Source organism: Elaeis guineensis, chromosome 2, assembly GCF_000442705.2.
Source record: "Elaeis guineensis isolate ETL-2024a chromosome 2, EG11, whole genome shotgun sequence".
NCBI lineage: Eukaryota > Viridiplantae > Streptophyta > Magnoliopsida > Arecales > Arecaceae > Elaeis > Elaeis guineensis.
The window spans coordinates 4,354,768-4,498,946 of NC_025994.2; the positions used below are offsets into that span (position 1 = coordinate 4,354,768).

The window sequence follows — 144,179 nt, forward strand, 5'->3', positions numbered from 1 at the left end:
CAACTAAATTGTTTTAGAATTAACTTTGTATACTTCCAAATTATCATAATGCTTGCAAAACCTAATCTTAACCTAAAGAAAATGATTTTGGACATTTAAGAAACTAAGAGATGGTAGACATAACCTAGCTCTAATGGAAATGACAAAATTAACATTAGGGTCAGATTGATTTGGCCAAAACTGAAACCTTTGGCACCGGTTCAAACTTCAAAGCAAGATTTTATGTCCCGACCAGACGGAGGTCATCCCGACCGGACCATCCCATTCCTGTGAGAAAACGGGATCAGGATGGGCTCGGGACTCCGAAACCCATCCTTGCAAGAAGAAAAGAAGAAAGAGGAAAGAAGAAAATGAAGGAAAGATAAAAAAAAGGGAAAAATAAAAGGAAAGGGATGGGAGAAGAAAAAGGGAAGGAAAAAAGGAAAGTAGAGAAAAAAAGAAAAGAAGAAAGGAAAAAAGAAGAGAAAGATGGAGGATATCCACTGAGATTCATGATTGGGACTGCTGTCAAGACGAAACGGGACAATAAGGCATCCTGTTTTATGGAAAAATCGAGAAACCTGTCCCATGGGATTTAAAACCTTGTTTCAAAGTTTTGAAGGAAAATCCAAACTAAGCATTTGGGCAAGAGACGTCATACCATACATCCCCAAACCGAACATACTAACGCAATGACAGGGTGGCACCGATACGGGGCCCAGTACCAAGATGGCGTACGTTGCATTTTAGTATGGAAAGTCGAAAGCACTAATACTATGTAAATTATGTGTACATCTAATATATAAAGATCCAATAAGGGCAAGAAAAATATACAGTTAGGGTCTTTTCTTGGTAATTTTCTAAAATGTCGAGCACCCATATACAAAACAGCAATATGTATTACTGTTGTGCTTATTCTCCCTTGACACCCACCAATGATCCCTTGAATTTGCTAATTTCACATAAGAAAGCTATCCAAGAGCCAGCTATCAGGCATAGAATGCATGCACTATCTTTCCCATCCTTAACCCTAGATCTCCAAAACCCTAGCTTAGTTGCTGCCACAAACATAAAAGGACATGATATTAATTCTTTAACTCGACAAATGCATATCTGAACCAACATGCTGGCCACAGATCTCTCCACCAGTCTCTTCTTCAAGAATGATGAACATAACTGCATCTCCATTGATATGTTATCCTCAATCCCTTGGAATTGTCATCGGGAGTTTGCCAAAGGAGAACCTGTGGTTCAAGATACATCATCATGCTTAAAAGCCCAATCTCTCTCACCATTCAACAATGAATGGTTGACGTGGATGGATGTGATGAACGGACGAGGGGGGCTGGGGGAGGAGGCTCTTACTCTTGAACTAAGAGAAGATATAGCAAATTGGGAATGATTTAAGATTGCTGTCCACCCATTATCCTCGTATATGAGTCACATCAAGAAGGATGCACATCTCCTCCTCTTCTTCTGATATCCATCCTAGATGATAATACCACAAGCATCATTATTCAAGAGAAGATATGGCAAATTGGGAATGATTTAAGATTGCTGACCACCCATTATCCTCGTATATGAGTCACATCAAGAAGGATGCACATCTCCTCCTCTTCTTCTAATATCCATCCCAGATGATAATACCACAAGCATCATTATTCAAACCATCTTCCTCTTAAAACAAATTTATACACCAAATAAAACTCACATAAATAAAAAGAAAAAAAATCCTGATAATTTCACCATTTGGTGGGACCACATCTATTCATCAAACAATTCTTCCTTAGTAATGGGATCACAACCAGCTATTTAATATTCCTTTCTTTTCCTTAGTTGACTTATGGAATCATATAAATCTAACCTTTTGAATTTTTAACATGCTCTGCACCTTTCAAGTAATGTTTCATCAATTGATTGGATAACAATCATCCAAAAAATATTTCCTCTTCAACTAATGATATGCATTGAATATTTACTATCAGTTACTCCTTTATATAATGCAACTGCAGCCAACCATCAAATACACACAACATATGCATAATATTCAACCCTCATTTGGCCAAAGATATAATGGGCATGCAACAAGGGATGGAACTAAGGTGGCATTTGGTGCATTACATGGGTAATATTGCTATGATAATGTGATTGCAGAGAGAATGTAATTACCTGATAAAATTATAGGGAATCCTATATTGCAGTGTTTGGTATGTGCAGTAATATTATTGTAAAATTACAGGAAATCCTACATTACAGTGTTTGGTATACAATTTAGATTACATAAAATATAAGCTAATTTTTTCAAAGTACCCCCATCCTTGCTTATTGATTATTGTTTATTTTCTAGAGGGACAACTTAATTTTGAGACCAATCATTTTTCGTGATATCACCCATTATATTTTTTTTTCTATTTTCACCAACTGGGACTACCCATAATTTATTTTGATTTATTTTGATGGGGGTATTTTGGTCCTGAAATTATTTTGTTGCAAAATTGCAGGATTATAAGATTACATGTAATCACATAGCCACCTCTCCCTAGGCAATCAGATTACTTCTTTTTGAGATAATGCTATATTACATATAATGCAGCATTACCTGTGAAAGTAACGAAACAAACAGTATAATTTAATTACGTGTTGCAAAATTATATGTAATCCTATCAGGATTACATGCTACTAAATGCCCCCTAAGATAACGGGACATAACACTATGAGGCCACAAGGAAGTTTCTTTAGCCACTTCTTGTTGAAGAAATTATTCAATTATTCTTCATGCTAGTTGACTCCTACTGTTCTACCCTACTAAAATACATAATGTGCTCCACTTTCAATATGTTATGAAAGCCTAACTGATCATTTTTCTCAACAACAAGGTGCTTGATATATATGCATAATTGCCCCAATATTAGCTTTCTTGAGGATTGAGGGATTTAAGTTTCAAGCAGACTTCAACAAAGATATCAAGAAATTATTAGTTATGGAATATAGTTTCTTCAAGAAGGTATCACTCAATGTTGAGAGAGATTGAGTTTCCAAGCTACATATCACTTACACAATACTCCAAAAGCACCTCACTACCTCATCCAGCCAGCTCTAACTCTATTACATATACCTTCATTAGTATCTCTACTGTTTAGTAATGATAGACATCAAATACCAAAACAGATCACTTTATGGCATCTCATACTTCATGGCATCCCATGTCCATCAATCTTGACTTTCAAAAACATAACAGCTGGTCACCATGATGCCCATGTGAGATGGTCAAACTCTAGGCTCTAATTAGAGCTTTGATGAAAGGCAGCATGAATTTGTGTGAAAGGACAACAAAAAAAAAGGAGGGAGTTAGCATAAGCAAAGTGGGATGAGAGTCGCAAAAAAGAACTAGAAAAACCAATGGTATAGCAGTTGGTTTTGGCCATCAGTACTTGGTATCAGGATATTACATGAATGTGGTGTATTACAAGGTCACCTATGAAGTCACTTTTACTTATAAGTTGGTAACTAGGAAACTTTTCAGTCTACAAATCTAACCTAAGGTATCAAACTCTCTCATGTTTCAAACTCCCAAAGAAAGTCTACTGAAATGTAGCTTGTATCGATTTTTATACAGCCTCACACCAAATCTTGATAATGCCAATTTCCAGATCAACATTTCTAGCTTGCCATACCTTTATTTTTGTCACCGAGACTTGGTGTGTTATTTGAAAATTTTGAATTCTTAGCAGGTGCAATTTTCTGGTAGTAACTTGCAGAAGAGGAGAAAAATCAAACTGAACAGCCATTATGTTAGCTTACACTTATGAATGCATAAACAGCAAAAATAAGAATATAAAGAATATGAATAAGTAATTCGATATTTGGAATGTCAGCCCAACAGAAACAAACTAACAGTTAAGTGAAAATTCATTGTTCCAAGTAAGTAAAAGGAAAGAAACCAGACCAGTAGGAAACATTTGATTGATGTACTCCAAAGCACTGGACTTGTCCATGCCTCGCGATTTTGTCAATCGTGGAAAATCAATCCGATCGATAATGTTTGTGTTTAGCTTGATTTAGCTTGTTTACCGATGGTTGAAGAACACTGGGGTGGCCTCTACGGGATGACAAGGAATTGCTTGAAGCAAGAGCGCCACCCGTCGTGACGACCCGGTGTGCAACTGGGTCTCGTCCTCAGGAGCTATGAGAGAAGGCTCGAACTGGGGACCCCACGATCTCTCAAATGGCTACAAGAACCGGGCCGTAACAGACGCGATGACCCAGACTGAATCAGGGGCGAAAGGGCTCTGAAACAGGGCCCGGTGAACCGAACTGAATCAGGGGGTGGGAGAGGACCGTGGTGAAGAAGACTGGAGGTCCAAGAGAACGCGGTCGAGTTGCTTCAGGGCCAGCCCCAGAGAGAGTCGACTCTGGCGAGGTGGGAAACCGCTGCGACAGAGGATCGAAGACTCCGGATCGAAGCGGGGGCGACGCGGAACAGACGGAGGGGCGCCGGTGACCGACGCCGGATATCTTCGAGATCGCGGAGATGTCACAGGAAGACGGCGCAGGACGGCGAAACGGCGGCGACGGCGCAAGATCGAAGCTGGGGCGATGACACCTTCGAGATACCGGAGATTGGATCGTCAGTGAGGGGATCCTCGCTCGTGCGGTCGACGCGTCGGAAGAGAATCTGGACAGAGGCGGCGGCAACCAAGGTGAGATGCCTTTCGCACCCCTCGGATCTGACGTGCTAGTGGTCGGATTTCTGGGATCAGCCCCAGATCTGGTCCACGTCGACCTCAGCAGCGGCTGCGGATACCTCGAGAAGAAGAGGGATAACTCGATCGGGGAGGCCTCGTTCGGACTCTGGTCTACTCTCCGTTCTCCGGTTTCCCCGAGCTGAGCTCTTGGAAGAGTATGAGACTCGGCTCCGGGCCCGGGAATGATTAACGGTCCCGATCTCACAAGATCGCGGCTGATATGATCGGTCTGGGCCTTGGAACGAAGGGCTAAGATCTACCTGTTATACCAGTGATTGGATTAAAAAAAGAGGGGGAGGAGGTCGCGGGGATGTGGGGGGTGGGGTTGCGGCGGGGTGTGCTGCTGGGAATAGAATGGCCCATAATTTACGATCAGCATTGTGGCCTATTGGTGTGAGATTCCGTAAGGCAGCGAAATGTTGGAGTCGACGATGAAGTAGAATTTTTTGGGATATGATCTATAAAAATATTTTGGTCGAAGGCTGTTCTTATGAAATTTTTCAACGTCCAAATCAGAACTCTTATTCAGAATGGAGGAGCATAGAAGATAAAGTAAGGACGTATCTTTTTTAGAGTCCTCTTTGGGCCTCTTTCTATGAACAGAGACGGTTGCTTTAGTTGGCAGGTTGGTTGACATGATTTCGTTCGATTGGGACATAATTCGTGCATAATGGCAGAACTATCACTCGAGATTCTCGAAATATAACAGTTGTGGTTGCTTTATCAGTTTTGCAATGGCTGTCGTCTGGTTGGCGTTGAATTTAGAATTAGTATGCCAACTAATGTCAGTGAGCCGAGGACTGGTCAGTAACGATCAGGATCGGATACTCTATTCCATCATTGGATGGAGAAGTCCAAAGCTGGATCTGCATAAAGTTGATCGGCTGGGTGTGATTGGCTGATGACCACCTTTTGATCAGACTGGGCTGGCCATTCGGATGTGCTGTCGACTCATCATCCTGGCCTACAAGAGTCGGATGACGAGGAGATATCGGTGGTCGTGAGTGAGAGTTACCAAGTGACAGTCGGCGGGCCTTCATCTGCTCAGATATGAAAGGATAATAGGATGGATGCCGAGGATCAGTCAATGACAGAGCGACAATAGTTGCGGCCGACTAAGGGTCGGTGAGTGCTCAGCAAGTGGACTTGCCAAGTTTGAATATCCTGGCCTTGGGCTTCTTCATATCATCGGTATGTATGAAATTTTTTCGAACACATATTCTTACTCTTGAGTCCGAGCTTTGATCGAGCGAAGAGAGTATACCTACTCTCTTAAGCCGATCATATGAAAAGACCCTTCAGTTGATGGGATGTACGAGATTTTTAAAGCAGAAATAATGTGGCACGGCCAAACCATCATTATAAAATTAAATCAGGTCTTTTCGAAATCTCTCTTTTGGAAGCATGATGTCGATTTGCCCAACTAATGGCAGTGGCTAATCAAATAGGAAAGCATCACGCATGTCACATGCCGTAGGTTGTTGGCAGGAGATGGTTCGATATCTGATAATTATCTTCTTTCGGATATAAATAGGGAAAAGGCCTATTCGAAACCCTTCGACTATTTCTAGACCCTTCCATTCTCTTTTTCTTTTCTCTTCTCTCCCTGTCGAAGTTGCTACTTATCCTTCTTCAGCTTGTCTTCACTGCGGCCTTCTCAGAACAAGAGACTCTTCTTTTCTCTATATTGCGATCCTTAAGAGTTGCTTTTGAAGGTATTTTCTTACTATTTCATTTCTCTGTCCCTTTAGCTTCGCTCTTAGGTGAGTTTTTCCTGATATCCTTTCTTTGTCGTTTGTCTTCTCTTTCTATTTTTTTTTTCTAGACTGCCCTTTAGCGTTTGTGTTTGGACACGGCTGAACAAAGTGAGGTCGGGCCTAGCATCTATGGTTCCGTATTAAATCCGGATGACTTGAGTCAGATACGGATTTGGAATGAAATTCCTCCAGACTTCAATCTGAAACTTCCCAGAGCTGGTGACCGGGTAGATAATCCACCTCCCGATCGGCTCGATGTGTATGAGAAAGTGCTTTCAGCAGGCTTGAGGTTTCCTGTTCCTCCATTCATTCTTGATGTTTTCTACTTCTATGGTCTTTTCCTTTGTACGATTGTCCCAAACTCTTTTAGATTTATCATGGATTTTTTGGTTATCTGCGTCATAGCTAACATTCAGCTATCTATCTCCCTCTTCCATTCTTTCTTTACCATCAAGAGGCATTGTATGCCAAAGATTGATGGTACTTCTCTTCTTAAAGGAGGATTTCTCCTCTGATAAAGGTTGCTCCTTCCTCATTCACAGATGGAAGGAGCGATTTCTTTTTGTTTCAAACCCCTTTGTAGATAATTGGGATTTGCCGAGCAGGGTCGGCCAGAAGCTTCCACCTTTCGAGTTTCAAAATTGGAGGCTGAGAAAGAGGATCGTTTCAAGACCCTCAAAGACTTCAAGGCTCCCTCCATAGACAAGCTATTATCTGATGAAGCCCTTTATAATGCGAGGCTCAGTCAAGACAACCCCAGGGGCTAGTAGTGTGGTCGTCTTCTTTTCTCGTTTCTTTTCTTTATATTTTTGACCATCTTTTGGTGATTGCAGAGATGAGGCCTGAGGACCTAACTAAGTTGAAGATGAATCTTTCGAAGAAGAGGAAAGCTCTGGGATCAAAGGGCGCTCCCAAGAAACCAACGATCCACCGACGAGAGGCTGTGGACGAGATGGCCGCTATCGTGCTGGCGACTATTGCCTCTCCAGATCCATCTTCATCGGCCGCTACCCCCATTTTCACGGCCTCCATCTTCACCACTCAGACGCAAATATCTCCATCACCTATACCTCCTGCGTCGATCTCTCTCATATCCCCTTGCGAGTTAAAGTTCAATCATCCGTGGCCGTAGGCCCAAGCAGATTGCCTCCCCCAGACATCAAGTCGATCCAGATGCTCGTCTTCCCTCCATCTCTGAGGATGCGACTTTTGACGACTGAAAGGTTGTCAAAGAGCTGATTGAGAGGACAATGCTCCTACTGGAGCTAAGGAAAATTGGTGGCATGGACTTCGATGATTTACAATGATACTCTACTACTACCATGCACCAGGTACTTTTCTCACTCTTTTTCTTATTCTTTTGCTCCTTTCCTTCTCTTCATCTCTCTTTCTAATATGGCTCTTATGTAGATGCTTCATTTCTTGGTTGTCTTGTTGAGCCACGCACACAAAGTGGAGATGATAAAGGATCTGCATCGATAGGCCGAGTTTGCCGCAGTGGAGGTGCGTGCGTAGACCAAAAGGCTAGGGGGAGGTGGAGCACCTGAAGGAGGTGCTAAATAAAACTAATGCTGATCTTGCTTTGAGGGAGGAGGAGCTATAGGAGGCCGCTACCAAGAGTGTAGAGGTTGAGAATAAAGCCGAGGATCCGATCATCGAGGCCAAGCAAGAGGATGAGGGAAGGATTACTGAGGCCAGTCGGTCGATCGTGGAAGCTTTCAAGATTTCAGAGGACTTTGAGTGGGAGAAGGCTTTGGCAGTTGATTGCTTTAAGGCATTAAAGGAATTTCATGATGCTATGGTTGCGTTCAATTAGGAATCTTTCAATGCAGGGTATGAGGATGAGGATGAGGGGAAGAGGAAGCTGAAGGGACTCCTACCATCGACATATCAGGCCCAAGGATAACTCCTCTGACTGAAGTGCCCTCAGGCCCATTGGAGGCCGCACCAAGCTCCCCCAGTCTTCAAGACGAGGTCAGCAAATGAGACGCTTTGTACTTTTTCTTTTCCTTCCCTTTGTAGAAAAGTCATTATTAGTGGAACGATTTTTTTCCCTTTTTAAATTTATGCTTTTACTCTTTTATTTGTTTAGTCATGTCAGCATGTCTTCGATGGTTATGTTCCTTCAATTTCTGTCGTCGAGCCCTTACCGTGGCTTCTGCAGTAAGGATTAGATCCCGTATAAGTGATCTAGAGAAGAGGGTCAAGAAATTGAATAAGAAAGCTGTTGCCCGAAAGGAGCTGTCGAAGATCAAGAAGGCACTCGATGAGGCTTTGACAGAAATCGATCGGTTAAAGTCGATCATGTGGTGTGACTCCAAAAGGATTTTCATATCGTCCGAGAGAAAATTTTTAGACTTGAGCATTCGGGGAATGCGGTTGCCGAATATAGATCAAAGAAAATCGACCAACGTCATAAGATCCAGAGTCCGATCGAGAGAAAGTTGGCCAACGGTCATATGGTTTGACATATGTTCGACATGGATTACATGGCTGGCTTTTGGATTTGTAGGAATCTGATCAGAGTGGTGTTCTCAGGTCTAGATCTTTCCAGCTTCTCGTCCGAAGGCAATATTGAGTCTTCCACCCCCCCCGATGTAGGTCTCAAGATGGAGATCCACAAGCTCGGTCCTAATAACATAGAGATCCGCAAGACGGTTCCTGATGAAGCTTTGGAGGTCAGGACTGGTTGTGATCTTATGTGACAATTTTCTTAGTCATCCATTATGGGTGACGACATTCTTGTAATGATTTTGCAAATGCAATAAAATTTTTTTATGTTATCTTTTCTCTTGCTCTACGGTGCTATTTGGCATCATCACTAGACTACTTCATATTGAATTTCAGATGAGGAACCCTTGATGCTTGTCATGTCAACTACTTCCTGCATTAATTATGAGCTTCATAAATTCAGATGCATTTAAGATGGGCATGATGTGATTGGGCACTAGTTCTAGGAATAATGGTCGCTGCCTCCTCCAACAAAGTAAATTTTGAGAAACCGCTTGGAGCCCGTGGGGATACACCATGTGGCAATATAACGGTCTGCGAAACATCACCTAAGTTGATTTTTGAGGTTAGGAAGACATGCCATTTATGCATGGGAATAGCTGCACCGTCAAAGCTAGTGATTGGCGAATAGTGGAGGCGCTCGCACCTATAAAGTGGGACTGATTGCTGGTGAGAACTTCACTTTCCACCTTTCTTCCTGTAGCATCTACGAAAAACTCTCTCTCCTTCATCACCATGATGACCTCCAAAAATCTATTAAGGACTCGATCAAGAGAGGAGGGCCGCCTCTAAGAAGACCCTCTCATCCAAAAAGGCGAAGAGAGGGGAGCCGAGGTAGTCTGCCTCCCAATCGAGTTGAGCTTTTGCTCCATTTGCGGGGCCTAAAGGAAGCCACCACCGCCTGTCAAGGGTGAGAGCACCTCTTTCTCCACTGAGCGGATCCCCTACGTGGTCTGCAAGCACTGCATTGAGGAGTTCAAGGCCTTGGCGGTGTTCAAAGAAGAGATCACCGACGTCATCGCCATCGACTTTATCTTCGGGTTCAAAGACTGTAAGGCCCGCTTGTGACAGATGATGCCGCAGCTAGACCTTAGCTACCTCCTCTCTGGCAACAACAATGAGTAGGTGGGGGCCTTCTCCTCGATGAGGAGTAAACTCTTCATCCGTTTTTTTTTTTTTTTTGGATAGTGCTTGAGGCATCATTTTTTATAAATATTTTTAATAAAGTCTAAGTTATTTCTCCTTGTGTGTCATCTGCATATGTCATTATTGGTTGATTATTTCTCATCAGGTTGATCAAAGGCTATGAATTTTTAAGCTGATCAAAAAACTTTTAGTCAGCGATCTAAGACTATCTTTTTTAATTTAAAATTGATCAAAGCCTCCTTCAGTCGAGCCAATCAAAGGCATCTTATTTTAATTTAAAGCTGATCAAAGGCTCCTTCAATTGGACCGATCAAAGACTATCTTATTTTAATTTAAAGTCGGTCAAAGGCTCCTTCAATTGGGCCGATCAAAGACCGTCTTTTTTAATTTAAAGCTAGTCAAAGGCTCCTTCAGTTGGATCGATGAAAGGTCATCTTGTTTTAATTTAAAATCGATCAAAGGCTCCTTCAGTCCGACTAATCAAAGGCCATCTTGTTTTAATTTAAAGCGATTAAAAGCTTTTTTAGTCAGGCCGACCAAAGACCATCTCGTTTTAATTTAAAGTTGATCAAAGACTACTTTAGTTGGACCAATCAAAGGTCATCTCATTTTGACTTAAAATCAATCAAAGACTCTTTCAATCGGGCCGATCAAAGGCCGTCTCGTTTTAATTTAAAATCGATCAAAAGCTCCTTTAGTTGGGCCATCAAATGTCATCTTATTTTAACTTAAAGTCGATCAAAGCTCCTTCAGTCGGCTAGGATCGTGGGCCGACGAGCAGATAAGAAACTATTTTTTTGAAGAGTAAGGGTCTTATTAATGCTGTTTGCTACATACTGATAATACACTCAGAGATTTTTTGAATTCCATGGTTAGGAGAGTAGGGCTCCATCTAGTTGCTTCAGCCGGAAGGTTCCTGGCCAGATGACTCATCTACCTGATATGGACACTCCCAGTTTGGAGCTAAATTACCATGTTCCCCAGGTTGACAAACTTCTGCTCTACGTAGGACTAGATCGTTAACCTTCAAGACCTTGTTCCAAACTTTGGAATTATACTATCGGACAACCTTATGTCGATAAGCTGCCATTCGGGCTTGCATTTTTTTTTAAACTTTTTTAAGTCGGTTTAAATCAGTGTGCAACCTCTTTGAGTTGGTTCGCTCGTCATAGTTCTCAACACGTGCCAACGGGGTTTCGATCTCAACAGGGATCACAGCTTCTATCCCAAAGGCCAAACTGAAAGAGGTTTCACCTGTTGGAACTCTTAGCGTTGTCTGGTATGCCTAAAGCACATGGTGGAGTTCGTCGGCTCAAGATCCTTTGACTCTGTTTAATCTTGTCTTTAGACCCTACAAAATAGTTCAATTCGTTACCTTAATTTTTCCATTTGCTTGAGGGTGAGCCACGGAGATGAGATGATGTGAAATCCCATGCTCTTCACAAAATTCTTCGAACTTAGCTCTGGTGAATTGACATCCATTGTCAGTGATCAGTACTCGAGATAAATCGAACCGACATATGATTAATTTTCAGATAAAATTTATCTCCCTCACTTCATGATGCGAGATAGTGGTTTGGCCTCCATCTATTTAGTAAAGTAGTCCACAGTGATGAGCAGGAACTGATATTGATCCAAGACTAATAGAAAGGGATCGAGGATGTCTATCCCCAATTGTACAAAAGGCTAAGGGATGCAAATGGGGATGATCGGTATTACGGATAGTCGTTGTATATTAGAGTTCTTTTGACACTTATCACACTACATAACATAGTTCTTGGAGTCCTTTTACATAGTCAGCAAATAGTAGCCCTACTGAAGGAGCTTATAAGCCAGCGCTCTCTTTCTGATATGACTTCCGCAAATATCTTCATGCATCTCTCTAAGTACGTAGTCGGCTTTGGATGGTCGTAGACATTTGAGAAGAGGCAAGGGATAAGATCTCTTGTACAGCTTCTCTTCATAAAGAAGATATCTTGGCGACTGATATTTTATCTTCTGAGCTATCTTTCGATCTATGGATAGCATCCCATCTTTGAGATAGCTAACCAGTGGATCAATCCAAGAAGGTTCCTCATCTGTTTGCATTACGGTCGTCGGCTCTTCAATGCTTGGTCGGCCTATTACTTCGAAAAAAGCTTTCTTGGGCAACTCGGTGGTGCGACATCGCCAGCTTAGACAATAAGTCAACCCTAGAGTTCATCGATCTGGATATTTATTGGATTTCAAATTTATCAACATAAATGCCAAGTCCCTGATCTTCTAGAGATATTTCACCATGTTCTCTTCTTAGCCTCATAATTACCCTGAATATGTCCGACGACCAGCTAGGAGTCACTGCAAGCCCTCAAGTTTCATATACCCAGTTCCATGGCTATCCAGAGTCCTACAGCTAAGGCTTCATATTTGGCTTTATTATTTATCACTGAAAACTTGAAGCGTAAGGCATGCTCAGCTACTGTCCCTTCTGGATCCAAGAGGATCAGTTCTATCTTGGATCCTATGGAGTTGGATGAGCCATCTATGTACATTACCCAAGAGTCAGTATTAGCTTCTGAAGAGCCCTCGTCGGTCGAGATGTGGCTATGCTCTTTCTGTTCAGCTAACTCATCTGGAATGGTACATTCAGCCATGAAGTCAGTCAAAATCTAAGCTTTAATGAATGGTCGAGACTAGTACTGAATGTCAAACTAGAAAGCTTGATCGTCCATTCCGCAATCCATCCAGACATGTCTAGCCAATGGAGAATGCTCTTTATAGGTTAGTCCGTCAGGAGAACGATGGTGTGACTTGAAAGTAAGGTCAGAGCTTTCGAGCTGCAATAAGGAGAGCATAAGCCAATTTCTCCAACTTCGAGTATCGAATCTCTGCATCCCTTAGGATTTGGCTATTATAGTAGATCACCTTTTGGATTTTACTCCGCTCTTGCACCAGCACTGCACTTATTGCAACAGGCAAGACTGTAAAGTATAAAAATAATTCTTCATCAAGATCAGGCTTACTGAGCAGCGAGGTAGAGCCAAGGTAGTCTTTAAGATCTGCAAAAGTTTTCTGACATTCCTTGATCCATTGAAAGTTCTTTGGTTATTTCAAAACTTGAGAAAAAGACAGGCACCTTTCAGCCGATCTTGAGACAAATTGGTTCAAAGCAGCAACCCTTCTCGTGAAGCATTGTACCTCCTTGATCATTCTTGGGAAAGCCATTTCCTGCAAAGCCCTAATCTTCTCTGGATTGGCCTGTATTCCTCGGCTAGATACCATAAAGCCTAAAAATTTTTCAGAAGTCACTCGAAAAGCACACTTGTCTGGATTCAGCTTCATCTTATACTTCATAGGGTAGCGAAGGCTTCTTCGAGGTCGTAGATATGGGTTCTTATGGACTTGCTTTTGACGAGCATGTCGTCCACATGTACCTCCATATTTTGTCCAATTTAATCCTTGAAGACTTTATTTATAAAGTGCTGATAAGTTGCATCTGTATTTTTTAGACTAAAGGGTATGATCCTATAAAAGAAGAGATCTCGATCAGTGATCAAAGATATTTTTTTCTCATCTTCAGGCGTCATCTGGATTTGATTATAATCGGAGAAGACATCCATGAAGGATAGGAGTTCATGGCCTGAGGTGGCATCAACTAGCTGATCAATTCTTAGCAAGAAGCAGCTGTCTTTTGGGTAGGCCTTATTTAGATCGGTGAAGTCAATGTAGATTCATCATTTTTCATTCATCTTCTTCACCATGACCATATTTGCTATCCACTCTAGATAAGTCATCTCCTTAATGAAGCCCATCCGGAGCAGCTTGTCCACCTCCTCAGCTATCATCTTTTGCCGTTCAAGTGTGAAACTCTTTTTTTTTTGCTTGAAGGGATGGTGGTTCGAGCTTACATTTAGTCGATGCACGATCACCAAGGGATCGATTCTTGATATGTCTACTGGTGTCCAGGTGAAGACGTCCGTATTTTCCTACAAAAAGGAGATTAGCTGGTCTTTTATTACCTGATCCAAATTTGACCCGATCTAGACCGTATGCTCCTGATTTCCATCCGCCAAGGAGATTGAGATGAGATCCTCAATCAGTTTTCTACATTCCTCGATGAGCTCATCATAGGTGTCGAGTCCTTCAACCGAGTATGATTCGGTAGGTCGAGCTTTTTGGAGGACAATGTTTTAGCAATGACACACCAAGTCTTGATTTCCACGGACTTCTCCGACTCCGTGCACCATTGAAAACTTCATCTTCAGATAGTATGTGGAGACAACAGCTCAAAGTACATTCAGGCCTGGTCGGTCGAGGATGGTGTTGTAAACCAAGGGTGCTCGAATGACCAGGAAGTCAACTTGGGTAGTGGACTAGATGAAAAATTGGCCAGCTTTCACAGGTAGCATGATGACTCCTCTTTTCATTGGCGGGACTGAGACGAGATGAAGAATAGGGATGGTGTCCCTAATAAATCCAATAAGTGTGGAATCCATCCTCTCTAGCCGATCAATAGATATTTTCATCTTTGAAAGGTATCATAAAATAAGATGTCGGTAGAGCTTCTATTATCAATTAAGACACGGCATACATCATAGTTTGTGATATTTAAATTTACAACTACCGCATCGTTATATAAGAACTAAATTTCTTTGATATCTTCTTTAGTGAAAGTTATTAGTTTTTCAATTCTCCACTTTTTCACTGCTTCTTCATCTCTGTCAGGGCCTCCATCGTGATGCCCCCCAATGATGTTGTTTATTACACCGACTGAGGGTTGGTTCTCCTGCGGTCCTGCCTGTTGTGGGTGCTCTGCTAGCTGAGGAAATCTCTACCATTCTTCCAGCTGCTCCCTCCTTCATCGGATGAAACAATTGAGACAACCATGCCTGATGAAATCTTCAATCTCATCTTGGAGTTGAATACACTCCTCTGTATTATGACCATGATTTTGATGGTATAAATAGTACTTTTTTGGATTTCTCCAACTAGAAAGTGTCTGTAGCTTTTTTGCCTTTGGGAGCAGTTCTCATATTTCTATCAACACCTGAATCCTTAGAGTATTCAATGGAGTATAATTATTATACCTTCTCGATGGTGAGACATACCGATCTCTTCTTAAGGGCTTCGGGGTCGGTGCTTTCGAGGAGGGGTCTCTTTTTTCAGCTTTCAAGATGGGGACCTGGAGCGCGATCAAATTCTCTCCTCCTGCCCAGGAAACACTCCTTATTTTGCTTTCCCCCATGATGGAACTAGCAGGGGTTCGTCTTCATGAAGACTTCCTCCATATGGGTGTAGTTCTCCATCCGAACCAGCATATCAGGATAATTTCGAGGATAGGTTTTCACTAATGACCTCTTAAGGTCATTTTTCAAGAGTCTACTCAACATCGCGAACATCACGTTTGATTGGTCCAGATCACTAACTTCTAGGGTGGCCGCATTGAAACGGTTGACAAAAGCTCGGATTGACTCGTCCTCCTTCTGTTTCACAATGTAGAGGTAGTCGGATCACTTCTGCTAGCATCAGCTACTGATAAAAAGATCGATGAAAGATTGTCTCAGCTGCTCGAGGGAATGGATCAAGATTAGCTTCAAATTGAAATACCAATATCAGGCCACCCCCTTTAGAGTTGAGGGGAAGGCTCGACAAAAGATGGCATCAGTGGCTCCATGGAGGAGCATCGCCACCTTGAAGGTCTTAAGATGGTCGACGGGATTGATAATCCCGTCATAACTTTCTAACTGCGGAGCCTTAAAGTACCGAGAAAGTGGCTCCTACATGATCCTCGCATCAAAAGGTGGGTCATTATTGAACCCGTTGGAAGGTATAGAGGGAGTATTGTGGATTGCATCGATCCGCTGATCAATTTTTTGAAGCCATCACTCGAGCGCGGTGTCTCAGACGATATAGTCCTCGGAGTGCTGGGGGATCATCGATCAGGGGTTGAATCATGCCCTGATTGGGGACTCGAAGATCATCATCTTCTTAGTTCTGGAGTTTTGGGGTGGCTCTGGTGGATTTGTCTCCTCTCTGAACTTTGGGGAAGGGCCCGCAGTTGTCCTGATAGTGGTGGCTGTGAAGCTGGATTCAATGATGGTGTTATCGAGGGAGGTGCAGGGACAACCTGATCAAGCTGCGATGCCGTTGGTGGAGGTACTGAGATGGCCTGGATTGCCTGGATAGTGGTCATCAGATTCTAGACCTGTTGGAAGAGTAGGTTGAATTGATCCATCGTAACCAACATCGATTGAGAATGTGGGGGAGTTTCTTCCACTGATGGTTTACCCGATTATTAGTCTGGCTCTCCATCGGACGAGAGGTGGTGGTGCTAGTATGACGAGATGAAACTCTCTTAGGTGGCATGGTTGTCGTTGCTTTTGATTAATGTCCTTTGAATGGGTTCAAGCCCTTTCCTCTAGTACCAATCTATTGGTGTAAGATTTCATAAGGTGTTGGGATGTTGAAATCGATGGCAAAGTGGGGTCTTTGGGATGTGACCTATAAAAAAGTTTCAGTTGGAGGTTGCTCCGGCAGGGATCCTTTGAAGCTCAAGTCAGAACTCTCGTTTCACAAATGGAGGAGTGTGAGAGGCAGAATAATGATGTACCTATTTTAGGATCTCCTTTAGGCCTCCTTTTATAGACGGAGGTGGTTGCTTTAGTTGATAGGTTGGTTGGCACGATCTCATCCGACTGGAGCATAATTCACGTATAGTGACAGAACTATCATTCGAGATTCTTAGAATATGATGATTGTGGTTGCCTTATCAATTTTACGACGGCTGTCATGTGGCTGGCATTGAATTTTAAATTGGTATGCCGACTGACGTCAATGAACCGAAGATTGATTGGTAACTATCAGGAGTCGGACGCTCTGTGCCATCGTTGGATGGAGAAGTCCAAAGCTGGATCTCCATAAAGTTGGTCGGTCGGGTGTGATCGACTGATGACTGCCTTCTGATTAGACTGGACTAACCATTCGGATGTATTGTCAACTCATTATCCTGGCCTACAAAAGTCAAACAATGAGGAGATATCGGTGGCTGTGAGTGAGAGTTAACGAGTCACAGTCGATAGGCCTTTATTTGCTCAGGATGTGAAAGGACAATAGGATGGATGCCGAGGATCAATTGGTGACAAAGCAACAATGGTTACGGTTGATTAGGCATCGACGAGCACTCAACAGGTAGGCTTACCAGACTTAAATATCTTGAGTCTTGGACTTCTTCATATCATCAGCTTGTACGAAATTTTCCCAACATGGTCCATCTAATAAAAAATCACCGCATCTTCCCTTTCGATTAAAAGAAGAGAAATTCTTTGTGCACCCATTAAGTATATCATGATAGCCAAATAGTCCACGTAGCATAATTAATAATGAGGTAGATATTTAATATTATGTATTTTTTTTAAATATTTTTTGATAAAAATATCTTTCCCTCCGTAGAATAAAGAATAATATTATTACTTTCTGATACTTCATATGACTTCTTATGAATATATATGACATCTTGAACCATATATATGACTTCTTGTATCTTTTTTTGTGGTGATTAGAATGAAGTGAGGAACAAAATAGCAGGAAAAACATGAAAGAAGCAAACTAGAAAGGTAAGGAACAGAGTTATGGAGGCTGAGGATGCAATAGGCCACGAGCATTGGCCGCAAGGATTGATGCCAAGTCTAGAGGAATGACGTTTGACCCAAAAGAAAAAAGTATCATCAGTGTTGGCTAACCAATCAGCAGCAAAGTTGCCCTCTCTAAAGGTGTGTCGGATCTAGAAAACAAGGAAGTCAGCAAATAAACGAAGGATCTCGCATACCAATGGACAGTCAAACAAAGAGTTGAAGCATGGATCAAGCCATTGAATGACTGTTAAAGAATCCCCCTCAAGAATTATGCATGGTCTAGTAAACATGCTCTAGGCCACCTTTATTGCTTCCAAAGCCATCCAAAGTTCAGTAAGAGGAACTAAGGATGAGGAAAAAATCTGAGCTTCGGCGTATAGAGGTCTACCAAGATAGTCATGAACGATAAAACCGCCACATAAATGATATTTTGAACAATATATATAACTTTATGATGTCTTATATAATTTTCTATAAATATATATGACATCCTGAATAATATATATGACTTTTGTAAATATATATGACATTCTGAATAATATATATAGCTTTCTAATGTCTTATCTGATTTTCTATCAATACATATAATATTCTGAATAATATATATAACTTCTATAAATATATATAACATCTTGAATAATATATATGACTTTCTATATCTTTATATGATATTCTATTAGTTATTATGACTTTCTGATGCTTTAACGATCCCAATCTCATAAGATCGTGGCTGAAATGATCAGTCTAGGCCTTAGAATGAAGGGCTAAGATCTATCTCTGACATAGTGATTGTGATTGGATAAAAAAAGAGGGGAGGGGGGATGGGGATGATGGGGTGGAGGTATGGTGAGGGGTGTTGCTGGGAACAGAAGGACAACTGATATAACTTAGAAATTATAGACACCGATGAGAAACTATTGATCAATATTTTGGATCATGTAATAAAAAAATCACTACATCATCCATTCAGATTAAAAGAATCCAGCAAATATTGCCATTGGACTAGCTAACCATGGTTAATGAGAACCCCACCTTTAATTCAAGAAAAGGAAACAAAGGCAAAAAAAATTAGAAATCCTAAACCTAATCGTAGCTAGTCCCCTCTCCTCTCCTCTTCTTATAGTCCTCTATCATCTTCTCATTATCTTATCGACCTCCTCCCTCCTCAGAAACAACCCCACCATCTTAACAACACCGTTGGCTCGACCTCCACCACTGTCCTCCCCACCATCCTCTCCCTAGCTTCATCTCTCAGCCTCCTCTCTCTTTGAAGTCAATCCCACCACCTTAACATCATTGTTGGCTCGACCTCCACCACCATCCTCCCCATCACCCTCTCCTCAGCTCCTCCTAGCATTCTCTCTCTTCAAAGTCAACCCCACCATGTAAGGTAATAGCCTTGAAGCAAGCAAGCCAGTTTGAATTTCCACACCAGACTCCTTCAGGTGGGCCAAGACTAACCTCTTGCCATGTCTGTACATGCCAAGGACTAAGTTGCCTGAGTCCTTGGTAAAGGCCAAGGACATAGTCAACCCAGGCCGAGGTGGTAATCCATAATAAATGCCCCACACTCTTGAGCCCAAGCTGGGCTAAGATTGGTCGAAGAGAGTATGAGCCCGAGGTCGAGCTCAAACCAATGAGCTGCTGTACTCGAGGTGCTCTTCGAGTCATTAACGCATGTCAAAAATTGGTGCTGTTCATGATTTGAACCTACCCATCTGACCTGTTAAATTGTCAGACCAAGATGAGCCCCATCATAGCTAATCGGACACTATCATTTGGCAAACATAGATGGTGGCTAGATGAATCATCATCGGATTAGAGCCATCCGAGCTCTTATAAATAGGCATTGTTTGTCCCAGAACAGTTTCACTTTTACTATTTTACTATTTTCAGAGAGGGGCAAAATTCTTAGGCAATTTTTGATAATCCTCCAGTGATCACCATCGCAACTGCGGTCATCTTCACCTGTGATCGAGATCCAAACTCCAAATCCAATCCTTGGGTCGCTCGATCATCTTTCTTAGGTTGGTTTTTCTTTGTTCCCCTCATTTCTTCTTAAATTTTTCTAAGGATGAGTGTTTCAAGCTCATCCCCTGTTAGCTGAACCTTCGATGGTGACCCGATTGACAAAGACCCTATATCCAATGTTGGCTATTCCTTAGAGGGCTTTGAGGTCGAGGAGGTGCCCAACTTCAATCCTTTTCAAGTGGCCTCTATCCTCACCCAGAAGGATCTGAAGATCCTACATCTTAAATACCAAATTCCTATAGAATTTAAACTGAAGCTCATCGGTCTGAGAATTGGATAGCCCTATCTTCTCGAGATCAGATCGGGCTCTATGAAGAGTCCCTGAAGGCTGGCCTCTGACTACCTCTTTATTTTTTTGTTGTAGAGCTCCTTAGGGCCTTCTAAATGGCCCCTTGTTGCATCTTTTCAAACTTGTGACACCTAATAATAGCCTTCATCACTCATTGCCTTATTCTTGGGGTGGAACCGACCATCCACCTCTTTCGAACATGTTTCTCATTTAAGGAACACCTCAAAGAGGTCGGATGGTGGTATGTTTCACCTTAGATGGGTGATACCTCTTTCGAGGTACTTCTTCCTCGGTTCATAATTGGAAGGAGCATTATTTGTTTGTTTTGATCGAGCAATCCTAAGACTTTGACACGTCATGGGGTTGACCTTGGAGGCCATCAAATAAGGCTCTAGTGCTCTCTAACACCGAGGAGGCCTTGAAGCTCATTTTCCACCGCGTGGCTCTTCCTCTTTCTAAACTCCTTTCTGAAGAGATGTTGTATAAAGTTGGGTTGAGCCTAGCCAATCCTCACAGTAAGTCAACTTTATTAATGTTTCACTTCAATTTTCTCCAACTGACTCATATTTTTTGAATATGAAGCCTGAGGACATTGAAGCCTGCATCACACTACCAAGAGGAAGAAGTCCTCGGTTGGGGCTCCTACACCTAAACGGGGGCGAGCTAAGGCTGTCCTCACCTAGCCTGCCATTGGGGCTTCTCAAATGCCAGCCCATGGTTCAACCCCAATGAAGGAGGCTTCTTCCAGGGCCCAACTCATCCTGCCTCTCAAGTCGACGGCTTCGAGGGAACCAATTCCTCCCTCTTCTACATCTTCATTGCTTCGAGATTCGTCAACCCCTCGATTTTGGTACACATCTCCCCACGGCCAACCAACTTTCCTGTTGCGGCTTCTCAAAGGCCCCAAGCTCAGCTTGAGCAAGGGATTTAGGATGAAAGATCGGGCTTTGCAAATGATAGCATTGCCTGTGATCTACTTCGGATCATGATTATGCCGGTCGATATCGATGTCCTTAATGCGGAGGATCCAAGATATGGCATCGAGGATTCTTATGATTCTCTTCTTTGGATAGACTTAAGGTCCTCCTCTCCTTCTCTTTTCTCTCCCCTTCTTTTTTTTTTGACCTTCCCTTTTCTTCAGCTCGTCCATCATGTGGACCACTTTATAGGCATTTTAAGGAGGCTCGATAAGCTTTTGATGATACCAAGATCCAAGCTACTCAGGCCAAGGCCCAAGTTGCTTGGGCCTCCAAGAAGGAAACAAGGCTTTGGTCATGAAGGCTACGACTGAGAAGGAAGTCCGATCCTGAAGGCCAAAGTAAAATCACTAAAAATGCTAAGGTCTCCAAAGTTCGAAGCCAGGCCGAGGTTCATCTGGAGGAGGGTCTTCATACTATGACAAGCCAATAAGAGAAGAAACTGAAATCCGAGAAGGCCATGGGGTCAAGGCATTTTGATTCTTGAAGGAGTTTAAGACGATCAAGCTAGAGTTCACCTCCAACTCCTACTTGCAGGGCCTCACCCGACTATATGGCAAAGGTCCAAAGCCTCTTCCCCAATATTGATCTCGACCTGTTAGATGCCGACGAGGAGGATGGGGGAGTTGGAGCTAAAGCCATTTCGAAGGAGGAGATACAAGCCAAGGAAGAAGCTAGGTTGGGATGCATCGAGGATGTGTCTGTCGAGGGTGCTGTTGCCCCCAGCCTCCATCCACGATTATTTTGCCAGAGCCTGAAGCCCCAGTTATGGAACCAAGAGTTCTTGCCAGTGCCTAGGACACTTCTTTTTATTTTGTAATCAAGCTCAGCTATGGCCAAACTGATTTTGAGGTCAGGCTGGTTTTGTATTCATTGATTTCGACTGAGGTGACTTTCGAAGAGGCCGACCTACCTTTTGTAAATCCACCTTTTAGTGCAAGTTTCACTTTTCCTCAATGTCATGTCTATTGTTGTTGTATTTTCTCTCTCTCTTTTTTCGGTTGCAAAATCTTAAGTCATGAAAGTCAGAATTTTGTGGTCAGTCATCCTCATCTTTGATTTTTGAGTGCTCTTGTCTAAGGATAGGGTGCAGCTGGTTGAGGATGAGGACTGTCATGATTTTTGACCCTCACCTTGTATGTGGATGAGGAGTGCCATTTGGCCGATGCTGTCAGGGCCTCTGCTTGACTTGTGCGAGAACGAGAAGCATCAAATGGCCATTGTTGTCGGGGCTTTCACTCGACTCATATGAGGACAAAAAATGCTATTTGGCTGGTGTCATCAGGGTCTCCGCCCAACTCTTATGAAGATGAGGAGCATCAATTGGCTAATATCGTTGGGCCTCCGCTCAACTTGTATGAGGATAAAGAGTGCTATTCGACCACTATCGTCGAGGCCTCTGCTCGACTAGTATGAGGATAAGGAGCGTCAGTTGGCCATTATCGTCAGAGCCTCCACTCGACTCATATAAGGATGAGAAGTATAAGTTGGCCATTATCGTCGCGGCCTCCACTCAACTTGTACGAGGATGAAGAGTGCTAGTTGGCCATTATTGTTGGATCTCTGCTCAACTAATATGAAGATGAGGAGTGCCATTTGACCATTGTCATCGAGCTCTCTGCTCGACTCATACGAGGATGAGGAGCATCAATTGACCATTGTTGTTGGGCCTCTACTCAACTCGTTCGAGAACGAGGAGTGCCATTTGACTGTTATCGTCGAGGCCTCCACTCGACTCATATGAGGATGAGGAGCATCGGTTGGCCATTGTTGAACTTCCACTCAACTTGTATGAAGATGAGGAGCGCCATTTGATTGATCTTGTTGGGGCCTCCACTCGACTCATACAAAGACGAGGAGCACCAATTGGCCATTATCATCGGGACCTCCACTCAATTCATATGAAGATAAGGAGCATCATTTAGCCATTATCTTCAGAGCATCTACTTGACTCATATGAGGATGAGGAGCACCATTTGGCCATTGTCATCGGGCCTCCACTCAACTCATACGAGAAGAGGAGCACTAATTGGCAATTGTCATCGGAGCCATCGTTCGACTCGTATGAGGATGAGGAGTGCTAGTTGGCCATTATAGTTGGGGACATTGGGAAGGCATTGTGATCTGTGAAACAAAAATTTTTGTTGCCATTCGATAAAAGTTACATCAAGAATAATAAATTTGTAAATTCTCGAAATTCTAGGTTTGAAGAATTGGAGTTTCATCTAGTCAATAGAGTCGGTATGCTCCAGGATGCACCACTTTATCGACATGATATAGGCTTTCCCAGTTTGACGAGAGTTTTTCCTATTTGTTCGACAAGACACTTCGGCTCTTCATAGGATGAGGTCTCCTACTCGGAAGGTTTTTTTTTGGCTCTTGAGTTACAATATCGGGCCTCTTTCTATAGTAGCTTGCCATCTGTAGTCAAGATCACTCACGCATCTCCTCCAGCAGGTCTAAATTTGCTCTTAAGTCATCGGAGTTGCTTTCCTCACTAAACTTCTCCACTCGGAGTGAGGGTAGGCCCACCTTAAGTAGTATCACGGCTTTAGTTCTAAATGCCAAGTTAAAGGATATTTCTCCAACAGGATCTATTGTGTCATTCAATAGGCTCAGAGTACACTATAAAGCTCTTCGACCCATAGCCCCTTAGCTCAATCCAATCTCGCCTTTAGACCTTGTAATAAAGTCAATTGGTCACCTTATTCTTGCCATTACTTTGAGGATGTGCCATCAAGGTCATATGGTGTGCGATCCTAAAGTCTTTGCAAAATCTTACAAACTTTGTATTATCAAACTAACACCCATTATCCATGATAATGGCATGCATAGTCCGAACTAGCAGATGATCGACTTTTATGTGCTTTTGTGATACATAGTAGGCCTCCACTTCCATCCATTTAATAAAGTAGTCGATCACAACTAGTAAGAACTTTTTTGTGCTGTTGCGACTAGGAAAGGTCCAAAGATGTCCATCCTCCACTGGACGAAAGGTCAGGATGTCGTGATTGGCCCTAGTAGGTTTGAAAGCCGACATTGGATATTGGCATTTCTCTGACATTGATTACATCTTCATACTAGGTCTACCATATCCTGTTGTATGGTCGGCCAAAAATAACCCTGACATAGCAAATATATAAAGAGCATGTTTAAATATAAAAAAGTATCCACTATATTAAACATTTATATCAAGCGTCCCTTCAATTTGAAGATTGAAATATAATGCATCACACATGATATTGCTATATTTGGTCGCTATGTATTTTTCTCCTTAACCTACTCTAGGATAAAAATCATTCATCATACTTTTTTTTTATATTGACACTAGTATTGTACATGTCATGATGTCATAAGCCATTTCTATTATTTTTAATGGCCTATGATAATTGTATTTATGGAGAAAAATATATTGGGTTTTTAACTTCTTTTTTTATTTTTCAATAGCAAGGTCCAAAAGAGTAGACTTTATAGAAAGTAGAATGCACAGTCGGATGCTCTTATACTTTTAGTCCTTTTGGCAAAGCTTTTGAGAAGCTAGAAAGTACTTTCTAGACTTTAAAAATATTTTATATGATATAATGGTGTTTGATAAAAAATAATATTATATGATATAATCATATTTTAATATATAATAATATGTAATATTATATTATATTATATTTTACTGTACAAGTACAATACTATGCAATATTTTTATTGTTATTATTTCATATCAAAAATATTTTCTCAGTCTAATTTTCAAACACGTTAAAATCCTACAAAACTTAGGGATTTGTTTGGTTCGTGAGATGAATCTTTCTTGGAATATTATTATGTAAAGCTGATTTGTGAAAAATAATATTTAGAAAAATAATTTTGCTATGTTTCATTGATCATAAAAAAATAACTTATTTCAAAGTAGCTTATATTTGATCAAGCATTCACTTTCTGAGAAAACTGTATAAAATATCTATTATATTCTTCACACAAGAAAAAATCTTATTCAATTCTACATATTACCATTGTTTGCAAGTAAAAAAAAAAATAGTTAAAGATATTTTTGGCCATAGATTATAGTAGAGCGTTTTAGGCATTATGATGGAGAGAATATTTATTTCAATTATAGATTTTTTGATGGTTTAAAAGGATATTTTTGAAATATAAATTTTTCTTTCTCATAAAACATGGAAACTATATTTCTGTGAAATACTTTTTCTAATCTATTTCATTTGAACACTGAAGCCAAACAAGCAGGATTTTTTCTGCCACATAAGCCAGCATTGGAGCAATGATTTTCAAGAATTGACATTATATCTTGGAATACATATCATAAATTATGATTTTTAATTCTCCTTTAATGCAAATGGGAAGTGCACAAATTGCAACATGTGAAATTTTGGTTAGCACATTAGGCATGTCTACATGAAAATTATTGAGTACCCTATAAGCTTCTTTTTTTTGTTTTCTTTTTTTGATAAGATATCCTACAAGCTGCTTGACTGGGTTAATTTCTTTTAGTTCCTGGCCATTCAAACTCCTGACAGATATAAAGGAAATCCCACAAGGACTCCTGGGTTAATTTCTTGACTGGGTTGACCATCCGATCCTGCCGGTCGCAAAATCAAAACTTGTTGGAATCATTGTCAGTATTTTATTTTTCAAAATCCGAAAACAATTTTTTTTTAAAAAAAATTAGAAAATACACATTTGGCATCAACTATTGGTGGTGATGATAGTCACATTAATTATGGTGAAAGCAATGGGGGTAAAACAAGACCTGTTGGCTTTTAGTTGCTTTTAATAACTTTCATTTTCCTTCAAAAACCAGACGAGTTTTCTAAAAGCAAAAAAGATCAGTTCCACAAAACATTTTTTGGTCTTGATTTTTGTATTCTAGTTTTTAACAAAAAACCAAAAATTGTAATCATATCAAGCAGGCTTAAACTATTTGGTGCATCTGGAAAATGAAAGGTACTGAATCAATTGCTAAACTATAGCTTAAATAGAAAAAAAAGGGTGATACTGTATTAGAGACTCTTCTCACGGTGTCATATTTCATATTTTCATGGTATTTACCTTGCTCAATTCAATCACTCAGAAGAGGTAGATTTTTCTGATAAATTTTTGGATAATGGTTGTTGTGTTGAGCGGAGGTAATACGTTAACCACTACAGATTAACAGAAATGGTTAAAGCCCTCAACCCTACTTGGCAAGGTGCGTTTCAAGATTCCATTAGCAGTTGGTATAGAAGAACTACCGACTAAGTATCTTTGAGGAGCGTCCATAAGAAAAGAAGACGGATGACACCATATATTGCTGGAAGGGGCATAACCGATCCCCTCGAAGGAGTTCGGCAACGGGATCCGCCTTCATCGATCGCTAAACAGAACTGATCCCCTTTATAGGAGTTCGGCACCATCATGTCCTCCCTGGTCTCTACCCGAAATTCAAGTAGAAGAACGCCTAACGATCCCTCCTATTGACCCAAAAGGTCCTATTGTTCGGTTGTGTCACTCTATTCATCTATCGCACACTATGTCTTATCGCCACCTTTTTCACGCTAACCGCGCACCGAGCCAATTTATAGCTGCTGTCAGAGGTATTTAAATACCTCACACGGCTCTATGCGACATGATATAGTCATAATGATCTTTTATCTTTTCACCTTTGACCTCAATCCTCTCTTGAAAGGACTTTGGCTAAAGCGGCAGCACCGATCCCCTAATCCAGCGATATATTCCCATGCCTCATCGAACCACAGGGTGACCGATCTCCCTCCAGAGTAACTTCCGAGCATCGAGTATTAAACTAGAAAAGGTGCAACTATTCTCTAGAAATCTTGACCAATCCTTACTCCTAATTAGACGAAGGGTCTTTTACTATTACAATTAATCATTTCTAGGAGATTAGCCTCTATAATATTGACCCTCCGAATAGGACCATGTGGGGAGCCTTCCGATGTCCGTATCTCCACTGCCAATCCCAATCCCAATCCCTACCAACCAGCGAATGGACGAACTCGAGCCAATCAACCGATTCTCCTCTTTAGCCGATGCCCCCCATTTAATAGTGAAAACTCCTGTTGATCCCCCAACTTCGGCATCCAAAAAGGGATCGAGCACTGGATAGCAGACAACCACCCCACGAACAGGCCCAAGGGTTAATAATGATTTTTGTCTAAACATGCCAAGTTAGGATACATCACCCGCCATTCTAGTCGCCGCCCATGTGCCTACTAAGCCTATGTCATATTGCCTCCTTTGCCGGCTGCACATCAGGTGAAAGATGATTTACCAACTAATATAATATGTACGGCTCATCATCATTAATCTCCCTATAAATGGAGATAAGAAAGAGATCCCCAAGTACGCTCCCGCATGTGCTTAATACACCTGTGCTCCTTTGCACCTCCTCCTCCTCCTCTGTTGTGCCAGATTTCTGATTTGACCATCGGAGGATCCTCACCGAAGCCAACTTTGGTTGAGACTTGTTTTGCAGGAACATCACTTTGATGGTCTCCGACATACTCTAGCCATGTCCGTACGTGATTAGGAATCTTCCCCAATAGTCGTAAATGGAATAATTAAAATCTTTAAATTGTACAAAATAACTACTTTATCGATCCAGCATTCATCTGAAGTAGATTAATCCAATGATCAAGCACAACTACAAACTCATAGATTTGTTGGTTAAATTAGCATACATAGTCCTAAACCTCTCAGTTCTATCATTCTTTGTTTGCATGGTTCATTTGCAATTTGAAGATTGAAATCATTTTCTATTGTTTGGAGAATAACAAAGTTAGTGTCACGCCTCAAACCCAGCACCCGGATCGGATACATGATAGCCACATACTTTTTAGGGCAAGCCCTAAAGAATATGCAAGGTCTAATAAATCATTTACAATCTCAACATCCCATGAACACTATCGATCTCAAACTATAAATAACTCGATATTAACAAATATCAATCTTGTATAATTTACAAAACTCGATGTCCAACTACCACTGATGGTGCTCTATCTAATCGATCATTTCAATCATGACTCCAATCATAACCAAGTGTACGTATCCTATAATTCTGAAAAAGAAAAAAGAAAAGGAGGGGGTGAGCTTTATAGTCCAGTAAGAACTTCCACACATCAATACTAATATAATAATAATATATGAAAAATAATAATAATTATTAGTTATATCAATCTCATGCCAAACGACACCATGATTCATAAAATATATACTTTAGCAAATATCTTTTTATGTAATGAGTCACATCATATAATTATTTCAAACCAACATGCATCAGATTCGATCATATTAAAGTGCTCGACTCTAGACTACCATAGCCACATTTTAAATCCATAGGTAAGGCAATAAAATTGGCTAGTCCTATGCACTATCACAATCATCTATGCAAAAAATAATAAAATAGCTAGTCCTATAGACTACCACAACCACGTTTCAAACCCATGGATAGACAATACAAGTAGCTAGCCCAAAAGACCATAAATGCTCAACTCTGAACTACTATAACCATGTTTCAAGCCCATGGGTAAGCAGCACTAAAATAAAGTGGCTAGTCCAAAGGACCACGAGTGCTCGATCCTAAACTACTACAGTCATGTATCAAGCCTATGGGTAGGCAGCAGTAAAGTGACTAGTCCAAAGCACCGCAACCCCACATACAGTCACACAACTCAATTACAAGCTCGTTAGATATTATAATTCACAATTATATTTTTTTGTAAAACTTGATGCACATGATTATCAAAATTCATCCAAAACAATATCAGTAATATGTCATACATAATTTCATACAGAATCATATATATGCTTCACAAATAAATATATAACATGCACTGTCAAAAATCACATAAATCAAAATCATAGATGCACAAAATAATTTTTATATAAATTGATGATTAATGTTCAAAAATTTTTATTTTTATCGATTTCTGACTCAAGTACAGCAATCAATCAACCCCTTGATCCATGAACTCCAGGTCGAGATGTTCCACTCGACACCTTATATGAATAATTGCACCAAGATCAAATATAAAAATTATAGATGATCAGGGATGGTGGAAATTATGATGAATGATTCTATTATTAGAAATCCAGAACCCCTCCTAAGGTCAACCAAGATCTAGATTTGCTTAAGTACATGAACCCTCCACAAGTCATAAGATATCTAGAGAGAGAAATCAATGAAAAGAGAGAAACTAAAGAGATAAACTGATAGAGAAAGAAAATGGAGAGAGAATAGAAAGAGGAGAAAGGAAAGAAACAGAATCTCTCTCTTTTTTTTCTTTTCCTTTTTCTTTTTTTTTGTTCACGTCTTCTTTCTTCTTTATTGAAACAGGGGAAGGAGGTATTTGGAGGCCGACCACCTCCCATGGCGGCGACCCCAGACGAGCGGCGACACCTTGACATCGATAGTGATGGCCCCGATCCTCGGTGACCACAGCAAGATCGTGCTCGGTGATGACAACCGTTTCGATAGGAGGAAGAAGAGGGACAAAAACAGAAAAATTTGAACCCCTATGAAATCTGACGGCCGACAACTCAATCTGGCCATCAAAAGCTTCCTATAGTTCCAAAAAGGAGGAGGAAGGAGGATGGCTGATCAATACCTCAGATCCAATCATGAATCAGTGGTAACTCGTCGAAAATTACTTGGCAGATAGAAACCATGGGTTATGATTTCACCGACGATTGACTAAAAATTTGGACGATACGTTGAGGATGTAAGGAGGATTCATAGATGGGAGATCTAGAGTCTTTGATGGAGTTTGAATGGACTTAGAACCCGAGATGGACTCATTGGGAGTCCTCTTCCGTAGCCCCTTTTTTTTTTTCTTTTTTTTTTGCCCTGCTTTAAGATCGGCATGGAGAAAATCAAAGTTATTACAGTTAGGAGGGAAATATTAAATGCACATACTTGCAATTTCAAATTTTTCTAAGTACCCTGGACGTGATTTGAAGAATGAAACCATTTTCTATTATTTGAAGAATAGCTAACTTACGAGAGAAATGTTAAATGCACATACTTGCAAGCTTCGAATTTTCCTTGGTGCTCTGGATAACTTTTCAAGTTTCAGTGTAATGGTACAAGACAACTGCATTGGAGATCATTGTTTTATGCTCCAAAGTTAATACAATTCATCCCCCCTTAGCCTAGGGTACTACCCTAGTAAGTAGGACATGCTGCCTATCAAGAATCAAGATAGTTTTTACTTAAAGATGGTTAAGTTCACTTGGCTTACAGAAAAGCCAGTCTCAATGTTGCAGGATAAAGCAAAGTCCATAATTACGTAAATTGAGGGTAATTTCCATGGTAATAGTTATCTCAACAACGTTTCTGCTATGGCAGTGGTCCATGTAAGGAGAATATAAATGCTTTAAGTCGCCATGTGCTTGCTTTCAGCAATGCTTGCTTGACATTTTCTTCTGTTTTGAATAAGGATCCACTATTTGCACATGTAGCTAATTAGCAACAAAAATAGAAGGAAATTGAAACAATGGCTTTTAGACTAGTGTAAAGATGCAGCTTGCCATGCTGTAAGAACGTTAAAAACTGTTATTTAAAAGATTTCCTAAGTAGAAATACAGAAGTTTAATCATCAGAAGAAATCACTGTTTAAAGCACCTATTATAGCTATGAAATATGCATTAGCTTCACTAAACAATGTTATTACATTACACTAATGAGTTAATAAGATAATGAAAATGTTCTATACCATTTCTCTTGACCAAATTAGTGAGTTCTGGAAATGAAGCAAATCATTCAAATAATCTGTTTTTTCAGCAGAGGTCCACAGTGCCTCAAAATATTCTTTCAAATTTTGCTAAAGACACAAGTCCAAAAAAGACTCCAAAAGGATGAGTAAAATCTTAATGAAAGGGCAAATTTTATCTACATTATTCTTTACTCAAGAAGAAATTGAACTCTTTGCACAGTTGACTTGCCAAATTAATGTGCAACCACTTGATTTGTAAATCCTATTATACATGCAGTTTTTCCACATGATTTATACTATAGTAAGTTATAACTCAGAATATCATGAAAGCGTTCATGGCAATTTCTCAACTTAGAATATTTGTTATTATTTTTTAGTAAATGCATGCCAGTCAATGAAGCTCTCAACAATTCTAAAATACTGTATCTCATAATGTGAAGCTCTGTTCTCTACTTGCAAATTTATATTTATGAAGCAAGTACAATCCTAAATTTACAACGAATCAGCCAAAATTAATTTGAACAACTTCCAAAATAACATTCAACCCGAGGCTGTAGACTTGCCTTGCGCTACATTAGTTACAAATTAATACTTCTGTTGAAAGTAGAATTCCAAATTTGTTTGTTATTAGCAGAAGTTACTTTTGCTTCTTTTGTACTTATCACTAGAGAGAGAGAGGAGAGAGGAGCTAGTTTTCCTGAATATACTGCATGGATGGATGCTAGTCAAGGTACATGATGGCTAGATCTTAGAAGATAAAATTGAACAAGCTTATACCATTTCCCTCCAGCTACACTAGCAAAAAAAAAAAAAAACAAAAAAGAACTTACCATGAACACTATTAGCTTACTTCAGCTTCTTCATACTATTTGTACAAAAGAGGACCAGATCTTGACACAGCAAATCTTGGCAATGGGCTAGGTCCCTGGCCTCCAGAACTTGATCCCTCCACAAACTTTACTTTCCGGCTCGAACTGTATTCTAACGGTCCTGAACTTCTCAGGCTACGCTGTTGCTTCTCACCAGTCTTCAGCCTCACATTTTCTGCACCATAACCTTCCTCCTGCCGTTGTGTCAATGCAATGAAATAACTGGAGTCATATGCATTAGCCTGAGGTGTCAAATCACCTCGGTTCGGCCTGACAGCAGGGGATGCATGCATGAGAGAGACTGCTGGTGACTGCTTTGGTGATGGCCCTAGAAATTCTGTAATCATGGATAGTGAATTCCCATAGTGTTGCCGATATATTGAGCAGAGAATGGTATAGGGTATGTGGATTTCAAGGGTGCTTCTTGGAAGATAAGAGGAGAGCTCACAGAGCTGATCCAAAAATATCAGCTTTGGCACAATGCATGACCTGCGTGACAGACCCAAAAAAGCTCACCAAGTGATATGTAGCATCAGTTAAAGCCTGAAGATCAAAATATTAATATAAAGGGTTGTACTTGCATAATCCTGCATAATTTCAATCATGATGTACACCATCTTGTTATCAGAAAAAATTGGTTAACATCCTAGACAAGGTGCAGTTTTTATTAGACTTTTAACTTGTAGCTGGTAGGTTTTACCTAAGGGTGCTGCACCTGATTCAGAATCCCTCGAGAAGCTGCTGCTACTCACACTTGCTAGGCATGTTAAATTTTTTTCAGGGAGCTCCTCCCTGCTCTTGCATCTGAATTCGTTTCCATGCCCTCTCTTATTTCAAGTGACCGAAGTCTTTACAGGAAGTGCCATCATATCAACAAAGATCAAAAGAATAAAACATGGTTCTAAGACAGCAGCGCACAGTTTTGAATTACTAAGTGCCTCTTAATTTGTCTTTGATATTGATGACATCAATGATGGGTTCTGGACATGACAATCTAAGTGATTATCAAGGTATTGACTCAAGTACTAGTAGTGGTAATCGATAGATATTCTTTTCCTTTCTAACATTTGCCTTTGTTTTTTTTCTTTTTTTCCAGGACTGATGGTAGTGAACTGATTCATTCACAACCATAAATGAGATGGATTCACTCTATTTTTGTCGCTATCTGGACAAATGAAAGTTGCACGATCTACTAAAATGCCTACAAAATAAACATAAAGCAGAGCTTGGTACTAGTGTTAAACAGGATAGCACATTTTCTTTCCAAATATCAGATTTCCCAGAAAAGGCACTTCAGTGGGAATTTTCATGCATGTATCCTCAGCCAGAATCACTGACCAGAAAATTTCCCCAAATATTCAATTTGTAAATCTCAACTGATAAAAGAGTGGGATATGAACTAGAAGGAGATCTATGTGTAACTCCAAGTTATTCTGTATTGCCACTGAGACACGAAGCAGACTATGCATGATATCAATAAGATTGGCAATACTATTGCAATCTTTATTCCTCTGACTTTAGGGAAAACAATCATTTTAGACATCTGGAGGAAAGGGATGTCACATCTGTATCTTGAAGATGAGTCCTAAATGACAACAAGACTCAGACAATATGGTGCTAGAATATCTGAACCAAGCTGAGGGGAAAAGGGAACAAGCCAAGATAGCAGGAGAGAGGCAACTGCCAACTTCAACAAATAATATGCATGAACTGCATATTTTGAATGATTTCTACCTGAAGGCTCTAGCAAATAGGAAGCAACATCAAACATTTTCATGTCAACAGTGACTACAGGAGCAGAAACTAACATAGGCAGGTTATACGCACACCATATAGGGACCTATAAGGAACACCTGGATACAGGTCAAAGGATTGTTAAAGAGGCTGAAAGATCTAAGGGGCCTAAAATGGAAAGCATTCAAGAAGTACGACAATGGACATGGCAATTTTCAAGAAATGAGAAAGGAAGACAACTCATGGTACTCAAGGCTTGACTACTGCATGTACAATATTAGGCTGATCATATCAGCAAGTAATACTCAAGGACTTCAGAGTTGTAACCAAACTTGGTACCTGCTATAATCACTCCATGAATCCAGTACAACTGCTGCAGAACATTTAATATAGAGTTGCATGGCAGATTTTATATTTGCTTCAACGGCCACACGGCTTAGTATTTCAGGCTCTTGCATCTCATGGGTATGTCCATTTGAAAGAGACTGCCTTTGCTGTTCTTCTCTTTCCGACCTGACATACTCACTTCCCCCAATCACAGCATTGATACACCTGCAAAATCCAGATTCAATTATGATCTCACAGTGGCATTCAAAAACTAGTGTACCACTGCCAATAACACATTCAAAAATTCAGTCTAATTGCAGCCATAAAGTAACATAATCATAAATCAGTGTAGAGACAGATTAACAGGTGATGAAATCATAGTTCCAAAGCCCTAGTTTATGTCAGTTCTGTTGGCATGCTCCTAATTAGGATCCTAAGGTGGTTCTAGACTGATTGCCAAATTGCATGTTTTACAATCTTTTGCCTAATTTCTGCATTCCTTCAGAAGTAAAGATATTTTTGACCATGCTTTAAAAAAATCAATTAGTTAAGCTTGAGTTTGTTTTTAACTTAATATGGCAAATTGTTCTCAATTTTTTAGATTATTGATCTTACAAAACTTCCATCAATTAATCATTAGATATTCAAATCACTGGATATTATCTGTTCACAAGTCAACGGATTCCATCTTATAAAATATAGACACAACATGTTCAAGGAATTGCTTTGATGATTTGAAAAAGCTTTCAGTGGAGGAACTTTTGAAAATTTATCATCCACAAATTCATACTACTTAATCTTTTTTATGGTAATTCAGACTACTTAATCTTTAACCAGGGTGCAACTCTGGTTGGGCTCAGACTGAGTCCAAGCAACCCAACCATCTCGTCTCAGTCGGGATGGACTGGGGTAGTTATAAACTTGGTATGGGCATGGGCTCAAAAAAAAAAAAAAAAAAAAAACAAACCAGATACCTAGTTGGATTGGGCTAGGATTGAGCTTAAACCAACATAAACCCGATCATAGACAAACCTGAACACAACCCAAACCAATAATAAACAACTTATATTTATGTTTCACATAAAATACTTTATATTATGCTATTTAACTATATTTTTATCCCTATTAAGTTACAACGGGCATATGTACGCCCAGATAATATCCTAATCAACCTATGCTAAGCTGACAAAAATGCCTGAAAACTTTCACAAATCTTGAGTTACCTATATAATCCAACCTAACCTAGTGAATCTGACCCAACACAGCCCAACCCAAACCGAATTAGCTTAAGATGTGTTTGGTAACTTTGGTTGCAGAAATCCCAACAGAGAATAAGTTTGATGTTGTTACATATAGTTGAGTTGGATCAGGGTTAGTCCTCAACTTGACCCAACCTGCTCGAGTTGCAGCCATAGCATGAACATATCGTTCCTCAATAAGTAAAAAATAATATACGAACTTCATATAAGGTAAGAAATCCACTCACCTTGCTAAGCAATGAATGTTGTTATTGAATCCTCCAGTTTCAATGTCATATGTAGTCATACTCCAGATACTAGACATCATGAATGAAGCCAAAAGATATGGAAGCAAGCTCCATGAACTATCATTTGCAGCACTTGCTTCCATCATAATTGAATGTATCCAGTCTGTATCATGCTCACCAATCACACCTATACTATTTGCAACCCTTCTCAGCCTTAGAATCTCATCTTTGTCAGGTAACTCATCTGGTAACTGCTTCCCCACTCCATGCAGTAATGACACAATGAGCGGTGCCTTTTCTTCCAGCACTGCTCCAGCAGCATGCACAAGCAACTTGCGAAAGGCTATGGCCTGCCCAGCCTGAATGCAAAATCCAATCAGTGTTTCCATATCCAGAATTTGCTTTAGATTTGCTTCTCTTTCAATCCGGTCGCCAGAATTTATGCTTCCAGCAAAACCCTCTAAGGCTTCACGGTTTGACCGCAATGCTGTATCAATACAGTTTAATAGTGCAGCTGTATGTTCTTTTACCATCCCGTCTATTTTGTCAAATCCGTAACCACCAAAAGTACGAAGAAAGGCTGTCAGTTCTCTTATATCAGTAAATGACTCTGCTGAATATCCACCTATTGGTTGTGTGCTCTTGAAGCAATTATGGGTTGTCATAAACACAACTCCAGCACCAGATATATCCTTCACAATGTTCTCAATGTACCAATTGCCAATGATCTCCACAGCAGATCCAGTCTGTATGTCTGCAGGTTTTTCAAACATCTGCATGTTGGAAATTGGCCCAGTGAAGCTTTCAGTTAATAGAACTTCTCGAATGCCTTCAGTAAGGTCCATGCTGATGTGTTGCTCAGCTAGGTGGATAATGCTGATGTGTCTTCTTAAGAGTGATTCAATGATGGATGGACGCTGGAGGCCATTATCAGTTCTCAGCACCCCAAGTAGTCTTCTCCTAAAGTTTCCAAGTATACAGTCTCTCATATACTGCAGAAAAAGTACATATGAGCTTAACAATGACCAACCCTCCAAAAAGCTATATGTTGACATCTTCAATTTATGGTGTATTTTTTGAGGTATCAGGAAGGAAATGTGAAACAGGGAAAAAGCCTAGGCAGTCTTTCAAATAACATACACACAGACACAGATACATTCATATACATATCAATCTGTTAATTAAAAGAAATTTTGGCAGATTGAAGAAAACTGTCACGGAAGGAAAAGTGAACTTAAATTTCATTTTCATTACCATACTTCTTCCATTTCTTGACATGGCAAGAAAAATACAAGAACAGAGTAATTTTCACGTGAAAAGATTAGATCTGGAAACCAATCATTTTCAATATAGCCTGGAAATCAACTAGAGATTGGAAAAAAGAGTAGATCGGAATTGAGTGAACTTCATTTCTGTATATCAAACTTAATACTGGCCATAAACAATTTGAGAAAACTAATGTAAGAAGTAAACGAAAAGACGCAGTTAAAATTAGCAAGTATTTTTGGGATCAGATTCCTTTTACATGACGTACTTAGTCTTGTATTTATTTGGCTGCACTGAGCGTGCACTTTAAAAACTAAAAAAGGAATAAGACACAGGACTTGTTGCTAATGCTTACAATGACTTCAGGAAAGTACATTATAAAGTACAAAAGAATGAACAGGCATTATGTACAACCTCCAAACAGCTGTACAGATGCAATAAGAAAATATAGCTTGTTTCTGGTCTTATGATGTATCAGGTTTAAGAAAGTTGATACCGGAAAATAGATATTCCTACAAACCAACACTCTGTTTCAGTCTTAGCAATAAATCCAAACAACAGCTCCTAGGAACTCTGACTCGGGGCATGTGAGTCAATCATGTCAAGTCTTCTACCATGAACAGACAGATTAAGAGCTGGGATGATGCAATCAACTGCAAGGCAATCACCATATTTGTCATCTCAGAAAATATCTCTTCCAAGAATGGAATTTATTAATATCAGGTTGTCACCAATAAGATAAAATCTATATCTCGGCTAATTTTAATGGCCGATACAATATGAAATATCAGCCAAACCTAATGTGCTTTTTAAGATCCTAAATTAAAATTTTAGTTATTAAGATCTTAAATCATTTGTTCAATTTGGAAGTAAACCCATGATTTCTGTTTTGACTAATATCAGGTTGTCACCGATACGATAAAATCTATATCTGGTCCTGATTTTAATGGCCAATACAATATGAAAATATCAGCTAAACCTAATGTGTTTTTTAAGATTCAAAATTGATATTTTAGTTATTAAGATCTTAAATAATTTGTTCAATTTGGAAGTAAGCCCATGATTTCTAGTTTAACTGAGATCTTGGAAATATCGGTTTCTGTACGATCAACCAAGATCTCCAAGATCTTGGTACTTTCCTATTTTTATCAAACTTCCAATCTCACAAGGTACAAACTGAGATCTCGGTCCATATTAGTATCCGCAACCCTCTGAGATGGCCAAGATCTCAAATATTAAAATCCTTCGCAATTGCTTAAAAGAAAACACTTATTCTACACCATAATCCCTCAAATATATGATGTGCACAACATGAGCGAATGATACATGCATACACGAGCAATGAACTTGTTTGAAATACACATGATAAAAACAAATGTTCACCCAGTACCTAGGCAAGTAGGTCTTCACAGGGGCACCATAAGCACATTGATAGGTTTGTTATGGGAATGAAATAAATTGATGAAACTGTTTTTTGAACTCTAAATTATTTGTACGTGGGTATGGAGATGGTGGTAGGAGTTGGGATGAAAGGGAAGGGCATGATTACTTAACTTTTTGTTTACACCAACTTGTATACAAGTATTACATTAAAAACCTTCAAAATCACCAACCATGAATTTGCCCTCCATATCACCAAAGAGATTCATGACACACTGCAAGTATGACCGTATGAATCAAAGAACAATATTTTTTTCGTGTATGTGGAATTCTTTATAATTTAGGTAATTGAGTATACAATAGGAAGCTATCAAATTTGAATGCCTTGACATATGAGAACAAGGTCTATGCTTTGTAGAAAAACCATTTCTTGTAAAGGTGGGAAGAATATAATGTCTACATATTTAATGTGGAGCAACTTTTTACATCATGATCCCCACAAAAACTCTAGTTCTGAAATTCAGGTGCACAAACAAGCAATTTTACTTCGATTTGAATTCTTCTTTCTGCTTTTTTGACTTAGAGTCGACTTTGTAAAGACATCCTCCAGCCTTTCTTTAGCTCAACTAGCTCATGCACATGTGTGTGCGAAAGAGTTGTAATGACATAGGATCTTACCAAAAAAGATTAACTACAAGGTATTGGTTGGATTCCTTAGTCTTGTATAAGTATTCAAGATTTACCTAGTACAGAGCCAATGTGGAACTAAACACACACCGCATGGATCCTCGCATCCTCTGCCATTTAAGCCCTAACATCCTTGCAAGGCTAAGGGTCTAAATCCATTCAAATCCAATCACAAGTACCAAAAAGCAAAAATCTAATCCCTAGTCCACATGGGCCATGAGCCAGATCCACTCTAGTACCATTTCTAAGGAGGGAAAGGGTAATGGGGATCACAATGGATTTCGAGTCACATCCTAGCCTTTGGATTGACTTGGATGACTTAGTGCTATGATGAGAGCTTTGCATATGGCATTGAGCATAGAGCTTGTCAACTTTGGAATCTTAGTGTCATTTATTTTTCTATTTTAATTATTTCTATTTTAGTCCATGTTTTGCTTAGTATGGTGTGAGAAGGACTGAATTTAAGTGAATCATTTAGTCAAACATGTTACTAAAGAGACAATAGGGCATTTTAGAAATAATATAAGAGGTGTGTTACTGTTCATGCATTGTAGTGTGAATTGTTACCATGCCTTTTTAAGGCTTCTTTGTTTTAAGGTTGTATATGGATGTCATATGAAGAATTTTTCATCACTGAAGGTTCTCTTTCTCCTCTCTCTGCAAGTGGGGTGTCGAACATGGATGTGAAGCACTAAGGAATGATCCCCTACCGAACTAGTGGGGCATTGTCTTGTTTTCTCTTCTTCTTCCTTCTCAATAATATCTCCTCGCTGTGTTTCTCTGTTCTTTCTTTCCTTTTCTTCGTTTCTGCCATATTACAGTCTAAAGCAAACACCCCTCCATCCTTGTTGCCATTCACTCATAGCAGTTACTTTACAACTGTCAATAAACACCTATTTCAAGCCTTGATCTGTCCAAAACCTGATCTACATGATTCTGCAGACCTGTCAGCCCTCTTTCCTTGGTTCTTGAAACCTTGCAGTAAAGCAAGAGACCTTAAACCTAGTATGTGGAGCATATCAATTCCTGCTGCAACTGAAAAGTTCTTTAATCTTGGGCTACCAAACAAGATGTACCAGCCAGAAATGGGTATAGACTAGATTTGCACAACTTAGGTTAACAAAGATTCATTGCTTCGCATCTTTCAAAGCATTCTGTTAATTTTTGATTCTTTTGCTGAAAGATCTTATGCTTTATTTGTGAAAACCTATTGTTTGAATCTGATTTCAGTGAGTGGAATCAGGCATCTTTGCATTAGAATAGGCTGTAGCAGTAGGTTCTTAAGCTTAGTTTTCATATTGCTATCAAGTGTTGCATAACATCATATTTTCTGATGTTTATGTCCATAGCATTTAAGTTTGCATAGGTTTAGGTTAGGGTTTATCATATTTGCATGGCGTCACTTATTAGGTTCCCTAGGATTGTCCAGCATCAAAGGCCTCCAAGGATAGCTTGGTTGTGAGAAAGGGGAGCATCAGACTTGGTATTACAAGTACTCTGCACTATACATTATTCTGTTGTTGGATTTTATACATCTAATTCCAAATAAAACATTAGAATACCAATTTAATAATGTTATCTGATTTTAGTTGCTCCAAGCTATGGTTTCAAAAACCACTGAAATGAGATGGTACGAGTAGCACCACGTTGCTCCAATGTGACTAGCACTGCATCATTCCAACATGACATTGGCATTGTACCTGCTGTACCGGTTTGCACTGGTTCATACTGGTGGTATCGTACATATCAATGGTACCATATTGGTGTGTATGTTAGTTTTCTCTTTTTTTTTCTGATTCAGTTTCAGTATGTATAGTTGGCACTCATACCATACCATTCCGATGGAAAAATGATACAGGGTCTGTAATGGTACTTAAAACCTTGCATCAAGCATTCTCGATTTATTGGTTTCAACGTTTACACAACCATATTAGAAAGTAAATGGTCAATAAAATTCTTCCATCAAACTAATTTCTAGAATGGATTCCTCAAGCCTAATGAATTTCCATAATATGTATTATATCCAGCATGATAAGGTGAAAATGAAGTCTTCAACAGGAGCTTCCAAAGATTACCCTCCTTCCTTATTTTTGTTCTTCTAATTTTATTGAATTACCATTGAAATTCATGTTAAGCTAAACCACTGGTTGAGCCTATAGGAAAGGAACAATGACAACAATTATAATTACGCCCTCCACACAGCAGTGTCCTTACACAATGCATTAGCCATCAACCAATGTTGCAGGTTAATTCAAGCTGATATAAGAAATTCGGAAAAATTAGAGATAATCACTAAATTGGATGTGCAATCAGAAGATTTTATATCCTGACTACAGATTGTAATTATACATGCTAATGGCCTCAAATGCTCAATAATAATTCTCTGCTAATGAAACCTCAAATGATTCTTTGTTCTTTAAGTCAGATTCATTTCCAACAAGTTTATATGTTTTGATGAAAAAATGTTTCGATAAAATTTGTGCAAATTTGTGTTCAAATTTGATACTATGCTCACTGGAAAATATCTTCTGTATTAAATCTTCCAGGACTACAACACATGACCTTATGAAAAAAAAAAAGATCTTGGATGTCAGTCAGTGCGTGTTAACGGGATCATGACTATGATGCTAGTTTATTTTCTGATAGTTGCAAAAGCCATGTGTCAATCTAACAAAACAATGAAGAGATGGGGTACATACCTCTCGGAGAACAAAAACATGGTTCATAACACATATTGGTTCCATGTCATTCAGAACAGAACAAAGATTTGTCAACCTCTGCATGGCAGCTTCCAACCTGTTATTAAGGAAATTATAAATCAGTTGTCCATTCTATAATGCTGGACAACTAAAACTAGAGTAACATGACTTACATTTTGACAGAATTATTTTTTTCAGGATAGCTCTCATGTCCAGGAGCTAGCAAACCAGATATGCCTTTTGGTGATTTAAGAAAGGAGGTTGAATTTTTCACTGCACTATTTAAACGAATAGCCGCTTGCTCTGGAACAAGCTGAATATTCAGCATAAATGAGTCCTGACATTGGAAGAAGTGTGATCTGAGAATAAATACGAAGAGACAACTAACATGCATACCTGCATCTCTAAAGAACCAAATCCACCTTCTGAGTCCAGAATATTGATCAGCCCTTCCAAGCCACCCATGATGGATTCAATGAGTGACTCGACATATAAAATCGCATCTCTGCCTATTTTGTTCAACTACATATGTCAGAGAAGAAGAGTCAATATCTTACAATTTTCTTGGAGAGATCGTAATAGAAATCCTTAAAGATTCACATCAGATAATGGATTCAGTAAAAGCCACAAACTCTCAAGAGGTACAAGAGTCTACATCGGGAGCCAACAACAAATAGACATAGATTAGTATAAGTTCTCTTGTAGCAGTAAAACAAACACAAAAATGTTGGCGTCATAAATGCTCATTTCCCTTGACTTTTACAGCAACCTAGGGTGTTTATTCACATGTCATTAGTATCTACCTCATGGTATATAAGAGAACAAAAAGCATCATTTGCTATTCTACATTTTTGCGACGGAAAGGAAAATCAATGTTCTTCAATGAATACAATCTTTGCATGCTGCCCAGTCCATAAACTATTGTGAGTTTTGCAGCTTATATCTTGCTCCTTTTATCTTTCTATATTTTTCCTTTTTTTTTAATGGATAACTGACAGCTGAATAAATATTAAATGTTAATAAAGCATAAAATGATCAAACAAGCTATAGCTGTTTTACCTTCATGCAATCCATAAACGCTAAAATCTCCATATAAATGCTATAAATCATAAATCCTTACTCATTTCTTGTTATGACCATTTTTTATAAGTTAGACAATAAGCATAAAACTGTTCTTCCATTTTTTTCTTTTTTTTTTTTTCCAAATGGTGAATAACTGGACCATTCATAGGTCCCACTATTGTTCAAGTATAATCTGAAGGGTATTATGCTTGCAACATCAAGGAAGTTCAGCTTATGCAATATCTAATCGGTGCATACCTAGTAGACTAGAACATAAGAAAATAATAAAGCTACACATGCACTTAAGTTCATTCAGGATGTACAAGGACAGATAGAAACTAGATATGAAAGCGGCAGCTGCATTGGAATTATCATTCACAAATTTCAACTTAGGTAATGATCAAGTCTTTCTTGTGTTTCTGACCTACTTGAGGCTATTTTAAACACGCATAGAAGGTTTTCCAATAATAACAGTTTGTATCATCTTTACAGTAAGCATATTATTATGAACTTGCAGGCAGCTACCAGATTTTAGCTTTCATAAATTTATTGTATGAGCACAATCTAATTGCAAAAGATACCTCCTCTGGAACAATTGCAGAGGCACATTCTGGAAAACTGCTAGCTACTCCAAGCCATGCACAGCAATGCTGTGGACGTCCTTCTGGCCCAAACATTGTATTCCTAAAGACCTGTTAACATCACAGTTTAATAGAAAGATGGCAAATCTCTAAGAATAGGGTAGATTTTAGAAGTATATGCACGTAGAGAAATCTGTAGTACTGATGGGATTTAAAAACCCTACAAACAGAAAACAAATGCTTACTGCTGTAAGATGGTGGTGATAGAAATATAGCCTTTTAAGGCTTCCATGCTTTGACAATTGGCTCTCAAGTTCATCCACACATCTGCAAGTTAAAGATTATTTTCCATTAACCTTTTGACATTTGATGCATCATCAGTGCAATTTAGTGAGGTGGAATATAGAGCAGAGCTATAATCAAACAGTAAGTGTCTTGAAAATACATCATAACCAAGGAAAATCTGTTCAAAATTAGAAAATCAAATATTTGTAAGTCAACAACCATGTTTTCCATTTCCTTCCCTTCTCAATGTAAAGCAAATACTCACCACGTTATGTTTAACACCCAATAAATATATCTAGAATGTTATCCTTGAGGAATAAAAAAGTATAGAATATTCTATGAAGCTCTGCGTATTTTTAAAAACTAATCTACAATTATTGAATATTGACTAATAGAAAATATCACTAAGATAAAAAGGGTATCTTGAACAATTAATACTTTGCATTGAACTACAGATCTGTTTGTGCTCAATGAATTAATGAATGTATCAACAGTAGGCACATGGAAAACTTACTCCATGGAAGATTAAGTTGGATATAGGATACAAATACATAGCACTTAAACATATTTTTGCTATGGCAGTTCAGAAATTGCAGAGCAGGAACACGGGTATTGGACTGAATTTGACTGATCTTCATTGCAGTATTTTTCTACCACTGATGCATGACACTAGGCACTTCTATGGCCTCATTGTTGAACCCCTCTATCTCCATCAGGCTGTTCGCTGGGTAACCCCTCCCCGTGGAGTGGTCAATATTAATTTTGATCGATCGGTTAGGGATGATGGTGATGGTGATGGTGATGGTGATGGAGCTGGGTATATTCTTAGAGATCATCTTGGCTTGCTGCTTGTTGCTGCTCCTGTACATTTTCATGCAGATCTGTTCCTATGGCAAAATTCCCTGCTGCTTGGGAGGGCTTCAAGGTGGTGATGTAAGACAGACTCAATTAGGGAAAATTCAGGGATGTTTAATGGGTTGTTTTTGGCTAAAAGGGTAGGAAAATTGTGTAAAAAGTTAAGGGTTTATGTTGGTGAATGGATGCGGAGTGATTTGGGTGCAAAATAGAAGCAAAAAAGATGAAGTTTTGGGGGTTTATTGAGAGCTGCAAGTAGAAAAACGGGAATAAAAATTTTGTTATTTTGTGAAATTGAAGGCTAATTAATGGATGGGTGGCTATGGGTTTTGTTGCCTTTGGTTGCTAGGGTTTAGTGGGGATGGAATCAGATTTGAATTTGAGGCTCTAGGGTGCTGTAATTAGAGAAAAAGAAGAATAAAGATATATTTTCTAGGCATCACACCTAGGGTTAGAATTACATCACACAACTTGAAAAGCAAGCATAATTGCTTAGAAAAATCTCTGAAATTTTGACTGCATCTAATAATGAGATATTACAATCCCATTTATAAAGTTCTAAGCCTCCTACTACTAGGACTTTGGATTCCAAATAACAAATCTATAATTTTGACTAATAAAACCCAACTAAAGACCAGAAATAATGCTCCAAAAATATAAATAGACCTAACAAACGACCCATGAGCTATATGACAGCCCATGTCCAGAAAATTTGAAATATTACAAAGATGATGCCGAGAATTCTTTACTACATGACTTGCACAGGAAAAAAATTTCAAAAATACTATTGTCATTTAGAATTTATATAATAGGTTTTCTTCCACAGTGGCATTTCCAGCTCTTCAGTGGACAAAGGTATTCTTTCATTGACTCCAGTTATCCCCACCTAAAAATAATGTGGTCAAAAGTTTGAATTTAGTGTCTTGAAAGTGATCTTGTTTTTCTTTTTTTTTCCTTTTTGCCATCTAGTTGTTTCAGAACTAATACAATCTCAAGACAAAATGCAACAATTTAGACAATTTTTAACAAAAGGAGATTTCCAGTCACTCGACAAAAAGCATTTTAAAAAAAGGATTGACAAATTAGTTACATCGAAATAAATTCCTGAAAGGATTATAAGTCTAATACCTGGACCAATTATATGCAGCATTTCCTTCTGATAACAAGCCTTCCTTTCCAGTAGATACGGTTGCCTTCTCTAGGTGTCTAATATTTATAGACGACCTTGAAGATGTGACAATCATTAAAATTGACAACCAGTGCCTACGCAAATCCTACAGTAATAAGATAACCCAATAGTCACTCACAGACATGGATGCAGTGAGAATACATTTCGAACTGTTATAGTTAAAGGTAACTTTACAAATAATGCTTAATGCATTAATACAATCATGACAATACATATGAATGACAAGGATAACAAATGGCTATAATTGATCATATCAGTCTTCCGATCAAGATAGTAAAAAAGGATAATTTGCCTGTGTTTAAACATAACTTATTGTGTTCTGTAAGTACAAACATAATAAACAGAAGACAAACACAAATATTCATGCCTCACTTATATCATTATGCCTATGTACTTTTACCTTCAATCAAGAAACCAATAGATCACCATTTGAATGCTTCTAAATGGATTCCTGTTATTCTTGAGGATCCTATAAAATTGAATTAAATGGAATATGTACAAAAATTTCTAAAGGATACAGTATATGGAGTTTGATGCATTTTCATGTTGCAAAGGAAATGCTAATCATCTATAACCATTCTTTTATCCCAGTCTTGATAAAGCAATTCTAGATCTAGAGGTCTTTAGAATATCCATTCATCTACATGTTTAAAGTAACAAACTAGAAAATTAACAATAACAAATTCACTGCCTGGTGCCCAATGTTGTTTATTCGTCTTGGCTGAGAAAAACACATCCACTTGTACATATTTCTATAAGTTTTAGGACATCTGCATGCCAAGAACAATGTTTCTCATAGCAGGATCTAGAAAATATTTTAACATTAAGTTTCACAGCTAAGGAATGCCTAACCGACCCAAAGCGTGTGATTTGGTCTATAGTCTGTACAAAACCAAAGTGACGCTAACTTGGAACATTTTGGCCATGTCCTTCAGCCTATAAACTCACCCCTCGCCCCCCACAACTTCTCTTGAAGGTCTTCCGTCTTCCGATAAGCTCCAATCATGCCCTAGCTCTGCTGATGACCTCCCCCCCCCATCCTTTGGGCAGCCCCCACCGTCTTCCCTCCCTTTGGGCAGCTGCCACTGTCTTCCCTCCCTCCTCTCTTGCTTCCTCCCTCTCCCCCTTTCCATGTCCCCATCAAAACCCTCGTCGGCAGTCCCCATTGATGCCTTCATTCGGTGGGTCTCTTTCTCTTTATCCCTCTCTCTCTTCCTCCCACTCCTTCTCCCGCTCCCCCACCTTCTCCTTGTTTTGGTATGCTCCAGCATGGCACAATATGGACCCATACCATACCATACCGTTAGCATGGGGCATAGTACCAGTTCAGCAAAACTTGATCACAACTAAGATTGTTGTCTCACACCTCCAAGACAATATGGCTAATTCATGAGAGCAATTTCTAGTTGGAACAGCAAAAAAAAAAAAAAAAAAGGATGATGCAGACAAGAAACATGGGAAGGCAATGTTTACTTATGCTACACTAATAGGGCATCAACATGTGGAAGCAGACTATAGCCAATTGAAGACTAACAAAGGCTGCTTGCTAGGGCATGATAATTAGCATTATAAGACAGCTGCATCAAAGGTGTTTACAGCCACCAGAAAATCCTTTACTTTATCTCCAGTAAATGTTCACAATATTATGGTTTTACTTTCAGACTTTAAATGTTACTTATATATCCCATGTAGACAGTCATTAAAGTATTTTAGGACATTATGGTGACTAGGCATCTAGTCTGCAAAAGATCCATCTGGTTATGCTATGATTAGCTACCTCTAGATGTCAGAAAAATGGATCAGTCACAAAACTTCATAAACAGTGAATTATGACAGGTGAAAAGCCTTTGATCCAATTTACACCGAGAGAAAAATAAAAAAAAAAAAGATAAAACTGGAAAAGTAATGCACAGCTTTCTTACTGATAGATCACATGTAATAGCAGATATATGTTCTCCCTGAGGCTTTGGTATGTTCTCAAGACAATGAACAACTTGCTGAAAGAGGCCCTTCAAGGTGGTATCTAGATCTAGAGCCACCATACCTGGAGTGCCAAGTAAAAATCGAATTCTTCCAGCACAAGATGATAAATATGATAGTGCATAACCCTTTATTGCTGCAAACAGAAAAGCTTGTTATCAGTTATCCAATCCAAATAAATTTCAATAAGATATATGTAACATAAATTTGATTTTTTTTTTCTTGCATAAAAACTATTATTTGAATTAAAAGATACCTTTTAAGAATATTGTTTGAAGAAAATTACATGTGCAGAAAGCCAACATTTCGATCGTGTATAGCATCAAGCAATTTATGCTTCACTTAACTTCTATAATCTATGCATGCCCCATGTAGCATAGCACTAGAGAGTAGAGACCTTCTCAGCACCTGGAACTTGAAGGCAGTTCCAAGGATATAGCATGCTATACCAATTACCAAGACAATCATTAAATACTAAGAAATCTGGATGATTAAAATATCCTAAGCATCAGAAATAGAACTGCAAAAACCTCCATATGAATATATATATAAGATTTCCAGGTGCCTGAAAGCCTGTTTATCCTAAAACGGGTGTTGCATCTGCTTTTGTCTTTCAAAAGAAAGCACTTTTGAGCAATCTGAACGTTGTGGTTTGGATCTTTCACTAAATCAGATTAATATCTTTTATACTTTTGACAAGTTTTTTGACAACTTCCAACCAATTTGCTGTAATTGCGTCAGCTCACATCATAGCTCTTTCACATAAACAAAATTGAAGAAAAGGCTCTTGTCTAATGGTCAAATAGGACATTTCCAACAGCACATTATAAAGAAGGTGCCACTTCAACTTATGTTTCATCCCTTGGGAGTCGAAGATTGGTTCACCAAATTGAGTGGCTTTGATTGCTAAAAGATCAATATCAAATGAGCTGAGGATTTCAAAATTTTTCAAAGGAACAAAGCTCTGCACTTCACATCCTACATAATGATATGACATCTAATAGTTGTCTCTACATAGACCAGAAATGATTTTGTTTAATGATACCTTCCATCTTGATTATATATATAATCTTTCAAAGTTTTTGAATGCCACAATTGAAAGTAACTAAAAGATATATTTTTAGCAATGCCATTTATTTTCTACGTAGACAGCAAACTGGAAATGGGTGAGAAGAAATGACTAATTTTCCAATTAGGGCTTGACAACTCTAGCCAGGTATTGTTTCTATAAAGCCTTGTCATAGGCTTGCCATCGCCAAGTGTCTCAAGAAGATGCTCAAGGAACATTTTATGATTCATGGAAGAGATTGTCTAGAGCAAGAGGCATGGACCTTGCATGCTGAGGATCACATAATAAAATCTTTGGACCTTCTCTTGACATTATCCTAAAGACACTTTGATGCAAATTGATGGGTGCAAGTTGTGATCTAGGTGTGAAAGGTCAATGTTGCAGCCAAGGGCTCATGGCTTGACGCATGAGATATTGTCCACTCCGGCCTATGAGCCTCACGGTTTTATCCCTTTAGATTCTAATCCAAAAGACGCCTTATGTAGAGAAGGATGGTCCTTTCTCATATAAACCAAAGTCTCTCTTGACTCACAATCAATGTGGAACTAATAGTGCCCTCATTATTTATTATCACAACAGTCCCCCACCCCCAGTCAAAGGAAAGCTGTGTACGGGCGAGAGGCACATCACAGTCATAGGCTCGGGCCTTGCATAGGCCACCAAAAGTGGCTTGACCTTTAATCCTGTAATCATCTCCCAAATCCAACCCACCATCCTGTAATCATCTCCCTCTCACACTCCCCCTCTTCAGTTGTTTCTCCTCCTGTGCACCATACAGGCCTTTTTGGTGTTTGTTTGTAGCAAAGAAAGGGTCTTCCCTGCACTTTGGGACTTTTCTGGGATGGTTGAAAATGCATTTTACATGTATAGGTTTTTGTGAACAGGCAGGATAAGAGGCAAATCATAATGATGGTTCCTTTAAATAAATGCAAATACATTCTCAGCATACTTGTAAAAACAGGAAAAATCAGCTAATAATTTCTCAATCTAACCTGTCATATACTTTCGAACTAAACAGCAAAGCTTGTCCATTCCATCTAACAAGAAACCAAGAGTTGAATCTGCTGCATCCTGCAATCAACAATACTAATGTCATACAAGGACAGAACATATGTATAAGGATACAGCATGATGAGCTGCAGAATGATTATTGATACGCAATAGGATTGGAACTATATGCATTATGCAACTTACAATATCAATAGGCATCACCCTTGCTGTTTTAGATTTTGATGATGCAATACCAACATGTTGGAAGTACCAAATTATCTCACATTGAGCCAAAGCAAGTGCAGAGAAAACCATCTGTCCAACATATAGACATTATTACATGTAGTAAGAAAACTACCGTCTAAAAATCATCAAAACATGTATAGGCACACACAAACATGAATGCAGATGCACATGCGGACATACCTAGAGACTGATACCCAGATAGATAGAGGGGCAAACCAAAGAAATATATTTGAAAGTAAAACTTTCATATCAGTCACACACAATGAGGACCCATGCAGGCGTGCATTTAGTCCCTCGGTGGTTAATCATTAGGAAGATCTTGGATACTTAACAAGACCAAGGAACCCAAATAATACCTTCTAGTTAACCTTTTTAGATGAGATCCTGAGTTGTGACAAATGGTATTAGAACTGACCCAGCCTATAGTCTATGTGGACTAGGGGATACTGAAATATGGGTTCATTGGGGCTGACCATAGGCCGATCATGGTGTTTGTGAATGAAAGCATGAATTTGAACCCTTAGCCTATTGAGAACGTCAGAGCTTAAATGGAGGTAGTATATGAGGACCCATGCGAGCGTGTCTTTAGTCTTACATTGATTATTCACTAAGAAGATCTTAGATACTCACACAGGACTAAAGAATTCAAATAATACCTTCTAGCTAACCTTTTTGGATGAGGTCTTGGGTTGTGACAGACACATTTTAGAGTATAGACAGTAACAAACAAAAAAAATATTTGAGCTAACAAATTTTTGCATTTTATACATTATGCTATAAGATTATCATGGCATACCTTTTAACCTTAATTCCTTTCTCAGCTTCTCCCGATGTAGGAAAAGATCAAACTTGTTGATCTAAATGTCCAAAAGAGTATACTATCAGGTATCAACAACTCTAGGGTTTCTAAAGTTCTATGATTTTGGTGAATTTATGATTTATTTATTGGACCCTTTTTGTATAGACTCAATTATATCCACCAGGGAAATACCAGTTTTTCTGCAATTTGCAACAGTTTAGCAGCTAACAAGCTACATTTCCTTACCCATTTATGTCCTAGTGTTCATGGGAGGCCCGCTATTGCCTCCAATAACCCTGCTAATAAATAAAATGACATTCTAAGATAGTTAATCCCAAATTGGTGACCAGTTGTAAATACTTTCTCACTCTTATTTAGCCAAATTGCTTAATGTTGCTCTCTGGAAAGCCTATTTTGATGCCAAAAAAGGCTAGTGTTACGAAAATAATGACCAGAAAATAAAAAACGAATCACCAAGTAGGTTTAATTTTTCATTTTCAGTTTCAGGTGAAGGCTTTGCATACAAAATTTCAGGTTATAGTTCAGATGAGTTTTAAAATGTAATTAAACGAAGATCTATAAAAGATAGCAAGACCATATCTACTAGACTAATTAGTTGAGAATGATTTACGGGGTTTAGAAAATGGAAGCAAAGACAAAATGAGGATAGGAATTATAAAAAATGCAGCAACATACAAGAAAAAGAATATATAACAAGCATCAGTACAAGTCAGCAAGTTCACAAGTGCACAAGACAATGGTGGTTACAAGAGGAATAGAAATAAGAAAGACAAATATTCTGCAAATAGCATATGGCTACATCATCAGTCATAATCTGCTTGTTCCATCCAAGCTTCCAATCTTCCAACTTACTGTTTTTTAGAGGAAGAAATTACAAGGAAATAACTCAAGCATTGTCTTCCCGATCATAATGACAAGACCAACATAGATGACTCACTCAAGAAGATTGCACAGCACATCATTTGCAAGTTGAAACAATGAATATGTAGCAATCAAAGTTGTAAATTTATTCCATGAGGACACAATATGCAACTTTAGGCATACAAAAGTTTGAGCCTTGAGGCTCTTTTAAGGCCCTATATAGCATAGTAGATGCAGTGGGTATTCCACAGTCAATTCATGGTTAAATATTGTGCATACTGCATAAATCTATAGATATGAACAAAATGTTTAAAAAATATCATATCTGATGATATAGATCCTCAAAATGCCATCTATATTTGTTTCTTAATTAGAAAAAAAGCTATTTATTTACATGTTTGCACATGATATCAATTTTGACCTTAGTATTGTATCACAATTAAAGGATGCTAAAGGGAATATTTCCAGATAAATTGTAATTTCATCAAATAACACAGGCATTACAAGCACAAAAAGTTACACATTTTACGCATATTTAGCCTCAAATCTTGAATCATGCCTCCTTCTAGATCACATTGTTGTGCAGGTGAACATGTCAAAATTAAAATATATTTAGCACATCTAAAGCCAATGAAAAGTGGCTTTCATAGGCCTTTATTTTGAGCCAAATTCACGCATATTGGTTCTGTTTTAGTTAGGTTTTTATACAGGTTAGAGGGTTTTTAGGCATCAGCATGGGGCAGTGTTTTTAGATTAAACATACAGAATATTAGTGAACCATAAGCCTCCTTTCCTTCTTTATGTTCTCTTTTATTTTTATGATTCTTTTCTAGTCTTCTTTCATCTTAAAGAGTAACACAAGATAAACGGCATATTATTGATATGCCTGGATTTAATGATATATCCAATATTAGCAATAGAATAATGACTTGATAATCTTTTGTCTGAATACAAATAAATCTACCATCATTACATGAAAATAGAGAAGAAATTGTGCATGAATCTAACAAAACATACGGCTTTTACACAGTCTGTACAAGCTTTGCCGTACTGGTCAGTACCATACCATACCAATACTGAATCAGCATGCAGTCCTGTACTGTACTGACATTTGGTACATCTCACCATCTTGTGCTATATCATGACCGACATTGTAATCGGATAATATGGATAATAGGGTCCGGCACTGAGATGGTGAACCTTGCATAAATTGCATGCAGAACTTTACCTGAATATTAGGGGCCAGTAAACTAGGTTGATCAGCAAAAAACAGGACCATTCTCCCAATCTCTTGTTTTAGTAATATCCTCCTTTCTCGGTGTATGGCATCACAACAAATCAGTGCTTGTTCATGTACCTCGCTGTAGCAAGTCATCATTAGACCATTAAAATTACCAATCAAATATGTGTTCAACCAGTTAATGACAAATCACAAAATCATATGCTAAAAGAACTAGCAACAATTAAAGGAACCAGAATCATAATTAAGAAATAAAAAGACATAAAGTAAAGCACCATGAATATACAACTGGAATTTTATTGAGAAAATGCTATGTTCTGAAATAAAAACTCTACAAGAATTCTTTTGATGTCATACCCTCTATAGTGGAGGCAACAGCACATATTCCATAAAGTTACAGGAAAAGTGACATGAGTACAAAACTGGTGCAATTCCATTGAGAAGAAATGTTATGATATGGGAGAAAAACTAAGTCAAAACTTCTTTCAACGACATACCCCCCTACTAATGTAAAAACACATAATCCACATTGTGTATTTATTGGGATTACAGACCAACCACTGTCACCATCAAGGTGCAAAAAAAGACACGGGCAAGGCAAGTCAAAATGAATTGGTATAAGGGTTACTTTATTACACATACCACATACTAGGTAGACATTGTTAGCTAGTCGAGGTAGGTCCACATTAGCATATAGACACAATAGGGAGAGGGAACATATACAAGAATGTATACGTGCATCAAAATGTTTTGGGCTTGCATAACATAAAAACCAAGACAAAAATGAGAAGTGATATGTTTAACTATCTATTGAGCAAGAAGGTGGGAGAGAATTCGAGTTGAGGAATAAACCTTCCTTTTTCTCAACAAGAGGGGAAAAGGGAGAAAAAACATCACCTTCTCACTTGCTTTTAATGAGGCGACATCACTTAACAATTTCTCTCTCTCTAAATTTATGTAGTGCAAGGTTCACCGATGACCGAACTATCTCAAACTGCTCTATTCGGAGAATGCCAAATCGTATCAGCGGGTAACAAGGATAGTTCCAACATTCGAAACGAAACACCAGAGAGGATAGGAGAGAGAGAAGGAAAGAAAGGAAGAGAGAGAGAGGGAGATGGCAAGGCTAGGGAGGCTGCCAAAGGGCCATGAGGCCTCTAGAGCTCTGCTCTCCTCTAAAGAGAGGAAAATAGAGAGGGGGGAAGGAAGGAGCAGGAGAGCGCTGGGAGAATGGCAATGGCCAGCAGAGGGCCACGGAGGCGCCCGCATGGCTGGGTTTTCCTCGCCGGCCTCTACTAGTTCGAAATGGGATGACTCACCCCATTTCGATCAGATAATATTTTTGTCCGATTCACAATTGTCGATTTCACTGTGAATTGAGCAAAAAAAATTACCCGATCAAAACAAGGGCGGGACACCCCTACTTCAAATCAGTAGAGGCCAAGGAGGAAAATTTGGTCATCTGGGGGCCTCTGCAGCCCTCTCCTCAAATGGCCACCACTGGCCTCCCAGCACTCCTCTGCTCTTCTACCTCTCCCTCCCCCTCTCTTTACTTCTCTCGATTCTTCCTATTCCCCGCTCTTTTGGTCATTCGAGGGCCTCTCCAGCAGCCATCATGCCATCTCCCTCTTTTCCTTTCTTCGATTCTCCCTCTCCTCCGCTCTCTCTTTTGTGTCGGTTCGGGCTCGGCACAGAATAGCATGCAGGTGCATTGAACCGTGCCGCCGGCCAACTTATACAGACTCCAATACCAACACAACAAACCTTGATACAGTTACTATGTTTTTATAAAATTTTAGAACCAAATCTACCACATCATAATCTCTCTCCCTCTATGAACTCCAACATGGCAATCATTTTGCTTTGCTCACCTTAAATCCAAGTAACATCTAGTGAAATATAACCATCATAATCCATGGTTGCAATCTAATTTTAAATCTCCTTACAATTATCCCAACCTACGTTTGCCATACCGTGCCGAACCGGTCGGTATATCCCGTATCGTACCGGACCGGTGGGGAACCGGCACGATTCGATCGATAAATTCGGTACACCGGCGGTACGGAAGAAAAAGAGAGAAAATGAGAAAGAGAGAGAGAGAGGAGAGGGAGGGAGGTGGGAGCCGGCGGTGGCCGACTGCGGCCGCCGGAGGGCTTCCGAGCCCCGTATCGCCCGATAGGGCTTTCAAGAGAGTGAGAAAGAGAAAAGAGCGCTCAGGAGGGGAGGGACCTACCGGACGGATGGCACCTCCATCGCGAGGCCCCCGATGGCCGACGAGTCGATGCCGACGGCCTGAGGGCGATGGCGCGGGCGGAGCCCCTCCGCAGCTCCACACTCCCTTCTTCTTTTTCGAAACAGACGATCTGTTTCGATTTTTTTTTAGGTTTTAAACTCATGAAGTCGGCAACTACGTTGCCGACTTAATAGATTTTTTTAAAAAAAAAAAAATCATGAAGCCGGCAAACTATTTGCCAGCTTCACTTAAAACTATCTTTTTTAAAAAATCGCGAAACAGGGACGACGCCCTTGTTTCACTCCCGCGGCGCCGCGCGCGCGGACTGCACCCTCCGACAGCCCCGCCGGCTCCTTCCCCTCCCTCTTTTTCTTTCTTCCTCCTCTCTCTCTTTTTCTTCTTCTGGTTCGGGTCGCCTTCGTCTGTTTGGTACGATACGAAACCGTACCGAACCGTAGGCGGTATCGGTTCAGCATACCTTGATCGCAACAAATGATTCCATCCAACCTTTCTAATTTAAAAAGAAAATTTAAAAAAAAATCCTTCCAACTCGCACAATGCTGCTTGCAAAACTGCTATTCTTGTGCCCTCCTAAGTCTCCTCTAAGACCTCTATCCCTGCCTCCCTCTCTCTCCTGTATCAAAATGTAAAATCTTGAGATTCCATGGCACCATTTTCTGAGCTATTTAACTTTTTTGGTTATTCTTTTCATTCAAATTTGCGTAACCCTAACCTCCCTCTTTCTTGCTTGTCAACATTTCTTGATCTCTCTATAGCACAATGAGATTATCTAAGGAAAGAAGAAAATAGTCAATGTAACATACAGCATGAAACATCAATTAACACGTTTAGTGTAACAAGGTGATCACAGGTAGGCATGCCTGAACTTCATGGCCATGTTGACATATTGGAAAACAAAATAGTACATATGTGAGCATGCATAACATAGCTCAGCATATTATTTTCCTTTATTTGGCTGAGTTCCTTTGCACCTCATATTCCATTTATTTTCATGTTAGCTTCTTAACCACAATTTTTGAAGATTTTTTACTTTCCATATTGTAAATATTTTGTGGTATCACGTAATCCAATCTAATCATTTGTTATTTTCTTTTGAAGCGATGGTACTCAATGCTCTCTATTTATATGCTATTTGTATACAGGGCTGTATGTATATGGTGTGGGACCATTCTTTACCAAGTATTTTGTATCTTAATAAATATCTTTCTTCAGCTAAAAGCATAGTAATAACCATTTTCTACCTACTTAACCATATCATTTGACGAAGCAATATTAAAGTTTTGAACATTTTAACTAACTGCAAAAAATAAAATGGTGAAGAATCATAAATTATCACAATTTACACGATTAAGTTTTGAAATATATATACTCGCTATTGATTGCTTTTTACTTTTTTGCTCCTTTGGAAGAAAGATGAATCAGTACATAGGAAACCAAGGTTTGCCATACCGTGCCGAACCGGCCGGTACACCCCATCTCATACCGGACCGGCGGGGAACCGGCACGATTCGGTCGGTAAAATCGGTACACCGGTGGTACCGAAGAAAAAAAATGGAAAGTGAGAAAGAGAGAAAGAGGGGAGGGGAGGGAGGAAGGTGGGAGCCGTCGGAGGCTAACAGTGGCCGGCTGCAGCCGTCGGAGGGCTTCCGAGCCCCGTATCGCCCGATAGGGCTTTCAAAAGAGCAAAAAAGAGAGAGAGAGTGCTCGGAGGGGGGGCGGAGAACCTACCGGACGGACGGTGCCTCCGTTGCGAGGCTCCCGATGGCCGGCAAGCCGACGAAGATGGCCTGAGGGCGGTCGAGCAGGCGGAGCTGCAGAGCGGAGGGGGGGCGGGGAACCTATCGGACGGACGGTGCCTCCGTTGCGAGGCTCCCGGCCGGCAAGCCGACGAAGATGGCCTGAGGGCGGTCGAGCAGGCGGAGCCCCTCCGCAGCTCCGCCCCCTTCTTCTTTTTCGAAACAGACGACGTCTGTTTCGATTTTTTTTTTTTTAAACTTATGAAGTCGGCAACTGAGTTGCCGACTTTTTATTTTTTTTTAAAAAAAAATAAAAATCCTGAAGCCGGCAAATCATTTGCCGACTTCACTTAAAACCATGTTTTTAAAAAAAATTTGCGAAATAGGGGCGATGCCCCTGTTTCACGCCTGCGGCGCCGCGCGTGTGGACTGCGCCCTCCGACGGCCACGGCGGCCAGTCGGAGGCCATCCGGCGGCCCCGCCGGCTCTTCTCCTCCCTCTTTTTTTTTCCTTCCTCCTTCTCTCTCTATTTCTCTTTTTTTCTTCTAGTTCGGATCGTCGGTTTGGTACGGTATGAAATCATACCGAACCGTACCGCCGGCCGGCCGAAACGACCGACGGTACCGGTTCAGCATACCTTGCAGGAAACAATTAGATTGAGGGTGTACAACTATAAAAAATAAGTGTTTCATATAACAAAGGTGATCGGGCAAAGATAGAGCAAGGCCTTGGCAATTACTTGGATAACATTGAGTACGTTCACTGTTTGCCTCCATACTGTAGCTGCCTTTTAGAATACTGGTTATAAGCAAACTTGCTTATTGGGTTACTGAGATATTTCTTGAGTGAAAAAAATAGTTTCTTTGGGTGATCATATCTATATCTACCAATTTAAAATGGTGACTACACTAATTAGATGTTAAAATACATTTTCACATGGATCATCAATGTGTATATGACAACACTGATATTTTATTCACAAGCGAAGGAACATAAAATGTGCAGGTTAATGATCTCCATACCTACTCGATCACTTTGTTTATTAGATCTAGCCTTTTTTACATCATATGATCTTCAATACCAAAGTTCGTCATGTCGACCCGAACAGCCCATTTTAGGACATATCGAACCACACTCAGAGCGAATCGAGATGGTTCCCCCTTCAACTCAAAAAATGATACAAACCGCTTCGAACCAAGTAGTTTAGAGCGGTACTGATGCAAGCCACCCAATTTGCACCAGTTTGGGCTCAATCGGGCTCCACCCTCCTAGTTCAGTAATAGACAATGGAGGCTGAGAAATCCGCCTACGCCTTCTCAACCCCTCTCTTATTATTTTTGAAAATCTTAAAAAAAGGGGAAAAGACCAGATTTCGCAAGATTTGAGCAAGATCAAAGCTAAAATTAGGTAACGAGCCCCTCCCCCTCCTCACTTGCTCCTTTTTTTTATTTAGAGGCCAAAAATTGACAATAAAATGCGAGAATAAGGATCTATGTGCCTTCTTGAGCAAAGATTTGACGTAACAGAAGATAGACCATGCTGGTTAAGGATAAGGACATGTAGAGAGACATTGCATTGTTCCGCTTCAGCCACATCCCTACTAATGCAGCAGATAACAAGCACTACCAATCTGCCATTGCATCCATCCAAAGTGTCGGACTTGGTGTGGATCTGCCAAGGCCAAAGGATATCTACGGTGATCTTCTGGAGAGCAATAAGGAGTTACAGAATTGGGTAGCCTCCTACTAGAGTAAGCGAGACACGTATGGGTTGACTATGATGTGTAACGATTGGATAGATCCCAATAGACGAAGCATCAACTTTCTGACCTACCATGACATGACTTTCTTTCACAAGTTGATTGATGCTTCCAATCATGTGCACGATGCTCAATTCATCCTCGAATTAATGATGTGATTCATCAGGTAGAAGAGCAAAATGTCATACAAGTGATCACTGATGATAGATTACAATACAAGGCTGCTAGGGAGATGTTGTTGGACAAGCGACCACGTATTCTAGACCTCATGTACTACACATTGCATTGATCTCGTGTTCATGGAAAGATTAGCAGCATCAAGCAGATCATAAAGCCAGCCTAATCCATCACACGGTTCATACACAACGACACATAGGTGCTTGCTTTGATAAGTACATGGAGAGTAACATCTTGAGGTTAGCAACCACACGATTTGCTATGAATTATATTACTCTCGATAGCCTCATCAATAAAAAGCAGGCTTGTGTTAGATGTTCATCGGTGCTCAGTAGCAAGAGAGCAGGTATGTCAAAGTCAGCACTGGGGCAAGTCATGTGGAGGGCTTGGTGATGAGCCAAAAATTTTGGTAGTGGACCGACAAGATTGTGAAGGCGGCAAGATTGTGAAGACTTTCAAGCCATTATACAGAGTGCTGAGGGCAGTGGGCAGCGAGAGATAACCCTAGATAGGCTTCCTCTACCATATGGTGATGGTTGCCAAGGCTCAAATCAAAGAGGCAGATCCAAGGCATGCGCAGTAGTATATTGACATCATTGACCAAAGATGAGATTATTAAAAAGGTAGGAGGTTTTATCTAGTAGGTAGTTTCACTTATATACATGTTCATTATACACTATTTGTGTTTTGAGTACAACTATTATATTAAATCAATTGCAAATTATATTGACAGCTTATTATCTAAACCCGATATTCCAATACACCATATCTAGGATAGGAACAGACAAGGAACCTAAGGCTGCCATATGTAGTGTTATTTATAGATGGAGCCTGATCTGAAAGTTATTACCCTATGTTTGGAAGAGGTAAGTTAACTTTGTCAACCGTCTCAACTCATGCAAATAATTGACGTCATATAATGTGTATCTTTTCCATAGACAAAAATGTTTAGAGGAGGCTAAAGCAGCTTCAGTGACCATGTAGCTATAGCAAGCAAACAGAGAATGAGTCTGCATATTTTAAGATATGGACTACAACTATTATGTGGATATTATATGATTGGTATTTAGTAGCTTCTAATATTTAGTTTCTTGAATGCTTTTGTAGTTGAATGGTGAATCTAATTCGACCTATCATCTAGGAACCTAAGACAAATGGCGATTTGGATCCTCACGAATGGTCTCCTCTAGTAGTTGTGGGTGCAATAGATCTACCTCCACCCTCATCCACAGCAAACAAAAGAATCGTCTCACATAGAAATAATTGAATGATCTTGTATACATCCATTACAATATATGTTTGTGGCTAAGATGCACCAAGAAGAAGTCAAGCTAAAGTGCAACTATCCACTTCAGAATGACTTCATGCATGATGAAGAGAATCCAATGATCGATTGGCTTGAGGGTTAGCAGCAGGAGCCAAAGCTGGATAAACCAGGATTACCTCCTTAACCAACTAGTTTCATTGCCAAAGAGACTAGGATGGATGTAGAGCAATGGGTAGAAGACATATTCCACACTCACATCTAGCTAGTCTAATCAGGGCAAAGGGCCCAGTTGATCCTCCCAAAAGAGTTAGAGCAAGAAGGTAGCTATTTAGGATAGCAAGAAAATCAAAGGAAAGGAAGATCCATCTTCTTTGGTGAGACTCGAGGAGGAATTCATTCCTCTAATTTGAAGACCAACGAGCTATTTGATGACTCATTGTGCATATCTCATGTGATACCAGCAATAACAATTCATTCCATGATGCACTGGTAGAGAGCATGGCATAGGGCACCTTAGTTTATGACTCAACCCAAAGGTGGTCTTCAATTCATCAATGAATCCTAGTTTACTCATACCACATAGGATAGTGACTATGGTGCACAATATGATAGAGTCCGTAAGGACAGCATCACATATAGGAGACAAGCTCCTTGTCATCGTTCGAGAGTTGATGTTGCTATGGCAGATGACATTGCACGTGAAGTAGATTCCCTAGACATATCTAGTTTCAAGTCATAGATTGGATCCCATTCCACATCGATAGCTTCTGACTCATATGCACATGGATCATCTGAGGTCATACTTGAGTGGTTACTGTCCTTCATAACCTCAACCATCTTTCGGATCGAATGTTGCTATCGACATCTTTGCATGGCCAACCCAATCTTATAGTCAGATCCTCCTAGAGTAGCGATCCATTGGACTATAAAAGAATCATGGAGGACTATCACAATATAGGCCTCTTGGAGAGTTGGTGTGAAGTTCCTCCAAAATACTATGATGATCTCAGCATCTACAAGTCACATCGACACCAACTGATTTTAGATGCTGATATATATTTTATACTTTAAATATATTAAAATCGATTAAATTTGTAGTATTGCATGTGTTTTTACTTATTAATACATTGATTGCTTGTCTACTCCAATTCTAATTCATAATAAAATGACATTAAAACAAGGTTAAAACCACAAATTAGATAATAAACCCAATAAATTTTTTTAAAAATTCAAAAAATTATGAAAAAAATAAAAAAATGGCATACCAATCATCTGATCAATATACCTGGCATACCGAATGTTGATATGATATCGAACCTATACTATACCATACTGGTGGCCGATCAGTATGGATCCCAATACTAGTCCCACAGAGACCACCTATATGTACAACGTGATTAAAGGCTATCAAAGAGCCCGAGTTTTTATGAAATTTTAGTATCAAAGACTTTGGGAAGTTGAAATGACCTTTGGGAATTGAAGTTTCAAAGTCCACAGAAGGTATGAGTTAATACCAAAGTAGTTTTTACACTCCTTTCTAAATATTCAAAAATATTCAAATGCTTGGATTACTTGGTAACACTCTAATGAACTCAAGCACCAAACTCATGAGTCATGACCAATCAAAAAGAATAATTATTTTTGTACCAAAATAAGAATTATTATTTTAGGTGATAAGTATGTCTAGTGACAAAAATAAATTAATCCATTATTTAGTCAAACATCTCATTTGTGGGGTGTGTTGACCTCTTCATGATACAAGAGGTCACATAGATGCAGCTTTTCAAATCTTTAGATAATTGAAAGATGCTTTAAAATAATTGTATGCAAACAGTGGTTGCAGACAAATAAAAAGATATTCTTGTCCAGATTGTGCAGATTTTCTGATAATAAGATATTCATAATAGTAGGAAGCAAAGCACAACTGCAAGAGCTACCACAAAGGTTGATATTGAGTTGTGGTGCACATTATTTGCGAAATAACATGGATATGTGATTTCTCATAGAAATTAAGACGATTGTGTTATGAGAATACACCAAAGAATATGGTGCATCACAAAAGAACTAAACACATCAAAGTGGATTGTCATTTTAAATGACTGAGAATAAAGAAATACCACTACTGTACTACATATATTAATTGTAGGATCGACTTGCTAATATGTTCATCAAAGGTCTTGGAACTACCATCACTTAAGGTTAAAGGAGTACCACTAATTGAAAGTATTTGAATCATTCTAGACCCCATTAGCAGCCAGAAAAGCTTTCTGAAAGACTCAAACATGGATTTGTAGTTCAATCTTTGTGCTCTCTCTCTCTCTCTTATTTTTCGTATTCTTTCTCCTTCCCCATTTTCTTTTGTTTCTTTATTTTATTACTATATTACTTTTACCATTAACCATATCATGTCCCTTGAAGGGGCCCATTTATTGTTTGAAGTAGGTATCGCTAAACTAACCTGAACCAGGCAGTCCAGTCTGTACCAAACTGTGTCGATGTTGGCTCAAGAAGGTTCAGCTGCTTGGGTCGGTTCAGCAACTTGATTATAAATTCCCCGCTCTCTTTCGATGGTTTACATCTTCATTCCCACCCCCCTCCCTCCACACCCCCCATTTGATGCAACTCTTTTGATGGATCACATTTTCAACCCCCGCCCCCCCAAAAAAAAAAAGCTCTTTCAAGAGCCGCTTATCAATAAACTACCAGGTTATCTTCTACTGCTCGTTCCCCCCTCGTCAACCTGGTCATCATGGTAAGCCTCCTCCCTCTCTCTCTATCTCTCTCTCTCTCTCTCTGTGTGCTAGGGTTAGGATTGGGGTTAAGGTCAAGGTTTTAAATCTTGTGAGATGAAGCTATCCCTGTTTCTCCATGGAACAAGACGCCCCGCTGTTCTATCTCGTTCTGACAACAGTTTCGGTCATGCATTCCGATAAATATCCTCCATCTTTCTCTCCTTCTTCTTTCTTTCTTCCTTGCCTTTTTTCTTTTTTTTCTTTTCTTGCTTCTTTTCTTTATTTTTCTCTACCTTTCTTTCTTTCCTTTTCTTTTTCTTTTTCCTCTCCCTCCTTTATTTTTATTATTTTTCTTCTTCTTTCTTTTCATTTTTTCCTTTTCTTCACCTTTTCTTCTTTCCTCTTTATTCTTCTCTCCTCACATGGATGAGTTTCGAGTTCCAAACCCATCCAGATCCCATTTTCTCATAGGAACGGACAGGACAGTCGGAACGCACCTTGTCCCGCCGATACGTAAAACCTTGGTTAAGATTTCATAATCTAGTTCCAAATCCAGCCCTCTTCGGCCCATGTGTGACCCTCCCCTCTCTCTCCCCCTCCCTCTCCTTCTCTCTCTCCCCTCTCCTTTTCTCTCTCCCCCTCCCTCTCCCTCTCTCTCCTTCTTCCTCTCCAGCCCTCTCCCTCTCCATCTCCGTAGTTCCAATATACCGCCATTCGCTATAGTACACTCCGATACCATACTGTACAACTCACCGGCCGGCATGCCAATTGGTACCAGTTCTACCAATTTGAAGAGTTTCAATAGCAAGGTTTTAACTTTAAGATCATTGCAATTTACTTGTATATGAATAGGTATGTTGTGCTTGCCATATACATATATAGAGAAAGAGTGTAATAAAATTTTATACATATTGTGAGAACACTAATAAATGTTAGAAAAAATGAAAAATGAAGATGAATTTATTTAACTACCAATATGCAGCCAAAATACGATAGGATTACAGTGGTATGACACATACCATATCATTTTCTCAACCTGCTTTGCAACATTATACTCTAGGTCTGCTTCCTTTTGTTTTGCACGTCCAGATTTGGCCATTTTCTTTGATTCTAATATTCTTGGAAGAACATAAAGCTGATAATCTTCATGCAATAGCATATACTGTATGATACAAGTATCAGAAATGATCATCCACAAAGAAAAAGAAAAAAAAAAAATCCTATATGCCAGAATTTAATGTATCATAGTCACCTCATCTCTGAATAATGTGAGAACTAAATGTTCCTTTAGTACAACCTGAAAGCAAAAATATATAGGGATAAGAACAGAAATAAAACACTGAATGGTTTTATCGCCCAATAAGATTTAAGAGACCACAGAACACTGCAATCTATCTTTACATGAATGGTAACAGGGAATGCAAAATTCACTAGTCAAATGCTTGTGACACTTCAAAATGTGTAAGTGACACAGAAATCAAGCTCCTTATGAGTCTCTGAAACATAACTATAGAATAGAGAGGCTCTTGATTTAGCCCACAGCACCCTTGCTTCCCTCTTAACTAATCCTGAAGAATTACTTTTGTCTAACTTCAATGTGAGAAACATGATTTGATCACTAAAAAGAAACTCCTGTGATTTGATAAAAATACAAGGTAAAGAAGAAGAAGAAATGAAGTTGGGCAGAGAAGAGAGACTGGGTGAAAGTTGTAGAATTTTAATCAATTTAGTGCATCTCCCATTGGCTATCTTTAGTATCATTTAAATAGTAAAATTGCTAACTGGGAACCATAATACCAAGCCCACTGACTCAGCCACTGCCTAAATAGATATTTAATGACAAAAACAAAATACAGAAGAAACAAGAAACACCATTTGACACAGCCATGCCTACTGGTGGGGCTGCAATAATACATCGTATACAATGTTTTGATAACCAGGTGGAGGAAAACTATGAAAGTATCGAGTTAGAAGAACAAAGAAGATATATGGTACTTCAGAAATTAGTCCACAGTCCAGCCTGTATAATGGACATGGACGCCTTGGCAGATAATTATTTACACAAATTATAAGAAAAATAATAAGAACTTTTAGAAAACCAACATGAGAAATGACAACAAGGTCTCATTATAATATTCTTGTCATTTGAAAATATCAAGCATAATCCTACATCTTAGAGAGAAGATCATGAAGCGAGGTCTGACAACAATGGTAAACAAGCAGCAATTCTAGCCTTATCTTAGCAATAAAGAAAGTAAAAATCTTAGTAAACAAAAGATTAAGGCAACATCTCTATGTAATAGAATAAAGTTCTTTTTATGTCACCGGTTCCTTGACTACTCCAATATTAAACTAAGGAGAATGACTAAAATCGATTATTTTGTTCACATTGCTGTAGTCTACAGTGTAGACTCTTATACTGGACAAGCAGAGGAGAAGTCATACTGGATCATTAATACTTTCAACCTGGATATGTCTCTTATAAAAACAGCCTTATGTGCATTCTTTAACTCTCGAAGTCTAGCTCTTTCCTCCTTATATGAAGTCCATGACATTTACATGTTTCATTCCTTCTTTGCATGGAATTTTATACTGCTGAGGAAAATATCCCTAAATGTCAAAGCTTAAGACAAGAAATATTTCACCATAAATTCATAATCAAATACTTGTAGTTTTATTGAAGCCTTTTGACTCTGTCATTGTTGTGCAATATAAGTATGTAATAGCCTAACTTATATTTGGAAGGAACACAGATATGTCTATTTCTGAAAAATCTGGAAATGAAGTATTCTGTTTTTGTGCTACGTTGGATTGCTGATTAACAGCATATTGGATGAAATCTTTTGAAGACATAAGCTTTTCTTACTGAAACCTTGGGTTTTTATATTGTTGGGCATAACAAAATTTATAGGCCTTTAAGATTTGAGAAATATAGAGGGTAGGCTCGGCACAATGAAACATAACAACAATCTCTCCACATGCAAGGGCAAAGCTTTATATATCTAACCATCCCTAGACCCCTACTGGTAGGAGCCTCATGCATGGGACACCCTTTAAGATTTGAGAACTACCTTAGCATTTAAAAATCACGATTCTGACCCAACCTAAATATATGGAATTTTTACTAAACTAGGAAATCAATGTTTATTGTTAAGGAATATGAAATTTAAGTATTTTATTGACCTCAAATGGACAGTAGTTCATTATTTACATGTAGTGTTTTCAGCAAATAAAAATAAAAAGAAGACAAAGACTTTAGTTGAAATGATATGCAGGTAATTAAGATCTACCTCTCCATTTATTTGACTCTTTAGCAATCAACCTACTAAATCTAGGCTTCAACCACTGCCTTGGCAATTGACTAACACAACCAACTTACCTGAAATGACCTAGTGGAAACTTTATTAGAAGATTCAGCACCAATCTATTAAACCTATAGAGGGGGTGACCAAAGCAAAAAAGAAAAGGAGTAGACAGGCCTTGACAGTTGAGAGAGATAGAGAGAGAGAGAGAGGAGGAGGAGGAGGAGGAGGTTTTGAGGTTTTCATTAGCATTATATGGTGAGTAATCCTGCCATGTATCTTAAATAATGTTATACTTTGGGTGCATGCAAGGTTAGCAGTACCATACCATAACTCGTGCTAGTACCATGTACCAAGTCACCATAACTAGAAATAAAAAGAAGAAGAGGACATTTACTTGAAATGATATTCAGGCAATCAAGACCTGTCTCTCAATCTGTATTTACTCTTTACCAGTCAATCTGCTCAGCCTAAGGCTTCAAAGTTCAACCCACTAACCTGGCAATCAACGCACACAACCAACATACTTGAAAACAGCCTAGTGGACCCTTTATTAGAAGATTTAGAACCAACCTATCAAACTTATCAAACTGACATATAGGGGGTAACCAAAGAAAAAAGGAAAAAAAGTAGGGGCAGGCCTTGATTGTTGAGAGAGAGAGAGAGAGAGAGAGAGAGAGAGAGGAAGGGGGGAAAAAAGAAGGGATTCTTGGATAGAGGTTTTGAGGTTTTCAGTTACATTATATGGTCAGTAATTCTGCTGTGTATCTTAAATCATGTTTTACTCTTGGTGTATGCAAGTTTGGTAGTACCCATACCACGGCCCGTGCCAGTCATGTGCCAACACACTGGACATTGGACAATGTTGGTTAGCTACCAATATCCCCAAATTGATTTTTTCCATTTTTTATGAGGAGAGGGGAAAGGGAAGAAGGTGAATGATGGCAAGGACGCATGGGGGATCGATCGGAGGAAGCGCAAGGGCCATTGGATTCAAGCTCAAAAGCACACCGGATGGCATTGATCTATAGAGAGGAAGGTACCACGCTATCCACACTGGTGATTCCTTCAAGCTGAGGCTAGAGGAGAGAAGGCAAAATGATGGCGAGGAACAAGCGAGGTCCAAGGCAATTTGTGGGGGCAATAAGCTTGCAAATTGAGAGCGAGATGGAGATCGAGATTGTGTGTGTGTGTGTGTGAGAGAGAGAGAGAGAGAGAGAGAAGCAAGCGGAGAAGAGGAGGAAGAGAGGGTTGACATGGGAGAGCATTATATAAGAGAAGGGTTGGGATCGAGGTTTGGGTTGGAGCAAATTGGGCAAAACCGGTCCATACAACATGAAACCAGGTGAAACGGCTGAACACAGTCTGGCCCACTTAAACATATGTGATACTTGGAAGTTTTGTACCTTATTATTATATGCAAAACCGTAGGTATCTTTTGAATCACAAACATGAGAACTGCCTTTAGAATTAGTTTTTGAAACCTAACAAAGACAATATTTTACAAAGATCCTAACTATTCTTCCCACAAAATCTAGGCTCTATGCTAATGCAAAATTCTTTGATTCATATTTGGAAGACTTAGAAATCATGAGTTTAAATTGATAGTCGATATGGGCCCTCACCACCCATCAATGCATGGTGTTCTTCCACTGATTGTTACTCTCGATGGTGAAGTGTTATTGATTGTGAACCCATATTGGGATATTTAAATAAAGGAATAGAAAAATAGCAGAAAACTGAACAACTATACAATATCTTCCTTTGAGAAATTGAAGAAAAATCTGCTGAATTGGCCTATTTCTTGTGCATACCAATTGAAGTATTTTGAAATAGGTCTATTATTTCTTGTTTACAAATATCCAGATTCCAGACTCATTTACAAATATCCAAATTTTGATTTCCAACTCATATTTATACATCAGAACTACAAGTTCTGTTCTTGTTATTATCTCTTCTAAGTCTATTTGTATTGGAGTGCTTACTTTCGAGCCTTCCAAAGTGACATATTTGAATATCTATTTAATCTTAAGCTAGAAACCTGCTTGTGAGATTTATGGACCTCTAGCAATGTGGTATATAAGTGGCTTAAAACTCAAATTATGAATGGGGATATAAGCAGCCTTAATTGTATTTGCAATGAGGAATATGAGTGAAGTGAACCATTGTAAAGAATTCTAGAATATGTGAAGTAACAGAACTATTCTGATACATAAAGTGCTTTGGTCATGTTACAATGTCTTCTTGATTAGAAGACTTTGACTTTTGAAATTTTCATGATTGACTTGTTTTAGGACCTTTGCTCAAACTTCTAAAAAATTACCTCTTTAAAATTACTTCTCTCTAATCATGTATTTTGATCCTTTCATAGTATCTTTTTACTTATTCAAAATTTTGATTTCGTTTCAAAATTTTGAACCTTACCATGATATTTTGTGTTACAACTTAAAATCATTAGTTTTTCAATGAAAATGTGAATTCCTTAACTAAGGAAGAGTTTTGCTTGCTGAATCCATAGCTTAGTTCATCTATTCCACAATCTTTTCAACGTGATGAGTCAGGGCTATAGTGCATCTTTTTGGTGGACTTAGTATTTGAATGACTATTGAAACAACACCAACAATATTGCTGTTGTGTTTGGTTGTTCATTACATGAACGTATGGTTGTATGGATATATAATAGGCTAGGTTTAAGTTTTTAATGGGCTTTTATCTAACAGCAGTGGATTATAATATGTTTTCAGTTAAACTGCATTTGATGCAAGGTTTCTATTAAGGATGGTCCAATATTGTTCTCTCTTTCAATCAACTACGACAAAGATCTCAATAAGTGAGGTTGTGAGTTGTGACAAAGTAGACTCTAGCACAATTTCCAGCACTCTACCTAGAACACCTGTTTAAAATTTGCAAATAATTATTAAAACAATTTGTTCTTCTATACTTATGAAAAATAACATATCCTACTCTTTCAAATAAAGATTCTACAATCCTTTTACCCTCAGGGCCATTCTTCAGAGGGTAAAAAACTTATTTGGGAATTTGTATTTTCTTGAGTGAGTATTTCATTTAGATAGAAAAAAATTAATCCATGTTCATTTTGGTATTGGAAAATGGCTTTGGATAAGTTGCTAAGATCTATCGATATTTTCCATAATACCCTATTACATAAATACTATTGTGCATAATAATAATATAATACAATATATTGTAATATTCTATATTAACATATTATTGTATGATAATGATATTATATTATATTATATTATTATAATATCATACATTATTATATTATTGTAGTGTTAGGGGTATTTTAGGAATAAAATAAAAAAAGTTATTTCCTATCTAATGGAAAAATGATTTACCTACCTCCTAGGTGGGTAAGAATTCCTGCTATTTCATGGGTAAATGCTACTCATAAGAAAATAACTTACCCATCTAGAGAAGTACAAGAACATGGGTAAGTTGGTCAATGGAAAAGTTGATCAACTTTCCCATGATATTTAGCTGTCACAGAACGGGCCCTCAATGCATTCAGAATATGAACATCATGAGAATACTCTGCTTCCATATTAAGGAGGGAGGGAGGGGATCGGGGAGGAGCAGAAGAAAGAGCTTTAGAACTTAAACATGATCACTATGGATTCTTTAGCACATTTGGTTCAACAAGATCAATGCTGGTTAACTTTGCATTTTGATGGTTTTATAGGCAACATTTGCAAGTAAAACTTCACATAGATATGCCATCAGCAAAAACAAATACAATCATTCCAAAATACAGAATATGGGAACCAAGCAAGAAAGAACTGCTGGAAATATGAAGCACAAACTATGTAACTTGCAGAGAAAAAATAATGATATATACCATTGCAATATCAATACTAGTAACGCGTAGAAGTTCATCAGGACAAACAAGATAGCCAAATAGAACCCATTCTCGGTATGATGTAACATTGGCTAAGTCTTGAGCCCTCTGAAAGAAAAATAAGAACAAAACACCATGAATTTCAAACCCAAACAAACATACAAAGACAGAAGACTAACTTACCAAGTAAGAAGCAGTTAAGGTTTTGACCCATAAAGGAGAAACACACCTACCCTGGGGTGAGCAGAATTTGTGAGTATGTCAGGATAACGAGGGTGAAATGGACTGAGAAATCCCTCATTTCTCAACTTTTTTGTATCAGTCGAAAGAAAAATTGTTGGACCCACAGCCTCCAATACCTGAAATAAAGAATTAAGAAAAAAAGAATTAGGTGAGCCCAATAAAAGAAGTTGAAATACTTGCTTATCTAAGCACTGCAAACAACAGTTCTGCTTAATGTTGGCAATTAATTGAGAAGAACTTTATGAGGTTTCAATTATATGCATATTTATCTCTTTAAGATGATAGTGACATGCCTAATGGTAATCATTTTTATAAAAACAAGACTGGACCTGCCGGTCTAACCAGAAAAACCACCAAATTCAACCCATGGCTGCTTCCGTTTTCATAGAGGACTGCCACTGCAGTTGAACCACAAGAAAACCATGGACACACATGGTTTTTAAAGAAAACTGGTGAACCGGACAGGTGGAAAGGTGGGTTGGTGGGTCATGATTTTTAGAAAAATCCTACAACACAATGTTTAACACCTGATTCAAACCACCGTCCATCCACATAACTACAAGCACCTTAACCACCAGGACACTAAGGATGTCCGATTCCTAACGTGATTTAATAATAGATATACTAAATCCAGATCACTACATAACTAATTCTTTTCCTTAATTATGCCAAATTAGATTATGACATAATTTACTAATCACTTCTTCCAGTGAAAAAGAAAAGTAAATAATATTTTCATCTTTCTTAGATAATGAAAACTAATAAATATGCAACATTTTGTTCTTCTGCGTATTTTCAGAACTATTCACCAAAAAAAATATTTTAGAGCTTTACTACTTAAAATAATTAAAAATATCAATAAGTCTTACCATATTTTTCTATATTATAGTGTTCCTATTAATTTCTAAATAAGTATTTCATAAGTATTTTTCGTTTTTGTTGTAACTAAATACTAGTGTAGATATAATATAAATCGATGTGATTTAAATAGTAGCATTTATAATATTTTTTTAACATTTCATCAGCATGAGTCAAACTCAATAGAATTTGATCAATCCATTTTTCTATCGCCAAGGAAGAGAATTAAACCAAGAATTCTCTTTCTTCACCATCAATCCGATCACAATTCATGTTTTTAATTTTTTTTATCAATGAATACTTGTACAATTTAGGACAAGATTCACGAATTCGGTACCGGAACCCATGCCGATTGCCAGCTAGTACGGTACGGATACGGTATGATACCGTACCGGACCAGACCGTACCGACAATAAAAAATTCAAAAAAAATTCTACCTAACAGCCAAGAAAAAAAGAAAAAAAATCGATCCAAATCGATACCGTATCGGACCAAACCATCTGGTAACGACCAGTTCGGTCCGATACCGTATCGAACCGACCAATTCGGTCCGATTCAGGCCATTTTTCCGAAAAATTAACCTGAACCAAACTAATTCCCCACCAGTACGATACGGTACAGGATGTACCAATCGGTTCAGACTGGTACGGAATACCATGATTTAGAAGCCATGTATTTCTTGAAAAAGTGATGTATGCAAAAAAAGAAAAAAAAAGAGAGGTCTTGTCAACCTGAAGCCACTAAAACACTCCGAATGGATTTTGATTGTCATACATATTTATTTTAGATTACAACTATTTTTATATTTTTCAAATTTTAAATATAACTTAGTTATAATCCAATCTAAGCATTTAATCTGATGGTTGGACAAGTGACCCAATCCCCAATCTTCAATTGGCCTGGTCTGTAGTCGAAGTTTAATAATACAATGGTAGTTCTTCAATATGGTAGTAACTAAGATAGTATCGAGTGTCATACTAGTATGTCATCGATTCGGAATGATATAGTATGGCGTACTGCATGCACCCCATACCGAGATAGCTCTCAACCTCTTTTTTCTCAACTTTTATCAAGATACTGCCCAAATCCCGATGGTACAGGTAGGTATGTACGATAATGTATCTCGATTTTAGGCAGTACAGTGTGGTTTTGCTCAGTTTAGACCAATATGAAGTGGTTCAGCTCATATACCAAACTAAACCTCGACACCATATTGATACATCACCAATACCTTATGGTACGTTTGATACAGGTCTATACATGTCGATAGGCAGATCTTGGTAGTGACACAAAACTATGATTAAGGTTGAAGAATCGAATTAATGAGCATTCCTTCTAGAAGATAAGGTCATTTTGGAACTGTTTGGTATGCTGATTAGTTTTGGACAGAATTTCTTCTAAGGTTAAAACATCATGTACCCACCTGAATCAATAATAGTTGAACACAATGAGCATCCCATACTAAGCAAAAACTCAACATATTGGATATTCCAAAGATTCACAATGATATAATAGGAAACATTTTTCCAATACATGCATAATGACATGGACATGTTTTAATTTCTATATGCATATCAAACAATATGAATCCACTTGATATATGTTTTAAATAGTATAAATCCACTTGATATATGTTTTTTATTTTTTATAAATCTGGCTTTGTTCAATAGAGCATAGTATATTAATAGCTTAAGCAAGGTTTTAAATCCCGTGGGATGGGACTATCCCGATTTTTTCTGTGTGATGGGATGCACCGCCGTCCTACTCCATCCCGACACTTGGGACAAGAGATGTCCCAAGATGTCCCGATTGAGATGCTAGGATGCTGGTGGGATGGTCGTGTCCAAAACATAGGATGGTATCCTGTCCTAGTGTCTCACAGAACATCTCGCTGGGACCTGAATTCTTGAGCTTAAGACAAAAAATTCACATCAAACTAAAAAAATGAAGATATATTATGTGACAAACTAGTACAATAATTATGTTTTTGGGTGTAACAAGTGTCAAGTGCATTATGCATATCAACAGATCACTCACACCTATTAGTCACTATCCTACGATTAAACAGCAATCCATCGTAATTCTATTTTGACACATGCCCCCAATACATGATGAGGGTGACTTATGCTGATGAGGTCTCAAGGTCAAATGCAGCATATGATTTTGAAACTGTTGAAGTTTAGGTTCGATGTCTCATTAAGCTTAATATTGTTCACCACTTCAAATCGGCACTATTTAGAAAATTTGATGTCCTGCTCTTGGATTTATTACTATTACCATAGATGGGTTATGAATTTATCATGTGACTTGTCAAGTTATTTCCATGTGCAGTTAGGCTGCATGAAGAAGTTTAAAATTACAACCCATTATTACAGGTTGGCTAGACTTGTTATTTTTGGACCATAAAAGATTTTCTTGGGAAAGAGCATTTGCACGGCCCTGTTAATTTGATTAAAATCTTACAGCCCCACATAAGCCATTGAGTGCTATTCAAAATACCTAAGATGGCACGTTAAAAGCCAAAAGGGAAGCATTTAGCTTTAGAAATTGCAAGTCCTATAATTCCCAAAAAAAAAAAAGAATAAACAAAAGGGGAAGGAAAAGATTCTTAGTGGCAGTCTCAAAATACTTTTATGGGATCTAATATGGTTAGCCACTCTATTGTATACATAAAAAGCAAGTTATGTGACATGACATATGTGTCTATTTGCCTCTCCTTAATTATTGTTGGGTATAAAATACCCCCAGCCGAAGTCCTTCACAGAATCGACGGCTCCGCCTACAAGGCCAACCTCAAAAGAGATCTCCGCCCGGGCTCCCACGGGGGCCGGACTTCATCCTCGACGACCAACAACTTCAGCTACAAGACGGCTCGCCCGGACTCCTACGGGAGCCGGACTCCGCCTCCGACATCAGCTGCAGCACAGCCCCGCCCGGACTCCGCCTCCGATATCAACTGCAGCACGGCTCCGCCCGGACTCCGCCTCCAGCATCAACTGCTGATAAGCTCCGCCCGGGCTCCTACGGGAGCCGGACTCCGCCTCCGACATCAACTGCAGCACGGCTCCGCCCGGACTCCTACGGGAGCCGGACTCCGCCTCCGACATCAGCTGCAGCACAGCCCCGCCCGGACTCCGCCTCCGACATCAACTGCAGCACGGCTCCGCCCGGACTCCGCCTCCAGCATCAACTGCTGATAAGCTCCGCCCGGACTCCTACGGGAGCCGGACTCCGCCTCCGACATCAGCTGCAGCACAGCTCGCCCGGACTCCTACGGGAGCCAGGCTCCGCTCTCAGTATCAACTGCTGGTAAGCTCTGTCCGGACTCCTACGGAAGCCGGACTTCATCTTTAACTTTGATTGCAGAGGACTCCGCCCGGACTCCTACGGGAGCCAGGCTCCGCTCTCAGTATCCACTGCAGGTAAGCTCCGTCCGGACTCCTACGGGAGCCGGACTCCACCCACGACCCCAACCGAAAGTAGGACCCCTCCCGGACTTCTACAGAGGCCGGACTCCGACCAACAGATCCGCGCCCCCTGGCAGATCACAATAACAACCATGATTCTGTTCCACTTCCTGTAGCGGATTCCGCGCGGCTCCATCACCCCCTGCGGCGGGCCCATTACTCTCTGACAGGCTGTGTCAACGGTCACGATTCTGCTCCTCTCCCTGCGGCAGGTGCTGCACGACTCCACTACTCGCTGACAACTAGCGGCAACGGACGCCGCTCCACTACCTGCAACAGGCCTACGTGGCGGGCTATGACAATAGCCACGGGTCTACTCCACTACCCTTCGCAATAAATTCTCCTGACCATGGGCGGCCCACTACCAGACGGTTACAAATGTCGCCATCAATCCGTTGCCTCCTCCGCCTATAAAAGGGGGACCCAGATACGTTATTCTCTAAGCTCATTTTCTTATCTCAAAACTCTGCTAAATTCTCCGTTCGAGTACTCCATTCTTGTTGAGGCAGAGAACTGACTTGAGCGTCGGAGGGTCTTGCCGGAGCAACCCACCTCCGGTTTAGACTTCCTTTGCAGGTCCCGGCGGCGACCGCGGCTTCCCCGACTCCAGCTTCTCCGGCGCAGGCAGATTTTTGCACCAACAATTATGATTACCAAGGTTTCAATGCAGTGAACAATTTTTAATTTGTCCACCTTCCGGACTAGTTAGTATCATCTAAAAATATCCCAGCAGACCAATACAACATATACTAGACCAGTTCTAAACTCGAGGTTCCACACATAACCTCTAAGCAAAACCTAATCTTGAAACACCAGTTCCGTCTTGCTTCATAGGTTTTCAAATTCGTAAGTCAACAACCATAAACCATGAAACTTCAATATTAGACTAGAATCAATAACTGTATGCATAAAATAACACTTATCTGAAATCCTTTGAATACGAGAATAAGCTCTTCTTCTTACCTAAGATTGTTAAAGTACATATTATATAATGAAGTACAGATATCTTAAAAATGGATGACCATCAATTCAGTAACCATAGTTGAAGTAAATATATCTTGAATAAAAAGTAACATGATTTAAGAAACATCATTGATGGGGAAAGTCGGGGAACCACTGATGGCAGTCCAAGAGACCTTGGAGGAACCCCTGGGCAGCAGGGGGGAAGTTATTGAGAAGTAAAGGGCAAATAGAGAGGTTAAATGTGTTTTTTCACTAGATATAACTTCGTTCATCTTGTTAAAATAAACTGGATATCCCTATCTGGATCCAGCAAAACTTTTAAAATCCAGACTGGGATCAGCATCCAGGAATTTTTATAGGTTTCATTCATGTATGCACCCAAATCTGGAACAGGCGTAGAAATGGATATCCAGCATTGCCTGGACATTAGACTTGAAATAATTTGGACATGGCAATGGAGATGGGTTGGGATGACAATTTGTGGTCCTAGAGGTGGGGAAGAAACACTATTGATAAAGAATGAAGATAGAGAGGACATTCGGTTAAAGTGAAAATCAGTGTCTGAGAAGTGGTCTGAAGAAGGAAAATAGGACAAGAATGGGCATGAACATAGGAGGTCATAAGAGAGATAGATTGGTCTTTACCACCTCGAGGTAACTTCCGCAACCAAAAAATAAAATAAAATATTCTTGAAATTGGACTTATTAGCTGGCCAACCCAAATCTATATATCTTGGAAATCATGTTTTATACCATGCGTACATTCTTGAAAATTTTCATACTCTTGAATTTTTTAAAAAATTTAAGCATTAAATTAAATATTATTTTCATGATGTATACAGATTAGACTTTACAAAATTGAAGATTTCATGCAAATTAAGCATGATCCAGGAGATCCTTGTGCAGCCTAGATCTAATAAATCTAAAAACAGTTTGAATAAAAAAACAAAAAGGAAGTACACTTTCCCAGCAGCCCCCATGAACTCCCATTTCCTGCTAGTGGGCATCATGCCCACATCTAATTATGAACTTTGGTCCACTGCTGCACCGTCTAAAAGAGATATCCGAGATGCACTGTGACTCACTGATCTCCATAAAGCTTATCATACAGAGACTGAAAGCATTATGTATACAATGTTTTCATACCCATGCGACCTCTGTTTAGAGTGGGTTTTTGTAGTGTTGCCAGTTTGAACAAGTTTCGGCCAAAATCCCAAAACTAGCCAAAACCCAAAACATCAAACAAGTTCAGGTTCGCTTCCAACAGAAATTAATCATCTCAGCCAAATCTCAAAACCTCAAAGTGAATGTAATAAATCACAAAAGAAGGCACCTAATTAATAAGTATTGCTACTATAGTCACCATGTTCTAAAATTTCTATTTAACTACTGTATTGTTCCTTCCATTATAACAGAATGGATCTTGAAATCATCTCAAGAAAGATTAAAGGAATATGTGGCCTTCTAGGTAACACTGCTTTACAATACACAAGCTTTAAAACAGTCCCTGCATTCATTGACAACTGTATGACTGGCATTAGCTCGTGTCACTGTCTAAATATTTTAAAGAGTAATAGGAAGGCATGAGTGGCCTCAAGCACATGACATAGGCTGGCAAAGAAAATTTACCTAAGTATACGTGGATTATTCAAAAAAAATTACCATAATCAGTGAATTATATGAATTAAAAAATTAAGGTTGAAATTTTATTCGTCAGGCTGAAAAAAAAAATGACAAGTCCAAAGGGGAAAAAAAGAATGGCTAGGAATATTAACCGCAATGAAATAAAATGCAAATACATAAATATTTTTTATTTAGAATGCAAAAACAAATACTTCAACACTACAGCATATATCTAGTGAAATATTAAAACAGCAAGAGTTAGAAGTATGACTTCTCCAATGCGAGGGCTGACGAAATTAAGGTCCTCTTGCAACCCTTTCACTGCTGGATCATAAGAGTCTACAAACTGAACCAATCTGTTCAACCAAAAAAGAGATGTAAGAAAAGGAGGATGACAAAAGCAAACTAATGATGAAACAGAATGTCCATGTTACCCTATGAGAGTAACATCTTTATTAGGGAGAAATCATGCAGCACTTTAACAGGTTAAGCCATTATTCCATGTGTGAATAATTGGATTAAAACGAAACATCAGTCAACTACCTGTCCCTTCGTACGCATTATCATCTATCATTGGTCATCACAGTTTAACAAAATCATAGAGGGGAACTGGCTTTCCTCTCCAAAGCACGTATCCACTATATAATTGGTCAGAATATCAACAAGATCATACTGGGTAAGATCGTACTGAGAGGAGAACAAATATTTAAAACTAAATAATGCCAACAAATGTTTTCATTGCCTGATCTGATGACTCATCCTCAAAGTCTCCAATGTCCTTGATCGTACCATGGCATATTCCATGAACATAGCAACAGCATGTAAAGAGGTATTTGTTGAATTATTCCATAAAACCCATCCAGATGTGGCCCACAGTGTCATAACATCAGGGCCTTGAACTTAAGCCTTGTGGTTAAAATGTTAGTTGGTCACTTCATTCAGAGGACAGTCAGCAGACACTACCAAACTTTAACTCCCACAATCACTTTGATGGATGAAGAGGTTACATGACAAGCTTGATTCGTTGATCCCTATCTCATCTTCTCAAACTTCAAAGGTTTTCCCATCTGACTTGTGTGATAGGTGAAAGAGAAATCATAGTGGTATCCCTTGGGTAACATATTGTTCAGATCATCATACAGGCAAGTGAAGAAGATCCATGGATTCATGTAAGTTACTTGGCAATACTAGTCAATATAGTCTACCGAAGCTTCAATTTTTGAAGAATGGAGGGACTATCTTTCCTTGTTATCTTCATTCATTTCTGGAATCATGCATCCCCAAATCCATCAACAGATGGCTATCCTGGAAGCCAATACTAGGTTATGGTACAGTCATCTATTTGTGCCAATGGAAGAGAAAGGATGAAGAAGAAACAAAATATGATTTACTTTCCAAAGATTCTGGCTTCCAGCATTATAAGGTGGATTCTTTTACCAGCAAAGAGTCAGCAACCATGAATTGCCAAAGGTGCTGTAGTTTGGCAACAAGATTGCTAACTTCCAACCCCTTTGTCAGTTAGCTTGGTGGGAGTTTGCACCTTAGTAGAGTGTTCTTTTTACACTCAATAACAAACATCTAGCACTGACCATTCAGCTAATCCAAAACCTTTAGCTTCTGATACTCTGCTTGCTTCATTGTGCTTAACTGCTTATCCTCCAAGGAAGAAGATCCCTTGCAAAAATTTGCACCCTTTGTAACTCCATTTCAGATGGTAATCCAGCACGAATCTCGAAGATATATTGCTGCTTTTCTTTTAGCAAGATCATTACCGTAAGGCTGAGAGAATTCTAGTTTCCACTTCTGACTTGGTTGACTATGACAATAATCTTCTATGAAATTACCCCCTTGTTCCACTGTGATTTGCTCCCAGTGCAAATGTGACAGCATTATCATGAGTCTAGAAGAAAGTTTTTCAAATCAAACCTTGTTCCAGAATTCTTTTGCAACAAAGAGAAAAGTAAAAAACTTCTATTCATATGAGGCTCCATTGAATTTAACCAGTTCTCATAGTCTTCACTTTCCCAGTCATCATTGGTTGGATCACCTAATTTGAGTTCTTTAATGGACCTAGTCACATACCATCTTGCGGTTGTAAACTAACATTTTAGCAGTTCGTGTTCATTCTAAATAGTTCTTTCTATCTAACTTATTTGTCATTATCATCAAGAATGGACAATCATTCCAACTGCTTCCCAAAACTCAGGCCACCTTCTGAGAGTCTTCAATCACAATAAATCTAATATTAAGAATTTAACAAGATCAAAAATAATTCTAGGACAGTAGCAAGCACACCTTAATCTTCAAATCTGACCTGAAAATTCACTTCAGATGATCTAGTCTGATCAGAACTGAGTCTACTATTCCCCCCATTCTTCAGCATAGCAGATTCAAAAGACTATAACATAGCAAAAGGGCCCTTTCACTAGTGGCTAGTGCTATGGATCCTATCAACAGATCAAATCAGCACCCGCTCTGTTACCAAGTTTTTGTTCTCAATTACATAATAAATGGGATCAGATACAAAATTATGTATATAAAGAGAGGGGAAAAAAAGGGAGGGAAGAAGAAGGAGAATATGAGTAGAGATGAGAGAAAAAGTGAAGGAAGAAGGAAGACAAGAACATGAGAAATGGCATGAGAGAGAGAGAGAGAGAGAGGGGAGAGATTGATTCAATTTCCATCTCACCATCATTCCCCTATATTATGGTGGGATTACAATGCGAAGAACAAAATTCCCTTATAGGTGGCAATATACAATCGCACTAATCGCAGGCGGCAAGATAAATAAAGAAAAGACAAACAAGGAAACGTAACAACTAGGAAACTCAATCTATACACTGACAATCACTCAATCAGCAATATTATAGCTAGGGTAGCTATTTGACCACATTATCCTAAATCCAGGCTGGCCCAAATATTCAAAGCCTATCCAAGCCCCTTCTTGGCCTGGCTTTTCAAACAGCACCTAGGCTTAGGATTAGCCCAAGCCTAACATGACCAGGCTCAAGACTAGCCAAGATTCACCACTATGGCCCCTTTTTGGCCCAGCTTATATCTCCTATTTGCTAAAAAGCATCACCTATTGCTACCATTGGACCAGTTGGCAGTCTGTAAACTTGACTGGCATCTCATGCTCATAAACCCTAACCATGACAGGAGACAACCCTAACCAGTAACCACAAATATAACATATTCAAGAGAGTTTAAGAAGGAAATAAATGAAATGAAAGAAGTAAAGAAGAAAAACCTATTAAATGTTACTTGAACTCATGCATAAAGAGCCCAACCCAATGGCTTTAATTTTTATATAGAAGAAGTGACAAAGAGATTGAGAAGATGAAGTGACGAGGAATTAATAGCATGGGATTTTCCCCCAAATAAAATAGTGCTGATGTGGCAGGCTATATAGATGCACCACATCAGCAGAAAAACTGTTCGTCAGATTTTTTAAGTGGGTATATGATTTTCCTCATATAAAGCACTGTATTCAATAAATCGCCATGAGAATGTTCCTCAGAAATTGATTTCCTACTGATGATAAAATTACGAGAGCTATAATTTATTTCCATTTGGAAGCATGGGGACATATACCCTGAGAAGTCAAAAGGTACTCTAGTCTTTCTCATATACATGTCCATTTTATAGCCATTTGATATTTAGTTAAAACTCTTTAAAGATACATGATTTTCACCCAACCATAGCAGACACTGTAAAATCACAGTTAACAATGCAGATTTTCCTTTTAAGAGGAATATCACTGATTTCCATTGGAAGGGATATGTGTATGCAGTCCAACCGTTTCTATATATGCAGACATGTATATAAAACATTCACAAGAGAATATTTCAGTTCATATTAGCTGTGTCATTCAATAAATCAGCACAAGGATGTTCATCAGAAATTGTTTCATACCGGTGATAAAATTCACAATCTCGGCCGCCTTTTAACATTATGTGTAGGATATTGTACATTTGCAGGATCATTTTCCTAGGTACCTGTAAGAAAAGAAGAACTCTTGTAGGAGTATATAGAAAATGGGAAAAGTTATGTTACTAGTTCAGCATAATTAATCAGTATGAAATATTTTACAAAACAGATAAATAAAGAACTGAATAGAGATTTTTATGAGAAATTACCTTATCAGAGAAAAGGTTAACACGGACAAATGAACAAAACAGGTCCATAAAAGCATGCAGGATCAGAGAATTTTGATGGGGCTACAAAAAGATGAAACTAAACATTCAGATATGATTGAAATCTAGCACTTCCATGATATAAAAACCAAAGTTAAAATTTCCAGCCAGGATAATTGTGAGTGGCGATAAGGTAGAATAATGACTCACCAGCAAGGTGATAACTGTACTACTCAAATCCAAAATAAGCCGCAACGCTTGTTCTCGAAATGCCATTAAATCAAGAAGCAACTAGGCAGGAGAAGAAAACGAAATACATTTACCAAGTCTGGTGAGCTATTTGTTATTACATAAAGGCTTTAGCAATATAATCTAATGAAGTGCATAAATTCATAGTAGTTCTTCACTAAGAGCAATCAATTACAAGAGATCAGTTAACCTTATCCTACAGACAACATGCATTATAGGTATACAATAAAAGCAAGCTAAATTCTAAATTTATCAGTACCTATCATTTGTATTATATAGTGTTATTTCAAGAATTTTAGCTTACTCTACACTTCCTAGAATTTAAACTTTAAAGTGTCCAGTCATATAGTCTGTGCTATCCCCTTCCCAATCTTTATTAATTGGTCCAGATATCAAGGCTGCTTTGTACTTTTACAAGGCTCATGCAATATTATATGTATTGTCCTACATAAGAAGAAGAATAACATCACCTATGCTACCTAGCAATTATTTTGTGCTTCAGAAATTTGCTTTGATAAGACATAGGAGTGTTAAAGTATATGCACACTAAACGATGGTTAACTTATATGTACAAAATAAAAGAACATCTTATAATTCAAACTTGTGATTACTTAAACAACGTGCACATATTAGTTTTCTTTACAAGAGAAATCAAACTTCTACCATATAAAGCTGGCCAGAAAGAAAAGTTAGAAAACAAATACCAAGTCATGCATGTTTCCCTTTTTAGGACTTGAATCACTTATGCAGGCAAAACATTTCAAATGTTATTATATGATGAAAATGGAAAGAATAGACCATGGGGTTTATCTCTGGACCCAGACACATGTCAATTACATCAAACCAGTTTCTTTCACATTATTAAGTACTTAAACTTGTAGCCAAGGTCCGATGCATGTCAAGCAGGGCACAAGTGGGACAACAGAATGAAGAAATAATATGGGTAAAAAAAGTATGCAGATAAGAAATGATTATGGATTCAGCACATACCACGACCCATGGTTCTAGGCTTCGAAAATAAACTTCTGCATTTTCATTTAAAGCATCAAGAGCAGATTTGTCAACCTGAAAGGCCGATTAGTCAATACAAGACAAAGATTTTCTTGTCACTAAGGAGAACTCAAAAGTTATAGGAATAGTATGTTACTCGTTCCAACTGCAATTTGCTAGGATGCTCTGGAAATTTCTTTGACACGAGTATGCAGATTTTTGGGAAGTTAGGGATTATGCCAGCTTTCCAAAATGAATCTGAAAACATGTGCGAAACCAAATCTGGGTGGTCCAGAATATTATTTAACCTGTACATTTTAGTCAATAAACCTTCTGCAACTTTTGAAAGCTGAAGCACCCATTCCATATGTAGAGCTTTTTGGACATTTCCAGAAGTTGGAGGTGCTTCAGAACCCACACTCTTCCAGTTCATAGCTGAAGGAGAAGATTCTTCAAGATTCAGGTACTCGGACCATCGCGACATGCTGTCCCACTCCCTAGATCTTAAAGATCTTGGAGACATGTCTTGGTTAGAAAATAAATGTCTTGGTTTTGCCATCAATTTAAACCTGTAATCATCAGATCAATTTATCCTTACATGATTAAAAATTAATCTAATAATTATAAAATTTGAAAGCTTTGAAAAGTATTTTGACAATGCACTTCATAGTAACTTCTATGCACATAAGAATTTATTCTCTCAAAGAAGGGGCCACATAGTTCCTTCCCCCATGGTTTGACCTTGTCCTAAAGGTCAACCATCAGGTATACCTGGGCATGCCTGTATGCTTTCAGCTAAGGATCTTCGATAATTAAGAAGCTCTAATACAGGAATCAAAAGTTATCATTATGACAACAAAGTTCGTTCTCTCTTCTTTCTCCTGCTTTTGTCAAGTGATCCTTTTAATGGATTTGGCAGGTTATTTGGATGGCCCATAATGTGATAGCTCAGATTAATTTCTAGGACCATTAATCAGCAACAACTAGCTTGCTTCCCCTCCTGGAATTGTATTTTTTTTTGTGGCAATTGTGAGGTTGGCAAGATTGGACATTTATCTTGGATTACATTAGAAAGCTATTAATATTTGAAAATTGGAGTTTGCAATATGGTAGTTTGTCATAGCTCATCCAACAAACATGTGATGTCGCTGAAGTGAGTAGGACCAAAGCAGCTATTAATCACCTCTATGAACTCAATCCAAGTGGTTGTTAGGCCAATGCCTACATGAGCTCCTATAAAACAGAAGTGCCACTAAAGAGCACCACCTAGTATGCAAACAGGAAGTAAGCAGCGATGGTTGATTGAATAGAGTTTTGTGATAGGCAAAGCACTGCTCCAGCCTATAGTAGGAAAGCAACTTGGACAGGTTGACCAGGAAGGCTAACTCAATCAACAAAACTAAAATGCCCAGTACAACTTCAAACCAACTCAAAGATTACCCGAACACCAGTAACCTTAACCCATATCATTTGCAAAATTTTTAACTCAGTTGAAAGTCCATATTCTGTAGATAGCTGAAGTTTGGGTTGCAACAAGTTGAGAATCAATGGGTTATTATGCTCGTTGTGTCAGAACCTAATCATATAAAATTGGATACAGTCTGTGAAAAAAGTTAGGGACTTTTACAGCCTTCAACCCAAAACCAACTCAACTCGAAGTAGGGCTGATCTTTCAACCACAATCTAATATAGCCTAGTGAAATTCAAGCCATGGTTTAGTCATGCTAGCTTACAGCCCGACTGAGGTTGCATTATCTCTTATGCAATTAGGACAAGCAGGTTTAAGTCACAGCTAGGTAAAGATTAACCTAGATTCAACCTGAAGTGGCTTTAGGTCTAAGATCTGGTCCCAATACCTAATTCATTCTCCTGGCTTATTGAATTGGTTCCATTTTTGGTGGGCTCTAGGTCATCTCTTATATTAAGGTGCCAAACTCAGATTTTCAAAACTAATTTTTGTTGGATCAATTTCAGTCCAAATAAGCTTTATTTTTGTAAGGCAGGTTCAACCTGAACAATTCAGGTTTTAGTTTGGAATCCAGATCCAACCCTTGAATCTAATATTCAGGTATGGTTCAGGTATAAGTCAAGTCGAGGAGAGGTTATTTTCCTTTATTATAACTCATTAAGTTGGGTTTAGTTGTTTGGATTTGGATGGCTCCAACATGGCCCATTTGGAATGACTTGGTTTCCTCTAGATGCTGTTGTTATCTAAACTTTGGAGTACTCTACTGTTTCTCAAGCATGCAAGCCAATAGCCCTTGAAACATGGACTTAATGGTGGATAGCTCATGTAATAGAGATATCCATCAGACAAGCTATCTCTTCATCTTGACCAAGATTGTAACATCCAAATCAATGCTAAAATCATGCTTATCTACACATTTACATGTGCATCTTCCTTAACTCTGGCCTTGCACTTGTCGATGATTCTACATCCTCTTCAAGATATTCTGGAAAAGAATCAGATGGGTTGGCTTGTATCAAGGAGAGACTGACCTCTATGAATGGTACAGAAGAATGTCCATTCACCTTTTTCGGTGGTCAATCGTTAAGACATAAATCATGGATCAACCACAATTAGCCAAATTCTGTAACTAGCCGCTGAAAGATACTAGCTAGATAACTAAACGAGAGCTAACTCTCAAATAACTAGCCGCTGAAAGATACTAGCTAGATAACTAAACGAGAGCTAACTCTAAAATAATAGAATCCAGGCTACAATTCTAAGCAACATTTACTCTAAGAAGCTATCCGAAATCATTGAAACCCACAAATCAACATGACAATCGGCATAATAATGTGGTTAAAGACAAGAGATTGTTCAACAGGAGAGACAAAGAAGTTATCAATAATGATGAAACCATAATTATCTGCGGAGGGGGAAAAAAAAATCAAAACAGGAAGAATCAAAATCACATAAAGAGATCAGGTATTGAATGTGGTACGTTTGAACTCCAACACCATAACTAAACCGAAGTGGCGTGACAGCATCCAAATGGAATCTAGTTGACAGTGGTACATTTGAATGTTCGAACCTTCATAACGAAAATTGTCCCACAAGAGCAAGAAATGAGCAGGGGATAAACAAACCTAAAATTATCGAACTAGGCAAGAAACCGACAGGAAAAGAGAGAGAAGAGTAACCTAAAAAGTTCGAAGTTCGACTTCAATTGTCCACCAACCACCTTCCTCTCGCCACGGAGATCTTCCCGCCGACGCTCACGGAGTTTTCAAGGTTGCACAAATTCCCAAAACTGGAGGAAAAATTAAAACTTTAAACCCTAGAGACGACAGATCCCAAATGGCACGAGGCCTACGAGAAAAATGGGGTCAGATTCGGTACTCCAAGGAGGATGGCAGTGCGCACCGAGTAGAAGAAGACCGTCTGAGAGGATCCAGACATGCTCTGATGCGAATTTTACTGCTTAGATGGCGATACTGGCGCTGAAAAAGAACCCACCTCCCTGCCAACCACTACGCCCCACTCACCAACCCCACGTCTTGTGTAGCTTCCAAGCGACGCCCACATGATTCTCTTTTGTTTTCATTTTTCCAGAGAGAGAAAAAGAGAAGTTACCGAGATCGGCGGCCGCGAGGCTCCTGAGGGAGAAGGCAGGCAGTGGATGTGTGCAATGCCGGAGAAAGTGTGGAAGCTGCCGGAAGAGGCTGTCGGGTTGGTCGGTGGCCGGTCGAGTGGAGGGCGGAAGCGAGGTGGTTGGACGCGAATCTAGTGATGTTTTGATTCTTCCATGCCCGATTTCCGAGTGCTGTGGATCGGCCTCCGCTCGTCAATTATGACTGCGGGCCCAATTGCTGCAGCGCGGGCCTCAGCCGAGCCCCTGCGTACAACTGGAGTTGCTGGATGTCTGCCAAGTTATGCGGAGCTACGGATTACGACCAACCATCTCCAAAGTTGCAGTTGGCACCCTATTTATTTTTTTTGATGAAATATTATATTTTTTTTAAAAAAAATTTCTTGCAAAACACAAAAATTATGGTTGGCTTTATTTTTATTTATTTTTATATTATTTAAAAAAAATAAATATATTTATTATAATGGATTATTTATTTTTTTTTGGTAGATATAAAGTCCAAACTGAAAGTCAAATACATAAAAAGGAAGGATTAAAATTATTTATGATAGTGATTTTTGATAGCAACAATTTTTGGTCTTTCTCGTGCAAAAACATATAACCATCCTCTATCATTTACTCAAAATTAGTTTCCAGTAATAAAATTCTTTCAACTATTTATAACTATATATTTGGTAATTGAATTCTCCTTTCCTTGAATATCTGGCTAATAAATATTCCTCTCCAAAATATGTTTGATGGGTATTTCATAAATAAGCTATAGAAACTAGTTTAAATTTGTAATGAAATAAAAAACCCCATAACCCTCTTCCTTTTGTGATTAACAATCTTCATCATCACCGATCTAAATTATTTTGAGAGTATACTTGCTCTCCAGTCTACTGAGATCAAATCCTTCAACTCTCTTCCTAATATATTTTTCTAATATCATTATATTAAATTTAAGCATCTCCTCTTATAATTCTAAAAGGAAACTTCTTTCTATATTAATCTCTAAATATTTTTAAGAAAACAAAATCCTCAATTCTTCAATTACAACCAACTATCTCTCCTCTCCTTTTCTTTAAAAATCAAACTAATCTACATAGACTACATTCTCACATGTCTAATGGTAACCTATCATTCTCCTTCCTAATGATCAAATCATCCTCTTCTCCACCTTCTCTCACCTTGCCTCTTGCTGGTCCCCATCTTCTTGCTACCTCCATTACCATCATCACCTCTAATAGCATGAGTCTCTATCATCGCCTACATTCTTATATGAAGATCATCGGCTCACTCACTAAGTCCATCCTAACCAATAACCTCCATCTTGATGCCAACCCTAACTTTGATGAGCTCAATCTTATCGTACTGTCCTACACCCACTACCACCTTGAGGCCATCATAATAGTATATACTAGATCCAAATTCTAACTTAGAATTTTATTAATAAAATTATTAATTTGATTAAGCAAACTACAAATTCTCTCTCTTTGTCGAGAAAAAGAAGAAAAAAAGAGAATTAACAAAACTATAACTTCATCATAGTAGCATATACTAAATCCAAATTCTAACCAAGAATTTTGCTGATAAAATCATTAATTTGATTAAGCAAACTATAACTTCTTTCTCACTCTTAAAAAGAAAAAGAAGAAGAAGAAACGATTAACAAAATTATAACTTCCAATCCATCTATCTACCAAGCAATACAATGTATATTGTTTTTAAAGTTAAAGGTCTATATTAATGGCACTCATATGACTTTCAACCTTATTTTCTCCTTTCTTTTTGTTCATTTTCATGTGTCTAACAATTTTAATTATTTAAATTCCTCTCTTCTAGACCTCATATAGCATAAATGAATAGACATTAGAAGAAGCCTTTAGCACCTATGTAGAAGAAATTCAAGACATGCATTGCCATCCATTTTTTTATGTCATTATACTAGCAATATTTTTTTTTTATGTGAGCTTTTGGATACTATTGAGATTTTCTCCTTATCCAGCTAAGATTTTTGCAAATCGAAAAACTAATCATCTACAGGATTTGGTTTTATAACCTTTACATAATGTAAAAAAAGCCTCTGCTATTACTTATAGTGTGGATGGAGAGGCACTTAAATAAGACAAGAAACCTTCCTCTTATACTCAAGCAACCTTGGATGCTCATTAATGTTGATAACTCCAAATAAGTCTTTTCATCATTGTGAGGATATAATTGACAAAGAGGTAACTTTTAAGATAAATGAAGTTATTTATTTTAGAGTTTAACTATTAAATTATTCTAATATTTTTTCCTCCACAAAAAAAAAAAAAAATAAGCTATAATTTATTTATAAATATTTAATCAATATGAAAAAAATTGATGCTGAATCTTTACTTTGCAAATTTTAAGTAATTATGTATTTTTAGCAAATCTAGTGATTTAAGATGGATGAAGGAATTGATTTATACCTTCGAGCTATTTTATCCTTTTTTCCATTTGGCTCCATATAGGTTGAGCCATTTTATTATGTTCCGTCTCTGAGCACATCAATTGATGGGATATGAAGCGAATGTAATTTCACTATCAACTTTAAATTTTTTATTCTGATGTGGTACTCCACCATGAAGGAAATTAATACAAAAAATCATAAGCTTATATCAAAGTCTTACCATAAATTAGCTACACACATTTAAAAGGTAGTCCTGTGGGTTGACTTTATGTTAATATATTCCAATAAACTTGGATATATATTTAGGCAGAGAAAGATTGTTGCCATGCATGTAACTTTGTAGAAAAGATGTAATTAATTACATGATCATCATAAGATAAACTTTCTTTCTTTTCAAAGTCTTTAAAATGCAAGGCAATCTATGTAGTATTTTGTTGACTAATAAATATTTTGCTAATTTATTATATCATGTAGCGATACTAGCTTATTTACATTAATACCTTTGCATATATCTAACGATCATGCACCAATTTAATATTTTACTATGATCTTTTTCTAAGCATTCTAATATGAAATTATTCCACCTATACTTTTGTTATTTGCTTATATGCTACAATTTGAAAGAATGTAATAGGATATTGTTTATCGGTTACCAAAAATTATAAAATTTGCTATAACAACACCAGACAAGATTGTTATTTTCATTTTATTTTGGCTTTAAACAATTTTTCTCAAAAAGTTAAGTAATTTTTTTATATCTCTATTTTAATATATATATATATATATATATATAATAAAAAAGTTAATATTAAGAAAAAAGCTATAGTGAAATTACGGTAAGAAAACATCTATTTTCTTGGAGAAAGGGATAGAAAAAATCCTTGAACCCACAAAAAAAGAATTCCCAAACAATATATACCCACAAATTGGCTAAAGATTGAAGAAAGAGAACCCATGACTCATTAATTTTTTTATTTGTCTACCCTCTTTTTTTTAACTTGATAATTTTCAATCCTATGCCTACCTGCTCTATTTAAATCTCAAATCTTACCATCCATACTCTCCCGCATTGACATTAAAGCATCTTCTTTTAATTAACCCAATCTCTTTCTTCTTTTTCTACTAATCACTTTGATCATTCCATCCATGGCAAAAGATATTAAATTTTTTAGAATTTATTTTATATAAAAAAATACTAGTGCAAGTTTTTTCTTTCTTTTTTATGAAACTTGTTTCTTCTTTTTAAAAGCATATTTTTTACCAATAGAAAAAGGTATTCCAACTTTTGGCTATATTTACTTAATTTTATATCTGAATTATATATTTTTTACTTCTACTTTAATGTTATTTAATTTATATTTTTATTTTTTAATTCTATAATATTTCTAGAAAAAAATACTTTTTATTTTTAAAAAAATTACTTATATTTATTTTTCAATATAGTGCGTATTAGATAATTAATAAAGATATTGAATTCTCTACTTATACTTGTTATATCTATTTTATCATGTATAATTAATTTTTATTTTCATTCTACTTCTATTTTATTAAATATTTTATTATTTTTATACGATATTTTATCCTTTTACTTAAAATCATGATCGTTCTTTGTTATATATTATCTAAATTTTTATTACTAAAGGTCTATTGCATGTACTTATATGTAAGTTGTTAAAAATATAAATATGGTGAGGTTGTGGCAGTTGTGATGGAGGCAATGGAGATGGCAGTGACATTAGTAGCAATGGCAATAGCAATGGTATGTTAGAGGTAGTGATAATTGCTACAACGACAGTAGTGGTGAAAGTTTTGATAATGTAATAGAGGTGACAAAATGATGATGGTAGTATAGTCGAGGTGATGGTGCCAAGTGGTAGGGATGGTGGTAGGATATCTAAATCTGATGGAGGTGACGACAATAATGATAGCAGTGTGATGGTGGCTATGATGGTGTTGTAGCAGTAGCAATAGCGGTGGAGACAATGATAGTGATGATAGTGGTAAGACGACATTAGTGGTGGTGATAAAAGGTATAAGTTTCTTATTTTTAAAAAATTAGAAGAAATTAGTGATGTTTGTGGTAATGTTTAAGTTGGATAAATAATTATTTTGAAAAAAATTTCTAGATTAGCATAATATTGCTTATATTATTTAAAAAAAATATTCGAATATCCTCTCAATTTAGAGTCATTTTTATTTAGTATCTCTCTAATATAAAAAGTTTAAATATGATTTTGAAAGTTACTCAAGTTATTCAATATGGTCTCATAGTCCATGTCCATTTACTTGAGCTTATAGAATTGTATCAGTTAATGGTCATATGACAATTATAAGACTAAAATATCATGAACTAAATAAGGGCTTAATATTGGGGTTTGGCAATTCTCAAACTCCAAAATTATAGGGATGGTGGTAGAAAGGGCAACACGATATTAAAGCATGGTGGCAACATCAATCATTATAAAGATAGAAACCCCAAATATATAAACTTTAAAAAAAATATTGAAATTAAAACAATTAATAAGGGTATCACTATTTTGATATAAGTCAAAATGCTTGAAATGGTTGACTCTATAAAAATGGCAGTAGATCATCCAAGATTGTCTCATTATTACAAAACCCTCATTGAGAAATCATCATAGCCTCCTTATGTGGAACCCACAAACAAAATAAAGAAGAATAGAAGCAAGTTCAAAAAAAGATTTATCCTCATGATGGAAATGTTGGAGGAGATTGAGGGAGAAGACAGAGCTAAAATGGATGAAGGACCACATTGATTTAGTAATAGTGGAAGAATTTGTTTATAAGAAGAATGCAATCTTCTCCAATAGCTTGATTCCCAATGTCATTCATCTCCTTAGCTATATCAGTATTTCCATCCTATGGATGCTACAGCTAAGTAGTGGCAAAGTCTTCATAGGACCTACAACACATAAAAAAGAGAAGGCTATTTCTATAGTGCTCTAAAGGATAACATCATCTTTTATCCAATAAAAAACTCTGGCCATTCGATTTGATGTAAATGATCAAGACTCATCCACTGGCAACTGCCTATAGCTAATCATGTGCATGGTTGGTACTGTAATTTTCTCAAAATCTAGGATCAATTTTATTTTGACACAAATGGTAAGGAGAGTAATTTAATTGAAGTTGAGGGTTTTTTTTTCTGAATGGTCTTTTCCTCTCTCAGCTCGATCCCTACTCTATTGATGGGGCAGCGAATCTCCTCACTCAATACTTTGATGGAGGCAACAACCTCACCTACTCATTCTTGCTAGTGAAAAATCCTTATTTATCTATTTGAGCTTTCAGTTCCGATGGTGGAGCTTCGTGCAATTTGGATGGATATCATTTTTGCTAGGCAGCAGCTTTATGTGGAGAGAATTTTTCTGGAGGATAATTCTGTCACTGTTATCTTGTGGATTCAAGGAGGCACCACGCACTTTGAGGTTCATCCACTCATCCAGGATATTTGGACTTTTCTTTATCAAGTTATTATGGTGCGAGTCCGACATGTCTTCCGAAAAGTGAACACTGCAGCAGATTGGATGATGGCTTTTGTCGCTGACCATTCTGATAATTGGCTATAGAGGTATATACGGTGATGACTGTCTGCAGATCCTGCGAAATTTTATATATTTTGATTTTTTGAACTGCTCTCGTACTAAATTGGTATGACCGCTCATTTTGTACTAAAAAAAAATTACTTGAATGAAATAAAAAAAGTTAAAAAAAAATAAGAAGGATAGAGATGACGGATGAGATCATTCTTACTATGGAGTTGCATGAGGTGACGGATGGAGGCGAAACAACATGGAGACAGGCACTGATAGGAAGGTGGGTGTCAATGAAAAGACAAGCAATGACAAGAAGGTAGGCAAAAGAGATGAATAAGAGAAAATGTGGAGGTGGATGAAGATGAACCAGTGAGGAGTCGGATGACAGTAGGAAGTAACCACCAGTAAGGAGGCAGACGATGGTGAAGAGGTGAGAGTGAAGAGGAATAGGATCCATTAATGGGGCAGGAATCGACGGTGGGGGACCGTTGAAAAAATAAAAAATAGATATATATTTTAATAGAAAAAGTCTGACCTAAGAAACCTTTAGATCTGATTGGATTCAAAATATCTAGCTTAGCTCAACGAAGTCAGAATAGTTTTCTGAAAAAAATAAAAAAAATGACAATTGGTTTATAACCTGCCAAGGATAATTATCTTGGATCTTTCTCATCTTTTTATAAAAAATAAGAAAAAATTATAGTAGCACAACACAAGAAAAATTAATGGTATGGACTGCGAGCAGATCAAACCTGATAATAGAGACGGTCCAAGGGGTAACAAGCAACTCGTTAGTAGTCCAATACCATCCAAAAATCTACCCTCGATCGTTGTAGACCAATGGAGATTATAAGAGGAAAGATGAGAAAGATAATCACAATCCAGCCAAAACCCACCGGGCTCCCCTAGAAAATGACAAATATACCTATAACTATCCACTTTTTTACCTTCACTAGCACTACATCATCTTGTCATTTGAAGAAACCAAGGGCAATATTATCTTATCTCCCCCTAAACCCTAAACTCTCGCTTCCCAATTCTCTTCCTTACGGCTTTTCCTTGTATTGGCCTCCAGTCAATGTGGAGCTTTGTTCAACCATTGTAGCTCATTGCAGCTTGGCCCATCCCCTACTTTTAGTACCCATGCAAGGAGGACTTTAACTTCGGGCTCTCAAGGACTGCCACTCTCTCCTAGCCGGTGCTTGGGTTGAGGCTGCAATTGAGGCCCCTCAAGGTCCATCCTAGTACAAATGCCTTCAGTCCATTTCACTATTATAGTGCTCCACTGCTTATAAAGTTATCTTCTTGCAAGAAACTCCTATGGTTTATAATATTTGATTTGATTTTTTTAATATGTTTTACCATAATTAAATATGAAAAATTAGAATCAAAGTTTGGGTGTACGAAAGTAAAGGTCAAATCAAGTTTATGTAATGAAATTAAATCAACTAGTCTTATTATTTTGATAAGATAAATGAATATCTTTTGAGCCAAAGTACTTGAATAATACTAATAATTATACGACTATGATTCAAGTTTTGATAGTTTTTATGTCTGACTTAAACCATTCCATATGAAGATTTAAAAGAAATACACACAACAATATGCTTAATTGAAACATGTAATATGGATGCAGTTTATAAATTTCATTGTAAAAGGGATATGGATTGGAGTCATCCAATTACTTTCTCAAGGTTTTAAACATTCAAAGATGCCCATCTTTGTGGATGTAACTAACCAAAAAAAATCAAACACATAAAAAGCCTTTCTGATTATGGCTAGAAGTTATATGACTGACTACATGGAAAAAAAATTAAATTCTAAGGGTACCACCATGTCCCCCAAACCCACCCCCACTACCTCTTCCCCTCACACACATATAAATAAACACAGTAGCAAACCCAAGAAAAATTGATGGTATACGAGCAAGTCAAACCTGATGATAGAGAGGGTTCAAGGGGTGACAAGTAGCTATTAGTAGTCCAATTGCCACCTAGAAGTCCTCCATCCTTGGTTGCAGATCAATGAAGATTATAAGGGCAAAGAGGAAAGATAGCCATAATCCAACCAAAACTTACCTGGCTCCCTAGAAAGTCACAAATATACCTATAATCATCCACTTTTTTACCTCACCAGCACCACATCATCTTATCATTTGAAGAAACCAAGGCAATATTATCTTATCTCCTCCTAGACTCTAAACTCTTGCTTCCCAATTCTTTTCCCCATGGCTTTTCCTTATATTGGCTCTAGCTACGGTGGCAGCTTTGTTCAGTTATTGCAACTCATTGTAGCTTGACCTATCCCTTGCTTCTAGTATCCTTGCAAAGAGATTTTAACTTCGGGCTTTGAGGACCGTCACTATCTCCTAGCTGGTGCTTGAGTTGAGATTACAATTAAAGGCTCTCAAGATTTGTCCTAATACAAATGCTTACATCCATTTCACTATTTACAGTGCTCCGCTACTTATAAAGCTATCTTCTTACAAAAATTCTCATGGTTTATAATATTTGATCTAATTTTTTAATTTTTATTACCACAGTTAAATATGAAAAATTAGAATCGAAGTTTGGGTGTATGAAAGTAGAGATCAAATCAAATTTATGTAAAGAAATTAAATCAACTAGTCATATTATTTTGATAAGATAAATGAATATCTTTGGAGCCAAAGTACTTAAATAAATAACTAAACATAAATGGCTGTGATTCAAGTTTTGATAGTTTTTATGTCTGACTTAAATCTTTCCATGTGAAGATTGAAAAAAAAAAACACACAATAATATGCTTAATTACAACGTATAATATTGATGCAGTTTATAAATTTCATTGTAAAAAGGGATAGAGTCATCCAGTTACTTTCCCAAGATTCTAAACATTCAAAGATGCCCATCTTTGTGGATGTCTAGTTTGTTACTTAACCAAAAAAAGCAAACACATAAAAAGCCCTTCTGATTATGATTAGAAGTCATATAATGGGCTACATGGAAAAAAAAATTGAATTCTAGGAATACCACCACCCACAACCCCACCCCCACCGCCTCTTCCCCTCTCTCCATGTGTGTGCTGCCCGTACGTGTGTGTAGGCGTGCTAATTCCAGGGAATGCACATCAGACCCTAGTTCCACCCTACAATGGGCCCAACCTCCAACATCAACTTCCCTTTTACCAGGGTGGATCCTTCCTCCCATGCCTTTTTCTCCCCACTCTCTGGCAGGGCATGTGTCATGCACATGGTAAATACTGGAAAACTAAAAAGGCACATGGAAGAAAGGTTCTCAAGGGGCTCACAAAGGACAAGTTGGAGGCCAGGCACAGGCTCTCTACTCTTGCACAGCTGCATCTGGACACCTTAAGAATGATTACCATTTGAAGAGTTCAATTAATTAGGATTTCAATTAGGATTGGATGTATTACAATAGGAGTAGACTACTAACACCAACAAAAAACACACAATAAGTCGATCATCTGCTTCTTTAGTTTCATCTGCCCACCAACCTACTTGATAGATTAAATTTCCTAGAAACTTCTAAGACACTGAACAGCTGGTGTCTGGGACCAAAGCCTGGCATGAAAGACACATGCATAGGAAAACTCCATATGGAAATGGCTCCCTTTCACATTCAACTCACCCTTGAACAAAGTTCACATTTCCAAAAATTAGAAACAACAAATGGCCATCTTTTTTATGCACTCAGACTCGAAAAATCTCAAGTCCAACATTCCTTAGATCAATAGAATGCTGCATGAATACATATATATAAAGATATCTCTGGCACAAATTATTGGTGGCAATATATTTTACCAAGTTCATAGCAAGAATATCCAAAACTTGCATGCTAAAGATTTCTGGAGTTGCAAAACCGCAGGCTGAAGCAAGACATTATGCTGAATGACCCCAACTAAAGTTATTCTTTGACAAGCATTTCACTCTCCTTCACTGAGGATGGGAACAATCAGTGGCTTCAGCTGTGCAAGATATACAATAGCCCACCTAACAATAAAAATAGTAGATGGTCATGAAAAATGTAATGGAATAGATGTTTAAATCTGAGCAAATGATTATTAATGACATATTGTTGTAAGGAAATGTTCCCCATTGTCATGATAACTATTTTGGTGAACTGTTCCTTTTTGTCAGAAGAATTTCAGATTCAGCAGTTTTTGCTCGCAGTATCAGTCAAAAAATCACAAAAAGTAAATACATTCTCAAAAAAGAAAAATAAATTAAGCCATGAAAATCTAACAAACTGAATTTTTTGGAACATTGATTGCATGGTTTTACTATATTTGGATTGAAAATCTGAAATTTAAAACTCAAGATTGCAGTAAAAAACTCAACAGACATATGGAATAAGCTAAAGTGTAATATGGTGTTTAATTATTTGATAGCAACATAATTTTAGATAACTATGGATATTACTAAGAATAACTGTATATCAATATGAACATAAAATAAATTATAATATAGAGGATTTGCAAATGCAACTTTAATTAGATTTATTTCTTTATAAGATTCGAACTCAAAACTCAGACCCAAGCTCTCTCAGGGTAAATAGAGGGGGAAATGAACATTTTTTTCTCATTTTTCATTCTATTTCTTAATTTCCTCTTGAATTTCTTATAGCCAAACCGTGCTTCCAATGCTTTGGAAAATTGTAAAACATCTCTCTTTGATCGTAAAAGTTCTTTCATAGTCTATGTTAATCATCTTCATTAGGCAAAGTAGCACTTCTAGGTGTTTGATTGTCCATTCTTGATTGTCCTGCCCTCACCCTAATTTCATCCAGAATTCTTCCATCCTACTTCTCAAATATATATGGCTTTCTCATCTTTTCCCATCAATCACTGATCCATTCATAATTGAATTACTCTTTTTCTTTATGAACTTGTATCTTTCTGAGACTTAGGAGAACATTATTTGCTTCTCCATTTAGATGTACTTAGACAATGCATGACAAATAATTGCTAAACTTGGCAAGTCTGAAAGATTACTTGAAGGACTAACTTGTATAGACCCAATGCTATTATTTAAAGTAGATTCTTCTTTGAAGTCCAAAAAATTGAAAAAAACTAAAAATCAATATAAATACCCCCATATAATTAGATAAGTGAATTTCCTAATGACATATAACAGTCATATAATCAACATATAATAGCAAGGGTGATCGGGTGGAGTCAATTTGCACTGAAACTGGACAAATACTGGCTGTGTCAGCTGAAAATGCTCGAATTTCCCAAGTCTTAGCAAAAGGTGATCCATTTCGGCCCAAAAGTATCTGTTTTAGCTGAACTTAAAACATTGTATTGATATTAACGCACAAACCACATGCGAGATCCCAAATAAGACATCATATATTCTGGCAAAAGTAACAATATAATCTTCATTTTCTTTTCAATTCCCAAGATGCAGAAGCATATGCTAAATCCTAAATGCTATCTAAACTGGCAGCCGTATTTATGCTCCTAATATACTATTTCCCTGCATAGCTCAAAATTCACATTTCTTTCCCACCGTGTGTTCACCCTTCCAGGATACCTTTAGCCATTGTTTAGCTGGTGGTTTTGTGTGTGTGTGTGGGTGCGTGTGTGCGTCTGACGAGGATAGCATGCTAGTGGTGTGTATGTCTAACAAGAATAGCATGCCATTACAGCTTACCATTAACCATTGAGTAGCTGGTGGTTTTGTGTGCTTGCGCATGTGCCATTGCAGCATACCTTTTAGCCATTGTCTAGTTGGTGGTTTCATGTGTGTGTGTGTGTGTGTGCAGGAGTGCATGACAATGATAGCATGCCTTTGCATGTGTGCACGCATGACAAGGATAGTATGCCATTGCAGCATACCTCTAGCCATTGTGTAGCAGATGGTTGAGGAAAGAGATGCCAAAAGGAGTCTGGAAAAAGTTTGCAAGGTTAGGGAAACCACAGTTCCTAAAAACTCAATTTTATTGCAAGTCACCTCAAAGGAGGATACAATATCCCTTGTATAAGAAAAAACATTCCGAGCCATACACTTGATTTGTGGCATGAAGTTTATATGCTGATCGTTCCATGTTTATATAGCATGTCCAAGCATCCAAAAAGCTCCTAAAGATAATGGCCCTTCAATTCAGATGAAAGTGTGTGGAAGTTGGAATTTATGAACAAGGGTTGTTCAATTGATTTCCAAACCTAGGGTCCTACATTCTCTGCATTGTTTAAAAGTTTGCATCGAGGTGCTTGTAGAAATGCAAGCAAAGGTGAAATCTTCAATGGTACATTGTTACCTATAATTTAGCAATCATTTGCATAATTAAAGAATTGTGTGCTTTACAAAAGTAAAGCATTCATGCAATGATCTATATATACATATACATATATACATATATATATATATATGTGTGTGTGTGTGTGTGTGTGTGTGTGTGTGTGTACATATATATATATGTATATATATATATATACACACACACATATACATATACATATACATCTATGTATGTATGTATGTATGTGTGTGTGTGTGTGTGTATATATATGTATGTATGTATGTATGTAATGTACGTATGTACGTACATACGTACGTACGTATGTATATATATATGTGTGTGTGTGTGTGTGTGTGGATGCTTGTGCCCCACAACCTGCAAGCAAGGGAAAACATAATCTTGCATAAAATCTTAATTTTTTGAACATTAACATGAAGGACATTTCAAATAACGGAGCAAACAAAGCAATGTCTGGGGTTTATTTAGGAAAGGTGGAAGCCCACTGCTTATATTAATTAATCATATAAAAAACTATAGAGGTTTGATGGATATTAATAAAATGCAAAGACTTCTTTAAGCTGTTTAATCTTAAGCTCAAAATCATAGAATGTAAAACATTTAGATGACCCTTGCACCCCTAGCCAAGCAATTCCATGCAATTTACTAAGTGGGAAGCAGGATGCTAGCAGAAGCAAATCCAACTCCAATCCAGCAAATTTTTGGAATTGGAGACAATTTGGTTTTGCTAGGAAGCATGTCCAAAAACAGGGTTCTTTTTCTTTTTTGCACCATGGGGGGTGGGGTAGGGTGAGCAGGTTGGTCAGCAAAATAAGCATGCCATGAAATAACAAGCCATGATGAAAAATCTACATTGTAATCCTTTGTGGTGGTTTGGGGTGGTGGGGGGGTAGGGTGATCAGGTTGGTTAGCAAAATGAGCATGTTGTGAAATATGACAAGCCATGATGAAATGATGCCATCTGTTGAAAAGAGAAAAAGGCAGGGAAATCCAGCATGTGAACATACATCATGCTGGGCTCTAGTTGGAATGATGTGCCAAACTTTATTGAATATTGTACTTATGCATATGCAGGAAACATGAGAACTTACATCATCCAACAACATACTGTTGCAGTGACAACCAATGTAAAACGCAACCTGCATCATCAAATTGAATCAGTCATAAGCCAATGAGTGTGGAAAAATTCTTTCTGAAACAAATAAAACTCAAGATACATATGCCAAAGATCAAGAGTAATAGATTTCCAAATAATCACACAATCCTCCAGTTATGGTCATTTAACCAAAATCACATATAAGACCCAATCCGCCCAATCGATGATCCAAATAGAAAAAACTACTATTAAACTTTTGCAGTGTCCTGATATGGAAAGTGTTGAACTTACTCAAGAAGTCTATATTGGAATAGATTTTATGCATCAAATAGCCTTACACAAGATTATGGCATACCATTCTTTATTTTTAACTTGGTCCTCATAGTTACAATATTTTTAATTTGACTTGTTGGTTCCAATGCTTTAGCAATCAAGTCATTTGGTAAACACTATAAGAGCATAGTCTTGCCTTTTGACTGAGGTATGCTTCTTCTTCACAATAGTTCTAGTGCGGCAATTATGAGACTTCATCAACTTGATTAACATAGCTCTAATAATCTTCTAAATGGGCATATTCAGTTGAGGAGCTTTGCAAGATGTGACTCTGGATTTTATCCAAGAAGAGAGGTGCAGTGCCTTTAGCTATCCTTTTAACTGTTCTCCAAGAAAAGAGAGAAGTTTTATAGCTTTTTCTTTATCAGAAGACTTTTCTTACATTACTAAACAATATTGTCTAGATGCAACAACATCAACAATCAAGAAGGATCAAGCTTAACTTTTTGTCTGTGTTTTATTGTTTAAGGTTTTTTGTTCATTTTCAACATTTTCAAGGTCTTTTGAGCCTCTTAAAAATGTGCAATACCCGGATGCCTCTTCTTACAAGTTTTTAATGAACTTTTAATGAATTGTTTCTTCTCTCTCTCCCCTCCTCTCTTCCCTTCCTCTCTTTCTCTCTTTCTATCTTTTCTTCTTTGACCTCCCTCCAACAAGACAAAGGAGAGCCAAAAGGAGCTCTCAGCTCTCCTATTTTATGTGCAAAACCTTGCTGTCTGGGGCTATCTAGTATCTGTCTAGTGAACCGCCAGTCCCAACCAGTACCAACCAAGATAGTTCGGACATCTCAGTTCAAGACCGAGCCAGTACCCAGAGGTCATCCCAAGTACCATTTTTCTCATCAGAATAGTATCTTACCAATGTGTTGCTGATCCCATCAGGATGGAATCCTTATCCATATTGCTACATGGTGAAAACATGATCTTTTTCATGATTAAAATAAAATACCAATAGTATGGACTTGCTAGCTCATTAAGTTGTTATTTTACAGGACCGATTTTTCTTTGTAATTGTTAATGCTAATTACTTCTACCATCCCCTGCTCAAATTATTTCTTCCAAGTCATCCATGTCTACTCTTGTTAGTTGACCTATACTTCGGATAACAAGATAGCAGCATTCATAGTTGCAAATGGCTTATGATGACTCTTATATTTTAATCTTATTGTTTCTCTCATGTTAGTCATGCTAATCATGAATCATGAGGCAGTTCAATATCCCCCCTTTGTGTGGAGCCTTGGGCTCTTTAGTAGACATACCCAAGGCCTGGATCCTTATCAACATTTACTCTTCTATCAACTACAAGAGAGTATACATCATTTTGACCCACTTTGATGGTTTAATGAAATGAAGAAAAGCTCGTCTACCATTCAAGGGTTCAGTCAAGAGTATGATATGCACTATGACAAGAACTTCACCTTTTGGTGAAGTAGTATTACTTAGACGATCTCATCCAAGGAAGGCAATACCATCTTGAACCATCCAGTTTGGGGTATACCGAACCGTATTGGGCATGGACCGGCATAATTCTGCCGCTCAGTTCAAGAATTCCAATAAAAGAGGGGGAGAGGACAGAGGGGGGGGGAGAGAGAGAGAGAAAGAGAAAGAGAGAGAGGGGGGGAGAAGAGGAAGGGGGGAGGAGTGTGCTCAAAAGCCCTCACCTTGTTGGATATGGGAGGCCATAGGGGTTGCCCCTATTCCGCCCTTAAATTTCTTAAGTGAAGTCGCCAACCTATGCGGTCTCCCGTCTACAGAAGAGATGAGGCTTTCGAGCCCATGCCCTCAACCCCTCTCGGCCTCTCTCTCCCTCTCCCTCACCCCTCTCCCTCCCTCACTCTCTTTCCTCTCTCTCTCTCTCTCTCCAGCTCTAACTTTGTTGGTTGGATCCAGAGCGGCATGGCATAGTACCATACCATACTGCTGGGCAACTAGTATGAGTCTTGGTATTAGTACATCCAACCTTGATCTAATCCATCTTCAAAAATTTGCATTGACACAAATCTAGAGATGGATGTACATAAAAAAAAATCTAAATATTTGGTAGAACATTGGATTTTGGTTAAGACGGAGTAAGAGTCAGATTCTTCCAACATTGAGTTTGACTCACATTATCTTATGATAATTAGAAGTGGGATCTACTTGTTCTTGTAAGAATGAAGGCATTAAAAACTTGGTGAAATGTCATATCACTTTGTTCTCGAGCTATATTTGAGGTTTTGGTAGAAATATTTATTATGATAGCAATTGTATAGGCAAGTGATCAACTATAAAATTCATATTTTATATCGACGACCAATAGCAAAAATTTATGAGTCATCACTAATATTTACTACCAGTACACATTTTTAACACACTTCTGATCACTTTTCACATATGAAATGATGAGCAGCATTGCTACGACTATTTGAGTTAATCAATTCTGAATAAGTTGGCACTAACATCAAAGAAGCACTTCTCAGATATATGTTAGCTGAAACAACTTCACAAGTATTATTTTTTTCATATTTTCAATTCAACATGTAACAAGTCTTTATATACTTCCCTTTATCTTGTATTTTTGCTCTTGCCACATATGATACTTGGATACACGTCTGATTTGATTCTCATGTCCATGTCCTTGCAACTTGGTGGTGAAGATGTCGACAATTTATCGTAATTTTAGTTGTCACAATTTGTGCTAAATTTATTAATCAAATTGATGTGAAGAATACCCTCTATCATGATGACTTTTATGAGGTCTAAGATGCAACACTTTTGGTGATCCTTCGTTGTTCTTTTGGCATAATTCTTCTCCAACAAAATAGCAATTACTTTTGTTATTCTCACAAAATATTCGTTCAATAAGATAGCAACTGTCCTACCTAATGTCAATGATAATGCCTTCATCGATGCACATTTGAAGTAGTTCTTAGCATTTTGAGAAGAGACTTGGCCCTTCTAACTACATTTTGGGTCTTGAGGCTGTATGCTATCTCCCAAAATACAAATCCTTGTCTCAACAGAAATATAACTATCTTTGATAAGCACCCCCAGAATGGATACTCATAGCATTTATACAGTAGTGGAGCTCCATTGAAGGTTTCATCACACTAGCCATACTCTATGATTAACAGCATATGCATGGTACATTGGCTTTCTTAAATTGATGACAATATTGTCCACCAAATTGTGCAAGTTTGTCAGTCCCCCAAACTCCATTAATTGCAATTATTGTAAATCATTAAAATAACTTTATCATCTTAACATTGGAACAATTCTCCATATCCATCATACAACTACTGAGAAAATAATGCTTTGAACTCCTGCATATCCATCATATATCTACTGAGAAAATAGTGCTTTGAACAACATGCATCTTAGTTGGTTCCCAAAATGAGTTTAAGATGAGATTCCTCTTCGTCCTCAGCTACTCTTTGGGTCTTGAGAGTGCCTTTCTTCTTCAGAGACACTTGCTCTCATAACAGAAATATAACTCATCTCTAATCAACCATTCTGTAATAGACACCATAATGCTAGTACACCAATGAAACAATGAGGTTTTGGCACATTAATGGCAATATATGTCCAAATCCAACTCAGCATTGTCAACTTGCAAGTGGGTTGTTCGACTCACCATGACCATGTGTTTGTGATGCTAGAGTTGAGCAAGTCTGTCAGTGGTCCCCAAACCATTCAGGAATGAATTAATTGGTTTCCTTACACATTGTTCCGTACCTTTATGTAATTACAACTTACTTTCCCTTGTCCTTCGCCTTTATGCAAGGGCTAGATTGGGGTCTCGAATAATAACAATTTGGCTATGCATCAAATAACTCAACAGACTAGGCTCGATGATCTTTGTCTTCTTGAGATATTCCCCCATCTTGCAGAACTGAAAGCACAATGTATCATCATGCTCTATTACCAAAAGTAGTAACAACGCATGATGGTTAAATTTCTACAAGAGCTCATCTAGCCTCATCACCTTCTCTTAAATGTTCGTGCTGCATATACAACTCTTGCTGTCATGATACAAGCTTTTACACTGTTCTCAAACTGTTTTTGATAAGTAGACTGCCACTTTATCCAACATGTCTACCATGGTCATGTCACTTGCATCCAGTCTACTGAGTTGCTGGTGGACCTCTTAAAATCGTTGCTGCAAACAAACTACCTACTAAGCATTCGATCACTGATTAGTGATTGCTAATTAGGTAATGAGTATGAGGGAGATATTAGACAAGCTCAGACCAGACCAGATTTCACATGTATGCACTATGTCCATATTTCAGTGGATTGAGTGCTCCACACATTTCAATCCTAATGTCAACAGTACAATGGCATCAAGAGGCAGACTAATTATAGAGTCTAAATCCATTGTGAAATCCATTGTGTTGATGGCTTGTTCCTACTCTAAATTCTTCATTGTTAAACACTTCAACCTTCCAATATTCTTTTTCCATATATCTGCCTTCATGCAAATCCTTTTAGTTTTCCGAGGAAACAACAAATTGCCTTAAAATCACTTGAAGCTACTTAAAGCTATTTAGCTACTACAGGCCACCAAATCATATAGGCTTGGAATCTCTAGTATGATATGTTAGAAGAAATCCTCCCCTTGGTTGTTGATGAGTAAACCACAGAAGTTAATAGAATATGGCAAAAAAAAAAAAGAAAGAAAAAGGTAACAAGAATCCAAAGAGGGTCAGCAGAAGCCGCACCATCAGAAAACTGATGCAGCAATAAGTTCATTCCGACATGTTTAAAATAAAAATACCAAAATAGGAAAGATGGGTCATGCATATGTTGAAGAACAATTAGTTTTCTTAGTTTAAGAGTGAAAGTGTTAAAGTTTTATTTCGTTCGTGATATGATACTGTTTTGAAGGTAAGAATAACCAACAGTCTTATGTGATAATATTTCTTTTATCTTTTTAGGGTTGATACGAAAAGACATGATGAAAAATGAAAGCTTGACCAGGTCATAGATATATCCACTTAGTTTATGACTGAAAATGAGGATGTTTCAGCTTGTTACACAGAACAACTTGATATGATGTCTAATTCTAAAACATCAGCAGATGGGATACTGATTTTGGGCTAAGAATAACCATCATATTCTCATACAAAAATATTTCTTTACAGATTTTTTCCAGGACTCATCTGAAAAGACATGCCAAATACAAAAGGTTTAGCATTTTATATATATTATAGCTAGGAAAGTCCAGGGCCAAGAAATCAACAGAAATCATGAAAGAAGAAAACCAACCGTGAAGCAGCATCATACTTTACTCTCTGTACCTGCTCTGTTGCACTTCCATTGCAGATCATTCTAAAGAATCGATGTTTACATTCAGCCTCAGGTACCATAAAAGCTTGACCTCATCTGATACCAACCCTCTGTTTATATCAAATAATCAAACCATGGACAAATCTATTCTTCATTGGCCCTCAACGGTGGATCTATAGTCAGTCAGCATGAGTTTCCTCATGTACAACTAGCTCATATGGTATTCCAATTTATATGCTCTTCTCACAATCCTCTACATATTCCAACTTTCTCAATGACAGATGGACTCTTGCATACCTCTCACACATCTCCCCCTACCTCACAAACCCTTGTAATGCCTTTATGGGAAATCAATATAGCTAAATTCATCGAGAACTTTAGTACAAGCTGCTCAGAGAGGACCTCTTGATGGGCTACTTGAGATTTATGTCACATTTTTTTGTCAGAGGCATGTTGTTTATCCTTAATATTCATATACAAGGATAAAGAGCCATATATGTATTACAAAGCCTATGGGTATGCACCTATCCTCCTTATACATCCCCCTCCCCCATCTATTTTGCTTTGTTTTACATTATATTATTCTATCCATTTTGACTACCACTCTATATTGTGCATCTTTTATGGTTATTTTTTTTAGTTCTTTCTAGGGCTGGTAAATGAGCAAGCTATTCACAAGCCAGCTTGTGTTCAACTCATAATTTGGCTCGACTTCATCTCACTTAGTTAGCAAGCGAGCCAAGCTAGAGCCATGCATAGCTCACTCGAGGTCAACTTTATTTAGCTCCAAATATGAATATAACAATGTTATATATATTATAGAATTATTATTATTATTATTGTATTAAAAGTATTTTATATTTATTTATTATAAATTAATAGTTTTTGAAGAGTGGAATATATTTTAATTAGTATTAAAATACAATTGAGAAAAATAGTCCAAACTATATAAATGAAAGCCTTGAAAGATCTTAAGCTCTCACTGTATCTTTTAAACGAGGTGTTCGTGAGCAGCTCAAGTTCGCCTCAAAATTTAAATGAGACGTCTCAAGCTCAATACAATTATAAAAAAAAAGTTGAGCTAAAGCCAAGCTTGGCTTGCTTGTCTTCAGCTCATTTACACCTCTAGTTCTTTCTGTTAGCAACTTCACCATCTTACTTTTATATGATGATATGTTTTGTCATTGTTCTTTGTTAGGAACTCTATTATTTAGGCTTCATTTGGATGCTAATAGATAACCACCTCCTGAATAGATTTAACCATAGGTATCCACCCCCTAACCAGCTAAGCAATGAATAAACTTATTTGTTGTCTGGTTGGTGCTGCCATGGTTAGTGGGATAAAGTTGTTAAAAAAATGAAATAGAAAGAGAGAGCTTTGGATTGTTAACTTTTCACCCTCTCTCCTCAAATAGACTTACCAAGGTTAACTAACTTTTTGGGCCTTTGAGCAAATAAATTTATTCACCACTTTTTGGATGGTATTTGTTTGGTTAACCAGATAAATTTAAGTTTATCCACCATTTAACCAGCAACTAAAAACAGCCTTAGAGGTTTAGGTGTCCATATTGATCTTGGTTTTCTCACTATATTAACCAATATCAGATCTCATTTTTTTTAACCAATATATGCACCAGTAATGCTTTGTTATTGCTCAGTAAACCTAAGTTTAACCAAGACTGATGCATCATCAATTACACATTTCATTGCTTTGTTTTTTCTTAACACATTTAGTATCAGTCCACGAAGCCTTGTTTCCACCAAAAGAACCAAGTGTTTGCTAATTTATATAAGAATGTTTCATGATATCTTGACTTATAACACGTGCACTTCATTTATCAATGAACTATTGTAAACGGCAAGCTCATTGGGATCTGCTTTCCAGGTTGAACTGCAATTAGCATTGGAACCACATCTGCTAATTTGACCACAACAAATTTATCAAACACTTCGAATGAATCAATTTGTAGCACACCAATATGGCAATAATTCCTGATTTCTTAAGGCATGTTTGGAAGTTGTTGTTTTTGTGTTCTTCCCTTACAATTTAGTTAAATATCAAATGGAGATTGACGTCGCAGATAGCATTTGAATAAAACTTCTGCAACTCCTTGCTTTTACCTTTTTTTCCCCCCTGAAAGCAATAAATTTTTGCGACCTAAAGCTCTAGATTCTAGAGGTTTTGTCAACAATTTTAGAAAACAGTCCAGTTAAACTTTCTTCATGGAATTTCGAAAACAAAAACAGAAAACGAAAGAAACACCAAACAGGCCCTTAATGATTCAGAATTCTATGCCTGTAGTTTTAGTTCTTTTTCCTTTTTCCTCTACATATATAACATTGAGCAATTGAAATCTTTTGTGCATAGATGCAAAAACATAAAACCACAAACATCAAAGAATACAAGATGCTGATACATACAACATTCAAATATTAAACCACAAAATTTCCACTAGTTTTTCTCCAAGGTTAAGGAAATTAGACCGTGTCAAGGTGATCCATCTCCAAAAGGCAATCAGATCGCCGCTTACGGCGATCGAAACACCAATACGACGGAGTCCAAAAAATATTCGACGGTTTCCGTCAGATTTCGTCATCTGAAATCGTAATCCAAGACAAACAGAAGAGAGCGGGAGAGAATAGAGAGACGCACAGATTGATGGAGGGGCCGCCGTTGCAGCAGAGGCGGACGGAGAGGGAGGCGACGACGCCCGCCAAGAAGAAGATGAGGGTCGTCACCAAGAAGCCCATCGCGAGGGATTCCGACAAGGCGACGGAGATTTCTCACCACTCGGAGCGCTGGCGACTCTGATCGGAAAAGCAAATGAAGATCGGATGCTTTGTTGCTGGTCTGAAAAGAACCGTGGAGGTTTTTGCTGTTTTGTTATGGGTGCAATCGGATCAGGCTCGATGGATCGGATCTGGTCGGATACGTAACAGTTCAGGTGAATCAAACCAAAAATTTATCATCCCAAATCCAGTATATTTATTAAATAGATTAAAAGATCCAAATTTGAATTCTAATTTTTTTATCAAATAGGTAATCTAATCTGGTCCATGTAACTTGTTTATTGAATGGTTTCAATTAGATTAAACAGATTAAGTGGATTTTAAAGGGATAAATAGGTTTAAACTAATTTTGCTACTCGAGTTAACCGGATAGGTAGGTTTTTAATTTGTTAATAAATCTTCAATGGGTCCAATTAATCATGGCCTGACCTAATTTTTAAGTAGATTAAAATGAATTAAGTGGGTAAAGGGTCTACACCCAACCCTGATGTGTTTGATAAATGGGTCTAAGACTTTTATATGGGTTGACCTATTCTTTACATTACATTCGAACTCGTAATTGTAGTTTAAGAGCTAGTTAGATGATGGTTATATGGCCTGAGATAATGATGGGAAATTGGTTTGGGTATTGGCAAATAAACTAAAAAGATCAACTTTGATGCAACAAAAGTAAACATGGAAGCCACTAACCAAGGGATAAGTAGTGATCAACCAAGATGGTAACACATAATCAGACCTAAAGGTCCAATGATGATAGTGGACCAATCAAGTCCTCGCTAGTACTAAACAAGTAGATATGATTGTGACTAAAAAAGATTAGTCAATGCAAGACGAGTACTGGCTTGAGGCTCAAATCATGTTTCACATATACTAGGTATAGGTTGATTATAAGTATGGCTTATCGAAGAGGGTAAATAATGATTCAAGTTATACATCAATGAATGCAACCTCCAAAGCAAGATAAAAGAGACGAAAGCGGTTGCTAAAAGGCTAAGACATGGAAAATGTATATGTTAGTAAAATCAACTATGACAATTGCCAAACAAGAGTAAATGAGGTAGTGGTTGCCAGTGCGGACAAATGTTGGTATTTGAGAAAGACAACTATCTAGAATTTAAGAAGAATACATATACATATCAAATTATAATCTTGAGAAGAGCCCTTTAGCCGTTAATTGAATCAATTACTAGCTCTTTTTATCACTTTATCTTCTAATTTATTCATAATATTTTTAATTTTTAGTTCGTAGTTTGTAGCTCATGGATCTTAGTCACTACTTTCTTTTCCAAAAAGATGGCACTCTAATAGCAAAAGATCTTGAAAATTAAGATAGTAGGATCTACCGGCATTTATCCCTATCCAAATTGAGGCATCGATAGTATGCCCATGTGTATATGCAGCCAAATTCATTAGCTTGCTCTCAATCTCGAAGAGAAGAAAGAAAGGAGCATCGATGCCCGTTTATGCCTAAACCCATTTATGCCAAACCCAAATCTACTTAGAGCAAGTCTGATTTGTGAGTCGAGCCATAGATTATCACTAAACAGGAATCAAGGAGATAAGGAGGATGCTAACTTGTTTTTTGTACCCAACATTATATAGTCTTGCTTGTAGTTGAGCACATGACAACTATAGTAGGATAGGTTAATTGGAGATTTTTTTTTAGTTTTAAGTAAGAGGGGCTAATCAATATCCTTTCTATTAGAACCCCAACTCATTCGCATGTGCTGACTCCAACTAAATCAAACCCTTGCCTCCCTGTCCAAGTGGCATGGAAAACTTAAATCTTGGGTTTTAGTTTATACCAAGTTTCATATATAAACCTTATTCCCTATTTAGAAAATAAAAGGTAACCTCATATAATGATTGTGGTTATGCTTCTTTTTTTTTTTGATAAATTACAGTTATCCTCCTTGATAGTTTGGATGTTGATAAAAAATAACAGAATATTGTTTGGATTCCAATCTATGCTATCCTATAACACAAAAATAGATCATACAATGGTAGAGATGGGAAGAGGGGGTCTTAAACCAATTAAAACTAGCTTAAGCTTTTATCATGAGACCTTCGGTATGAACTCTCTTTGTTTATGTAAATGTGAGGGAGATCCATCCAAAAATTTTATTAATAGTAATTATTTGAGTTTGAGTTGAATTGTGGTTGAGAGTAGTTGGTCGACCTACCTTTTGGGTATGACAATCAATCAGCATTGGAATGTGGAAAATAAGTAAAGAAGAGTTTGTGGGAAACTACATCAGGGGGGTGCTGTAAGAGAGCTCCAAGATGGGTAAAAATAACAAGACAAGATATTTACTTAGTTAACATTTTAGAGCTACCATCATTGCCATTATTTCTTGCTTCACCTTTCCATTGTAATTGGGGGTCCATTGTTCTAATGTTGATGCAAAATATTTGGAGATTATATTGTATAGGAAAGCTATGAACTACAAGACTCTCCCATTTCTCTTTTTTCATAAGATCTAATAGAGCACCATTGCAGTAATGTCCTAGGCTCTCTGACTTGTTTAGAGATGTAGCATTATTTATCTTCTAAGAGCTGCCGAACTGTATGTTGTTGAAATTCAATATTGAGCTTGCCGACTATTCTTTCTAAAGTATAAAGAAAATTCACAAGTGACAAAGAAGTAGTTTGCTATTTTCTCATGCCCGCCACTGAGTGGGTAGTGAAGTAGAGCATGGATGTTTTGCTTTAACAAGTTCTCAGCTGTGAGAATTCTATTGTGATATAGGAGTCTACTGAAAACTTGTCTTTATAGGAATCGAAAGTGGCCAGATGATCTTGGCAACATGTGATACCACTCCTCCATGAGACATTGGGATAGAAAAATATAGCAGCTTTTAACCGTGAAGACTCTTTTTGTGTCCCACTTCCATTCCACCTGATCATCGTTGTTCGTCACTCTTTCTTTTTGGAGGATATTTAAGAGTTGGTAAACTCTAGATTCACCATTGCCAAATAACACATTTTTGAAATGTGACCTTGCATTTGATGAGCTGTAAAATTCTATCACTTTTATTTCTAGATTCAAGGATTACATAAAGAGGTCTAAGAAGATTTCTTTAAGGACTCCCTCTCCCAACTAATGATTTCTTTAAGATTTCTTTAAAGTTAAACATTGATTGAATAATCTCAGATCTAACACTCCTTAATCTCCAAGAGATTTTGGTCTACATATTCTTTCTGATATAACCAAACAATGAGCTCCATGACGTTGTTTATCGCCTCTCCACAGGAATTCTCTCCTCTTTCTTTCAAATCTTTAAATCACTGCTTGAGGGAAAAGAAGGAAGACATCCAGTATTTTAAAATTGCACATAAATCTGTGTTCATCAGAGTTATTCTACCACCCATTGAAAGCATCTTTCCTCCCAAGATTTAAGTTTCCTATCTTTCTATAATGAAATACCAATCAGAGGCCTTGGATTTTGAGCAGTGAAGTGGAAATCCTAGATCCTTTGTTGGAAGATTAGGGGTTGCACAACCCAATAGTTTGGCATATCGATGACAATTTTTCTCTAAAATGCCTAGGCTGATCAGTGAACTTCTCTCAAAATTAATTTTCAAATTAGTTTTGAGTTCGTAAGAGTGTAGTATGAATATGAGGTTGGAAATATGCACCTTTGATTCACCACAAAAAATTAGTGTATCGTCTATGTACTAAATACCATGTGTGCTGCTTGTGATGTTAGATGAGTCAGATTCCTCGATGAGACTGTGACTGGTTGTAGCCTTTGACATGTGATCAAGGATGTCTGATGCCAAAATGAAGAGTAGGGGAGATGAAGGATTGTCTTGCTTGAGTCCTCCATGAATTTTGATCTGGTTGGCTATTACACCAATGATTAATGGGGCTATTTTTTCTGATTGAAGGGTGTTGTTGATCCAGGTGCACTATTTTGGCCCAAAGCCTCCAGCTTTAAAGAGGTCAAGCAGGAAGTTCCAATTGATGTTATCAAATACTTTTGCAAAATTTAGTTTGAGCATGAGGTTCCTTTGTTTCGTCTTTCTGTAATTCTATTGGCAGGACAAAGCTATCTATTGGGATATACCGACCGACGACACTGACGGACGACTCCGAGGGACGACCGACGGACGACTCCGACCGACGACCGACAGACAACCCCGACGGACGACTCCGACCGACGACCCCGATAGACGGCTGCCGACAATATCCGACCGAAGGTGTGTCGGTCGAACCGACCCATGCTGTTTCCGACCGACCGAGCGGTCGAACCCATATTACCGACTCACTGTCGGGGGTGGCAGCCGACGTCCGACTTAAGCAAGACACCAGACCAGCCGACGGTGTCTCCGGATCATCACCCGACGTCCCGGCAGCCGAATACCGACGTATGATCGGCCAGCCCTCCCAAATGCCGTACGACCGCTATAAGCTGCTGTCCTGTCAAGGACGTGCTGTGTGACCATCCTGGAACATTGTCCTGCCAAGGACATGGGTTGATTCTGACAACCCGCGGTGATTTGACAGCCCACGGCGACTCTGACAGCCTCCGACGATTTGACAACTCCTCCCATTGTCTGCGCCATTAATGACGGTGCCATGCCGCGCTCTACTATAAAACGGGGAAGGTAACAGTGCTAGAGGAGGTCCCTTCGAAATCTTTGGGCTTGCTCCCTCCCTCTCTCTCTCGCACCCTCTCTCGTTGAGCTCCTTGTTTTCTTTTCACTGTTGCCTAGTCTCCTCTCTGACTTGACCGTCAGAGGATCTCCGTCGGAGCCGCCTCCTGTCAGTGCGGACTTTCTTTTATAGGCGCTCGTTTCCGGCGACCAGGCGACGAGGGGATTGGCCGCAACACTATCAATTATCTGCTTTTCTTGGATAAACGCAGGCAGTGATATGTTCTGCTTATATGATGGAGGGTACTTTTGTAAATATTTTTATAATACCGCTAAGCAAGCTTATTGGTCTATAGTCCCTTAAAGGACTACAATCTTGTTTTTTTGGGCACTAGGGCCATGGAAGCATAATTAAGCCTTCTGATGCCTATTGAGTTGGAGTGAACCAGCAAATGTTATCTTTGATCAGGTTCTGAAATTTTTGAAAGAAGATAATTGGCAGTCTATCAGCTCCGAGTGCCTTATCTTTAGGCAAATTAAAGATTGCACTATTGATTTCATCCCCTTTGAAACCTCTAACTCACTTAGATCCTCGGATTCACTCAGGTAGATGGCTTCCCAATCTATGTGGCATTGATTTTCCTTAGGTATGAATTATCCTGGATGTAAGAGCAATGATGAGGTTTAACCAGGATTGTCGGGTCTAAATTCATCCTTAGGACAACTGAAGGCATTTGATATTTATCCCGGGTATAAATGGGGATAAACCCCCTCTATCCCGATTCCAGATGGGAGTTACGGATTCATCGAGATTTCCAACTCAACCAGTCATGTCAATTTAGCCTAATCGAATATGTGGGTCTCTTTCTCTTCTTTTTTTTGACCCTTTTTTTTTTCTCACGGTCAAAAGCTTTAGCATTGAGTATATAATAGTAGGAGGATTGTACAAGTTGCAAGCAAGACTTGGTCACCCTTAGAGAATGCTTAGTTGGGGAGAGTGGGAGTCTAGAATCGTAATCGAAATGGATGACTTCCATTCCGACCGTTTGGTTGGAAGAAGTTCTATTTCGATTCCAATTCCGAGGTGGAATGGGAATGGGTCAATCTATATAGGACTCAATCTTACTCTCCTCTATGGATTCAATTTTTCATTCTAATTCTGATTCTGATTCCGATCACGAACCAAATGCTTTGAGAGATTTGGCCATTCTGATTCCGATTCCAAACCATTCTGATTTTCATTCCCATTCTGATTCTGATTATGAATCAAACACCCCCTTAACTCTTTTTAGCTAACCAATCCATAGATTAGTTCGCTTGTTTGATTTGCAACCGGAATCAGAATGGGAATGAAAATCGAAATGACTTGAAATTGAAATCAGAATGGTCAAATCCCCGAAAGTGTTTGGTTCGTGATCGGAATCGGAATCGAAATCGGAATGAAAATTTGAATCCATAGAGGAGAGTAAGGATTGAGTTCTATATAGATTGAGTCATTCTCATTCCGTCCTGAAATCGGAATCGGAATGGGACTCCTCCCAACTAAATGGTTGGAATGGGAGTCATCCATTCTAATTCTAATTCCAGACCTCCACTCCCCTTAACCAAACACCCCCTAAAAGTATGTGTAGCTAGGCAAGCATATAATAATTTCTTGATTGTCATATATCTTTGAAACTGAAAATATGAGACAACATGAAACATTCAGAGCTATTTATACTAGATGATCGATAATGTATCTCCTCCCAAACCTAAGAGACCCTGTAAACATAAAACTGCCACACACAAGCCTTCCTAGGCTGTCCTTAGCTCAGCATTAGGGACTGAACACATGATAAGTTCTCTAGAGGCAGCATTAAGGATACATCCAAGATGATCTCTAATTATCAACAGCACCAGCCAAAGAATTCTTAACTGATCCCTCAAAGTTTAAGGGATGGGGAAAGCTAGCTAACCTCAATTGGATAAGGGGTCTTGAAGACCAGAACCTTCCCAGCGCCCTGCTATTTTAATGAATGTCTCTTCAAATGTAGGAGAAAATAAATTCTTTAGCTAGGAATTCAAGATTATTGGAGATCATTTAAATTGCATTAATCTTACTTTGAATAATCATTCATTCCTATTGCACCATATTAACCAAACTACTACATAGAATTAAAGCAATAGTTTCATGAGATCTGTCATTCCCTGCGACACAATGTATCAAGTCCTCCATAGAACTAGCAATTAGATTCAATTGGTGTTTTCCCTAAGGTTCTCTGTACAATTTGGCTATAAATCTCCTTCAAGCAGACCCTATGGCTGTCTTCCCTAAGATGAGTTAGAAAACCATCTACCTCCAGGACCTCTTTATAGAAGGGGTGGTAGGGGTATTCTCACAAGCCCTTCCCTATAATTAAACTAGATCTTTATCCATAGCCTTGTCCACAAGATAGGCTTCTAACAACTTAGCTAGGTGACGATTTCATAATAATCCTTGGGTCAAAGAAGGTCCCTGAACACTAGCCTTTAAACCTCATTGTTTTTGTTCTTTTTGAAGAAATAAAAGGAGGAAATACACAGCTTCCAAATGCATCACTCAAGACTAAAACCTAGAGTTTCCTTGGAGAAGAGGAGGGGTATATGACCACTTGACGTTTAGCTTAACAATTATGAGGCTGCGTTTGGTATCTGGCCCTGCTATTCATCTCATAATGACATACATTATTAAATATTTAGCCTAATTACACATAGATTGAGTAAAAATTCTTATATGCTGATACAAATGTAAGCATTTAGGAACCTGCTAAGAGTAATGATATGTTTCGATTTAATAGAATTTTGCATATTTGGTTAGAAACATTGAGTGTCATGGAGACATGACAAGAATAAGTTAGGAACAACACTCTCAAATGAAATTGACTATCAAATATAGCAAACCATTTATTTGATTATGAAAGTCCTCACTTGAAAAAAAAAAAAAAAATCGCTTGATTCTTCACCACAAGATGGATAGGCTTGAAGGAAATTTTTGATCAAGACTTGGCGGTAATTCCAAAAAAAAAGAAAAAAAAAGAAGCAAATCTACCTTTCGTATCAATCATCGTAAAACACTTGTTAGCATTTCCCTGCACTCCCCCCTCCCTCCATTCCTTCACGCACGCGCGCGCGCGCGCGCACACACACACAGAGAGAGAGAGAGATGGAAAAGGTGATGCAATCAAGTTTTGCACTCACCAAGTAATTTCATGATTCTTTTCAGGTTATGACTTCTAAATATATTTCATAAGGTAACCAAAAAGCAAAGATTGATGCAATGAATTGCCCAATCAACATCAAGGTAGGTATAAGATTTAAGATATAGATGAATGCGTGCTTGGGGAAGAGAGAGCCTTATGACATTGAAAATATGTTGGATCTCTTAATAGCAAACTGAATTTAAAATGAATGTGGCCATGTTTCAAGCTCTCCCAATTCTAAATGTTTATCTTGATTCAATTTAAACAATATGGCACAATTGCAATGATTTAAATAAAAGAATTGGTATTTCACCTCATTTTGCTGGGACAATGTGGCTTAGAAATACAATAAGAGAATTTAAACAATTTGCATCAAGACAGAGAAAAAAAAACTCAACTATAATTTTCGTAATTCCACGTGCTGTGTTTTATATGGTACACAGTACAAAAATGAACACGTTTTTCTTCAATCACCAAAGGTCCTCTAGAATTGAACATATTAATCAAGTACCTTCCAACAGCTCTTGGTTTGCTACCAAGACTCTTCTGTGGATTAGTATCCACTATTATCAGACTCTGGTGTACTGTTTTCTGAGGTAATTTGCCAGGCCAAGGATGTCAATGTGAAGTTGTCACGAAAAAATCTAGCAGCCATCCATGCGATTAAGATTCACCAGATACATCCTTTGTCTTGCTTCCTCTCACCAGCTTTTGAACAAACAGCTCGCCTGCTCTATAGGAAGACCGAACCTAGAATTACCAACAAAGGAGACTTAAGTTTCTTAAACAGAACAGGAAAGAACAAACTGAAACTTGTTTCGGTGCAGATTACAATTGTAGATTAATAGTTTTAAAAGATATAGTGCATTAGAAATCATGGTGTAGTGAAATTATTGCATTATCCCTTTAGCAGGGTAACAAAAGTTTCCCAGAGGTGATGGATGACATTGAGACTGAATCATGTCCCTCAATGGAAAATGATTTCTGCTGCTAAAAGCATCGAACAACTAGATGGTTACAGATGAACCACTAGTCAATGATTTTATTGTTTTGAACTTCTCATTTTAACCTTCAAAAGAGTACATAGAGATGATTGCTTGTTCATTACTTTAAAAAATAAGGTAGAGCATAAATTTCCTGACAGATATAAGATACCCAATTTTTCCCTTAAGAAAAAAGGAGCAAGCCAACTAATATGAAGTAAGAATTGGTTTACCAGTGGTCCACTGGCAACATAACGGAAACCGACAGATTCTCCATAATCCTTCCAGAAAGCAAACTTCTCAGGAGTCACATATTCTTTGACAGTCAGGTGCAAGGGTGTAGGCTGCGAAAACTCTCAGTATTTACAGTAGTTAATTAACAGAACAAAAGAGTTGATTGAAATGAACTACTTGCTTGCTATCTCACCTGCAAATACTGTCCTAAAGTCAAGATATCAACACCAATGGCCCTTAAATCAGCCATAGCTTCCTGAACCTCCTCATCTGATTCTCCAAGCCCCAGCATGATAGAGGACTTTGTAATCATCCCTTCCTTGCAAAGCTTTGCATGCTTCAGAACAGACAAGCTCTGCTCATACCTGCCACAGAAACGATGAGATAGTCAATGCTATTAGAATATCTAATGTACCATATAACACAACCTCTGGAGTGGAACATTTGTGAAGCTCCTCTCTGTGTTCCTTGTAGTCACGTGAACTGTATGTGCCATACTCTGGTATACTGGTCTATATAAAAGAAAGGATCCATGACACCTATCCATTATGAGTTCTTTTTCTTTTTCTTTTTTGGGTGTGGTGGTTTTTTTTTTTTTTTGGGGGGGGGGGGGGTGGGGTGTGGGAGTGGGGGGAGAGGGGAAGTGGGGAAGGGTGGTTAGAACCTCAAGAAAAGAAACTAGATATTAAATCCCAGGAGAAGAACAACCATAGCTGTCAGCAGTGAGCAGGGAATTGAGGTATGGTGGGCAAGAATCAATCTCAGTAAAATCAAATTTCGGAGGGCACTTTAGCCTTTGGCAAGAATCAATCCCAGTAAAATCAAATTTCGGAGGGCACTACAGCCTTTCTTACCCAACCAAGGGATCCTAGTTTCAATTCCACAACAAGATCTTGAAGAGTGTTTTCTCAACTAATATATGCTAGAATTCAACCAGAATATCAAATATACTGAGAATACTTGGGAATATACATGGACATGAGAACATAGCTAGAACTGCAGATCACACAATAGTTTATATAGCAAATTTTTAAGCCGAACTTCCACTTTAAAAGCGATATATCCATTCCATTCAATTTTTTATTACAACAATTAGTGCCATGTCTTCGAAATCAGAATCCTTCTGCATTGTATGTCTTAAGAAAGATCTTCAGTTTGAATTGCAATTCTGCAAAAGAAAACATGAATTTGTAACATTTACAAGAACTCATGTCATAATCCTCAAAACTAGTCAAGAGGAAGCTGTTCAAGTCTGCAACCAAGTTCAACTAGTCCATGTTACTTGATTAAGTGCTTTGCAGAAGATTTAATAGTCTTGAAGGATGTTTTGGATGGTTTTATAATCCTGTTATTTCCAAAAAGATTCATCAAGGGAAGCTCTTTTTGGAGTGACCACAAGATTTTCTAGAACACTAAGCTAAGAGAATTTTGACCATGTTTGCATCATTTGCATAAATTTCTTGTTGGACCGCATGTAGTTTTCCTGAGGTAGATTAGATGGAGGTAAATCCATGGGTAAGTAGACACATCTTTGTGAGCTGAAGGAGTTGATGATGGAATTGACTTTAATTAGTTTTATGAAGCATGGAAGAAGATATGGGGGAGACAAGGGGAAAAAATTTAGATTTCTCAATTATCTATGAAAAGTTTAACTACATGAGAAAAGGATGATTCATCCGAGACAATGTATAAACAATATAATATCTATCTTAGATGAAAAATATTAGATTATTTGTAGAAGACTTTAATAAAAATTAGATACTATTCATAACATATCACTTTGGTTGTTCAACTAAAAAAATCATGATTCCTAATAGTAGAAACATGAGTGTTTCTTACCCTGCTCGAGGATCTCTCACAATTCTCTGTAGGCGCCTAACCGTTTCAATGTTATGGGCAAAAACGTCTAGCCCAGAATTTACCAAAGTTGACACAGCTTCTAGATCGCCTCGAAAATCAGAAGTTAGACACTCGACCAAAATTTCAGGCTTGAGGTTCTGCATAACCAACTAGCATTTCAGTACAATGAATTGTATAAAACCCAGATACCTAATGGAACTACACCTCATCATGCATTTATCTCTATAGGAGGCATGCATTATGAACCTAGCAGTAACTATGAAAATAAAATTAAAATAATTTGTTTTAATTAAGAAAGAGGTACCAAAGCATGTTAATGAACCTTAATGGCTTTGACTGTCTTGGTAAAGTGGCCACTTCCACCATCGGGAAGATCATCACGATCAACACTAGTCAATACAATATATTCAACACTGCCAAAAACACAGAGAAAGCAAGTTGTTGTAAATTCTGTGAGCACCTGGTTTTTTTCCAAATGAAACTTGGCCAGGTACAAATCTGGAAACTGAAACCTCGTACATCAACTTTTATAGAACTGTATTTTTCAAAAATGTATAGGTGGAATAGCACTTTAAAATAATCCATTACTGTAAGATGTTCAAATGCTCAAAAGACAACTTAGTTACTTAAGCACTGACTTTATATCAGGAGATTTTAAATTACTGCACCACTATAATTTCAGCAGAAAGAGAAAAGCCTACCCCCAACTTGCAATTGCCCTGGCTGTGTTTTCAGGTTCCATAGCATCTGGTGGCGGTGGGCTTCTGCTTGTTTTTACAGCACAAAATCTACATCCACGGGTGCAGGTATCCCCTAGAAGCATGATAGTTGCGGTTGCAATACCATCCCCTTCTCCTCCTGCTCCTCCCCCTCCATTCCAACACTGCACCAAAAAGAAAACCAATCATGATGAGCCAGCCTGTCAAGCATATTATTTCTCACAAATTCCATGTAACTTAAAAAAACAAATATACAAATGCAAAAGGAGCACATTCAAGAAAATACATGCATGTTTAATACAAGCATTCTTCTTTATTCCACAACGTTGCTACCATTAGACTCTTATAATGAAGGGGAGGAAGTTAAAAAAAAAAAAACTACCTGCTCCTTCTAGCCATGATAGAAGACCACAAAATTTTACCACATGAAACAAATAAAAGCTGATGAATAAAATAAAAGACGGGAATTCCGGTGAAGTATTTGAAAATAAACATGAAACATTACAGATGGCAACAATTTTAATCAATGAAGAACAATGTATGGACCGAGAACATATCAAAGAACAAGGCATATCTTTCATTTATCTCATCACTTGCATTTTGTTTAAATCACTGGAATTCTAAACTTGCCCTAAATAAGAACTACTCAAGCATCTCAACAACATCTTGAAACAAGTATAACAGAAAGGCAAAAAAAAAAAAAAAAGTAATTACCCTAAATAGCAACCAAATCAACCATTTTAGCCACCACAGAAAGCTATAGCAGTTCCCAAAAGAAGATGAAAACATCAAATAAAGGACCATTTTTACTGAATCAGAAAGGCTTAAACTCAACATCTATCATATTCACCAAAGTCCGATTAAAGAACAGACATTCTAACAGATAATAACATAACAGAAGCTCATAAACCTCCATTCATGACCTAATTCCAAAACTAACAAACACATAACAAAGAGATAAAAAAGCGCATTTTGTGGGTAGAAATTGATGGAAAAAGAACATTTGACCTCTCCAATGTTGGGGCACTGGGCTTCCACGCAAACAGTATTCAGCTTCAACTTGGAGAGCGACTCGTGAAGCTTCGCAAACTTCTCACCCTGCGGCGCTCTCTGCCGCAACCACTCCGGCTTCTTCACGCTCGGATCCCGTCCAGTGTGCAGTCCCATTCCTCCCGGATACGGGCCCCCAGTCCCCGTCGAGATAGCCGGGGATTCGAACAACTCCTTCGAAGAATCCACGACATTAGATCGAACAATAAAGACAGATCGGGGGCAACTCTGTGACCTCGGCTTCGGAGAACAGATTGGAATCGGGGAAACCAAGGGATTGGCGAGAGATTTCTGAAACATTTTAACTGTTAGAGAAATAGAGGAATAAAACCCTAATTTGGATCGAAGGAGAAGAACGAATGGAATGACATGGACGACGACGTCGAGTTCGCAGGGTTGTTGATGATTTGAAGTTGGATGGATTTCTGTGTGCCGGTTTGGTCCGATGCGCTTGCGATGAAACCGATGCTGATAGTCCTCCTAAACCTCGGTTACTCCGCCTTGGCTGCCCCGGCGATCGGCAGCAGCTGAATTCGGCAAACGGTCTCCGAACCCTTTACACGTGTGGAATGGACTGCACGTATCATCGTGAGGTGCTTTTGTTAGCCGGCAATCTATCCCTGACTATTTAAAATAGATCCATGAGATTACTATATTAAATATATTTTTTGAATAATAATTAAAATTATTTTGACAATTCAAATTATCTTTTGGAAGCAATCTAGATTGCTTTAAGGGGAGGTGGCTATCCAGATGATCACTTGTATGGCAATATTACAAAAAAATTTTTGAATAAAATTATCTCTAAAAAAAATATCATATAAAACTCATCTCTCCACCCCCTCCCCCTGCGGCTCTTAACCTCCCCTTATTATATATAATAATATGATATAATATATTATATTATTATTATATTTTTATAATAACTATATTATATTACAATAATATAGTATATAATAATATATAATAATATATTATATAAATCTTATTATATATAGTAATAAATTATTATATTATATTATATTATTATTATATTATTATTATTATAATTTATTACTATATTATTATTATAATATATTATTATAATATATTATATTATATTAATATCCTATATTAATACAACATAGTATATAATATAATATTATTATATATAATAATATATTATATTATATTATAATAATTTATTATTACATTATCATATAATATTATATATTATATTAATATATATTATATAAATATTATTCTATATAATGATATATTAATTATATTGTTATATTATAATATACTATTATATTATAATATATTAATTATATTAATACTATTCTATATTAATATATTATATTATATTGATGAATATTATTATATTTCTATTATAATATGTTATAATAATATCTTTTATTCATATATTATAATATATAATATAATATTATTATATATAATAATATAGTATAATCTATTATATTATTATATTATTAAAATAATATAATATATTATAATAACATAATATAATATTATAATATACTATATTAAAATATATTATATTATTATAATTATATAAATATTATTATATATAATAATATAATATAATATACTATATTATTATTACACAGTTAAGAGGATATTTTAGGAATTTAATTTCATGTTACCGATAATTTGATTGTCATACCAAACATGTCAATCATGATTTTCAGTAATTTTACTATAATATTACTTATATGTATTAAACACAGTAATCAATATTACTGATAGTTTATTGATGAGAATCTATCTTGAAGATAATTCAAATTATCTTTCAAAATTATTTGACGATGTACTAAATGTAATCTTAGGTTTGCCATCCATCATCGTGCATTCAAGGTCAGAAGCTTATGCGTGAGGAAAAAAAGGCTTAAGATTATCTGGAACCCCCTAAAGTTTAGCTGGGGTTATATTTTTTTGTGTGAAAGAATGATTAGTCTTCTTGCATCATGTCAACCGTCCAATTGTATCTTTTATGGCTCCCAAAGTACTTCAATCATTCTTCTTCCATCTATTTGTATAAATCTTGAAATGATTATTATTTGATCCGATGGTTGATAATGCAAAATAACATCAATCATCCTTTCGAGCGAAAAATATAATATGAAACCCCGAAATTTGGGCATGTGCGGCTAAGAGTCATGCTACTTTGCTTTTATAAAGTGCACATAAGTCAGTTTATGGGAGTATGCAATATAATGGCTTCATCATTTGCAAATTGCTTTTGTCCTTTCATTCTCCATTAGGGTTCCATGTGTCTATTGTTTCTCATGGTTTTAGCACTTCATCATTTGATGTTTGCCTGTTACCCATTTTTGCAATTTTTGCTATCACAATGCCTCATATTGGTTTACTCTGCCAAGGAGTTCCATCTGCAACCCTTTCTCTATGCATCTACTAGTTTTTGCTGCATTAATGGGGAAAGCGGCTTATGCTATTTCACTAGAGCTGCTGTTCTTCAGGGGATGGTCGTTATTTATACCACTCTTAATATGATTCCCACTTCAGCTTCTTCAAGTTGTGCTTACTATTTTAGTCTTATTTTATATCCATGCACTGCTCTAATCTGATTTGTTCCATTTGTGATTGGCCTTCCTCACCTATGTCATTTACTATTTCATGGGTTGCTTTGTTTTTTGCTCCTTGGAGATGTTCAATGTTGCCAACATGCTTGGTGGTTGTTTGTTCTGTTCTCTTTATGAGAAAGTTATTTACTGCCCTTTTATCTCAAACCACTTCACTACAAGAGATTCTTTTTTATATTTGTATTTGGGTTGCTCTAATACTTCCGGTAATATGTTGGGCTTCCTTTTTCGGATCCATGTTACGTCATATAGCTTTCTAGTTGGATCCTTATATTGTTACTGAGCCCACAATTTTGGCTGTCGGTATAACTTATTTTGTATACATTTCATGTTACTATTATGGGACCCACGCTCTGTAGTGGGGTTATGTAAAATGTGAAGAAAATAACTGAAATATTACGAATTTTTTTTTGCCAATTGAAGAACATATAGTATATAATTTTATTTTAAAGAGCTTACATGAATATTAATTTTTCTCGTACGTTGTTTCTCTATTTGTGTTGAAAAATGGAAACTAAATATTACATTAACATATTATAGAATTATTGGTATGCTTTAGTGGGGTTTTGTTAAAGTTAATTTACATGGTACGGAGTTATTCTTGTGATTATAGAATCATTGGTATAAACATATGTTGTGTTATTTTAATTTTTGCTATAATTGGAAATAGTTTCAGTTCCCAGAAGATTATATAAAAGGTTATCTTTACCATGGCTAATATTTCTATATTATTTTTATTATTCTTTTTATTATGCTACTTATACATTAGAAATTTAATATTTATTATGCTTGAGCAATAATTATAAATATAATAACAAACATAATTATCACTGCAATAATTTTAGAAAAAAATGATAATAATAACAATCATAACAACATGAACCACAACAACACTAATAATATTATTAATCATAATAGTGTTATACTATTTTCATAGGTTGTTATTATTGTTAAGATGAAGTTGAATATATGAAAAATCTAAAACATTCATAACATTATAAACAAAATATAATTAACATTACATTATATATTTTTAGATACATCAGAAGATATTTACATTCTCAGAAAAAAAATGAGAAAATATAGATTTGATATATGACACAAGGGTACATAAACCTAGTCATGAGGTGTGGCCAAAAATAGAGATCGGACAAAATCATATGGAGTTTTCGTCCATTGACGATTTAGCATCTAGATAATATTCTCCTATATTTGTTAATTTCCTCATGCAATACATCATAAATGATATTCTCCTATAAGTTTCTATATCTAAACTTAAGATCATTATGACTAATATTAATCTCTTCAAATATTTATAATATTCTTTGTCTGTATAACTAAAATCTTCGACCTTGAACTTATATTGATCTCTTAACATATTTTAGTAAGTTCATATGAATCATTTTTTAATTCCTGACCCCGTTCTAAAATAAGGTTTATATAAGCCCTTAATAAATTACCATCTCGAAGTTCTAACTCATAAACTGATGGGATATAAGTTAGCTTAGTGGTGATCTCTTGGAGTATAACTTTCAATAAAATTTTAATTAAATTTATATTTATAATTATAATAAATTATTAAATTAGTATTGTAATATCATATTATTTTTTAAAAAAATTAAACTAAACAAATCACAATAAATATAAAATATATATATATGCCACATCAACAATATTTACAATAATAATAGGTTTAGTTATAAATTTAACCTATCTACAGCAAAATAGATTGAATAACTTACATATAAATATTTATATAAATTTATACCTTTAAGCAAAAGTTAGCATGAAAATCAATAGCAAAGTTACTGTATTTTGCCCTACAAAAATATCAATTTACATATAAAATTACATGTTGTATTAACTTGTCAAAAATATATTAGAAAATTAAAAAAATATACAATTTTTTTTAAATTATAAATTGAGAAAAATTATAATAAATTATTTTTTAAAATGCAATCTTAATAATGCTGGTGGAATAATAAGAAAAAAAGGAAAAAATAATTATTTTTGTTAAACAATTTCTACATAAAAAATTTATGAGGACATCCCTATAGCAAGTGAGGCTTTCTTTCTATGGAACCAGTCTCATAGTTTATTTATGCATCTATTCCTTATAAAAATTTAATGACAATATCCTCACAGAATATGAAGATTTTCTTTCTATACAATATGTCCCATAATTTGTCTATGCACTCTCACAGATTAGACATTGCTAGCTGATATGTATCTTGATCCAGACCATCAAGCTAGTGATTGAACTTTAAAAATCTAAAATTATTCTTCGATCCCACCAATCCTCCTGACAACCACCTTTTTTTCGATTTCCTCCCCTTCTCCCAATCCCGCATCCTTAGGTCTGTTGCTTCTTTTCCAATCCTCTCCCCCCTTACCTCCGCCCCCTATGAGGTTTGATCATAATACTCTCAGCCATGCTCCTCTCCATGCTTTTTCAAGTCTTCGCCTTTGCCCGCCATTATTTTGGACTGCATCGGTCATGGATCACGATCCACTGCCATCCTGCTAGCCATTGGGAGAAACATCATCATCCATGTTAACATTAATGGCAAGAGATCGATGGACTAGATCGAGATGAAGCCATGTTTGAAGTCTCCCCTCCTCTCCACACATGGGCCGACATCCTTTCCTCTCCTCTCCTCTCCTCTCCTCCCCATCATTTGCTTCAGCTATTGTTAGCTTCAGCCATCCTATCTCGATCGCCCCATTTTTAGATAAGTTTTTCATCATTTTTTTTACATTTTTTTTATCCAATTTTTTCACTTGTTTCCTCCATATTTTTTTTCTTATCGGCCACTTTCTTCATCATAACCTTCATCGTAAATCCTAACCCTTGAAGGTTTAGGTCGCACATCAGATTGATCAAAGTTAAAAGCAGTGGATTTCAAAATAAATCTGATTTAGCATATGACCAAGCACAAAAGATATAGATCTAAATCAAAAAATGAAATCATAAATCAGTATATAAAAAGAGATTGTGATAAACTCTTTATCACCTTGCGCAGGTAGCAATTCACAGCGATTGATGATCATGGATTTGAGGAGGTTAGCTGCAGATCCGACTTTTATGGATATCCATTCGGATCTGACCTAAGAAACTTTCTCCTGATTTGATTCACCTACTCTAAGATAGATCTGAGGGCTCTTGAATCTGTAATTGAACTGATCTTCAGAAGCTGCTGGATCAACTCTTAAAGCAGTCTTCTTCTTCCTGCGCTTGAATGGCATTTGAACTCTTTCAAGCACTCTAAGGATCAGCCCAACTCCTTTGGGTGTGGAATATAGCAGCAACCTAACTCTTAGGTGTGTGAGACTGGAGGGTAGTGGAGGTGGGAGAGAAGCAGGATTTCGGATCTATAATTTTCAATGCAAAGACCTTTGACAAGGGGTCTATTTATAGACCCAAAACCCTAACCACATGCAACCAACATTGGGCGGCACCTCTTAATTTAAATCAAGGAGGGCGTGTGCCCCTTCAAATTTAAATTTAATCGAAGGAGGCTTAGTGCAACCAACTCTTGGTGTCTAATTTAGAGCCCACATAGATTAGGCTAAGCCCTATTTGATAGGGAACCTAATCCTGAAGAAATCTAGATCTAATCATGTACTAATATGATTCTCTTAGACCCAATTAGATTACTTAAGTCTAATTAAGCAAATCTAGATCAAAGTCCTTATTTGTGTGACTTCATAGGTTCAATTCTGCATGATAATGAGATATGTCATAATCTTTATCAGCAAAATCATTAAAACTCTTTTTGATAGACTAGAACTCTTTTCAATTCATCCAATTAGAATTATTGATCATCGATATAATTCTAATTGATCCCACAATCTATCAGTGATACCTAGCAGTATGTAGTGGCAAGCTATCAAAATTGAATAAATGAATCTTTAGGTACAGTTATCATGTGATTCGATTCTTCTATCATGAGTCTCGATAGAAAGTCAAGGATAAACTTGTCAAATCTTATTCTTGTTATATGTTTGAATCAATCGATTCGAGTCTGATGTAAAATCTTATAGAAATACCTTTCCATCATTCACACTGTTATGGTCATGAACTTTAGAACTCAATCTCATGATCTACATAGGACTACTCTTCTTCTATCGAGGTTGATAGATCCCATCTTGATGCAATCCAATTCCTATAATGAACATACTGCAGCTAACATATACCTCAAGATTCTATATGGTTAGGATATCGAGTTATGGTATAGTCAAACTACAGCACCCTTAAGATAAACGATCGATGCACCTCAAGTCAAAGAACTAAACACACTACTGTAGCTTTGAATATGTTTCTGACGAGAAGGTAGATATCCTAGTGACTACTCGTGATTGGTCACACTCAGTATCCTTGTTCCTATCAAGTACTTGCATGTTCACTCTGATGTATCTCCACTATAGATTCAAGACTCATCTATCCAAAAGAAACGATCATACACTAATTTTTTTGGATCAATCACCATCTCCGTGATGATCCTACAATCGAAAGTAATTTATGAGTTAACTAATAATAATACATATTTTAAATTTTTAACTCTTGAGAATATATATTATCATACCCATTAACTCAATGGATGATTCACAGACATAATAAATCCAGATGTGAATAGATAAAAATCTAAATTTTATTAATATAAAAATTAATTTACAAAATGTGCTCTTAAAAAATTTTATAAGTATCGATCAATCTGATTTCTAGAGTATATATCCAACCATCCTAATTCTAACCCCATATTTAGTTGGGGTTATAAGAGGATGGATGGATAGGATTAGAAGGATAGATGGCCTCTACCCACCGTTTGGCTCAAAGTTACACAAAAAATGGATAAAAAAAAAATTATCCATCCACTCTGACCAACTAATTTGTATCCTTTTAAATTGGGAGGATGAAAAATGGATGGATGGAGCATTGAAGGATAGACCTTTGCAATGATAAAATTATTTTTCATTATTTTTTTGATAAAACTATAATATTTTTTTACTTTTTTATTCATATTATTTATATATGTTTCTATATACACTATTTATCATACACTATTAAATTTAATTAGTCATTATTTTAATTTTAATATATAATTTTCATAATTATAATTAAATAATTAGATTATCTTCTATTTTTTATTTATATTTACTATTTTTAATTAACTATTTATGCAATATCAATTGACTATTAATATTAATGGATTATAGATTTAGGTGGTGGGTTAATATTTTGTTCACTTGAACAAAAAAGGATATTGGTTGCTATTTAGTACTCTAATGATCAACATCTGATGGAGTCATGAATGTTTTCAATACACTAGAGTATCAACTATGTAGCGAACAAATGGCGGTGCCAAAGCTTACATCTTATTTGGAGATGGCGCAATGGTGTCAATCAACTTTTGCAAAGGTGAGGCTTTCTCAATAGTTGTCCTTTTCATTGAAGTGAGAGATATTACCTTGCTTAAATAAAGAAATCTATAAGAGACAAAAAGTCATTGGTTGAGCACTGACTGATCATCAATAGTCTACGATAGAGGCATAAGAAAAGTACAAGATCTAGCTATAATTGAAGGTCTAGGTGACCATCAAGATATTTTTAAGGGTGAAACAAGGAACTCCAGAAAATTATTTTGCCACACTTACATCATGGACATTGTTGGGCTAAAGGATGGTAAAGTGTCGCAAAATCTGACTAGGACCTGCCAATGCATGCATACCCACCTGAATTAAATGGGTTGGTAGGGGCTTTTTGTGATCGAATTGCTTTTGGGTCAACCCCAAATCAACCCGATGATAAGTGAATTAGTTTGGGTTTAGCCTGTGACTTGATGGGTCACCATGTTGATCCATCAGGAACCCACTTGCTCTCAGACCTCACACGATCAATAGTTTTCTAGTTTTTTCATATGATTTGGTTCATTTATAAAAGTTATAGAGAATGACGGACGGCATGCGCCATAGAATTTTAGGATATCAGATTGCATTTAGCCAGTTTTATCCTTAATTAGTTTATGACCTTCATAGATCCTAAATTTTTATATTTGTTATGATCATGAATTTATGATGATATATTTGAAACCAAATCTGGACTTGCTGAATGTCATGTTTTGTTTTCCCTTTTAGTTGTATGTATTATTGATGTGGAAAAATTTAAATGGATTGTTGGGTGGGTGTGGGTTTGTATAAAATAAATACCTCGGTACGAGTCTTTATTTTTCCAACCTGATTGTAAATGGGTTGAGAGGTTTTTTGACCTAATCCCTGTTCGAGCTGGCCCAAGTCCAACTTGACCCATCCAATTACTATCCCTAATTATTCATTGAGGTTGGAGAAAAGAAGCAAAAGTTTATATTAGAATATTATTGAATCAAGAAGGTTCTACAATAAAATAGGAATAGAATTGATTGAAGAAATAATAAAATGAATAGTAAGATGATTTTCAAAGCTGCATTACCTTCACTATAATTATATGGATGTATAATTTAAAAATACTTAAAGATAAATCTAAAAAAAAAATTTATAAATAATTTTGTTCATGCGATCGTCAACTATTGTATGTTTATTTTTTATCAAGATCTTGAGCCCAAAATACGACGTATCCATAAAAGTACAACATAAAGCTAGCCATGAAAAAATATTAGTTTGGATAGGTATCATCCAACCATTTTTAATATTTGACCTTGACTTTTGTAAACCATATGGCTTAGCAAATTCTCATTGAAAATTATCTTCTTTAGAAAATAAATGGCTATTTTATGTCTGTTATTTGCATAATAATTTATTGAATATAAACTTTGGCACTAATATAACTTTTACTTATCACTTCCACTTCAATTATTTTTGTGGTTGAATGTGTCATCATCAATCTAGTGTCACTACAAAAATCTATATTTTGATTATTATCTACAATGACATTATTGGAGTATTTTTTTTTAAATCTCAAGTCATGATGTAGGATACTATTGAAATTTTAAAGAGTTTAGAAATTCAATGGGATGAAGGATATCTTCAATAATAGCATCTATCAATCTTTTGCAAATTATATTAAAATTTAAAAATACTTTTTTTTTCATATGGTATTAAAGAAGTAGATACATATATACATCATGAACTGATTCATTTTTAGATATGATGATAGCTTTTTCTTCTAAATAAATAAGATTTTTATATTTTTTTTCTAAAACTCTAGATAAATTGCAAAAGAATACATTTGATAAGATCTTTATTTATTTCTATAAGTAGATTGTCCAATCTTTATCCAACTTTCCTTTTCTTCATCCTTTTTTAGCTTAATAACAGATAATTTTCAATCACTAACATCTAAAATTCATTTATCAAAATCAATTATCGATACTCTCGATTCTTCATATATGTCATCATTCAACAACTCAATATTCTCTTTCAAAATAAAAAGTTTACAATAATTTGAAATATATGATCAACTTATTAATACATTAACTACTGCTCTATTTTCTTCAACAAAAAAATTTATTTCAAATCTCCTCTAAGAAGTATAGATTTTGCACTAAATATTTTTTTAATATTTAATTTTTTTTTTTAAAATATTTTTTAAGCTTTTGTCAGGTGCTTCAAAATAATTTCTATGATTTATCGAAGCTTCATCCTAAACAATTAAACTCATAAATTTTATTAATTTTGCAAACTGAGTATTTTTTTTTATTTCACATGTAGGACACTCATCAATTTGAATCGATATTTTAAATCTTGAATGTACTATTCATACATTAAGCAATAAAAGAGATGCTATTTCAGAAGAAACAATAGTTAGAATAATATTTCCTTCTGATCGAGGAAACTATTATTTATCAAAAATAATTTTTTTTATTTCTTTATGACTATATACAAAAAATAATCTATCATTATTTTCATTTATAGCTTTCAAAATAGTAACATAAATAACTTTTTGTTCTTTATTTAATCCTTTAAAAAATACTAAATGTTCTTGCTATAGTGCATACATGTCATAATCTAACTCTTCTTATATTTGTTTGTTAGTAATTGCCACTGCTATAATTCTATTGAACATCGAAAGATTATAATCTTATAGTAAATAATCATTTTTATTGATTAATTTCTTCAGTTCATATAAAATATAGTTTTGCAACTAGGATATTGGAACTTGTAGATCCAGCAATTCTAATATATTTTTAATTCATAAATGATATCACTTGCAAAAATTTTTCAATACATCTCTAGTAATTTATTTGGATCACCTACTTCACAATAAATAATTAAAGTTACAAATAACTATCTTAGTTCAAATGCTATCACCCAATAAGAAGCTCATCTAATATATCATGACAGTCTCTACCATCAATCAATAAACAAATTGCATTACATGTAGATTGAAATATAGAATAGATGAAACCATTTATTGTTTTGATCTCATCATAGCTTCTAGGTTCTTTAACCTTATTTAAAAGCATCTTTAGATAATATAGTTGATTAACTAACGAACGTTAACAATCCTTCGATTTATCTTTTTTGTTTTCTTCTGGTCCATATTTTATCTTTGAAATTCTACACCTATTTGATAGAAAATTCTGTATAAGTTAGGTTTCGTGCATCTTCAAATATTTTTTTTGTTTGCATCTATTTTGTAAATATTATTTTTTTATAAGAACAGATATCAAACTCTGACTTTTATGATACGTAATATTATTTATAAATAGAAGATATATAATCAATCATTTAATAGTTTATTCTCTAAAATATATATCAAATTGATATAATCCCTATATAGCTTCATATATTGACAAACATCTATATTCAAGATAAATTTTGATTTCATCAACTTGTTCATAATACCATTCGCCCATGTAATTGTCAATCAATACATAATCTATTATAACAATTTTTGTTCTATCTGCATCTTTATTTATATATTTAAATAAATATTTAATTATTTTTGATTTAATGCATTATTCAATATCTATATCGGCTTAATAACATATAGCTAAATTCAAATTATACAGAACAATAAATTTATTATCAAGTTGGATCCTATTGGGTACAAAATACCCACAGCCGAAATCCTCAGCAGAATCAGCTCCAGTAGACTCCGCCCGGACTCCTACGGGAGCCAGGCTTCATCGCCAACGTCAGCTGCCGGTAAGCATTGTCCGGACTCCTACGGGAGCCGGACTTCGCCTTTGACTTTAATTGCAGGAAGACTCCGCCCGGACTCCCACGGGAGCCGGACTTCATCCTCGACACCAACGGCTGCAGACAGACTTCGTCCGGACTCCTACGGGAGCCGGACTCCGCCAACAACTTCAACCGCAAGTAGACTCCGCCCGGACTCCTACGGGAGCTGGGCTCCGTCCTCAAACATCAACTGTCGGTAAGCATTGTCCGGACTCCTATGGGAGCCGGACTTCGCCTTTGACTTTAATTGCAGGAAGACTCCGCCCGGACTCCCACGGGAGCCGGGCTTCGTCCTCGACTCCAACGGCTGCAGACAGACTTCGTCCGGACTCCTACGGGAGCCGGACTTCGCCAACAACTTCAACCGCAAGTAGACTCCGTCCGGACTCCTACGGGAGCCGGGCTCCGTCCTCAAACATCAACTGCCGGTAAGCATTGTCCAGACTCCTATGGGAGCCGGACTTCGCCTTTGACTTTAATTGTAGGAAGACTCCATCCGGACTCCCACGGGAGCCGGGCTTCATCCTCGACTCCAACGGCTGCAGACAGACTTCGTCCGGACTCCTACGGGAGCCGGACTCCGCCGACAACTTCAACCGCAAGTAGACTCCGCCCGGACTCCTACGGGAGCTGGGCTCCGTCCTCAACATCAGCGGCCGGTAAGCATTGTCCGGACTCCTACGGGAGCCGAACTTCGCCTTTGACTTTAATTGCAGGAAGACTCCGCCCGGACTCCTACGGGAGCCGGACTTCGTCCTCGACTCCAGCGGCTGCAGACAGACTTCATCCGGACTCCTACGGGAGCCGAACTCTGCCAACAACCTCAACCGCAAGCAGACTCCGCCCGAACTTCTACGGGAGTCGGGCTCCATCCTCAACATCAGCTGCCGATAAGCCTTGTCCGGACTCCTACGGGAGCCGGACTTCGCCTTTAACTTTAATTGCAGGAAGACTCCGCCCGGACTCCTACGGGAGCCGGACTTCGTCCTCGACTCCAGCGGCTGCAGACAGACTTCGTCCGGACTCCTACGGGAGCCGAACTCCGCTAACAACCTCAACCGCAAGTAGACTCCGTCCGGACTCCTACGGGAGCCAGGCTTCATCGCCAACGTCAGCTGCCGGTAAGCATTGTCCGGACTCCTACGGGAGCCGGACTTCGCCTTTGACTTTAATTGCAGGAAGACTCCGCCCGGACTCCCACGGGAGACGGGCTTCGTCCTCGACACCAACGGCTGCAGACAGACTTCGTCCGGACTCCTACGGGAGCCAGACTCCGCCAACAACTTCAACCGCAAGTAGACTCCGCCCGGACTCCTACGGGAGCCGGGCTCCATCCTCAAACATCAACTGCCGGTAAGCATTGTCCGGACTCCTATGGGAGCCGGACTTCGCCTTTGACTTTAATTGCAGGAAGACTCCGCCCGGACTCCCACGGGAGCCGGGCTTCGTCCTCGACTCCAACGGCTGCAGACAGACTTCGTCCGGACTCCTACGGGAGCCGGACTCCGCCGACAACTTCAACCGCAAGTAGACTCCGTCCGGACTCCTACGGGAGCTGGGCTCCGTCCTCAACACCAGCGGTCGGTAAGCATTGTCCGGACTCATACGGGAGCCAGACTTCGCCTTTGACTTTAATTGCAGGAAGACTCCGCCCGGACTCCCACGGGAGCCGGGCTTCGTCTTCGACACCAACGGCTGTAGACAGATTTCGTCCGGACTCCTACGGGAGCCGGACTCCACCGACTTCAACCGCAAGTAGACTCCGCCCGGACTCCTACGGGAGCCGGGCTCCGTCCTCAACATCAACTGCCGGTAAGCCTTGTCCGGACTCCTACGGGAGCCGGATTTTGCCTTTAACTTTAATTGCAGGAAGACTCCGCCCGGACTCCTACGGGAGCCGGACTTCATCCTCGACTCCAACGGCTGCAGACAGACTTCGTCCGGACTCCTACGGGAGCCGGACTCCACCAACAACCTCAACCGCAAGCAGACTCCGCCCGGACTCCTATAGGAGCCGGGCTTCGTTCTCAACATCAGCTGCCGGTAAGCCTTGTCCGGACTCCTACGGGAGCCGAACTTCATCTTTAACTTTAATTGCAGGAAGACTCCGCCCGGACTCCTACGGGAGCCGGGCTTCATCCTCGACTCCAGCGGCTGCAGACAGACTTCGTCCGGACTCCTACGGGAGCCGAACTCCGCCAACAACCTCAACCGCAAGTAGACTCCGCCCGGACTCCACAGGAGCCAGGCTCCGTCGCCAACTTCGACTACCGGTAAGACCCGTCCGGACTCCTACAGGAGCCGGACTTCGCACCTGATTTTGATCGCAGGGGATTCCGCCCGGACTCCTACGGGAGCCGGGCTCCGCCCGCGACTTCAACTCTGAGAGGACTCCGCCCGGACTCCCACGGGAGCCGGGCTCCACCCACGACCCCAACCGCAAGGAGGACTCCGTCCGGACCCCTACGGGGGCCGGACTCCGATCGCTGTCGAACTTCAGCCGATGGATCTGCGCTCCCTGGCAGGCCACAATAACGGCCACGATCCTGCTCCACTTCCTGCGGCGGATTCCGCGCAGCTCCATCACTCCCTGACAGGCCGCAGTAACGGTCGCAGCTCTGCTCCTCCTGCGGCGGATTCTGCGCAGCTCCACTACTCCTTGGCAGGCCACGATAACAGCCACGATCCTGCTCCACTTCCTGTGATGGATACCGCGTGATTCTCCCATCCGCTGGCAAGTCGTGACGACAAACGCCGCTCCACTCCCCGCGACAGACTCCACGTGGCACACTCCGGTGATAGCCACGGGTCCACTCCACTACTCTTCGCAGCAAACTCCGTCTGACCCTGGGCAGCCCACTACCAGACGGTTACAGATATCGCTGTCAGGCTACTGCCCCCTCCGCCTATAAAAGGGGGCTCCAGATACGTTATTCTATAAGCTCTCATATTTTATCTAAAAACTCCGCTAAATTCTCCATTCGAGCACTCCATTCTTGTTGAGGCAGAGAACTGACTTGAGCGTCGGAGGGTCTTGTCGGAGCAACCCCACCTCCGGTTTAGACTTCCTTTGCAGGTCCCAACGGCGACCACGACTTCCTCGACTCCAGCTTCTCCGACGCAAGCGGATTTTTGCACCAACAGGATTGGCGCTAGAGGAAGGGCTCGTGTCTTCGCAGTACCCTTATTCTTGAAGGAGCGTTCAACGGAGCCACCCCCGATCGTCTCCTCCGACACCCACTCCTTGTTTCCCCCACGGGATCCATACTTGATGCCTCCTCGCAAGGCATCCACGCGACGGTCCACGGCCTCCGCGGCCAGATCCCAGGCTCCGGCCTCCCCTCCTGTTTCTCAACCTCCTCCTCCTCCTCCGACGGCGGCGGTCGGCGCGGAGTAGTTTGACCTGCTGGCGCAGCAGGTCAGAGGCCTCACCAAGGCTGTGCAAGCTATGCAGCAGCAGCAGCCGCAGGCATCGGTACACCCGGAAAGGGCATCCCCGGAATGCCAGAATCCAGCGGTGGGGCGGGCCACCTGGGCCAGCCGCCCCATCCTTCCTAGGAAAATGAACCCGAGGGTAGAGAGCCCTCAGTCGGACCACGACTCCACCCCTGGAAGATCCCTGCCCCCGTTCTGCCAGAGGACCCTCGAGACTCGAAGTCGAGAGGATTTCCTGGACCGGAGGCTCCAGGAGATGAACCGGCGGATCGAAGAACTCCGCCATGCGCCCCCCGCTTATGGTGAGGATATTTGTACTGACCCTCCCTTCTCCCAAATGATCATGCAGGAACCAATCCCGCCAAACTTCAAGCTTCCCCAGTTCGAAAGCTACGACGGGACTTCGGACCCGGTTGATCATCTGGAGGCCTTCCGGACGATGATGCTGCTTCACGGTGCTCCTGATGCCATCTTATGCCGGGCCTTCCCGTCCACCTTGAAGGGAGCGGCGAGGAACTGATACTCGACTTTGAAACTGGGTACCATTTTTTCCTTCGATCAAATGAGCCACCAATTTGTGGCCCATTTTGTCAGCAGCCGACGCCCCCGAAAGGGGTCGGAATCCCTCATCAACATCAAGCAAAGGGAAGGGGAGTCCATTCGGGCCTACATCAACCGCTTCAACATCACGGCACTGGAGGTCCGGAACTTGGACCAATCAGTCGCAATGGCCGCCCTGAAGGGTGGCCTTCAGAAGAATGATCTTTTGTTCTCCCTGGAGAAGAAGTATCCCAAGAATTTTGCTGATTTGCTGGCCCGGGCCGAAGGGTACGCCCGAGCGGAGGAAGCCTTCAAAATGAAGGATGAAGAGACGGCGAGGAAGCGGCAAGCGGGAGACTCGAGTAAGCCCGTAATTGAAAAAAGGCCAAAGGAAGCCCGGCTGCGTTCTCGATCCCCTCCTGGCCATAAGCGCGCCCATACTCCACCCCGGGCGCGCAGGCAGAGAAGCCTGGATCGCGGGGTTCGGCGGGGTTCCCCACCAGGGAGATTCCGTAACTACGCCCCCCTCAACGCCTCGAAAGCCCAGGTATTGATGGAGGTCAGGGAGCAGCTCCCTAGGCCGGAGAGGATGCGCACACACCCCGGAAAGCGCAACCCCAACAAGTTCTGCCTCTACCATCGCGACCACGGCCACGACACAGAGGAATGCATCCAGCTCCGGGACGAGATCGAGGAGCTCATTCGGCGAGGTCGACTCGACAGGTTCATCTGACGCAGGCCTGAGGGTAGAGGAGATCGACCAAGGGCCCTTCCGCAGCCTGAACCGCCAAGAAGGGAGGAGCAACCCGGGGACCGGCCTCCCATCGGGACCATCGACTCCATCACCGGAGGGCTTCAAGGAGGAGCGGACCACCCGCGACCGTGGAACTCGAAAAATCTGTAAATGTATCACTTACGATTTCACCTTGAATCTAAATTTCTTTCTACTTGACGTACTCTTCCCATCTGGCGTGGATTTATTACGACTAGATATGACCCCTCCAAACGCTTGAAGCAAAGTTATGTTAGGAACGGAGGAGAACCCCATCCTAACATACCTAAAATGAAAGTCCGACTATCTCGAAATCGGATTGGGGGAGAGGCCTTACAATGCCCTAATGTGCCCCCACAGCCATGTCAGGAACAGGAGGAGAACCTCGTCCTGACATGAGTAAAGTCAAAGGCCCGGTTCTTTTAGACCGGATGGGGGGAGAGGCCTTACAGCGCCCTAATGTGCCCCCACAGCCATGTCAGGAACAAGAGGAGAACCTCATCCTGACATGAGCAAAGTCGAAGGCCCGGTTCTTTTAGACCGAATGAGAGGAGAGGCCTTACAGCGCCCTAATGTGCCCCCACGGCCATGTCAGGAACAGGAGGGGAACCTCGTCCTGACATGAGCAAAGTCAAAGGCCCGGTTCTTTTAGACCGGATGGGGGGAGAGGCCTTACAGCGCCCTAACGCGCCCCCACGACCATGTCAGGAATAGGAGGAGAACCTCGTCCTGACATGAGCAAAGTCAAAGGCCCGGTTCTTTTAGACTGGATGGGGGGAGAGGCCTTACAGCACCCTAACGTGCCCCCACAGCCAAGTCAGGAACGGGAGGAGAACCTCGCCCTGGCTCGAGCAAAGTGGAAGGCCCGGACTCCTATGGGAGCCGGGCTCCATCCACGACGCCAAGGAAGACTCCACCCGGACTCCCACGGGAGCCGGGCTTCGTCCTCGACACCAACGGCTACAGACAGACTTCGTCCGGACTCCTACGGGAGTCGGACTCCACCAACAACTTCAACCGCAAGTAGACTCTGCCCGGACTCCTACGGGAGCCGGACTCCATCCTCAAACATCAACTGTCGGTAAGCATTTTCGGACTCCTATTGGAGTCGGACTTCGCCTTTGACTTTAATTGCAGGAAGACTCCGCCCGGACTCCCACGAGAGTCGGGATTCGTCCTCGACTCCAACGGCTGCAGACAGACTTCGTCCGGACTCCTATGGGAGTCGGACTTTGCCCACAACTTCAACCGCAAGTAGACTCTGCCCGGACTCCTACGAGAGCCGGGCTCCATCCTCAAACATCAACTACCGGTAAGCATTATCCGGACTCCTATGGGAGCCGGACTTCACCTTTGACTTTAATTGCAGGAAGACTCCGCCCGGACTCCCACGGGAGCCGGGCTTCGTCCTCGACTCCAACGGCTGCAAACAGACTTCGTTCGGACTCCTACGGGAGTCGGACTCCGCCGACAACTTCAACCGCAAGTAGACTCCGCCCGGACTCCTACGGGAGCCGGGCTCCGTCCTCAACATCAGCGGTCGGTAAGCATTGTCCGGACTCCTACGGGAGCCGGACTTTGTCTTTAACTTTAATTGCAGGAAGACTCCGCCCGGACTCCTACGGGAGCCGGGCTTCATGTTCGACTCCAGCGGCTGCAGACAGACTTCGTCCGGACTCCTACGGGAGCCGAACTCCGCCAACAACCTCAACCACAAGCAGACTCTGCCCGGACTCCCACGGGAGCCGGGCTCCGTCCTCAACATCAGCTGCCGGTAAGCCTTGTCCGGACTCCTACGGGAGTCGGACTTCACCTTTAACTTTAATTGCAGGAAGACTCCGCCCGGACTCCTACAGAAGCCGGGCTTCGTCCTTGACTCCAGCGGCTGCAGACAGACTTCGTCCGGACTCCTACGGGAGCCGAACTCCGCCAACAACCTCAACCGCAAGTAGACTCCGCCCGGACTCCTACAGGAGCCAGGCTTCATCGCCAACGTCAGCTGCCGGTAAGCATTGTCCGGACTCCTACGGGAGCCGGACTTCGCCTTTGACATTAATTGCAAGAAGACTCCGCCCGGACTCCCACGGGAGCCGGGCTTCGTCCTCGACACCAACGGCTGCAGACAGACTTCGTCCGGACTCCTACGGGAGCCGGACTCCGCCAACAACTTCAACCGCAAGTAGACTCCGCCCGGACTCCTACGGGAGCCGGGCTCCGTCCTCAAACATCAACTGTCGGTAAGCATTGTCCGGACTCCTATGGGAGCCGGACTTCGCCTTTGACTTTAATTGCAGGAAGACTCCGCCCGGACTCCCACGGGAGCCGGGCTTCGTCGTCGACTCCAACGGCTGCAGACAGACTTCGTCTAGACTCCTACGGGAGCCAGACTCCGCCGACAACTTCAACCGCAAGTAGACTCCGCCCGGACTTCTACAGGAGCCAGGCTCCATCCTCAACATCAGCGGCCGGTAAGCATTGTCCGGACTCCTACGGGAGCTGGACTTCGCCTTTGACTTTAATTACAGGAAGACTCCGCCCGGACTCCCACGGGAGTCGGGCTTCGTCCTCGACACCAACGGCTGCAGACAGATTTTGTCCGGACTCCTACGGGAGCCGGACTCCACCGACTTCAACTGCAAGTAGACTCCGCCCGGACTCCTACGGGAGCCAGGCTCCGTCCTCAACATCAGCTGCCAGTAAGCCTTGTCCGGACTCCTACGGGAGCCGGATTTCGCCTTTAACTTTAATTACAGGAAGACTCCACCCGGACTCCTACGGGAGTCGGGCTTCATCCTCGACTCCAACGGCTGCAGATAGACTATGTCCGGACTCCTACGGGAGCCGGACTCCGCCAACAACCTCAACCGCAAGCAGACTCCGCCCGGACTCCTACGGGAGTCGGGCTCCATCCTCAACATCAGCTGCCGGTAAGCCTTGTCCAGACTCCTACGGGAGCCGTACTTCGCCTTTAACTTTAATTGCAGGAAGACTTCGCCCGGACTCCTACGGGAGCCGGGCTTCGTCCTCGACTCCAGCGGCTGCAGACAGACTTCGTCCGGACTCCTACGGGAGCCAAACTCCGCCAACAACCTCAACCGCAAGTAGACTCCGCCCGGACTCCACAGGAGCCGGACTCCGTCGCCAACTTCGACTGCCGGTAAGACCCGTCCGGACTCCTACGGGAGCCGGACTTCGCACCTGATTTTGATCGCAGGAGATTCCGCCCGGACTCCTACGGGAGCCGGGCTCCGCCCGCGACTTCAACTCCGAGAGGACTCCGCCCGGACTCCCACGGGAGCCGAGCTCCACCCACGACCCCAACTGCAAGGAGGACTCCGTCCGAACCCCTACGGGGGCCGGACTCCGACTGCTACCGAACTTCAGCTGATGGATCTGCGCTCCCTGGCAGGCCACAATAACGGCCACGATCCTGCTCCACTTCCTGCGGCGAATTCCGCGCAGCTCCATCACTCTCTGACAGGCTGCAGTAACGGTCGTAGCTCTGCTCCACTTCCTGCGGCGGATTCCGCGCAGCTCCACTACTCCCTGGCAGGCCACGATAACGGCCATGATTCTGCTCCACTTTCTGCGACGGATACCGCGCGATTCTCCCATCCGCTGGCAAGTCGTGACGACAGACGCCGCTCCACTCCTCGCGACAAACTCCACGTGGCACACCCCGGTGATAGCCACGGGTCCACTCCACTACTCTTCGCAGCAAACTCCGCCTGACCCTGGACAGCCCACTGCCAGACGGTTACAGATGTCGCTGTCAGGCTACTGCCCCCTCCGTCTATAAAAGGGGGCTCCAGATACGTTATTCTATAAGCTCTCATCTTTTATCTAAAAACTCTGCTAAATTCTCCGTTCGAGCACTCCATTCTTGTTGAGGCAGAGAACTGACTTGAGCGTCGGAGGGTCTTGTCGGAGCAACCCCACCTCCGGTTTAGACTTCCTTTGCTGGTCCCGGCGGCGACCGCGACTTCCTCGACTCCAGCTTCTCCGGCGCAAGCAGATTTTTGCACCAACAGATCCTATTTTTTATAACATATCATTCATCATTGTTTCTCTTATATATAACAAATCCATTTTCAATTGTTATTTATAACTAAAATTTAAAAAAAAATATTTTAAACGCTAACCTTTAATCATATATGGAGATTTAAGCATATATAATCTACATGGACCATACATTATAAATCTCACAATATTTTCATATCCAATCAGATCAATAGTTTTATCATATAATTATGTAGAAATTATAGAATCTATATTTACTGCTATTGGATATTTACATTTTAGATCTAACCAAAATAGGATATGAACATGTGGTAGATCATGTTTATGAAATCCTATTGCGTATAAAGCTGCAAACTATATCAAAGTCAATCATATTGGGATATTAGTTACGATCATGTCAATAATTATGTTTTAGAAATTTTAACCTAAGAAAAAACTATATATCTACAATTATTCTTCCAAAATATTCTATTTTCATTATATCTGACATCAATTTTTCAAGCTTCATTTTAAAAATTATGCTAATAATATCTTATCTATTTTCGATCCTTGATAAAGAGTTAAACTCAAAGTAGCTTGAATTTTTAGCTAGTGAGAATTAAAGATAAATATAATAAATAGATCTGGATGTCCATACCATCTGCAAATAGCAATTCCATTTTGATAGTTTTGAACCTTAGACTATTGATAAAACTTGATGGTGGTATAATTTATTTTTAAATTATATTTTCATCAGCATTATCTCTAACTACTACATCTTTAATATCTTGACAAATCTTCAATCTAAATTTTTTTTATTTTTTCTAATGTAGTCCAATCTTTTTTCCTAAATACTCAAAAAGTTATCAACTATATATTGTTAGAATAACTCTCCTACTCTTATGCATATTTTTCTTTCATTAATTTTGTATTATAATTTATAAGCATAGAATTTTTTCATAGTAATTTACTGTCTGATAGTCAAACATCTCTACACAGAGAGTCTATATTTGATATCAATTTTAAAATCTTCTCTCCAAAAGAAAATAGAATCTGATATTGCATAGCTATGAAGCTAGGATATAAATTACTTATAGATTTCAATCTTTTTTATTTTATATTTTATAATAATATTATACTAACGATCAGTCTATCCTAAATTATCAATCATCAAACCTACTATATCAGAACATAAAGAAGCACTATACTGGACAATGTCTTCTTGATGTTTTTTCAATAATCTTAATCGATTTGAAATTTTTTTTGATTATTTAAAATGATCTCTTGTCATTTTAAAAGATTTAATAATTTTATTTTCATGATCAAATATTTGTATCAATCCCTTCATAATTTCTCATTCGATATTCGAAGAACTATCACCTAACTTTAACACCTTCGTCATCTGATCTTAAAACTTTTATTCTATTATTAACTTCATTTTCAGTACCATGTATATATATAACTGAATAATTTATATCTTTCGATCAATAGAAAGCAATGATGACACCTCTCTTTCCTAATAATTAGGTAACAGACATCTCTATCCCATCCATATGAACCCCTATGCAACCTCTCTTTTTCTCCCTCTTTCTTTTCATAGACACGATAAAGTGACCGCATGAAATAATGATGTGGATCGATGACACCAATAATGGCATAAATGATAATGGATGATATGGACCAAGTATGGGTTGATGAAATGAACCAATGACATGGAATGACGATGTAGATGGTCAGCAACATGGACATATATATTTGTTGGGATATGCCGACCGGTCCCTCTCATGCCGACTCACCATCGGGTCCGCCTGACCGGCACCCGACTCTACCGACCGCACCAACCGACGACTGCTGATGCCGCCCGACCGAATATATGTCGGTCGGGCAGACCCTCTCCGTTCCCGACTGGCCGAACTGTGGAGCCCGATATCCGACTCCCGCAATGCCCCCGACTATCCGTCGGAGGGTCCCCGGGCTTTCACTCAACATTCCTCAATCAGATGCCGGCGTACAGTCGGTCGGTTCCCCCGAATGCCGTATGACTGCTGTGGGCCGCCACCCTGACAAAGGCGTGCGGAGTAGCCGCCCTAGGACATTGTCCCACCTGAGGCATGGGTCAACCCTAGTGATTTGACAGTCCCACGACGACGTGACAGCCCCACGGTGACTCTGACAGTCTCCGATGATTTGACAACTCTCTCATTGTCTGCACCATAAATGACGGCATCATGCCGTGCTCTACTATAAAATGGGGAAGGCAACAGTGCTGAAAGAGGTTCCTTTTGAAACTCCTAAACTCTTCCTCTCTAGCTCTCTCACCCTCTCTCGCTGAGCTCCTTGATTCTTTTCTACTGTTGCCTAGTCTCCTCTCTGACTTGACCGTCGGAGGGTCCCCGTCGGAGCCACCTCCGGTCAGTGTGAATTTCTTGTGCAGGTGCTCTCTCCCGGTGACTAGGCGACGAGAGGTTGGCCGCAACAGATTTGGCGCACCAAGAAGGGGGGCGACAGGGATTACAACCCCCGCAGAACTTGAAACATTCTTTCAAGATGACAAGAACCAGAGCTCAGCGGTCGAGGGCCATCGGATCGGCGAGGCACTCTTTCCATCGGGAAGAGGCCTCTCCTCCACCCTCCATGACGGAACCCAACTCTCTACATCCTGTGGTGACCACGGAGGTGTAGATCACGGCGATCGTGCGGCAGATGACCGTGCTGACGGACACGGTCAAGAGTCTTCAACAACAACCAACTCGATTGCCGCACTCACCGGCGGGGCAGCCGACGGCACGCCCGATGCCCTCCAGGAGCAGCCGTCGACGCCCGCGTCGGTCTCTGTCTCCTCTTCGGGAGCAGTTGTCACAGCACTCCCACCGAGAGGAGGAGGGGCGGCCATGGTGTGATACTCATCGATCTCGGCGACCGTCTCCTTCCCAGCTGGAACGAGCAAGGAAGGAGAAGCGGCCGCGAACACCGTCTGCCTCCCTCTCAGATTCGTCGGGAGACTCCACTCCTGGTGTCTCTCAGCACCGACAGGCCGACGACTACGAACGCAGGTTCGAAGAAATCGATCGTCGGCTTGCCCAGCTGCAGGTGGACGGACAGAAGTCTCCGAACGACGTCGACTTCCAGACCGCCCAACCTCTCTCCCGACTCATCCTCGACGAGCCGATTCTTAGTCGGTTCAAGATGCCCCATATGGAGCCCTACGATGGCTCCACCGATCCGGTTGACCATTTAGAGAGCTACAAGGCTCTCATGATGATCCAAGGGATGACCGATGCTCTTCTCTGCATCAGCTTCCCCGCCATACTTCGCAAAGCTGCCAGGGCCTGGTACTCCAGCCTTCACCCAGGAAGTATTCACTCCTTTGGGCAGCTTGAGCACTCTTTCGTGGCCCACTTCAGCACCAGCCAGAAGCCGCCACGAACCTCGGACAGCCTCTTTTCCCTTAAACAGGGAGAAAATGAGACGCTTCGATACTTCATGATGCGATTCAACGCGACCACGCTCGAGGTCTGGGACCTCAACGAAGACTTGGCCATCTCAACCATGAAGAGGGGGCTAAAGGGGTCCCGATTTACCTACTCCTTGGACAAGACCCTCCCCCGGACATACACCGAACTGCTGGAGTGTGCATACAAGTACATGCGCACGGATGAAG

The 144,179-nt window shown here is 38.8% G+C and overlaps 4 protein-coding genes across 5 annotated transcripts in view; all 4 read right to left on the reverse strand.

The window, feature by feature from the left end:
• The window catches only part of LOC140855542 (vacuolar protein sorting-associated protein 53 A-like), a 12,239-nt gene extending 7,257 nt beyond the window's left edge, over positions 1 to 4,982 (reverse strand). For both annotated transcript variants that reach the window (XM_073251478.1, XM_073251480.1), the window contains exon 1: positions 3,926 to 4,982. In XM_073251478.1, coding sequence (XP_073107579.1) covers positions 3,926 to 3,974 — 49 coding nt within the window. In that variant the 5' untranslated portion in view covers positions 3,975 to 4,982. The remainder of the gene's footprint in view (positions 1 to 3,925) is intronic.
• Positions 4,983 to 31,456: 26,474 nt separating this feature from the next.
• Positions 31,457 to 85,688, reverse strand: LOC105033844 (probable protein NAP1). Its single transcript, XM_073251481.1, has 25 exons — positions 85,378 to 85,688; positions 85,155 to 85,264; positions 82,165 to 82,576; positions 82,008 to 82,082; positions 80,979 to 81,059; positions 80,772 to 80,852; positions 80,548 to 80,630; positions 76,904 to 76,988; positions 69,713 to 69,838; positions 69,480 to 69,587; positions 63,568 to 63,612; positions 63,335 to 63,477; positions 52,379 to 52,511; positions 49,428 to 49,538; positions 49,226 to 49,304; positions 47,107 to 47,300; positions 45,124 to 45,269; positions 43,101 to 43,182; positions 42,856 to 42,966; positions 41,609 to 41,734; positions 41,386 to 41,525; positions 41,213 to 41,309; positions 35,181 to 36,172; positions 33,707 to 33,919; positions 31,457 to 32,122 (listed from the first exon to the last, which is right to left on the reverse strand). The coding sequence occupies exons 3-25, from the start codon at positions 82,564 to 82,566 to the stop codon at positions 31,630 to 31,632; spliced, it is 4,146 nt and encodes a 1,381-aa protein (XP_073107582.1). The 5' UTR covers positions 82,567 to 82,576; positions 85,155 to 85,264; positions 85,378 to 85,688; the 3' UTR covers positions 31,457 to 31,629.
• Positions 85,689 to 95,233: 9,545 nt separating this feature from the next.
• Positions 95,234 to 107,406, reverse strand: LOC105034125 (V-type proton ATPase subunit e1). The gene is made up of 3 exons (XM_073251482.1): positions 107,189 to 107,406; positions 98,931 to 98,978; positions 95,234 to 95,567 (listed from the first exon to the last, which is right to left on the reverse strand). The coding sequence occupies exons 1-3, from the start codon at positions 107,284 to 107,286 to the stop codon at positions 95,501 to 95,503; spliced, it is 213 nt and encodes a 70-aa protein (XP_073107583.1). The 5' UTR covers positions 107,287 to 107,406; the 3' UTR covers positions 95,234 to 95,500.
• An 8,125-nt stretch (positions 107,407 to 115,531) lies between these two features.
• Positions 115,532 to 120,511, reverse strand: LOC105033851 (lipoyl synthase 1, chloroplastic). Its single transcript, XM_010908803.4, has 7 exons — positions 119,948 to 120,511; positions 118,922 to 119,103; positions 118,543 to 118,633; positions 118,200 to 118,357; positions 116,554 to 116,725; positions 116,360 to 116,470; positions 115,532 to 115,893 (listed from the first exon to the last, which is right to left on the reverse strand). The coding sequence occupies exons 1-7, from the start codon at positions 120,287 to 120,289 to the stop codon at positions 115,807 to 115,809; spliced, it is 1,143 nt and encodes a 380-aa protein (XP_010907105.1). The 5' UTR covers positions 120,290 to 120,511; the 3' UTR covers positions 115,532 to 115,806.
• Between the last annotated feature and the right edge of the window lie 23,668 nt (positions 120,512 to 144,179).

Excerpts from the sequence above, each read along its gene's own strand:
- LOC105034125 (XM_073251482.1), bottom strand. The coding sequence starts at position 107,286 with ATGGGCTTCTTGGTGACGACCCTCATCTTCTTCTTGGCGGGCGTCGTC. Across the intron at positions 98,979-107,188 it reads GGCGGCCCCTCCATCAATCT|GTTGCGTTTTACATTGGTTG; the intron begins GTGCGTCTCTCT and ends TTGATGATGCAG. Across the intron at positions 95,568-98,930 it reads ACAGTATGTTGTTGGATGAT|GTGGGCTATTGTATATCTTG; the intron begins GTAAGTTCTCAT and ends TTTTATTGTTAG.
- LOC105033851 (XM_010908803.4), bottom strand. The coding sequence starts at position 120,289 with ATGTTTCAGAAATCTCTCGCCAATCCCTTGGTTTCCCCGATTCCAATC. Across the intron at positions 118,634-118,921 it reads AGGGCAATTGCAAGTTGGGG|TGTTGAATATATTGTATTGA; the intron begins GTAGGCTTTTCT and ends TGTTTTTGGCAG. Across the intron at positions 115,894-116,359 it reads ATGTTGCCAGTGGACCACTG|GTTCGGTCTTCCTATAGAGC; the intron begins GTAAACCAATTC and ends TGGTAATTCTAG.
- LOC105033844 (XM_073251481.1), bottom strand. The coding sequence starts at position 82,566 with ATGGCAAAACCAAGACATTTATTTTCTAACCAAGACATGTCTCCAAGA. Across the intron at positions 69,588-69,712 it reads CAAATTCTGCTCACCCCAGG|AGGGCTCAAGACTTAGCCAA; the intron begins GTAGGTGTGTTT and ends TTTTTCTTTCAG. Across the intron at positions 41,735-42,855 it reads CTGCAATTGTTCCAGAGGAG|TTGAACAAAATAGGCAGAGA; the intron begins GTATCTTTTGCA and ends TGACATATGTAG.